Here is a 127,254-nt window from a genome sequence, read left to right as displayed (position 1 = left end):
GATCACAAAACCTGGCTCTGGATTTCCCCGGGCTGCGGGCGCCGCAGTTTGTGAGCAGAAGGCCTGCCGGAGCCTAGCTTTGAATCAACACCTGCGGCTCCCTTGGGTGCAGCTGCTGGGGCCCGCGGACAGGCCTGGCGGAGCAAGGTTGGAGAAACGGAAACTCTCTTAGCCTGTCCCGCCTCTCCTACTCGCGCCATTGCCTCCAATCCCGAGACAGCATTGTTTTCAATGTCAAATCCAGGCATACCCGACGAACCTTCGGAATGGAAGAACCAGGGGCCCAGTGAGCCCCGAGTTCGTGGGGACCCGCCTCCTTATCCCTTGTTCGAAATGGCATCGCCGCCACGCTCGCAGCGAAAGCCTCGGTCCTCCCAGCGCGCAGCCACAGCCTCCTTCCCCTCCTCCACTCCCGCAGCCCTGGCCCCTGCAGCGACTTGGCTCTGGCTGTGCCTCCCTGCGCCTGCCAACTGTCACACACTCCTCCGTGGCTGTCAAAAGCAGGACGTCGGGTGCAAACAAGCCGCCGACGAGCGCAAACAGCCTGGGCAAACAGGGACGCCTGGGGTGCCGTTTAACCCGCACGGAATTAGAAATTAGGTTTTAGAGAAGTGAAATATATGTGCAATATTGTATTTTTGAATGTCAGTTGTACTAAATCACCCACTTTCCACTGACGCTTTAAAACCTCCAATGGATACAATAAAAGTGAAACTCCTGGTCTAACTCTGGAACTTCATCTACACTTGCTAACGATGTTTTGGCCACAGAGGCCTTCTTTCAGCCCCTGGAAGTCCCCAAATTCTACCCGGTAGTTAGCTATTCCTCTTGCATGTTCCTTGCGCAAGAAGGATCCCTTCTGCCTGGTACTTCGCCTGCTGGTATCTTCTTGTCATTTAGGTCTCAGCTCAAATGTCACCTCTGCAGAGAGCTTTTACCTGACCACAGTGGAAAATAGCCACATAGTGTCTTCTCTAAAGACTGGGCCCTCTTCTCTTTTCTTCACAGCACTCATCACTCTCTGAAACAATGTTTCTGTTTGTTGTTTCATTATTCTCAGACTCCCTCTCAAGAATGTAAGCTCCATGACTGCAGGGTCATTACCTTTTAAGGGCTGTATCCTACCGAAGATAAGTATGCCATAAATAATTTATGAATGAATTTGTGAACAGATGCGATGGTAGTTAGAGTTCTAGTTCACTTGGAATGTTGAAAACTCTGCCAGAGAACATCTCTGTATTGAGTGCTGTCTTTGTGATCAGTCCAGAGAAGATGTCAATCTTAGGATACCTCAAAGCTGCTCTCTCCCTACTATGTTAAAGATAATCAGAGGCCTTAGGCTGCCTCCTCCCCCAGGCACTTCAGAAGCCCAAACAGGAAGCGAACCACATGATTGGTGCCATCTGTGCTCAGATATTATATAGTATTCGCAGTGCTCAGATATTATATAGTATACGCAGGGCCGGATTTTGTTAAAAGAACTCTGCATCTTATATTGCTCAGAAAAATAGACTCATCCTTATACTTTAGGTCATGGCATGTTCTTTTGGAGTTATTTTTGCAGTCAAAGCACTTAATATCAGAGATATTTAAAACTCCCCAGAGTGTCAAATCACCTCATCTCACCTTACCTGTAAGCTAGAGTCTATCATGCTTTTAAGTGTGAAACACGTTATCTTGTGTTTTGTCTTAAATACTTTAATTCTGCAGAGACTTGTGGTAAAAATGCTTCACCACTGCGTAGCAAATATAGGTGGGTCATGTCTACCTGAGATTTCTTTGAAATAGAGATAAATAATTTCTTTGTCCTCTTTGCTAACCTCTTGCCTCCCATCCCTCCCATTCCTACACACACACACACACACACACACACACACACACTCATACACACAGACATTAAGGACATTTAAAACTTGTGGCTTTGTAATGGAGGTAAAAGAAGTGAACAACTAAAATATTTCAGAATCCTGCCTACCCTCAAAAGAATAATAATAAATTTTGTTTTGCTGTATTCTGGGATTTCTTTGTGGGTATTTTTGTTTATTTGGATACCATTTTACATTTGACTTCATAAAGACTTTTTGAGGGAACACAGTTTGACAAATTTGCTATTGATTATGTGTCAGTCTTTAACTTCCTCTTCTCCTCCTACCCAGAGTTGCTTCTTTAAGGATATAATACTTTAAATTATAATGAAGTTATTATTCATTATCAGAGGAGATAGTGTGACATTATCTTTTATACCCATTTACTATTTTCAAAATTCTTGCTGCCTACCATTTAATATTTGAAAACCAAAAATTTGGAGGACTAAACATAATATATAATAAATAACATGAAAGGAAAAAATATAAGCTCCCTGAGTAACAAATAGCATGTATTTATAAAAAGGCAGCAAATTTGCTAATCAATGGATATAGAAACATTTTTTTTAATCAAAATAAAGAATTTGGTCTGCCATGGATCAACTAATCCAAGTCTCAATTTAATGGATAAGATGAATTCTGGAGAGGCTGGAGGATTTATTCACAGTCCCATAGCAGACAGAGACTAGAAGTCAGGTGATCTGTGTTTTAAACCAATGCTCGGGAGTTTGTGGTTGCTTTCCAATTCTCACAGGAAACTTAGGGTCATTGGCAATAATACACAAAAGGGATATGTAGTCAACAGAAATATAGCTAGCTTCATCCTACTAGAATACAGTTCCATTAATTATTTAATTGATATTCCTATTTAATTTGCTAATATTCCATGTGACGGTTATGTTTAGCATTATTAAATATCTTTTCTAATTACTCTGAAGTAAGCTAAACACTACCTTAATTTGGTGCAAAAATCTGAAAATGATATTTATTCAGCACTCTTTTTTTTAATTTTTGTTAATGTTTATTTATTTTTGACAGAGAGAGAGAGAGAGAGAGAGACAGAGCATGAGCAGGGGAGGGGCAGAGGGAGAGGGAGACACAGAATCTGAGGCAGGCTCCAGGCTCTGAGCTGTCAGCACAGAGGCTGACGCAGGGCTCAAACTCAGGGCTCAAACTCACAGACGGTGTGATCGTGACCTGAGCTGAAGTCAGACACTCAACAGAGTGAGCCACCGAGGCGCCCCCATTCAGCACTCTTGAATACACAGAGTATGATGCTTGTTTCCAGGACAAAGGTGACCACCATGGGGTTTCCAGTGACTCCAGACTCTACCCAGTCAACTTAAGGACCAGAGGAATCAGTGTCTCATTACATCCGTAGCCTATTTGCAACACACATGCTCTGCATCATTTAGTGATGTTTGAAGCTATAACAAGTTAAGAAATGTTTAGAGCACTAAGGAAAGCAGAATAATTATGCAACAGAGTTCTTGTAGAGCTTAAACATTAGCAAAAAGATTCAGTTAAATAAACTAGAAGGTTATTAGAAAGGAACAGTTATATAGTAAGTCAGATGCTTTGAACTACAAGAATCAATATGCTGAATCAAACTAGCACGGACATCAAGGAAATTTTTCATCTCATGTTAAGTGCAGAGATAGAATAGTGTCTGGTCACAGCTCCCAACCTCACCGAGAACCCAGCTTCTCATTCTGTCTACTCTGTGAACAATTTTCCGAAAGACTGAGTGTCATGTGGACAAAAAGGGGGTTGCATCAGAGAAGGCAGAAGGAATATTTTCTTTGGTGTGTCTTCCTCAAGAGCAAGGAAACTTTTCTCAAAAATCCCCCATTAAGATTCTCCCTAGGTTTCAATTGCCAAAATTGCATTTTGTACATTTCTAAACCAATCACTAGAAATAAAAACAGGGTTACTATGAATGGTTCCTTACACAAAGTAGAGTTTAGGAATGCTGAGTTAGGATTACTTCCCTATTTCATATGGGAGAGTTGGGGGGACTTGGGCAAAATCATTTTTATTATTCAGAAGGGTGAAGGGAGGGTTAAGCAACCAAAATATCAAGCAGGCAGTCTAAATGTCAACTGAAGGTTATGAACACTGATATATTTTAATAATATTTTGATAATTTCTTTAAACCCTAAGACATTTGTCACAGGAAAAGTAAACACGGAGCCCAATTCAATGTAATTTTGCATATAATTTATCAATGTAATCAGGATTCCAAACCAAGAAATGGTATATTATTAAACTTCAAATTATGATCTGGAAGTAACTACTAAAATAGAAAAATAAATTGGACATTTATATTTGTTTGTGAAGGCTGTTGTAAAAGTTATCACAATCTAGGTAGCTTAAGCAACAGAAATGTATTGTCTCATAGTTCTGGAGGTTAGAAACCTAAGATCAAGGAGTCAGCAGGGCCATGTTCTCTCTGAAGGCACCAGGGAAAGATACGTTCCAGGACTCTATCCTAGCTTCCTTGGCTGGTGGCAGTGTAACTTCAGTCTTCAGGTGGCATTCTCCCTGTGTGCACACCTGAGTCCATATTTTCCCTTTTAATAAGGGAAACTAGTCATACTGGATCAGGCGCCCACCCTTCAACAGTATGACCTCATCTTAACTAATTAAATCTACAAAGATCTTATTTCCAAGTAAAGTCACATTCTGAGGTAATGAGGGCTATGACTTCAACATGTGAATTTGGGAGGAGGGGGAGGTGCACAATTCAACTCATTATAGCAGTATCTTTCTAACAAAGTTGAAGATAAGTATCAAGAAAGATTTGACTTCAAAGAATATCATCAGGAAGTAAAAAGACAACACACAAAATGGGAGAAAATATTTGCAAATCATATACCTCACAAGAGACTTGTATCAAGAATATATAAAGAACTCTTGCAACTCAAGAATAAAAGACAAGTCAATTAAAAATGAGCAGAAGATCTGAATACACATTTCTCCAGTGAAGACATACACATGACCAATAAACACATGAAAGGAGGGTCAATATCATTAGCCATTAAGCAAATGCAAATCAAAACCCCAATGAGATGCCACTTCACATTATGGCTAGGCACAGGCATAGGATGGCTAGAATCAAAAAGGCAGACACAATAAATGTCGGCCAAGATGTAGAGAAATTAGAACCTTTACGCGCTGCTGGTGGGAATATAAAATGGTACAGCTGTGTTGGAAAATAGTCTGGCTGTTCTTCCAAAAGCTAAACATAGAGTTAACAAATGACCCAACAATTCCACTGCAGGTATAAAGCCAAAATAATTGAAAATGTGTATCTATACAAACACTTGTACATTAACGTTCATAGTGGCATTGTTCATAATAGCCAAAAAGTATAAACGACATAAATGTTCATCAAAGAAGTCAGTTACAGAAGACCATATATTACATTATTCCATCTATATGAAAAGTTCACAGTAGGCAAACGGGTAGAGAAAGTAGGTTGGTGGTTGCCTAAGACTGTAGGGAGGAAGGAATGGGAAGTGAGTGTTCATAAATATAGGGCATGTTATTGGGTGAAAGAAATGTTCTAGAATTGACCATGTTGATATGCACTCTGAGAATGTCCTAAAAACCATTGTCCCTGTGACTGTAGCAAGTTGCCTAACCCCCTGGGCTTTATTTTCTCCTTTGTAAACTGAGGAGACAGCTACCACCGTCTTAGGGTTACTGTGAGAAAAAGATGAGTCAATACACCAAACGTGCGTTGGACAGAAACCGGTACAAAAAAGCACTAAGGATGTATTTGCTATTACTATTAGATGTGAATTGTGAAACTTTAATACCACGTGTATTGCATGCAAAAAAAAGTTTAGACCTGCAAAGTGTAATGCAAAAGCAAAAAATGTGTACAATGCTGATATATTCCAATCTGATAATTAAAAATAATGATGTCCTGAGTTTTTGATATTGGTATCTAAGTCCTGCATCAGCTGGGGCGTAGCCAGGTTAGGAAGTGTCAGAGATGGTGGGCCCTGCTCCAGGCTATGAAAACCAATCATAGATCCTCTTCTATAAAAGTCAGAAGATACAAAAGGTATTTTTAGAAATTATCTCTAGCTGGAATTTTTGACTGACCTCTTTCTAGGGAGATGTCTACACTCCTGAAGATTCTGTTTCAGTTTTCCTTCTCCTTTCTTTATTTCTAACAGCTATGCTAAAACAGAGCCTGTCTAAGGTTCATTCCCATTAAATGTGTCCTTCAGGTTTTTGTTTGTTTTTGAACATGAGAAGGTACTGTAATATTTATGCAGAAAATTACACTTTACTGTGATTCTTGGCTGACTCTGGGATGACTCAGATGCTTATTTCCTCCCTCTGGCTGAGAGCTGCCAGCACAGGCTGTCAGTTAGCAACATTTGTGGAGTGCCCATGGTGCACAGAACACCAAAGAGAACTAAAAACAGAGCAGGAGCTACAGTTTCGCTTTTAAGGTGCTTACAATACATTGAGCCAGTCAGGACAAGCACACAGAATATATACATAATGCATAACAAATGACACAGAAGTATACATATGTACTAGCAGGCCCAGTCTGGGGCAAAATTGATGAGTAGGTGTCTCTGAGTTCTACCAGGTTCTATTTTCTATTTTCCTTCAGCACTTCTAGGTGCTGCTTCACACAGTCAACAAATATTTATCAAATGCTATCTGTATACCACACCCTTGAGTAAGTGACAGATACTGCCTTCCAGAGCTTCCTACCAAACCAGTATTTTCTGGAGTATTGCCCTTATTCCCGAACCCACCCACGCCAATCTCTCCCAGGTTCAGGTTTCTCTCTCTCTCTCTCCTTAGAGCTCTTTTCTCAGCTAGCTATAAAGAACTAAGTATTAATTTAAAAAAAATTAAAAAGTCACACTAAAGCATGACTAATGAGTTACAATGTAATACTTTAACTTTCATTAGCCCAAAGGAATGGATCTGTAATGGTGAAATTACAGAAGAAAAGGCAACTGGGTAAGAGAAGATGTATTTTGAAAAAAAAAAGTCTAAGAGGTTTCCTTTTTTAGACAGCATTTTTTAGATTTGGATTTGCAAGGCCAACACTGCAGGTGTTATTTCTACCTAGGTCCTCAGTGAGATGGAGGAGACAATAGTATATTCCCCATGGCCTTAATATCCAAACAGCTAGGCTACCCAGAGAAATAGTTATCTGAAACTAGAAGAATAATACGCTTTTCCTACCAGGTGGTGGTTTTCCTGGACTATAGAACATTATTTTTAAAACAATGCTTTGAAAAAGAAAAAAATAAAATAAAACAGTGCTTTTAATTAGTAGTGTCATAACAGTTGCCTATAGATAAGGAACAAGTTAGAATAAGAATAAAAAAAAATACAAACCTTTAAATGCTATCCAGCCTCTCTCTCAACCAACAACTTTTTCATTGTTGTTTAAATAACCCTAATTTAGTCCCTGAGTGTAAGTTGAATTAATTTGCGCAGGACATAGGGTCTGACTCCTGTGGGCTCTGTCTGGTTCACATGAATTGTGCATAGTTGTTTCAGACCAGACCCTTCCTTTGATCTTTATCAGCTTGAATATCTGTACCTGTTTACCCCTTGCCAGCTTAAAAAGCTTTGTTTGTCCTTCTAAAATTCCTACCTAAGTCTTCAGGCCTACATCTGGAGCATGAATAGACAGGAAATAAAAGCATATGCTAATAGCCTTGTGCCATGAAGAGAGTGTTTCTCTTTTAGAAAAAGTTCCCCAAACTTCATTCCTGCCTCTTTCCATGTTTGAGGGTTACAGTGTTCTACCTGGAGCCTGCTTCAGATTTGTGTCTCCCTCTCTCTCTGCCCCTCCCCTGCGTGTGCCCTGTCTCTGTCTCTGTCTCTGTCTCTCTCTTTCTCAAAAATAAACAAACAACAAAAGAATTTCTAAGCTCAGTTTGCTAGAAAACGGTTTTTAATGAGAAATACGGTTTTAAAACCAAGAAATAATATTCTTTGTATCCCTTAAGTCTTTTCATAGACAATTCACTCTGCCTACCTTAAAACGGGGTTTGGGGGCACCTGGGTGGCTTAGTCGGTTGGGCAGCTGACTTCAACTCAGGTCATTATCTCATGGTTCATGAGTTTGAACCCGGTCAGGCTCTGTTGGGACAGTTCGGAGCCTGGAGCCTGCTTTGGATTCTGTGTCTCTCTCTCTGCCCTTCCCCCGTCGTTCTGTCTCTGTCTCTGTTAAAAATAAATAAACATTAAAAAAATGTTTTTAATAAAATAAACTGGGGTTTGTAGGGGTGCCTGTGTGGCTCAGTAGGTTAAGCATTTGACTCTTGGTTTCAGCTCAGGTCATGATCTCACTGTTCATGAGTTGGAGCCCCATGTCAGGCTCAGCACTGCGGGTGCAGAGCCTGCTTGGTATTCTTTCTCTCTCCCTCTCCCTCTGCCCCTCCCCTGCTCTCTCTCTCTAAATAAATAAATAAACTTTGAAAAAAAATAAAATGGGGTTTGTATTGTAACTGAGGTATTGTTTGGATGACTACAGGGACATGTCAGGTGGTATTAGCATGGGAATCTCCTACACTGAAGCATGAACCTGAAATGAGGTATTGAAAGAAAGAAATATGGTATCATTCTACAGAGGGAGGCATGAACTTTCAAGTGTGGGAAATCATATGTGTAAATACCTAAAAGTTCGAGATTAATCATGTGCCAAGAGTAGAGAACTGGCTTCCTGACTTTACCTGGGAACATGGTAGAAGATGAAAACTTTTGGATAAAGAGAAAAAAGTAGCAAAAGATTTTGGAGTTATGGATGCAGAGTAAAGTTTGCATAAGTGATTGAAACATAGACACTTTTTTTTTTTTACCTTGCTAGTTAAGTTTACATTTCTCAGAATTTCCAGCCATTTCTCCCTATGAATATTGGAAGATTTTCCTGATTTAAATCCTGAACAAAGTAGTTTATACTACTACCTTCCTGATACAATGTTAGGCATCCCACAATTTTATTTATGAGAAATCAATACTATGAAGTCAATATTGCAAACCAATTTCCATCCTAAGGAGCCTCTTATGTAAAAGTGTTAGGCATTTGCACATTGGAAAATAAATTATTATAGCTTCTGGGAATATGCTAGACCAGGTACCTTGACTGACCTTCTTACTAAGAATAATTAAAAATGTAGACTAAAATGTATTTTTTAATTGTTTGAATGTATGGATGACTTGGAAAGCCAGTGAGAAATAGTCATGGATCAAAAACTAATTGAAGGCAGGAACCCTGAGGGGTAAGCAGAAGGCTGAAGTCAGTATTCACCTCGAGGGCATCTGAAGCTTCAGTTTTTATGCCTTTGAGAGTGGAAAGGACAGATGGGAAAGCCTGAGCTTGCCCAAGATGGGAAACATAATAGGAAACAAAATTCAAGTATAGCATGTTTACAAAAGACCCATCTGAAATTAAATATAGAAAAATTCAAGGTAACAGGATACAGAAAGATGTATCAAGCAAGTAACAATCAAAGGAGACTAGTGGCATAGTTATGTAAATATCTGGGGAAGCTGTACTTTACTGGGAAAGTGTTACTAGATATAAAAGATTAACACTTGGTACTGACAAGCACAGGATACAGGGGTAAAAAGAAAGTGAATTAACATCCCCTTTCAGGAAGATAATCTGGCACTATCAAAGTATTAGATTACATAAAACAGACATGTGCTTCAACCCAGCTAACCTACTTCTTTCATAATATTTTTCACCATTTCTTCCTTATGATTTGGAAACATGACTTTGATGAGACCAAGATTTCAGGAAGCAGACAATATAACAGATAAATGATTTAAAGCCTGTAAATACAAAAGCTGTAAACCATTACACGCCGAAATAAAAGACAGTGGCACATGGTTAAACGAAAGAAAGAAGGCCAGTAATGAATTAAGTAAAGGATGTTGCGAAGTAAAAATGTGGCCATTTTAAATGACCTTGTGTTTGGTAGACACAATGCTCAACTGGAAAACTAGCTTCTGTGTCTCTTTGGAGATCCTTCTTGTAGTTAGGATGGAATGAACTCCGTCCCCACTCAAAACAAAACAAAACAAAACAAAACAAAAACCTAGGAACTTCCTTCAGATAATCAGATCTCTTGCTTCTCTGGAACCTCAATTATCTTGCTTCTCTGGAACCTCAAATATACCCAATGACACAGCAAGGAATGAATTGCAGAACTATATACATGAGGTAGCACAAGAAATTCCTATCATGGTGGCAAGCTGGACTCTTGCGGGCTGAAGTCCCTCCTACACAAAGCCTAAAAGGAAGCAAGACATTGGTTCTGGGCGCCTATGATCTGGGAGATTTCTCATTCTGAGTGGGGTTCAGACACCACAAAATTCTCCCAAGGCTCTGCTGGCATTCAGCGAGGTATGGAGTTGTATATGCTCTCTCCATCATCTATTCATGATCTTGTCTATAGTTTTTTTTTGCAACTTGTTTGTTCATTTGGGGTGAAAGGAAGTAAAACTAACTTTAGCCAAGTCTTAGTTTGTGTTGGGGGTTTGTCATCTACCATAAAGGTTTTGAAATACCACACTAAGTACAATATACTTCTTTAAAAAAAAAAAAAAAACAACTCCTTATTTGTTAAAACATTATTGGCACAGTGATTCTCATGTTCATTCTCAACAAATAATAAAACTGGTACTTCTATTGCTACACCTACTTCTGTACTCAATTGTTAAGGACCTGAGAAGTTACACATGCATATAAATAAGGAACTACAAGGAAGAGAATAAACACTTGGAAACCTATGGTAGATAACTTACTATACAAAGGAAAGGACTTTACTTTTATGGAAATAAATACGACAGCACAAATCTACCAAAACTCATACACACTTGCTGCTTAATTTACATATTATTGGGGAGGGGAAAATAATATTCTTTACTTTTAAGTTTCTTTATTTAAAAGTACACATAATTCTAGAGTGACATCACATGTTATACACATGGTAGGACCATGACTGAGTCAAATCTAGAGTCAAAGATGCTTCAAAGATTCCAAGAAATGATTTGAAAACAAACTTAACAAAATGTATATTGGGTCATGCCCATGGACCATCCCAACTGTATCCTGTCTCTGCCTGTGGAACCAGAGAAAGATCTTAAAGCTTCAAGCTACCACTCCAAAATGGATAACACCCTCCCCACACAAGCCCAGCCTCAATAGTCCAGCTTCCCTTAATTGACCAAATTAGTCAATCATCTGTATACTGATTCAAATCTTTTCAGAATGTGTTTATATCTTCATATTGATTCATACGTGGGAACATGAATTTATTAAATGTATTACCTGTATTTAGAGTGTTATTTCTTTTTTCATTCCAAATACCTTATTAACACAATTAAAAGAAGGATCCAGAAAAGCACTTCAGAGATCAAGAGTTTCTCTTAAAATATGAAGAAACACTAAAACCGGGTTATACAATATGATGATTCATCGAAATATTTACATTAAACCATGAGTTAACCAGAAATATACACAGTACAGTCTAATTTTGCAATTTTCCAAAGATGTATTAACAATACGTTAGTGTATGGGTTAAAGCAGTGAGGCATCATTTTTCTCTCCTGCACCTTTGTGACTGCAGATTTTATTGCCCATGGAGATGACCTCAAAAGGCTGTCTCTGAGGTTCTTTAGGAGTGTGAGGCTCAAGTCAAGCAGCCCTCCCAGCTTCACTGATAAACGCTGACATCTAGTTTCTAATAATCTGAGATCTGATGACAAATTCTCTGTGTTCCTGATCCTTAAACTTCATAATTTGATTCTGATTTTCCATGAATAGTAAAAATCAAATGAACTATTCAGTCTGAGATGAAGGAAGAAGAAGGCAACGAGATGAAGAGATGCAAATGAAAAATTTTAAAAAAAGAATTGACTATGTTTCCTTGAAGATAAAACTGAGCAAACTCCAGTTTGCATAACAAGATTAGAAAAAGCATCCAAGAAGCAATGAATGTCATGATTTAAGGCAATGTAGGTAGTCTGTGGTGCAGCTAATCTATTACAGCTATGTCTATACATCTATAACTCCATCTCCACATATCTCCATTATTCAGGAAGTTTACATTTAAATAGCCTACTGAACTGGCCTTCCCCTACCTCAACATCATACATCTGTCAGCTAGAAACAACAGCTGAGAGCAGGCATCTGTGCTGGTTGATTTGTTGAGGCTTCTTACTGTTTTAGACAAAATATCCAGGACTTTGACCTGAGCTTTGCTGACTTCATGCCCACATCTGATGTGCTCTTCCTACTGACCATTTAAATACTAACCAGTAGCCAAGTCCTCAGAGTGGGAAGATTCTTCTTCAGCCACTTGATAGTTTTGGATATGGCTTCCAGAATAATTTGCAAAGTACCTAGATATGGTCCTTGGGCCTTAAGAGATTCAAAGAACAGTTTCACCTGAAAAATAAGCAAGAAAAAAATTACTGGCATAGTTCATTAAAACTTGCTCTTGCAAAGGGGTTTGAAACAGCTTGCAAATTATACAAACACTGGAATGATTTCTCTGCCAACCTCTAAATGGTTGTTTTATTCCTCTCTTTTTGTGTATAATTATTATTTCACTTTACCTTTAAATAGATAATGTAAGACAGGAATGATAAATCCTCATCTTACAAGTGAGCACACTGGATAAAAACTTTAAGTGATCAAACCAAGTCATAGAGTAAGTCATGAGCCAGGATTTAAATTCTGTAATTCTTAGTTTCTTTAAAGAATAAACAATTCAATATTTATTTTGGAAATATGTAAAACATTAGAATGCTTTTAAAAAGAAGTGGAATTGCCACCAACAGTAGTTTTGTTACAATACCTTTAAGAATTCTTCCAAACTTCAACATAGTCCCTTCAGTGATGTTGTAATATGCAAGAAATAATATGAAAGGACTCATGTCTCATGGGTAATTTTTATTTTGAATGCTATAAACACCTGTATTTTAAGAAGTTCTAGACCTGTCCCCTCTAATTACTTGCTACATGACATTGGACAAACTACTTATTTTCTTTTAATAAAATGAGACTTTAAACCAAATTATATCTAAGTTTGTACTCAGTTTTATAACTTGTATATTTATTTATTTATTTATTTATTTATTTATTTATTCATTTATTTATTTATTTTCAGAGAGAAAAAGAGCATGCATGCAAGTTGTGGAAGGGGAGAGAGAAAAGAAGAGAGAGAACCCCAAGCAAACTCTGTCAGCACAGAGCCCAATGTGGGGCTTGAACCCACAAACCAAGTCCACAAACTATATCCACAAACTGTGAGACGTGACCTGAGCCGAAATCAAGAGTCCAACACTTATCTGACTGAGCCGCCCAGGAGCCCCTGAACACTTATTTTTAAATTGTTAGCAATAGGGAATCACAAACCTCTTATAACTCCTTGGAAGAGGAGTGAAATGTTGTTCCAGAGATGATCACTCTCATGGCAAATGAGCCTACTCAAATTTGAAGACAAAAAGGAAACCCACAAATTTAATACAAATACCAGCCTTATGTTTATTATGTCATTAGTTTTTAAAATATGTAGCATTCATGGGGCACCTGGGTGACTCAGTCTGTTGGGCGTCCAACTTCAGCTCAGGTCATGGTCCCACAGTTTGTGAGTTTGAGCCCCATGTCAGGTTCTGCACTGACAGCACAGAGCCTGGAGTCTGCTACAGATCCTGTGTCTCCCTCTCTCTGCCTCTCCCCTGCTCGTGCTCTGTCTCTCTCTCTCAAGAATGAATAAACATTAAAAAATTTTTTTAAACAGATATGTGGCACTGTATGATGTTTGTACATTATCATATACACTATTAATTATTATAAGAATAACCTATTTATCCAGTAAAATCCCAAAGTTATGAAATGTAACAAATTTGACCGTAAGATAAAAATGTAGATAAAGCCTTTTTTAGGAACTGTGACTATCTTTGTCAGCAATGTTTATGTTTAAATTGATGTTTATGCTGAAAGCAGCATTGTCTATATTTTTTTATTATGTACTCCATTGGTAAAGAATTTTTTCTAATAACTTCCCAATATATATATTTTTATTTATCAATTAGGTTGTAGGTTAAAAAGAAAATTTAATAGTGTTAGAACTAGTATATACAGTAATACGTTCTTCTTGCACTCTAATGTACTACTTATTGTCTTACACACTTCCCCATCCCATTTTGGAAATCCACTGCATTTATACACTGTGTTTTGGGGGGCAATGTTATTTTGTAGAACTGTCATTTGCAGCCACAGACTCTATCCTTCACCCTGGTGTCTTATATAGAGAATTTGTACCATACGTCAAAGGGATTCATGCTGAAAAGCAGAGCACAGATACATCCCAGAAATGAGTCCAAGTCTAGGCTGTGCACATGGTCAGGCAGGAGGATCATTTCTAGTGACAAAGGAAATCTATGGCATTGCAGAAAAAGTCTGATCATTTCAAGAGGGAACTGACAGTCATACAAACACCCCAACCAATGATTCCTGCAGAGTTTTTAAGGACACACACACATTTTTTATTATATATATAAATTATATATATGGAGTTTCTCTTTGGTCCCATGTGAATGTCAATCCCTTAAAGGCCTGGGAGAGGGGAGAAAATGCTCTTTTTGCTTACACAAAGCTTTATGGAGGACTCTGAATCCTTCATGGCTAACAAATGGGAGGGAAGAGGAACTGGGGAGGACTAGAATCAAAGACACAAACTGACATTAAGATGAACAGAGCAAACTGCACAGCTCTTGGATTGAGGGTATTTTCCATATAGTTTGTAAGAGACATTTTGTATTTGGATGAGGAATGGCTGAGTGCCTCAGCAGGGGTTTTTGTGAGAGGAAGCAAAGCCATCCTGTACCTTCCAATGAAACTGAATCATTATTGGTTCATTCTGGGGGATATTTTAGGCCTAGGCGCATGCTGGAGTGAGCTCTGATTCTCTGAAAAGTTGAAACTCCAGAAAAGACTCAGAGCCAATGGAGTTTTGAAGGGGGGATCCCCAAACACTTCCAGTCAGCACCTCTAAGTTCTCCACTGTACCACTTCCCCAGGGGAACTGAGAGAGGGGATTAGCTCTCACCAAAATTCCTGAAATTTAGGGGCACCTGGGTGGCTCAGTTGATTGAACGTCCAACTTCAGCTCAGGTCATGATCTCTCAGTTTGTGAGTTCAAGCCCCGCGTCAGGCTCTGTGCTGACATCTCGGAGCCTGGAGCCTTCTTCAAGTTCTGTGTCTCCCTCTCTCTCTGCCCCTCCCCCACTTGTGCTCTGTCTCTCTCTGTCTATCAAAAATAAATAAAATATAAGGCTGATGCCAATTTAAAAAAAATTCCTGAAATTTCCCCCTAGAACAAACTATATTAACAAACCAAGTCAAACGTGTTTAATGCACTATATATGGCTTCACTTCACTATATATGAGTTCTTCTGAGCTGGTGAGGAAGCTAGGAGGAGTGTGATACAGGGGCTGATGACTGGACTTAATTTAGCTCACATTTGCTCCCAGCTGAGTGCAAGAAATCTATTTCCCATTCATTTCTCATTCCTCTCCCTCACACCTCGACAGAATAATTTGGACTATAAAGTTTTCAAACTGTAACAGAGTTCATCAAACTATTTGGGAAGAAATAGGATCATTCACATTCATATGCACATCATTATACTTGGTTTCAGGTGACCGAAATATGTGGTTTCAGGCACATCTAGGTGGAAGAACACACATTGGATATAAATGAATACCAACTTTTCAAGGAGATGGGCCCAATTTTCTCTTAAAAATTTCCAGGCTAATTGCTGTCCCTTTGGATTTCTGGAGATTGCATGAGGAAGAGGCACCAACTCCTGTGTCTTGATGACCTTTCCATCCATTCTTAGTTCAATTAATCTGAAGAAATAAAGAGCATTTGACTTCTCATAGTATGTGTTATGTAATAGAGGCTAACTCGGGCTACCAATATCTTAAGAGAATAGAAGAAAGAAATGCATGATAAAATTATAATTTACCATAAACAGTAGTAAATTCTTTACTGGCTAACATTTTTAATGTTCCAGTTGAACTTTTAATTTTTTTTTCCTGGCAGTAATTTTATTTACCTATTATTTCAAATAACTTTAAATTAAAAAATATTTTTAATGTTTATTTTTGAGAAAGAGAGAGAGACAGAGCATGAGTGGGCAAGGAGAACAAAGAGAGGAAGACACAGAATCCAAAGCAGGCTCTAGGCTCTGAGGCTCTGAGCTGAGAGCACAGACCCGGACCCTGGGCTCAACTCATGAACCATGAGATCATGACCTGAGCTGAAGTCAGACGCTTAACTCACTGAGCCACCCAGGCACCCCTCAAAGAACTTTGATTAGCATCTTGTACAACATCTTATATACAAGAATGTAATTTTGTGGTAATTTTTCTCCAAGGTTTTAAAAGTAAAACATGGGCATTTGTCTAGTATCAGTCACTTGATTAATAACTAGGGAATATCTGTTTTCACTATTTGCATTTTGTCAGTATATATTTTGGGGAGGTAAAGTCAAACCAAATCAAATCCTGATTCAATTGTTTTATGCCTTTGGAATTAGTGGCCAATATTTTAGTGACTTCATTGAATTTATATCAGTTTATTTTTAACAATTTAAATTAGTGCACTTATTTCATTAACTTTTCCTGATGTTTGCTGGTTGACAATGCACACAGAATTTTGTTTTTTTCAGCACCTGAAAGTGACAATCCATATTTTGCTCTAAAAGGTAATTCCATCCTACTGCCGTGTGAGCACCCACGGAATATATGATCTTTAAAACATCTGTTAGAATGCTGTAATAAGAAGAACAGAAGTGGAAAAAAAGTCCTATGAAACAAAAAACTCTTGTTTTCTTATTATAATTTTAAATTGCTATAACAGAATCACCCATGAGTTATTTTCAGTACCTAATGTGTTAAACCTTTTTTTCTGTCAGACTTTTATAAAATTATTTTATGTAACTTTACTTTCCAAATTATTTGTGTTTTTTTCTTCTGATGATAAAATATTAGCAAGGAGAATAATCATAAAATTTTAACTTGCTCAGAGATGAAAATAGAAACTTTATGGAATCCATATATACAAGAGATGATTTCTGACATATAAAAGCAGTGGTTTATACAGAATTCTAGAATTGAGTAATCTGTATTAGTGTTATGTGATCTTTTTTAAAAAAACATGATTACTTGTCACTTTAATTCCCACATTAAGACTATTTTCTAACAAGACTATCTGAAAGTCATCTGATTCTCTAGGTCTAGAAAATTGTAATTTAGCAAAATTGATTAGGTTCAGTCATTTTATAATTTGTAAAACTAATAAGATATAATAATTTTTTTCTGTCCACATAAAGAAGAAACCACAATTTTGAGGTTTTATTGCCCTATAGAATATTAAAGTAGTTTTGATCCTAATTTTGTTTATGGTTTTTAATTCCAAATATCATTAGATAAATAACAACTGATACTCATTTTGATAGCTCAAAAAAACACAACAGAGAAGTAGGGATGGGGCAGGAAATTTGCATTTATCATACAGTGACCATATGGTAGAGATTGTACTAGTCTCTGTACATCATATTTAACTGTCAAAGCTACCTAGTGAGATTGTTATTATCCTGATTTTTAAAAAGTGGAAATAAAGCTTGGAAAGGTTAAGCAACTGGTGCAAGCAACTAGCCATTTTGAAGATGAGATTTAAACCCATGATCCTGATCTTGTGTTGTTTCCACTATATATGCTTAAATATCTCAAGTACCAGTTGAATCACAAAACAAAGATTAGGCAATTAAATTATAATCTACATTGTTTTGATTTTGGTATATTTACTGTACAAATGGATGAAAATTGATAACAAATACATTGTAAGTTCCTTGAAGGTAGGACACGTCATTGTTTTGTTTACTACTTTATCCTTGGTACCTACAAGCACTGCGGGTTCACAGGCAACATGCAAAGAATTTTTCTTTTTTTTTTTCTTTTTTTTTTTAACGTTTATTTATTTTTGAGACAGAGAGAGACAAAGCATGAACGGGGAGGGTCAGGGAGAGGGAGACACAGAATCTGAAACAGGCTCCAGGCTCTGAGCTGTCAGCACAGAGCCTGACGCGGGGCTCGAACTCACGGACCGCAAGATCATGACCTGAGCCGAAGTCGGCCGCTTAACCGACTGAGCCACCCAGGCGCCCCACAAAGAATTTTTCAATACATGAATGAAGTATTTTTCAATACATGAATGAAGTAATTAATCTATATAAGAAAATTCTTCATTATGGCTGAATACTAGCAGTCTTGATGTTTAGGAAAACAAAACCTATAATATTTAATTATGTATTATTGATTACAAGCATAAATAAGGTTTACCCACAATATTTTCCTAAGTATTGCATCGGAGTAAAGATGTTGAGCTACCATATCTAACCCATAGGTGGGTTGCTGCAGGTAAGATCATCCCTCTTCTAACAAGTATAGAGATGGAATAATACCTCTTTATGTTATAGGACAGCAGGATGTTTACATTTTAGCCTCACTCATACAACCCATTCAAACATTAACAAAAAGAAGAGAAAACTAGAGCTAAAAGATCCTTTTTCCTTAAACTGATTTTTGAGTTTAATGACAATGACCGGAAAAGTACTAAAAGAAGACTGGAATTAATGTTTTCAAAAAGAAGAATTCAAGATAGGATTTCAAAAAGCTCACTGAGATTTAGTTATATGGAAAGAAATTATGATAGCCTACCACCAATGTGGCACAGGAAAAATGGACACCATCACATTACACTCTGCTAAAATAATGAAATTTTTCTTCAGTTTCAAGGAATGAATGTTCCTTAATTCACATACAAATTTGATTTCTCAAAACATCCAACTCTAGAGTGAGAGTTTTAACAATAACTATATAAAATCTTGTATTGAAAAGAAATCAAAGCTTACATTGAAAAGATTGTGGCATCTGTTAGTATCTGTGGGTTGCAAACTGCTAAACTGAATGGCAACATAATCCATATGATCACTGAGCACCTTTCTGATTATAATAACCACCGCAATCCATTTTGCCATTGTATACATACACACTTTTGATGGCCCAAATCATCAGTTTCCCATCAAAGATGAGATCTGAGGTCAAAATTCGGTCTGTGGTATTGATTAATGAAGAAGTAAATATGTATTTTTTAAAAGGTATCCTCCCTTTTTTTAAAAAAAAAGTTTTAACAAATGATCACTGGTGTTTTGACTGCATGTACATTTCACATTGCTTTTTATCTTTAAAAGACATTACTTTTGAAGCTTGGGCACCCCCCTGCTTCTACCCTCTGGCTATCTTTCGGTTACTATGCCACTGCATTTTAGCTCTCCCTCTCAAAGGACCTAAACCTCACTTCTCACAAAATCTATTGAGCACTTACTATATGGGAGCAGGAGACACAGATATGTAATTCCCAGCATGGCTTTCTCCCTCTTGTCCTCACTGAAAGGTTTTAGATCTAATGTCTTGCTTGATCAAAGACTTTTACATCAAAGTGAAAGGAACAAAGAACAGGACAGATGTCTAGATTTACTTTAATTTTCCACTGAATTCCATCCACTGAGAGAAGAGTTCAGTTGCCTTCTGGATGCAGGGAGCATGGTTCAGGTAAGAGGCCAGTTTTAAGATGGTCAAGGCAAGCAACCTGTCCCAGACTGAGCCCTCCTTGCTCCAGCTTTGCATGTCAATCACCGGCTTAAAATATCAAAGAAGGTAATGCTGCAGAAAGCACAGGATGATTTACAGAGAGGCTAAATTTAGTAATCACACAGCTCCTACCCACCAAACGGGGTCAACTCTAAACTGTCTGCATGAATCTTCCCCAGACACAGAACTATTTATCTTTGTACTTTCCTTCTCTCTTTCTGGGCCCCACCTACCATATTTAAACAGGTTTCTCCTTTAAAAATATGATTTAATGGGCACCTGGGTGGCTCAGTCGGTTGAGCGGCTGACTTCGCTCAGGTCATGATCTCGCGGTCCGTGAGTTCGAGCTCCGCGTCGGGCTCTGTGCTGACAGCTCAGAGCCTGGAGCCTGTTTCAGATTCTGTGTCTCCTTCTCTCTGATCCTCCCCCATTCATGCTCTGTCTCTCTCTGTCTCAAAAATAAATAAAGGTTAAAAAAAATTTAAAAAAAAATATGATTTAATTTCCCATCTGAGGAGGGAATATCAATCGAAAAAAGATAAAATCACATTTAAGAGGAATATTTTGCTCACAATCCTGATAGGATCCTCTTGGGATGGTGATGACAAGGAACAAGGGATTTCCAGCCAGTTCTATGCCTTCTCTGCATTTTCCTTTAATGAGAAGAACAAACAACAAAACTGCTATTGTGAATATCAAAACATTAGGGTCTCTGCCATAGAGGAAATAAACCAACATATCATCATTTTTGCAAAGTGATTCTCGCATGTGTTTCTGAGAGGATTGTGTCTGCACATGGTCTGTAAACTATTCGTGTCAGCATCAGACTCCCAGATTAAGCATAATAGCTTGATATGGAAACAGATTCCAGAACGAAGAATGTCTCTGTTGAATTTTTCATTAACATAATGCCTTACCTCTTTGGGGTTTTTAATTTTTTTAATTCTTATCTAAAAAGAGGGAATTGAAACTAGAAAGAAGGGAAATGAAAAAGAACCAACTTTTGTTGTGACTTGACTCTTCTTAATCTCAATGATTTCCTGCTTTAAAACAGACTTATGGAAAAATTTCCAAAATTTTTGTCCGAAGACAGAGGGCTGGACCATATGAACTATGATCCTATGGTTTGCTATATTTTTAAAAACACACATCTACCAAATGTCACTATTTCTTCCTACGTGTGTAATATCATAATGTATGGTGCAGCTGATACCTTAGAGGATCAGCGACAGGGAAACTAGGTCTAATATTCCAGGGTCACAATTTAATAAAGAATACTGAACACAAAAATTACTTCATATTAATCCTGTTGTTCCTGTTTGGTACAGTGTAATTTGTTTCTTACTAAAACAAACACCATTATTTACTTTTATACATACCTACTTCTTAAAAAATTAACCTTAATATTCATTAAGAGGGCTTCTTTTCTTCTTATATAATTATTGTTTAATAAAAATCCAGCTCCTCACCACCAATCATTGCACAAAATGTTATCTGAATGTTCATCTTAAAAACTAAACACACATATAAGTGTATACTTTAACCCAACAGGAGAAATCTATATTTTGTTAGTATACAGTTATATACTTATTAATATACAGTTTTAGTTAAGTGGTACATTTGTGAAATAAAACCAAATTCCCAAGGAAACAATTTGGGTCTTCTTTTTATCGTGTGGGACTAAAAGAAAAAAATAGTTTTTCGGTAAGGAAATTAAAGTTGTCATTTTAATCCCAGTCAACTCAGATGAGATCCAAGTGTTAAATTATATTTAGTAAGTGTAAAAAAACAATTAAAACAAATATCCATTCTTTGGTCAAATTCTGTCTTCAAACTAAATATGATCATTGATTACTTCTTTTAACTCTTAAACAGGTATTTGATAAAGCAGACAAGAACAAGATAAATATTACTGAGGGAAGGCAGTAAGTAAAAATATTTTTGAAAGTAAAAATATTATGAGAGTTTTAAATTGCTTCCGTATTGAATTAATTTTATTATAAAATTAATATAAGAAAATTATGAGACAGTTGTAAGTTAGAGAGGAGAGGAAAAAGACTCATAGTTTCATGACCCTACACATTCACTAATAGCACTTTGGAATATTTCCTTCCCCTCCCCCCCACTTTTTAGCTACTACTTTTTCTATGTAGTTGCAAACATAATAATACATAAATTTACATTCTGCTGTTTTCCACCTTTGCATTATTTGCAATGCATTTCTGTGTTCTCAGTTCTTCTTATTCAACAAATCATTTTTGAAACAATTTACATTTGATAATACTAATATTGCTAACATTAACAGTTACTCAGCAGGTACTGTGTTTTGTGCCTTATTGGCGTTATTTTATGCAATCCTTAAAACAACACTTTCTATTAGATATTATTACTTAAAATTGGAATTTTAAATACTAGAGAAGTTTTAAAAACTAAAAAACGTAGTCTTAAAAAGTTTAGATAATTTGCCTAAGGTCAAACAATAATTAAAGAGGTAGTACTTGAACCCATCCATTTTAACCCAAAATTTGTACTCTTAATTAGCTCCATTAATCTGTCACCCAAATCTTATTATTGTTTTTCCACTGACGCATTAATAACTGTAGGGTTCCTTCTGCTAAATTTAGACAACGCATACATGTATAGGCTAGAAACAGCAAAGAAGACTTGGCAATTTCTTGAAAAATTGGCTTTCCTTGACTAAACTATCGATATTCTTCTGTCTTCCTATTCTTAAATTTTTAATCTACTCTGCCATCTAGTCAGAGTTTCTCCTTTGAGCAGACAAACCTCCTTCAGTGAATCATAGCCTACTTCTCATCTAGTCTACCCTGTATCTGCTTAGATGTGGAATGGTGTTTTTCTCAATCCTGGCCTCCAATGTGCCCTGCTACCACTATGTTCCTAAAACCTGTAGGACTGAGGATTAAGCTCTCAATCTCTCTGTTTCTCCTAACTAGAAATTCTGTTGTATGGAGAAGCTTCTCCTGAGAGGTATCCTGCTGGTTACTCTCACTCACTTTGACCTAAATAAACATCTGAAAGGAAATAATATGTCACACTGAATAAACTGAGTATAGTAATTCTCAGAACAGGAAAAGCTTACAATGCACAATACTCCAAATTTTTTCCCCATTGGTGGTTTTATGACCTGGTTTATTCTATGTATTATTCTGCTGATGATAAATGGGAAAAGAAAGAAAATACTTTGTCTTTCCAGGAAAGTCTGAAGAGGAATAAACACAAGTAGCCAATTCCTCCTTCACTTCCCTTTCAATTTCATATTGATTTCTTCAATGTGCGAAGTGATGAATGGATTTGTACTAGATTTAACTTTTAAAATCATAAAAGTAAAACTATATTATACTTTTTGTTCAACAGATTACATAGGTATTTTGCGAAACAGCAAGCTACTCACATAAACAAATTTTAAATCTAGAGTCAAAAGCTTAAATGCTTAGAGGGTCCACCCTAAGTGAGTGAAGCAGGCCACTTGTGTACAGTTTGGGACCTTGGTGCATGGGACAGTGAAGGCCTGGCTTCAGGAAGGATGTATCCACTGCACCTTCCTCTTTGTAGGAATGAAGGTCCACAGTTACCAAATCTTTTCACTTATAAAAGAGACTTCAGAAGTCAGGATTTGTATGTAAATTTCCCTACATTTTAAAATGTTGGATTAGGGGCATCTGGGTGGGTCAGTTGGTTAAGCGTCAGATTTTAGCTCAGGTTATGATCTCACAGCTCATGAGTTCAAGCCCTGCATCGGGCTCTGTGCTGACAGCTCAGAGCCTGGAGCCCACTTCAGATTCTGTGTCTCTGTCTCTCTCTGCCCCTCTCTCTGTCTCTCTCAAAAACAAACATTAAAAAAATTTAAAAATAAATAAATCAATAAATAAATAAATAAAATGTTGTGTTATATTTTTAAACACTGTATGGGTCAAAACACCTTATCAGTAGGTAGGCTTCGGCCAAGTATTTGACCTTCAGATCTATCTCATATGAATGACCAACACTGAATATTTGATTTTGAAATCTAGCATATTTGATTATGAATCAGTTACTTGCTATGAAATCATATGAAATTTTGCTGAAATTTACCAGCTGAAATGCATCATGAATCAGACCTACTCTGTCCTTAGGTTTGCGAAGCGTGTGGTTCTGATGCAGGTTAGAGTTGGTCCCATGAGTTGGTCCCATCCATGCCCCTCATAGTGAACAATGTAGTAGCCATTTGAGTCCACACTGAATTTCACCTAACTGGTAGTTTCAGATAAATCCAGAGGAGGAAATTGGCATTAGCCATTTTATTATCAACATACATACCAGGAACATCTCCAAAATTGTTACTTCTCATGCTATTACTAATTAATCAGTGGGAAGACAAAGTTTTGGAAAAGTCATGGTGATGTTCATTTTCATAGTCTACTGGATGGTTTTGTGTGTGTGTAATTATAGTCTTATCAAATTAATAAATAAGTTCATTCATAGGAAAAGGACTGCTAAATTTGTTCTCAAAAGCAGTCTATGCAGGTCTAAGAGGCCCAGTTAACTATATGATAAAAGTGATTGGAATTTGACTTGATTTATTTGTGGCCTTGTCTCAGGGTTTAGTCATCGGTCATTGAAATATGTACATGTAAATAGGTGATCCATTTGTCCAGTCTTTATTTTGGGTGAAATAAGGATTCCAGGTTGAACATGACATAATGATGGAAACCCTCTCACATTTCAGTAAGGTGTTCAAAAGAGAAATTATAATTATGTTATGAGGCACCTGCATGGCCCAGTTAGTTGAGCACCTAACTCTTGATTTCAGCTCAGGTCACAATTTTGTGGTTAGTGGGTTCAAGCCCCACATCAGGGTCTGTGTTGACAGTGCAGAGCCTGCTTGGGATTCTTTCTCACTCTCTCTGTCCTCCCCAACTTGCGTGAGCATGTACACTCTCTCTTTCTCAAAATAAATAAACTTAAAAATTTTTTATTATGTATTTTTAATATGACAGACATTATACTACATGGTGAAATAACATTATCATATTCTCTCAATAGTTTTGTGGGACCTGGTCCTCGTTCAAAATAAGATGAGAAAATTGAAGCTCAGAACGAGTAAAGAAATTTTTTGAAGGTCACACATCTAATAAGTGACAGAGTGAGGATTTGAATCCAGGGCCAATTTGTTCTAAAGTACATGCTTTGTTTTCATACATATTTTTGTGTTGTGGCATAAGAGCTTAATTAGTAGCTACTAAGAGATATAAGATAGAAAGCCATTATTTCTTGCTATAAATACAAACTTATCTCTAAATGCTAAAAGTATAAGAAGAATTCCCACTGAATAGAAAATTCAAACTTTCTAGCTGAAGAGTTCTTTTAGCAACTTATACGTATAAATGAAAATTTCTCCAAACATATATCTTTTATTATTAGATTTACTTACAGTATCTTTCCTCCAAATAGCTGAGAACATGTTTAATTTCAGAACGGAAACACCTATTTGGCTAATTAGTTCATTACCTGTCCTTGATTTTAGAATGTGTCCATGAATCGCATTAGAGGAATTGTGGAGTAGGTCAATGGAATATGCCAAAGATACCTAGAAAATAAAGACTGTTACAGACTAAACGAATGGCCATTTTAATTTTCACATTGTCAGACTCAGATTGGCTGTAAAAGTCACCTAATGGCCCATCTTTCACACTATCAGTGGCCTTATAAATTTTATAGGCTAAGACTTGTGGATCCTTGGGTATGTAAAAATTCTTCCATATGATTATAAAGGTGCAGCAATATACACCTAGTTGAGCTCTGTCACATTTACTTGTGCTATTTGCTATCCAAATCTCATATCATAAGTTCTGTTGACTGCTTACTACTAAGGAAGAGAAAAAAAAATCCAATCTTCCTTCACATTTCCAAAAACTCTGACAGCCTGTTATTAATTCAAATAACTGAAGAAAAGCTTCAGGAAAAGCCTAAGAGATAAAGATCTGACTTTGTATGATTCCCATATCCTTTTGTTCAACAGAGCTACCCACACCCAACTCCTCCACTGCCAAGTGACTGTTCGTGGTCAGCAATGCCACAATCTAGGATCTGCTGATTAGCCAGGTCCGAAGGACAGAAAAACAGAATGGATTAGAAGAAAAAGCCTCAGTTACTTTAAATGGTCCTGCTATGGCAAATAACAGAAATCAGCTATTTTTTTCTGGCTTTCTAGCAAGTTTTAAATTTCATTTCCTCTATCACATCAGGCCATATTAGTTAGCTATAGTATTCTTGCACATGTAAAATCTTGTGCTTGGAAATATTGGCAGGTATAAAACAAGAAGAATAATTGAAGACGTGCCTATTAATCTTCAGAAAAATATAAAACAATGAAACAAATGACATACACAGACTTTATCTAGCAAAGGATCAGAAGGGATAATCTACCTGCTAACCCACAAAGTACCAATAATTAACAAAGCAATAAAAAAATTTACACAAAAAAGTAAAAGTAGACACACAGATATTGCCAAGCCTTAATAGAATGATCTGGATTGATCTTGGCTCCAGAAGGAAAGGGAGTTTTTTCAGATAAAACTATCTGGGAGTTAAAAAGAGGAGAGTAGCATTTCATGAGTTTGGATAGGCATGAATTGGAGGGTAATAATTTTATAAGAGTAATCTGAATACTGCCTCAAATGGAGGAAAAATACAGATCATTATTGTAGATATTTGTTATTCTGGGCCATCCGCATTATTGAAGTCTCTCGTGACATTTTGATAAGTTACAGGAGTGTGAATCCTGCCTTCCCAATAATGAATCAAACATTAAATTTCGCAGGCTATGTTGTCAAGCTATAAATTGTTCAAGCTCTCTGAGGTTCAGACTTCAGAAGGACATATAGAAAAATGAAATGATGTATACATAGAGAAGTGACATAAAAGTTGCTGTTGTATTGGAAACAGGCAACAGACAAAACAAAAGGAAAAACATTATATTCTATGTGTTAAACATCTTGAATTTGCTTCTGATTCTGAGAAAAATTCTAGAATTGTTATTAGACAAATACATCCTTAGAAAGAAGAACAATCATAAGAGCCAGTACAGAGCCACTTATATTATTTCATTTAAAATTAACCTCATTCATCTTAAGGATAGAACTAATAGATCAGAGAAATGTGGCCAGTGTTGTATTTCTTGATTCTAGTAAAGCCTTTACCAAGGTTTCTCAAGATTGGCTGGTGAGCAAGATGATAGTATGGTTAATTGAATTTACTTTCATTATTACCGAGAACATCATGTTTTAAGACATCCTGTTTATAGTCAATTACCAAAAAACAAAAGGCCACAGGAGGTTTAATTCACAAGATTCACAGGAATCTAATTCATTGCATAGGGAACATATTTCCTCTTCTGAGGAGATGTATAGCTGTCCTCACACTTCCTAGGTTTGGGCTAGTCACCAAATGATCAGGCCCCAGAAATCTAGTACTGAAAGAGTAAGACATATAACAAATATAACTGACCACCCTCTGCATCAGAACTGAGTGGCTGCTGCAGAATTACTAGGAACACAGCTGCACAACAACACAGACTGGGTCACACCCCAAGCTCTTTAAATCTGTTATCAAGGTTAGTCCAGGCCTCTGAGTCTGGGGTAGAAATAGCATCCACAAAGTTGCCACAGAAACTGAAAGAAAGCTAATGAAACAAGGAGCAAACTGAGAGGAGGTGAACTAGACCACTAGAAGAAAAGCAGACACCTTTCCTGTAGGGCCCTCCATTCTGGGTCATCTTTGAAAACCCTGCTCAGAAAACCTATCTATTGGAGCCTGAGTGAACGTCCTTTTTGTCCAATCACAATGAGGGGAATTCCTCTCTGCAGAGTCCACGTAGTCATCATCTCCTTGACCTCCACATCTTCCCCCAGAAAGGCAAGCTGAAATGACAAGTGACTTTGGTAATGGAGGAGAGAAACCAAAGAGATCAGAAATGCAGATCTCCTTGGCTACCAGAAACAAGGCTTATGGAGGAGGAGGGGAGACCTCAGGCTGCAGTCTCACGGCGGGAACTGGATCAGGGCTGCCTACCCCAGGCCTGCTCTCTGCAAGTGAACTGAAGGAGATAGATATGTGGGAGAAGGTTGACATCTGGTAGCAAAGTCCCACAGGAACTTGAGACTGGAGCCTCTCTCCTGCTCCATTTCAACCCCCCACCCCGAAAAAAAAAAACAATAACAGAAAAAAAACCCCACCTCTCCATTTTAATAACGGTACAATGGGGATGTTTAGGAAAGAAATGTCTATCTTTAGGGGAGCTTTAAATATTCCAAAAGAACAATACTACAAAAATAGATATCTATTGAATGGAGAACAAAACCTCCAGTTTCCTAGCTTCTCATAAGGATTTCTGATCCCTGGATTATGCTGAATCCTCCTTTAAAAACTAAAATTTATGGGATTACCATGACTCATTTAAAAAAGAGTTCTCCTTTTTTTTTCATGGTTACTTTTCTTTCTGCTCTACTACAGTGTTCCAATAACTTCCCAGAAGTAAACAAAAAGAGCCTCAAGAAAACCGCTGACTATATTTCCAAACCTAACATATTTGGTTTGGCATTTTTCTGAGCCTAGAGGATGCCAATGTGGCACTAACCACGCAGAGGAATTCTGAGCTGAGATATTTTTAGCTAGCAGTGGGGTTGTGGGAAAGCTGAATTATAACAACAAAAATAGAGTAGTAATAGCATCATCCCCCTAAATGGCCTGAACATTATTTTTTCAGTCAGCTTTGTTTCAAGGAAAATTGTGGAGTCTCTCTTCCTTTCCAGTTATTTAAAGGGACAGGTGGGCTACTCCACACACTCACTTCGGGTCATGTGATGCAGGTCTCTTCTACTCTGTAAGCTTCCATATACTTACTGTGCAGCTTGTCATCTTGGAACCAGAATAATAAAATCCACCAGATGTAAAATTACCTAAACAACTCTATAAAACAAGAATGAAAGAGCATGGTCATGTGGGTACTGATAGTCCCAAGTAACAAAAGTTACTTACATACATAAAACAAAAAGAGTAATTTTTGCAGATTTCCTATGGTCACTGTGAAAATGCATTTTTTAAAAATTTTCATGAATTGCTATATTCCTTACCATGTCTATCTAGGCCAATGAAATATATATAAAACTTTATGTTTATGTATACATAAAGTTATATGTAAACTTTATGTTTATGTATACATACACATAAGCTTTAAATATACATATGTATTTTAAGTTTTCTAAAGAAGTACAATGTAGGGGTGCCTGGGAGGCTCAGTCAGTTGAGCATCCGACTTCAGCTCAGGTCATGATCTCACAGTCGGTGAGTTTGGGCCCCCCATCGGGCTCCGTGCTGACAGCTTGGAGCCTGGAGCCTGCTTCAGATTCGGTGTCTCTCTTTCTCTCTCTGCCCCTCCTCTGTCCACTCTCTGTCTCTCTCTCTCTCTCAAAAGTAAATAAATACTAAAACAAAAATTTTAACTAAAAAAAGGAGTACAATGTAATAGAATAACTTTTAGGAAGGAATCAGTTTGTTGAATTTTTCTTTCATTTCTTCTTTTCCCCCTGGGGAGGTCCTACTTAATTCTTTTATTGTGCATGCTACTCATGCCCCTATTTAGCCTTTTGGCAACTGAGTCTAGTATTAACCTTCTCCTATAATATCACAAATTCCTTGACTGAGGAGGGGGAATGCCTTTGCTTACCTGAGCATACCCAATGACTACCACAGTAGCATATAGAGAATGCGTAATAAATTTTGAATTCCGAATTAAAATGAGACCCAAGGAAATCAACAACTTGTCAATCAACCTTTAAATAACCAGGAGTTAGTGCTTAAAAGGAACTATAAATGGAAAAATCACACACACACACACACACACACACACACACTGTGAGGCTATCAAATGCCATTAAACAATTTTATGAAAAATAACAACAAAGGATGCCTCTAACTCCCCAGTTGCTATGACATGTTTTAGAATTGATGTTATGTGACACAAAGCTACGTAAGATATTTTCAGGAATTTTTCGGTTTCATACCACAGTTTCATTTGGCATGAGAAAGTGGTCAACTAGAACTGAGGACATTTAGGGGAAGGTTAACAGCGAGACGTTCCTGATAACTGGGAAGAAGCTGTGTTGTAATTGAGAGGATGAATACTGGACTTAGAGTGGGAAGACAGATGTTACGTACTGACTCCATCATTGCTTGGTGTATATGTGACCTGGCACCAATTTCTCCCTTAGTATTACTTTTCCAACCTGTAAAAATGGGATAAGAATGCCTACCTTACCTTCCTGAGATGGCTGATAAGCATGATATGACAAAAATTAACATAGAAATATTCACAGTTGGCGTAAAAGAATCTTGAAATTGTTGGCCAAATTTCTCCTTTAATCTCCCCCCTACCCTCCTACACCCTTATGCACACCAAAAAGAGATTGTTTGTTGTTGAAAAAAGACAAGGTTTATGTCTACACACACACACACACACACACACACACACACACTGCAAAGGAAAGGAAGGAGGAAAAAGATGGGAGAGAAAAGCAATGTGTGGCTGGTTGAGAAGTTTAGGAGGAACTGTGGAGAGAGCATCTAGATCATCAGCAGGAGGTAGTGCAAATGGATAAAGAGCATTGTTACAGGTACTAGTAAGGACTGTGTATTTTGGTCCCTTTTATAATTTTCAAGAAATGTGAGTAAAAGCTTTGAGCTACTTTGAAAAAATGTTTAATGACTTGACTTTGTTCCTTTGACCACACACATAAATTACTGGACCATGAGGGTCCAGACTTTATAAGGGCATAAAAAATATTAAGTGAGATTATGTATTTGAAATATCTCTTTAAACTGTTAAGTGCTATACAAATACTTAACAGTATTATTACTGTCCCTAGGACATAAATGTTTATAAGGAAGAGAGGACCTCTTCTGTCTACAATGGCTTAGGGTTTTTCGACCTGTATCCATGAGCTCTGCCAGTACAATACTTCTATTAAAGATTATTTTACTTACAGTTGAACATTTAAGAATACTTTAATAATTATTAGAATCATCTGAGTTGACTGCATGTTTTATTTTTTGTCTTGCCTATTATACTACATGAATCTCAATGACAGACACCAAGATTTCTTGAATCAATGATCAACTTTTTATTAATCACTAGTGCATGGCATTAAAAAATAGATACAATTCTTGCTCTTAAGCAATTATTATTATTATTATCACTGTTATGTTTAAGCCATTATAAACTAATAAAAGAGAATGTCACTTTACGGAACAGATTCATAAATGTATTTCTAGGTATTTAGGAGAAAGGCAAAGCAATGAGGGCTGGAGTAGTCTATAAGGAGGAGGTAAAATCTCAGCTAGAACTCAAAAGATGGATGGTATTTGAATTCTTGGAAAGAAGAAAGTGCAGTTCAGGTAGCAAGGGCACTAGAAACAAAGACATGATAACGTAGGGATTAAGCAGGATTTCTTCTTATGAGGGAGAAAATGTGTCTCGCTCAATGGAGAATGCAGGCTGGACAATAAAGTTGAGCAAGCAGAGTTCAACCTTAAAACTTGGGCAGAGAAGATTAGGTATTTATGGTAGGAATTAAAAAGTCAGAGGTGCCTGGGTGACTCAGTTGAGCATTCAACTCTTAGCTTCGGCTCAGGTCATGATCTCACAGTTGTGAGATCAATCCCTGAATCAGGATCTGCACTGACAGCGCGGATTCTCTCTCTCCCTTTCTCTCTGCCCCTCCCTGACTCATTCTCTCTCTCTCTCTCTCTCAAAATAAATAATAAAAAATGGAATTACAAAGTCATTAAAGAATTTTCATTGAAGGGAACCACAGAGAAGGAGGCCAAATATCGAATACTGTGACTAACCCAGTGTGATACCCTAGTTTAGTGTGGTGCCAGAGGAACAAGGAAGGGGCTGCTTTTTATTGACCTAGACAATGTGGAAAGTGGAATAAATATTGGTTGACTGACAATGTAACTATTTATAAACGTTCATAATTAGCCTGTTACATTTTAGGCTTAACAACAGTCTGCTGTTACTCAGTTTATGACTTACATTTGACAAACTGCTCCACAAATCATCATTTTTGGCATTTCCATAACTGAACTTCTTTAAGTAGTGAATAATTCCTTCCTGGAATTTCTCCTTACTCAGAAGATCCTTGAGAATATTTGAAATACAAGCTCCCTGAAAGAAAGAAAGAAAGAAAGAAAGAAAGAAAGAAAGAAAGAAAAGAAAGAAAGGAAAGGAAGGAAAGGAGGAAGGAAAGAAGGGAGGGAGGGAGGGAGGAAGGAAGGGAGGAAAACAAAACAAGAAGATAAAGAAAAAAAGTAGTATGATGTATTTTTAAAGAAAGCTTAAATTTTATGGAACATGTGTAATGTCTGAAAAATGAACATCAAATAAAAAAGTATAACTAGTGGCAGTAACCTGGAAGCAGTAACTTCAACTGCTGGTTTCATGACTCTCATTATATTTCTCCTAAAAGCAGAGCTTCCACTTGCCCACAGCAATTACTACCTTCTCATAGGAAACTGCATTAAACATTTCCTGTATTTAAATAGGAGTTTCTGCCTGATTGGAGATAGGAAAGGATGAATTTCATGAATCTTGTCCAATCACTCCAAAACAAACAGCCAAAAAAGCATCATCCTAAATAGGGAAGAAAATTTTGTCACTTTCAATTTGAAACTTTCAAAGCAACAGAAAACACAATAGGCTCAGTACGATATTCTTAGAAGTATTCAATCAATATTCCTTGCAATTGATTTTAAGTTTCTTTCCCCTTACATATTCCCCTTTTATCAGTTCTCTACTTCATAAAAGTGTAAATATAACACTCCTTCAGACATTATTTGAACGTTTACCATGTACCAAACCCTTGGATAAAAAAATAAAATGGTTCCTATTTAGTGAAACACTTGCTATATATCAGGACCTTACATTCATCATTTTTGATCCTTTCAACACCCTGCAAAGTAGATGCATTACGTGTGTTTTACAAGTGAGAATATATGAATATTTGGGATTTCACCAAGGATTCAAAACATAGCAGATAAGAAGATACTCTGAATCCATATTTGTCTATACTATACTGGGCCAAATGCCTATCCCAAAGAGCTAATTAACCATCACAAACCAACTTGTTATGTAGTGTTTAGACTTCTTATGCCTAAGGAAAAAGACATGTTTGAAAACAATCTTTTCATAAATTTTGGGGAAGTGAATAGGCCTTTTGAAAATTCTGGAGGAGTGTGCCCAAATTATGCTTAATTTTCAAGTTATATGCCAAGAACTCGGCACAGGCTCTGTAGCCATGGGCACTCTCTTGTCCTATATCATATGACATTCTTTCCTCTTACCCCACATACTCAGCTGTATATTTGTGCTATTTCAGTTTTCTGTCCATAGATTTTTGGGTGAGGGATTTATGTTATGGGCTGAACTGTATGTAAGGTATGACATACAAAATTGTAAACTTACAAATTATAGCTTTGGATATGTAGCATTAAGTGGGATGAGTTCCATGTATGTTGCAAAACCTTCATTGAACCAAATATCATTCCATCATTTCATTGTAACCAGGTTGCCAAACCACTAGGAGGCAAAGACTCAATGTTATTAGAAATTAAACAAATATGAATATTACTAACTGTAGCAAAAAATGCAATGGGTGGTAACTTACTTCTTTCAGTAGTTAAGACCTTTCCTCTCTGTTACTCTTTTCACTCTGTACAGCTTCCTTGTACTGATTTCTGTGCCTTCTCTTCTCACCACCACATTTTTGCTTCTTGCTTCACTTTTCTTTCTTTTGTGTCCTTATTGCCCCCAACTCTCCAGCTTCCATTTTATCCTCCCAACATTTCCTGGCTATTAGATTTAATATTAAGGAAGAAAATAAAACATTTTGTGGGGTAGTTTTTATTTCTTACACACTTATTACAATCTCACGTCATCCTTGATTTATGGGCTTTGGGGAAATATAAGCCAAAATATCTTTGGCAAAGTCACCTCATTACATTAAGTAGCAGGTACTTAAAAGAATCATAAGATTTTGTTTAGGACTCTCAGATTGTTACACAGTATTACTGATGAGGACATTTAGTTGTTAACTTTTGCTCTGACTTCCCTCCAGGGATTAACTTGGACACTCAAGTGAATAAAGTTCTGAGATTTTAAATATATATAAATAAAATTAAAAGGATGCCATAAAGAAATCTAAATAGAAATTTACCCTTGACCTATATTTGATCTGTAACACCAGTTTTAAGTGTTACTACTTTTTCATGTACTTTTATATTGTATTTAGCCTATATGCACAATACTGTCCATCTAGTTTATCTGTTTTAGAATTGCAATCTCCAGAAGGATAGGAAATTAAACAAAAGGATTCCAAGATTCAGAAGAGCCTTCTTAAAATTATAGAACAGAATGTAGCTTCTAGAAACTGTTTAAGTTCTATTTCTTTTCTGATAACCCTCAGATCATTTTACAAGTGGGCACTGATCTTCCTGAAGTCATCTGTGAGAAGGGATGGGAGGTGTTTTCTTAATTTGAGAATTGATGAGTAAGAGAAATACAAGTTGAGCTGATTATGGTAACTTTACCAGTTAATAAGAGTGGTGTATTCATTCACTCATTCAATAAATATCTTTAGAGAACCTACTACATTATTTGGCAACATGCCATATGTTAGAAATATAAAGATGTATATAATATATCTTCTGCCTCAATACAAATGATGGAGGTCAATGGTTAGACAGATAAATGCAATCAAGCATTATGGCGCTATGATCAGTGTCTGTACAAGGGATAGAGAAGATTCCAGGAGTTAAAAATCAGTTCTGCTGGGAGAGTGTGTAAGTTAGTTAGGAAATGACTCATTTCCTGAGTCTTGCAAGGGGTCTTCAGGTATGTTGCAAGTAACGTGTACTCTAGGCAGATCAAGCAGCAGAAGAAAAAGCATAAAGGATCAACACAACCTAGCATGTTTAGGAAATGGCAGGTGGTCTGGGATGGCTAACACTTAGGGTATTGACAAGAGATGAGGCTGGAAAGGTGGAGAAGGGCTTCATCTTGGGGGCTTTATATGCCATGCTATGGACCCCTGACTCACTCAGTTGACATTGGGAGTCTTTGTCAGAGTAAATGATCATATGGAGATCAACTGGGATACAAAATAGTCAAGACAAAAATTCCAATGCTGTCTGCTGCTTCAGCCCTAGACTCTGTGTCTCCATGAAACAGAAGTTATTAAAGGAAGGCCTAGGGGAGCCTCAGAGATAGAGTTCTCCAACCACTCCTCTATGAACATTCGGTAGAAAAATTAGAAATCCCCAGATTCAGTCAAGTGCTTTAGAGCTACCAGTGATTACTGATCAAAACCCCTAAGATGGGCCAGTGGGGAAATTCTAAACCAGAATAAGCCACGCATATGTTCTTAAAGTACAATGCTGAGCACGGCTCCTATGTAATTGGATTTTTAGTTTGCTGTTTAAATAAAATCCAACTTATCATTATAATAATGATAAAGGATAAAGTTAAAAATTAATAAGATATTACTAGCTTCTATAATAAAATGATATTTGTCTACTTGGTGAGAGAGAATTTGGGGGCCCTTAATAATTCACTGTGCTACTAGGGACTTTCAGAAATGAATAGAGTGGAAATAGTCTCTGATATCTATATATCTAGTTTTATAGTTTCATATTTGTATCTAATACAGTGTTGATAGATGGGCCTTGGAAAGCTTAGCCTGCAAGAAATTGTAGCAGTAGCAGAGATCACTGTTGTCATCATTAATAACTAACACTGACTGATGGTCTGCTATATGGCAGGTACAGACACTTACCTGTAATTCTTAACAACAGTTCCAAGAAGCAGGAACTACTATTAATTTAATTTTATAGATGAAGACACTGAAATTTAGAGAGTTAAGTAATGTCTAGGGTAGTGTCTAGGGTCAGCACCCTATGAGTACTTGGATGTGAAGTACTTCTTTGTGGCCATACAATGACATGTTCAAACTGAGGGGGTTTGATTTTGCCCTAGATTGGAATGCCATGGTACTAAGGAGAAATATTTTTAATAGAAATTTCTATTTGTAGAGTTTCTAATTCTGTGCCCCATATATCGGCTTAGTCCCTACCTTCTTTAGTAAAAGATATTTGAAGGCTTTGTCATGAAAAGTTTTAGAGGACACAGTGGCCACTTCTCTTGTGACAACACTCCTTTGTGAGTCTCATAGTCTAGAGATTGAGAACTCTGCTATTTGACATATATGTTTGGTTTGAGAGTCTTCAAAGTCCCCTCTAAAGGTAAAATGATATAATTTTATGTTGTTTCAGGAAGACAGCTGGTGTCTGAAACAATGCTTTTTTTGGCCTGATAGCAAAAGAATGTCATGAGTGTTAGGTACCTGGTGTGCTAGTTCATGGACTATGACTTTGGTGACCCACAGTCTATCAGAAACAGAAGAGGTCTTGGGATCAAAGAGCAGTGATGTTTTTTGATATGTGATGAGGCCCCAATTTTCCATGGCTCCAGATTCAAAGTCAGGAATGGCAACTAGATCTAAGAAATAAGAACAACCATATTTGATCATTATGGCTTCTGCACCAGAAATGGAATTTGCTTCCTCCTCAAATACATTGTGATCCTTTAATGTATAAGGAGACTTTCTGAAAACTTTAAGACCATCGTAACATTGACATGGTATCTTGTAGTTGCACTGAAAATAATCAGTACCCATTATTAAGCAGCATTAATTCTATCAATATGGTTTTGGTTGTAGCTGAAGTAACCTATTGACATGTGCTAAATTCTGAAAATACCTTGGGTGCATTACTGCTAAGAAAATGATTTATTTAAAAACACTCGTATTTTATATTAAGACCAGTTAAAAACTTTGAAAGGTATCAAATAATTTCCAATATGTTTGAGATTCATCAAGACATATAATGAACTCATTTCTATTAAAGAGACATAGGATTGTAATTTCAGGAAAATGTGTTTTAAAAGCAATCTCTATGGTCAGTATTTTAATTGGTATTTCAAGAACATATAGCCTCTATTAAGAGCAAATGTCCTTCCAAGGCAGTAGAGGAAGAAAGCTGTGGTTATCAATTATTTCTGACCTCAATTTCCTTTTCAACACTGATATTTCCTCTACTTTTTTTTTAAGTTTATTTTTTATTTATTTTAAGAGAGAGAGAGCACGTGTGCCAGCGGGGAAGGGGCAGAGAGCGAGGGAGAGACAGAAGTGTAGAGCTTGAACTAACGAATTGTGAGATCATGATCTGAGCCAAAATCAAGAGTTGAACACTTAACCAACTGAGCCACCCAGGTACCCTGATGTTTCCTGTACTTCTTAACGAAGTCTTGAGGAAATAAAGTCAAATTTAATCATCTTTAAGCAACTCAGGTATAATATATATTAATTTATATTGTATCTGTGTATGTGTACATGTATATCATTTGGCATCAATTTCATGTAGGTCAGAAAAAGTACTGTTTGATTAAAAAGAAAGGTATTTTTTTTAAAGTTTGAAATAAACCAAGTCACTTGGCTTGTAATTATATTGTCTGGAATTAATACAGGTTAATACTAGTGGATGGAAACAAATATTTCTAAGACAATCAAAAACAAATCAGCACCAGTAAATATTAGTATTCATTAGCACTTCAAATGTGGAATAATTCCTTTTGTAAATTGCACTGATGATTTTATATTGGATCACTTCCCATAGTCATTAGAGATACTTATATCTAGTTTGATTTTTCCTAAACTACATGCTTCTTTTCAGTTATTTTTTAAATGCATTTCATATAATTTTCAAGGCTACATTTTTCAAGAACAATGTAAGATTGTTGATGGTTGTTATCAGATCTTTCCTTGACTTTTGATATAAGGACAGTAATAGATTACAGGTAAATTTAGTATATCTGTATATAGCACCTGCACTGTAATAATGCAGTGAGCCTCAGGAACTAGAGGAATAAACTCTTGGAGGTGGCTTTTTATGGTCCCTTTTACCTCCTCTAAGAAAAAACTGCACAGGGGCGCCTGGGTGGCTCAGTCAATTAAGCATCTGACTTCGGCTCAGGTCATGATCTCACAGTTCTTGAGTTCAAGCCCTGCATCAGGATCTGTGCTGACAACTCAGAGCCTGGAGCCTGCTTTGGATTCTGTGTCTCCCTCTCTCTCTCTGCCCCTCCCCCACTCATGCTGTATCTGTCTTCCTCTCTCTCAAAAATAAATAAACTTTAAAAAAAAAAAGAAAAAAACTGCACAGAGTTTGGAGTAAAAGGGAGCAAAGACATGGTAAGGAGTATGCTTTAACGTCCCCAAGGGAAAAAGAAAAAGTTTTGTCACTGTCAGAAATTCTAAAAACTGATCTACATATGTTATAAAACTTAAGTCATGGTTTGATATGTTCTGCAACATTATTAAAATCATAACTTCTATTTTTTTAAGATAGAAAATTAATCCAAGATAGACTATGTGTATCTTCCTATATAAAGATCTACTACTAGCACATTCAAATTATCTATTTCCTCCAAGTGTTTTTTTTTTTAACCTGTGCCACATTCTTATCTTCCAAATGCAAATGCACTATAAACAGCTGGAGAGACAATTTTCAGCAGTTTACATAAATCTTTGGCAACTCTGAAGAAGGTTACTGGTGGGGACGCCTGAGTGACTCAGTCGGTTGAGCATCCGACTTCGGCTCAGGTCACGATCTCATACTCATGAGTTCAAGCTCCGCGTCGGGCTCTGTGCTGGCAGCTCAGAGTCTGGAGCCTGCTTTGGATTCTGTCTCTCTTTCTCTCTGCCCCTCTCCCACTTGTGCTCTCTCTCTCTCTCTCAAAATAAATAAACATAATAAAAAATGTTTAAAAAGGTTACTGGTGTTATACAAATATGGTACAGAAAAAAGTTGTGTGCTCTGAAAAATTCATCCAGTTATTATTTTTTATGTTTATTTATTTGTTTGTTTGTTTACTTATTCATTTATTTATGTATGTATTTTTGAGAAAGAGAGAGAGTAAGCTGGGAGGGGCAGTGAGAGAGGGAGAGAGAAATCCCAAGCAGGCACCGTGCTGTCAGCATAGTGCCTGTCATGGGGCTCCATCTCACCAATGAACCATGAGATCGTGACCTGAGACAAAACCAAGGTAGTCTGCTTAACCAGCTGAGCCACCTAGGTGCCCCTGGAAAATTCATCCAGTTAAATCTAATATACAATGCAGCTATTTTAATTTTTTTTTAATGTTTATTTATTTTTGAGAGAGAGCACAAGCGGGAGAGGGCCAGAGAGACAGGGAGACACAGAATCCAAAGCAGTCTCCAGGCTCTGAGCTGTCACCACAGAGCCTGATGTGGGGCTCAAACTATGAACAGTGAGATCATGACTTGAGCCTAAGTTGGATGCCTAACCGAGTGAGCCCCTCAGATACCCCCAATGCAGCTATTTTAACAGGAACCTGATAAAAGAATAAAAAATGATTCACACTAGTTGAACTTCTCATAAATACTTTATTTTCTACAGTCAAGAACCGTCTTTGAGGTACAAATTATGGTTTCCTGGGCTAACCGAACCCCTTCAGTAACTCATTTAAATCATATATACAGAAAGAAATCAAAGCAAGGTCTATAAGCAAAAGTAAAGACAATGACATGGAATTTGAACCTACCCAGTTTGGGGAGTGGATAGTTGATACCAAAGTAATGTTCATAAAAATCAAGGAGCTTTAATGATGCTTCCAAGGCATAATGTTTTTTACTCCATTTGCCTGCAGATGTGTAGACAGACACCTGGAAATGTTGATCAGAAGTAGTTTTTGAATGTCACAAATCCTTAGCACGATTCCATTCCTAACAGCCCTCACTCAAAGAAAGGTTGGCTGCATTTTTTGTTTGTTTTTATTATTCCAGTGCCTGAATATTTTTTTTCTTTTTCTTTTTCTTTATTTAATTTATTTTTTAAATTTACATCCAAGTTAGTTAGCATATAGTGCAACAATGATTTCAGGAGTAGATTCCTTAATGCCCCTTACCCATTTAGTCCATCCTTCTTCCCTCAACCCCTCCAGCAACCCTCTGTTTGTTCTCCATATTTAAGAGTCTCTTATGTTTTGTCCCCCTCCCTGTTTTTATATTATTTTTGTTTCCCTTCCCTTATGTTCATCTGTTTTGTATCTTAAAGTCCTCATATGAGTGAAGTCATATATTTGTCTTTCTCTGACTGACTTACCGTCTAGTTCCAAACACATAGTTGCAAATGGCAAGATTTCATTCTTTTTGGTTGCCGAGTAATACTCCATTGTATATATATACCACATCTTCTTTATTCATTCATCCATTGATTGACATTTGGGCTCTTTCCACTCTTAGGCTATTGTGGATAACGCTACTATAAACATTGGGGTGCATGTGCCCCTTCGAAACAGCGTGTGTATCCCTTGGATAAATACCTAGGAGAGCAATTGCTGGGTCATAGGGTAGTTCTATTTTTAATTTTTTGAGGAACCTCCATACTGTCTTCCAGAGTGGCTGCACCAGTTTGCATTCCCACCAACAATGCAAAAGAAATCCTCTTTCTCCACATCCTCGCCAACACCTATTGTTGCCTGAGTTGTTAATGTTAGCCATTCTGACAGGTGTGAGGTGGTATTTCATGGTGGTTTTGATTTGTATTCCCCTAATGATGAGTGACATTGAGCATTTTTTCGTGTGTCGGTTGGCCATCTGGATGGTAGACTGCATTTTAAAGAAATTATTGTGATATAATTAAGCATGCTATTAATAGGCGATAAGATGTTCCAAAAAGTGTTACAGCAAAAGTCGGTCTTAAAAATAATAAAAAAAACCTTGTGTCTCCTGTTATAATCCATTCCCTAGGTACTTATCTTTAAATTTCAAGCTTTATTAACAAATCATATCATGAGATCCCACTTTAGCTCATCACTATCACGCATTCTAGTACTTCAGTGCTAGCCTTCCAGAGTTATGACTACCAGCACAAGTCAAATAAAATATAGGTCTATAAGGTGGAAAGCCTTCAAGAAGTTACTGGATCCACCTCCCCATCTAGTTTACTTTAAACTCAAAAATGCCCAAATATGTTCATTGACTCCCCCAAAGTAAATAGTTATTAAGTGGAAAAATTAAAATTATATTCCACTTTTATTGGGTTTCAAGTATGGCGCCACTTTCATTTCATGATCTGCTTTCACGCTCTGAATTACCTAAAGTCCCTTGGAACTTTTATAGGAAGGATGTATTTATAGTTACCATTTTTTGGTGCCTTATCAGACACAGTGCTAAATGTGTACATGTGAAATCTAATTTAATCCTCTCAGCAACCTTATGAAAAGATGGAAACACATGGAAATTAAGTAACTTGCTCCAAGTTACCCATGTAGAAAATTGTAGAGCTGGGATGTGAAACCTAGGAAGCTGAATGGAACTTGCCCTCTTGAAGTAAACTGCCATCTGAACTCTCATATATCTATATCTATGCACACCTGTATCTGTGTGCAGAGACGCTGTGTTATGTATGGAGATGCATCGCTCATAATATACATCTACACATCTGTAGTTATAATATGTGTATAAATTGAAATAGCCATTTTATAGATGTTTTTCATAGGCATATTTCATGGTTCTTTGAATGTTTTTATGTCTACATTTGGTGCCTCAGGGTAAGGAGATGATGATGATGATGATGGCAATGATGATGATGATGGTGATCATGATGGCTCTACCGATATTTGCAAAACTCTTTAAGATAATCGTTGGATATTATAAATTTGTGAAAATAATGAAGACTGTAAAAAGTATGAATTCTTCCTCTCATTAAGGAAAAAAGTTATAGAAAACGATTTAAAACAATGTGAATGTCTTAAAATAAGATGCTGATTAAAATTTTTTTGGTACTTCCACGCAGTATAATACTAAGTAATTATTAATGTAGTCTTATAGAAAAATATTTAATAGCTTTCAATTGTTATGGCATACTAAGGTGAAAATGGAGTTAAATAATCTTAAACATTATTCTGTAAATCATAGGTATATTCAACTACTGTATACACTCTTGTATACTGACATACATACAGAAAATATTGGGAAGGCTTACACTAATATTAACAGTAATTATATCTTGATCATGGGATTATGAGTAACTTATTTATTTTTTTCCTATCTCTATTTTGTGAAACAAGCATAATATTTTGATAATAAGGGAGAAAGCTTAAGAAAGTAAAGAAAAACTCATTGCTGTCAGGACAGTGTATAAAATTAGAACTCAGTCTTACCTTGACCCCTGACGAGGTTGTGCCACTCACAGAGTTGAAATCACAAACTATGTAGGCTGTAAGATATGTCCTCATTTTTACCGTAGTTTCAAAATGATCTTCTAAGAGGCCTCCTTTAGTTCAATCATCTTAACTTACATGAAGGGGGAAAAAATAGTATTTGTAAACCAGAGTATTTTACAATGTCTATGACTTAAGCCAGGTAACTTAGAGGAAGGTCCTGATGCTTTGAAGGATACTTGATGCCATTATAGGAGATCAATGGGCCATCATACTATTCTCTGACCACTCTTCCCTTTATTTCTTTTATCATTGGACTTCCTTGAAGACACAAGGTACTACTTTTGGGATCCGAAAATAATGCCAAATCTTACTTTGTTGCTTGAAAAAAATAAAAACATTTTTGATGTTTCTACTTCCTTGAAAGGCAGTAATCTCCAACACCAGCATAAATTCAAGTTCTGCACTGCTAAGCAAAAATATCAAAGAATGTCTCCTTGCCCTTTGTTTGTTGTATGATAAATAAATCACTGTTGCAGAAGGAAATGGGAAACAAAGCTGAGTGACATACTTTTCATTATCTTTTAATCCTCTTATTATTTATGTGTGAGGTAGGTGTTATTTCACAGGTGAGGAAACAGAGTCTCCAAAATGTTAACCGAATTGCCCAAGGTCACAACAACTAGTTCCACAGCAAGACCAAGATGTGGATGTGACCGTGTGACTCCGAAGACATTGCTCATTCTTTCACTCGCTGTGTGACAGCTTGAGTCATAGTCTTATTTTATCTTTGCTTCATTGATTCAGCAATGAAAGCAGGCAGGCCAAGGAGGTCATTAGTAATTTAAGCTTCTGCCTATCTACAGAGGAAGTAAGAAGTTTTAAGCCTACAGACTGGTCAGCCACATCTATCAAATTCACTGAGTAATTACCAAATTCTATCTTTATTTTCTCCGGATGGCTTGTCCCAGAGATGGTCTCCACCGTGGTACAATGACCCAAAATATGGAATGGATACAGGTCCAGTAATCTGAAAATTCTACTTTCTTTAAATTGGTAACAACTCTTAGACCAGCTTTCCCCTCCTAACACCCCTTTCAAGGCATCTGGCTTTTGACAGCACTAACCAGGGCTTGTTAAGCATGTTTTATCTGTTTGGATAAGATTGCAGTTTGCTTTGGTGAGACAAAATAGCTTGAAGTATTACCAGAAACTGCCTAGCCTACTTAAAAGAAAAATGTTTGTGCTATTTAATTCTACAGAATTCTATTTTAAAAAATGAGTCCTTCAGTTTTAATAAAGCATATGACATTGGCCAAGCACTCTAAAGAAGGTAGCAGTATATACAGGACTGTAATTTTTGCTTCTACCCTACAAGTTAATTTTGCAGAACAACAATCTCTTTTTTAAGGAGTCTGATTCAACCAGAATTCTATGAGCACATACTTCTAACAGAGGTTAGGATCATGGTAGGGGCTGGGGAGAGGGCATTATGACTGTAGTCTTATGACCAAACTCAGTAAAAAAATCATTCAGTGAAGTGTGCTAGAGCCAGGAGAGGAGAGGGAGGCAAGGCTATAGGACTATGAGGGAGTGAAAGTCTGTGACACTAGACACTGGTGGTGCAAATGGCTAAGAGACAGATGGGCATTCCCTCTGATTTCTCCCCCCAGATGAAAATGTGGCCCATGAAGGCTGTTTTGTTCACAATCCTGGAAGAACCCATGTAGATTAACATTGCCTTAAATGGAAGTGTATGGGGTATGAGTGTAAGTTCTTCCAGGACTGGTGATGTAAGTTCCAAGTACAGAACACTTGTTGCTAGACAAGAATTTAGCTGCTTTCTCAATTTTGGCAGAACTTTTCCTGCATAGCAAGTGTCACCAGCAAGTGTGTGTTCCTTTAAGGAATGAAGGGGACAAAGAAATGCCCAAAAGATATGCTGCCTCTACTAGTGCTTGGCCAGCTACGTCATTTCCCTTGAATCTTGTATTCTTAACTAAACAGATTGAGAATTTAGCATGTATTGCTTCTTCCTAGAACCCACTTAATTGCTGCAGTTATTATGCAGATAGTAAGATTGTAGCATTAATTCGGTTGTCCTTTTTTGGTCAACCATTAAAGTCTGGGTTGGACATGTAAGAGAGAAGCCGAAAGTTAAGCCAGTATTTTCTGGGAAAGTCATGATCCAGACAACTGCACAAGTCACTTGAGGCAATGCAGATATTCAAGGATTGCATAAAATATTTTCGAAACATTGACTTATGTGTCTTAAAAATGAGAAGTTGGTGGAGGTTTCTAAGGATAAAAAAATTAATTCTAATAGAATGAAATGGCAATTATACTTGCATCGCATGTTAATTAAAAGGCTTTAATAACTATATTTTTACTTTACCCTCCATGATTATTCATATGAAAAATGACCTTAATCAAAAAGCTGCCAGGAAAGAGACTGACCTGGCCTTAAATGAACATTCAGTTAGAAAACACACTTGAAGTTCAAGCAGAGGATCATTTTTAAGTGGAAATGAGTAGGCTAATTAAATTGCTGTCTGTGTGATCAGGGAAAAACTAGGATATGTGTCACGCGGAGTGTAGTCACTTGTCCCCCTCGATCTGCTCTGCCAGTATTTCAAAGCAAATACTTTTACCAGCATTAAGCAGAAATCTAGGGAATTTCAGTGTCTAGTGTTACGGAACCATTTCTCCTCTTCAGCCATGGAGGCCGGTCACTGTGGAGGACAGAGAGAAAAACAGAGTAGGGTTCCTTGCTGGCCTATGATGGCCTGGCTCCTTCTGGGCTGCTCATTTTGCTGAGCTGCTTTAGGTGATTCTGAATGTCATCATTGGCCAAGTAACACAGATTTAAAAAGAATGCTGTTTTCATATGAATACAAACAAAATATAAATCACTTTGTTTTTTTTTTTTGTTTGTTTTTCTTTTTTTAAAAAAGCTTCTGGTATAACAACATCCTAAAGAGAATGATGTTAAATTCTAGACGGATTGGGGTTATTATATAATATGTCAACGGATAAAACAAATTGATGGCTTACATCTTGAAACAAGAAATATTAAAAAAAAAAAAAAAGGCAACAAAGACCAAGGTTCAGTTTAAGAATGATTCTCCCAAAGTTTCCGAAAGTGGCAATACCTTTGGCATATGTGTCCTCTTTCTCTTCTTATCGTGATTGAAAAGTTGGCTTTTTTTTAAATTTAATTTTTAAATGTAATTTATTGTCAAGTTGGCTAACATACAGTATATACAGTGTGCTGTTAGTTTTGGGGGTAGATTCCCATGACTTATCACTTACATACAACACCTAGTGCTAATCCCAACATGTACCCTCCTCAGTGTCTGTCACCCATTTCCCCCTCTTCCCGCCCCTCCACTAAGAACCCTCAGTTTGTTCTCCGTATTTAGGAGTCTGTTACGGTTTGCCTCCCATCTTCTCTGTTACTATTTTTTCCCCTTCCCTTCCCCCATGGTCTTCCGTTAAATGTCTCAAGTTCCACATATGAGTGAAAACACATGATATCTGTCTTTCCCTGAACTGACTTATTTCACTTAGCTTAATACCCTCCAGTTCCATCCATGTTCCTGCAAATGGCATGGTTTCATTCTTTCTCATTGCCAAGTAGTATTCAATTGTATGTATAAACCTTATCTTTTTTACCCATTCATCACTTGATGTACACTTAGGCTCTTTCCATAGTTTGGCTATTGTTGAAAGCGCTGCTATAAACATTGGGGTACAAGTGCCCCTATGCATCAGCCCTGTATCTTTTGGATAAATTCCTAACAGTGCTATTGCTGGGTCGTAGGGTAGTTCTATTTTTAATTTTTTGAGGAACCTCCACTCTATTTTCCAGAATGGCTGCCCCAGTTTGCATTCCCACCAACAGTGCAAGAGGCTTCCCATTTCTCCACATACTCACCAGCATCTGTTGTTTTCGGAGTTGTTAATTTTAGCTGACTGGTGTGAGGTGGTATCTCAGTGTGGTTTTGATTTGTATTTCCCTGATGAGGAGTGATGTTGAGCATCTTTACATGTATCTGTTGGCCATCTGGATGTCTTCTTTGGAAAAGTATCTATTCATGTCTTCTGCCCATTTCTTCACTGGACTATTTGAGAAAAGTTGGCTTTAAACAGTGGTTCATCCACATAGACCAATGGAATACAATAGAGACTACAGAATTGGACTCACAAAAGTATGGCCAACTAATCTTTGACAAAGCAGGAAAGAATATCCAATGGAAAAAAGACAGTCTCTTTAACAAATGGTGCTGGGGGAACTGGACAGCAACATGTAGAAGAATTAAACTAGACCACTTTCTTACACCATTCACAAAAATAAACTCAAAATAGATGAAGAACCTGAATGTGAGACAGGAAACCATCAAAACCCTAGAGGAGAAAGCAGGGAAAAACCTCTCTGACTCAGCCGCAGCAATTTCTTACTTGACACATCTCCAAAGACAAGGGAATTAAAAGCAAAAATGAACTGTTGGGACCTCATCAAGATAAAAAGCTTCTGCACTGCAAAGAGATAGTCAACAAAACTGAAAGGCAACAGAGAGACTAGGAAAAGATATTTGCAAATTACATATCGGATAAAAGGCTAGTATCCAAAATCTATAAAGAACTCACCAAACTCCACACCCAAAAAACAAATTATCCAGTGAAGAAATGAAGAAGGGAAGAGTACATGAATAGACACTTTTCTAAAGAAGATATCCAGATGGCCAACAAGCACATGAAAAGATGCTCAATGTCACTCCTCATGAGGGAAATACAAATCAAAACCACACTGAGATACCACCTCATGCCAGTCAGAGTGGCTAAAATGAACAAATCAGGAGACTATAGATGCCGGAGATGTGGAGAAATGGGAACCCTCTTGCACTGTTAGTGGGAATGCAAACTGGTGCAGCCGCTCTGGAAAACAGAGTGGAGGTTCCTCAAAAAATTAAATATAGATCTACCCAATGACCCAGCAATAGCACTGCTAGGAATTTACCCAAGGGATACAGGAGTGCTGATGCATAGGGGCACTTGTACCCTAATGTTTATAGCAGCACTCTCAACAATAGCCAAATTATGGAAGGAGCCTAAATGTCCATCAACTGACAAATGGATAAAGACGATGTGGTTTATATATACAATGGAATACTACTTGGCAATGAGAAATATTGAAATCTGGCCATTTGTAGCAATGTGGATGGAACTGGAGAGTATTATGCTAAGTGAAATAAGTCAGGCAGAGAAAAGACAGATACCATATGTTTTCACTCCTATGTGGCTCCTGAGAAACTTAACGGAAGACCAGCGGGGGAGGGAAGGAGGAAAAAAGAGTTACAGAGAGGGAAGGAGGCACACCATAAGAGACTCTTAAATACTGAGAACAAACTGAGGGTTGACGGGCAGTGGGGGACAGGGGAAAGTGGGTGATGAGCATTGAGGAGGGCACCTGTTGGGGTGAGCACTGGGTGTTGTATGGAAGCCAATTTGACAATAAATTATATATATATATAATAATGGGTTGGCTCAAAATCCATTACTGCAATTATTCTGTGAAATGAAGAAGCCACCAGCCAGATTATACAAGTGAAACCAAGAAAATAATGAACTATACCTTCAGAACACAGCTTATCAAACCTGGAGGTGATATATTTGACTTCTAAAACTTCCCAAACTATAATCTTAGTGAATCTAGGCTGTCTTTTTAAATAAAACAGGGGTAAAATTTTGTTTAGTAGCTGCCAATCATGAATAATGAACAGTTCTGGGCATTCTACTTACATGGTCTCCTTCATACTCATAGTAGACAAGGATATTGAGGCTCAGAGAATTTGAATGACCCTACCAGGATCCTTAGTCACTAAACAACTGACATGGGCATGCCCAATCAATTTGACACCGAAACTAAGATATTAGTAGTTCAGCACTGTCTTTAAACCTAAGGGGCCCTTAATCAGAGATTTGAATACTTGTGAATATGAGTGATGTCTTAGGTTGTGTTCTCAGAAAGCAGACCCTGATTTATTAAAAACATGCTTCCAGAAAACCAGTAAGGAGTGAAGGAAGCAGGACAGGGTAGGGGAAAAAGCCAGGTTGGGTCCAGCTTCAGCCTGATCTCTGGAGAAGCTCTGGAATGGAAACTATACCTTTTAAGTTTTCCCCTACTGAAGGCAAGGAGCTGAGTTTTCATACTTTGTACCATTTGTACCCCATGGGGGACCTAACTCCCAGAAATGTCTAGCTCTCTCTGCTTGCCGGCAAAGTAGTTCCAGTTCTCAGACTATAATAGGTACATAGATATTCTGACAAATCTCTATACCTCATCACCTTGATAATACTTGAAATTGAATTATAGATTTATTCTTTGAACTTTAAACTTCCATTAAGAAACAAACTGGCAGAGCAGATTTTTATTGGAGAAGGAGGGAAGAATTAAAAAATCTCTAGGGTTAGATAAAGAGTAAGAAGGACTCGGAGGGAAAAAAAGAGGGGCTGTCAGGATAATTGTGAGTCAATTTATTTTGTATCTACAATACAGATTGGAAAGATGAGGCTGGCGATCTAAACGATTTGCTTGGAACTTGGGGCCTTATTTGGATTTGGTAGCAGCTACCATGTGTAAAGGAATTCCACACGCCTAGAATAATTTTCACTATTGTGAAATTTTGTTTATAGTAAGCCTACATGGGGAAAGCAAAAAATCTAATATTTTTTCTGCTATTTGCACCATTAGTTTTAGCTCTGCATATGAAGTAGTGATTTATTGCTTCTCAAAGAATGATTGTTGACTAGATTATTTTTATATTTTAGGTTAAGTTGTACTTGTGTGTGTGAGACAGACAGTGAGAGAGAGAGGGAGAAAGGTATCCATAAGAGTCTGTTGACATTGTCCTGCAAAATCATCCTACATGTTAGACCTACTAGGGGACTGAGTATGAAGAGAACCAATTAATCATAAGAAGAGTCAGAAATAGCCTAAAGTTAGTTATGTGAGACATGTTGAAAAGTCCTCCACCTTTACTCAAAAAAATCTCCCCTCCAGTTTCCCACATCTCCCAAAATGATATTCTTAAAAACTATTTCCTTTGGGTGGACTCTTTGTCACTTGAAAAAATGAAAAAAAAAAACAAAAAAAACAAACAAACAAAAAAAAACATTACTGGTCACATGTTACCTCAGGGAGAAGAAATTGATGATAAAGTTCCTACCCAATACTATGTTGGCCTGAGAACAGACCCATGAGAGTTGAGGCTGCAATGAAGAATCCCCAGGGGGAGGGGCAAAGACCTGGGCCTGGGGGAGGACTGTCCGAAGTGTACTGCGGGCGGGTTTGAAGTGGGGTGGGGGGGGAGGGTGGTCACAGGAGTCCTCAGAGGGTAGTGAGCACCTAAGGTGGGAAAGAAGTGATATGTAGCAGACATTGCTAAAGTCACCTACTCACTTTCCTTTTTCACTTCCAATGGAATTCTGATTTTACTCAGGAAGATAGTGAGTCCAGATAAAAGAACCACCTCTTCACATCCCTTGCAGCTTGGTGGGGCAGTATGACTCATTCTGGCTTGGTCAGTATTTGGGTGAGAAAACTTTATAAAAGGAATTACACTCAGTTGGAATGTTTCTTTTTGCCCTTTTCTCCCCCTTTCTTTCCCCCTTCTTCCCACCTACAATGTGGACTTGATGCCTAGAGGTGCAGAAATAATTCTGTATTAGGAGGAAGGCCACGTGCCAAGGGTGCTGAGCAGAGAGGTAGAAGAAGCTTGGGTCCTGGACAACACTGAAGACTGCTGTAACATACCTGAGCTGTCCTGTTTCTGGACTTCTTGTTGCAAGAGGAAAATGATCCTCTGTGTGGTTAAGCCATTGTATTTAGGTTTTTCTAACTGGCAATTGGATGTCCCTGATAAAAGGTGGGAAAGCACTGAAACTAGACTCCTCTTCCCTCCCAGATGGACCCTGGCCCTGGACAACCAAATCATCCATTATGAAGCACCACTGATTCCTCTTTTTTTCTAATCTCACATAACTAATATATCACCAAATTCTGTCTGTTTCACCCTCTAAAACAAATGCCAAGTTCCATCACTTCACTCCAGAAGCATGGTCACTAGCCTGGCTTAAGCTACCCGTATTTCTTGGTTCTACCACTGCAATGACCTCCTAAATGATTATTGTCCTCTACGTCCCCCTCTCTATAATGTATTCTTAACATATACTTGAGCTTTATGGAGCATACATCGGATCAGAACCTCCTGATGAATCCCCATGGCACTGGAGTAAAAGTTTAAACTCCTTGCAAGAGGCTCAAAGTCTTTTATGATCTGACCCCTCTCTACTCTACTTCTATCCATTGTCACTGTCCTCAAGCCATGCTGGTCAATCAGTCAAACCTCAGACCCTTTGTACTTCTTGCTCCCTTTTCTGGGAATACTCTACCCAAAGATGTCCTCATGATTTTTTCCTTTTTTAAAAAAACACTATTCTCCGTTTAAATGCAACTCTTTGGCAGGGACTTTCCTGACCACTTAGATAAATTAGTTCCAATCCCCAGCTACCCTTTCTTTCTATTTTAGCACCTTATTTTATTTCCTTCATAGCATTTATCATTTACCTTGTCCGTTTAATTTATTTTCTTGTCCTGGTTGTCCCTTCCCACATATCTCACCACTACACATTCCATGCCTAGAACAGTGCCTGGCATATAGCATGTAGTGTTCAATAACCATGAACTGATCAAATTGACTATATTTGTCAATTCTCCAGACTTGTTCCTGCCTCCTGGATTTGAGTCATGCCATTTCTTGCGCAATGTACACACACTCTCCTTCTTCTCTCTCAAGCTAAATCTCATTTGCATTTCTGTCTAGTCCCATATCAAGACTCACCTCCTTTGAGAAGCCTGCCCTATTTCACCTTTCTGTGCCATCCATCACCATCCTCCCCCCAGCACATAAACATGTTTACCTTATTACAGTCACATACTGGTGTGTCCTTCTAGTGATTCTCCCTCTAGCTGTTTATGCTTCTGCACTCTGTGTTCCCATCTTTACCGAGATTTCCTTAAGAAGTGATGGAGCTGCTTCTTCTTCCAAGTTTTTCACAGTTTACTGAGCTTTCCATAAATGACTGCTGAAATGTATTTCTGGCAAAAAGATGTAACCCATTAGGAAAGTAATCACAAGAGACTAAACAGCTAGAGCAATGTCCTACCTTGTTTTACCACCACAAGATCTGTATGTGCTTTTATAAAAGCCTTCAAAACCACCGGCTGACTTGGCCTAGAGGTCAATGGCCACAGGTTAACTCAAATCAGCCATGAGTTTCTCTAGAGCCAGAAGTGCAATTTGTTGATGAGCAGCAAAACTCAAAACATTCAGCTTTTTTCCTGGTTTCCTGTATCTCAAATCTTCCTCTGATCGAAGGATGATATTCATGATTTCAAGATCTTTGCTGTGCAAGATGATATATAGTGCGGCATCTCTGACCAATCTTCTCAGATGTGATAAAGCCCAGGGAGGTAAGATTTGGATGGACCAATCATAGTGAAGGGTAATGACCATGCTGGGGAACCTTAGCTCATTCCAAAGAAATGGTTCCCCGTTGGTGGATACTAAACCCCAGGGCCCTTATTGAACTGATCAATAGATGGCATTGAAAATTGAGAACAAATGCATATTTTGGGTATGATGGTTGGACAGTAAAATCCCATATAAATATTAAATATTAGTTTTCTGCATGATTTGGCCGTTTCAGAAATCTATTTTCCAGAAGACAGATTAATATCCAGGCTAAATCTCACAATATTCTCCAGCACTGCACTAGCTCTAGTTACGTCACACTGATCAATGTGTGGATTTGATCTAGAAGGAAAAAAACAAAAAACAAAAACATTTATAGCATGTAAAAAGAGAATCAATTAATAAACAAAACTTAAAAAAAATAAAAGTGGATATGTGAATGGAGAAAACCTGCACTCTGTCAGAATCAAGCCAATAACTACACAATAAAGTAGAAATTGAGCTATCATTTGGTTATTACAAATAAAAATCATTTAGAGTTCATATGAAGGGACTCTGCCTCAAAATTGCATGTATAGAATTCCCTCTATATTCCTATGCAAAGAGCATAAGGCAGGTATGCAAATTCATTGCATGTTAAATGCTTTTAACATTTGTCTACATCATTCTAAGAGTATTCTGGACACCTGAGAATAAGCTGCACAGTTGGTCTCTATTTTGTCTTAATGAGTCACAAAGAAACTCTATATTTTTTGGATGCCAGATATTATTATTAATAGCATTGAACTTTATCTCTTTCAATAAATAACATCTTCTGAATGGCCTTATTCTACAGCCATGGGTGGAAAAGTTGCTGGTCAAGTTAGGTTTTTAACTTTGGCATAATTCCAATATATCAAAAACTATAGAATAAAATTTTGAGTTCATAATATTCTTAGTGAAAATATTTAAAAAGTTGTTTTGGTGCTTGTCATCTTAGGCTACCTTTGAAAATGAAATTATATCAAACTGAATTCACTGCCTCTAAATAGAATTAAGATTATTTCTTCTTATCCAAAGGGTAAAAATATAAAATATAAAATTAGGACAAACAATACGGTTAGTTTACATGATTCAGCTCTGACTCCCATCCTGCCAGCTGCCTCTACTTACTTCCAACTCCAACTCAATCCATGAATGGTTTCCTTTCCTTTTCTTTTTTATCATTAACAAGTTCTTTAGAATTAATTATCCAGTTATTTTAATTTTCTAATTTGTAATATTAATGTAGACAAACAGATATTGTTAAAGGAACCAGAACAACAAAAACAAAAAGAAGAATAGACTAATGGTCAAATGATGACACTTATTCACTAAAGCCAAGATATGGAAGCAACCTAGTGTCCATCAATGGATCAACAAGTAAAGGTGATGTGGTATGTATTTCTGCAATGGGATGTTATTCAGCCATGAGAAAGAAGGAAATACTGCCATCTGCAATAAAATGGATGGAACTTGAGGACATTGTGCTAAGTGAAATAAATCAAACAGAGAAAGGCAAATAAGTACTATACACCAAGTATGTTTGGAATCTTAAAAAGCTGAACTCAGAGAAATAGAGAGTAGCATGGTGGTTACCAGGAATGGGTACAAACTTATAGTTAAAAGATTTAACAACTTCTAGGGATCTATTGTACAGCATGATGATTATAGGTAATAATACTGTATCTTATACTTGAAAGTTGAATAGATTCTCAATGTACCTTCAAAACAGTAGATCCGTAATGTTCTCACCACAAAAAAGAAATGGTAATTATGTAATGGGATGGAGGTGCTAGCTAATGCTATGGTGGTAATCATTTTGCAATACATTATTGTATCAAATCAACACTCTGTACACTTTAAACTTACATAATGTTATATGTTCATTATGTCTCAATAAAGCTGGGGAATTTTTTTTATTAAAAAAAAGACACTTTTCTCTTTTTTAGATAAGCATTGAATCATGGCTACCAAACATCAGTGTTCCAAGAACCTCTGATACACAAAACCATCATTGGTTTATTAACTTAAATTTATGATTGCTTAAAAAATGAAACTGCTTATTTGATAGGTCATGAGCTTGGGAATCAGAGTGTTTAGATTCCAATACTAGTTCCAGCACACTTACCTGTATGATTTTTGGGCAAATTTTCTTATTTTTTTGAGCGTGAGTTTCCTCACCTTAAAAAAACAGTGTAATAATCATACCATCCTTACTTTAGGAGAATTAAATGAAATAATTCATGTGAAGAATTTGGCATAGCACTGAAATTAGCATATACAAAGCACATAATGAAGGTAAAATATTAAATTATTATAACTTGGAATCTCTGGCCTAAATTTAAGATTAGTTTTTTCCCCTACTTGTAATGGACATACTCCTGGAAAGCTGTATTTTATTGGTGAGACTGAAGAGAAAGGCATTTCTATTTATTCATATGGCCTTTAATGTTATATCTGATAGGGACTTAGGCCAGCGAGTGTAAGTCTTTGGCATCCAGATAAAGAAGCTGAGAAGTGACTTTCCCAAAATCACATGGGGAATTTGAAGCAAAATTAGGACTAAAATACAGTCCTTTGATCTTTAGTCTAGGGAACTTTCCTTTGTATTATTGACCACCTTCAGTAGCATTGCAGTGAACAAAACATCGAAGACAGAGGAATTGCAGCCAGTGTTTGGGAAAGGCTAAATTTAGATCTCGAAAAAAGAGTTGAGTCGTTACAACAGAAGGATTCTTGAATCAATTCCCAACCTTAAGTTCACATATTTTTCAAGGCAGTAATGCCAGATTCATCCCCTTTCTCCAGAGCCTCAGATTAGATTACAAGATCTCAATACAGCAGTTTTACACCCTAAGTTCAGGTCATTATCGTCACTGAAAAATTCTGAGTTTTAAGAAAAATTAGAGAAATGTTGATGTGTTACCTTAATCCACACTGTTGGAGATTTGAATGAAGCAGAATTTACTTTTAATTTCACTTTCTGTTTAGACTCAGAACTTGGCGTACTTCCTAGGGCGCCTAGGTGGCTCAGTTGGCTCAGGTCACGATCTTTCAATTCGTGGGTTTGACTCCACATGGACTCTGGCTGACAGCTCAAAGCCTGGAGCTGTTTCAGATTCTTTGTCTCCCTTTCTCTCTGCCTCTTTCTCTCTCTCCCTCTCAAAAATAAGTAAACGTTACAAAAAATTAAAAAAAAAAAAAAGAACTTTGCATACTTCCTGATTACAGCACCGGCTGGTTCATTTTTGTATATTCAAATGGGGCTTAGGACAAGAACTTTAGTTCAGAAAGCACCAGATTTCCTCCTTGCTTCAAACCCTCCTCCATTATCAGTGATTAGACCATATAATTATTTTGATTCTGCCCCTCTCCACTATGTTACCAAGTCATTTTGATTCCTCATTTTCAATCTCTTTTTAGTCAACTTTTAAAATATTCCCACAGTCATTAAAGCAATCTAGGTCCTCAATACTCCTGACAAACAGGTCTCCCTAGTTCCTTAAGCCCTGGTCCAGAAGTTTACTAGTATGATGCCAGCTAGCAGATTCATCCTGTACACTATTGCTTGATCATGCCACCCCTGCTTAAAACCTTTCCATGGTTTCCTCCCGTTTACACACAGATGCAGCTCTCCATATTGAGACCATGGGGGGCCAACTGACAGCCTATGTGCCACATGGATTCTTTCATGTTCTGCCTGGTTGTTTTGTTTAGATCCTAGGGCATTGAAGGGTGATAGAGCCATACAAGTGTTATTTTCAAGTGAAATATAACAAACTTGGCTCTCATTGTCTCACAGACCTTCTACATATACTGGTATTCATGCCTTGTCCTGGTGTGCATTTGAGTTTGCAGCCTGTGCTTTGGCTCAACATTCAACCACTGCTATGAGTAGATCCTAGTTAACTCTCAAGTCTTATTTCTTTTTCTCCTACTATATTTTATCATTTCATTCTGGATAAACAATTTGATAAAGCAGAATAAGCAAAAGTCAAGGAGGTGGCCTATACCTAGGGTTGAATGGGGTCTTTCAGAGTGTCATTTAGTGTAGTTCGGGGGGCACCATGGGGAGGCGAGGTTGGCTGGAAACAGGTGAGTGGGGGAAAGGGCGCATAGAACAAGAGGCACCACGGTCATCTCTTGGATACCTATTTCTACAGCAGGGAGGGAAGGGTTGAAGGATATATGGGAAGCTGAGGGTAATTTGATGACACTCCTTGCCACAGGGTTGAGCTCAGTTGTGTGTGTTTTCTCAGAACTCTGCCCTGCCCATGAGAACAGAAGTGATGAGGGAGAATGAGGAAACAAGGTTCTGGGATTAATCTGCAAAATCTTGTAAGACAAAGTTCATTAAGGTCCAGGTGACCTCAGAGCTAATTACTTAGAACTATTTCTCACCAAAAAGGGTTTCTAATTTTTTTTTTTTCTGGTAAGAGAATAAGCTTGGGGATGTTTGTGACCTAGGGAATTTACATATCTCACTCTTTCACTTTGTTCTGGTCTCCTGAACTCTCTGTCACTTAGTGGCTCTCTCTAAAACAGGACTCCTACTTGAATGCACCCCTGTTTGCTACCACCCAGGGTCTATCACCTCAGCCTGCTTTATTTTTTCTTTCTTACCATTTATCAATTCCTGATACTTCATGATGTATTGATCTGTTTGTTTTATCTACCTCTCTGCTAGAACATAAGCTTCTTGAAGGCGGGAAGTTCGTCTACTTTGCTCACTGATGAATGCCCAGAGCGTAGAGCAGAGCCTGGCTTCTCAGTTCATATCTGCTGAATGAGTGAATGCGTTTTCAATATTTTTAGTTTTTTTCCCCTTTTTTCTTTTCAGATTGCCCTGTATTCACTCCATGCTTCAGGCAGGCAAGGGAACTTTGCATTTCTGGATGTGCCCAGCATTTCCTCCTCTTATTAAAGATGCACTCTAGGGGCGCCTGGGTGGCGCAGTCGGTTAAGCGTCCGACTTCAGCCAGGTCACGATCTCGCGGTCCGTGAGTTCGAGCCCCGCGTCGGGCTCCGGGCTGATGGCTCGGAGCCTGGAGCCTGTTTCCGATTCTGTGTCTCCCTCTCTCTCTGCCCCTCCCCCGTTCATGCTCTGTCTCTCTCTGTCCCAAAAATAAATAAACATTGGAAAAAAAAATTAAAAAAAAAAAGATGCACTCTATGTGCAATACATCTCTCTCAGTATCTTCTGTGTAAACCTACTTATCACAAGGCAAATGCCACCTTGGAAGTGACACATGCTCCCTTCCAGTCCCTAACTAACTATAAGGACTTGTTTAGTTAGTGCTAGTCCACCTTACCTTCTGCTAACAGGTTTGTGCTTCATATTATTCCTTAAATGATCATTTCCTGAATGGTAGGGACCAAACACCACACCTCTACCTTTTTTCTGGCACAGGGTGTTATTACCTCATAGGCCCTCACCAAAGTGAGAATGAATGAGTTAAAAGTAACTTTCCCAAGAGTTGAAGCATACATGTCAAAATGTTCAAAGATTTTTGCTAATTTTTAATGGAAAATTTATCAAGCATATTATCGATGTTTCCATCCCCTTCAAGTGTTCTCGACAGATTTAAACTTTAATGACTCAAGTTTTTTTACTATAAACTAGACCTAGAATCAAGAGAATTGAACATGTCACCTTCTTAAACAAAGTCACTTCCTTATTTCCAAGTTAGAGACAATAATGCTTTCCATGATTGTTACAGAGGATTATTGTCATTGTCAGCATCAGTTTGAGATAACATGTGAAAAAGCTTCTAAATGTTTTATAAACTTTAAAATTGTTTACCTGCATGTCATGTTTAAAGTAATAATCAGTGATTATGCTGTGTTGTGATAAAATGCTGTCCTCAAGGGGCGCCTGGGTGGTTCAGTCGGTTAAACATCCTAATTTGGCTCAGTCATGATCTCACGGTTTGTGAGTTTGAGCCCTGCTCCAGGTTCTCTGCTGTCAGCACAGAATCTGCTTCAGATTCTCTGTCTCCCTCTAGCTCTCTGCCTCTCCCCTACCCCCTGTCCGAGCATTTTCTCTCTAAAAAATAAATAAATATTAAAAAAATGCTGCCCTCAAGGCAAAAGAGATGTAATAAATAACCCCGTGTTGCCATATCTTTTTCAATTCCTGTGAATACTCTACGAAGTTTATTTCAGTTCCTCCATTATTATCAAATTTGTATTTACTTCCTATGGCTACCTTCAGCTATCCCCAACCTCCACCACCCTAGACCTGTGTTAAGGTTGTTCTTTGTAACATGCTGCAAGCTGAAAAATGAACAAATAAAGCCAGTTGGACATTCTTTCAGGCATTCAGATGCCTTAAAAATTATTTCCAAATGCTGCCTGTGTTGCAGGTGGTGAGATTTCAGGATAAACAGACTGACATATAGCCTCCTGACAGAGGACATGTTACTGAAACTCCTTCTCCCATTTGGCTAGTGTGGCTGTTGAATCTCCTCCCCTTGACATAGATAGGTACCTTTGTCTCTGCTTGATGCTGTCACTCTGAACACCCAGCCAACTTACAGTTTTGAAAACTACTTCCTCTTTTCGGCCTTGCATCTCTTTTCCAAAGGATCTCTAAAAACCCGCTGAAAGCTCTTCACAGAATTATTGTTATGTCCCTGTTTATTTTCTAATAAAGAAAAGAGTCTGTAATATGCTTTTGACAGTTTTAATTAAAAAAAAAAAAAAGAAAGTTTCTGATACTACAGAGACCCAGGGCCTATGCACAATATGGAAAGGGTGGGGAGAGGTGAGGGTGGGGAGATGATGTTCAGCCAGTAAACACATTCTGTGGCTTCTTTAAGCTCATTCAGTTTCAGCAGAGAAGGAGAACAGCTAATGTCATAATTTTGAATCCATAACTGACAGCAATGGTATCTTTACTATGCCTTCCACAACATTTATTAAAAACAAAAACAGAAGAATGCAACACTAAAAATCTTACATTGTTAAAGCAGAACAGAATATGAAGCAAAGCTGGCAGACAACTGAAATTGTACCACATTAAACATTTTTTATTTAATTGCCAAATGAAGAATGGTGGTGTTTCTGTTGTTTTCTAAATAAATATTGTCTAAAACACTGATGACACATTTTCAAACAGGAAAATGATTGCAAATAACCAGAGTGGTTCTGATATTCTTAAATACTTTATTTTAAAGGAAATTTTAATGCTTCCAAATGATAAAACCAACTGATTGAAACAAAACATATCTCTTGGCTTCCTATTATTTAAAGATTTAGCTTAAATGTCTACAAGAACTTCCACTCTGGCCAAGATAGAGTAAGGACTGGGATTTATCCTCTCACTTAAACACAGTTTACAAGGCAAAGAGTATCCGGTAACTGGAGGCAGTGGTCAATCCCAGAAGAGAAGGAAACAAATGAGGTCAGCCCTGCGATTGTCCCAGTTTACTGCCCTGTGGGATTCCACACAGCTGTGCATGGAGGGAGAAACACCCCCCCGCCCCAGGGCAAAGCCCAGCCAATGTTTTATCTTGAGGATATGCAGCTGAGAATATGGGAAAGCAAGGAAACTCCAGTTCATAGGAAAAATACTGAGAGGACAGAGCTACACACACATGCGAAGAGAGAGAGAGAGAGAAGGTGCTTCAGAGATCTGCTGAAGGTTCTCCTTGAATATTCAGCTGATCACCAATCAGCACATGCGCATGCAGAAAATACATAAGTCAGAGATGGAACCACTGGAAAGGATTAGAGGTAATGGTACCCGACTCCCACACAAAGGCAGAAAACAGTGCCTGCATCCATCAGTCTGATTGGAAAACCTCAAGATCAGCAAGCCAACAAATAGAACACCCAGAGGGGCCTTGCCTCAGTAGGAAGGAGCAATAAGCCGTACATAAAGCATGGCTTCAGGCCTGTCTCACGAATCTTCAAAGATCCAAAAGGATCAAATTGTTTTCAAGTAAGTTAACTGGGTCCTAGCATAAAGCTCAAGAATATTACAGTGATAAAAATAGCCATTGCACAACTAGGTAAAAAGGTGAGTAGTGATTTTTTAAATAAGCTGAGTTTTTACTCATTGCAGCAAGGGGGAACACCCACCATGGAGAAACATGGGCGTCTCAGAAGGAAAATGTTGGAAAGGACCTATTAAAGGATGTATCAGGTGATTGAGGAAGGCTTAATGAAGCCGGGCTCTGTTTGGTTTAGATGATCTCAAGGGTGGTGGTAATTCTGTAACTGGGTATCTTAACAAGGAGGGGAGATTAGATCAAGGCTAAGGCTGTAATTTGTAAAGAAACAGCAGTCACTCCTATTGGTCAGGGTATGGAGGTGTTTGGTAATTTTTGTGGTGGCAATGTTTATGTTTTGCCTGTGTTCAAACGTGATTATGAAGTTAGCCTTTTTTGGTCTTCAACCATCATAGCCATGCAGTGGGTATGTCTGATGATGGTCTGTGAAATTGTTTGTGTTTAACAGGTCAACACCCAGTCCTGGCTTTGAGTACCAGGATAGCAGGGACTGCTTTTCTCTTTCTCATTATGCTCAGCAGATCTTGGACTCAGATTTTGCCTCCCTTGGTCCTGTGAGGCTGTCAAAATCTTAGCTCAGCCTCTCAGTTTCTTTTTTTCCAAACCTGTAAATGCCTCTGGTGAAAAAGAATCCTTAAATGCCTCTTGGATTTCCATCCCCTCTAGAATCTTGGTTCGGTAACTCTTAGTCTTTGAGGCATTAAAGAGGATGTTTTTGTATGTTGTCAGTGTTTACAGTTGTCTTCACTGTGAGCACTGGTCCAGTTACATTGTGTACCATTATTGCAATTAGAGGACCCTCTCATCTACCCTAGTTTCCCCCCCACCCCCTCCCCCATTGACTTCCTTAAGCTTCAGAAAGGGTCTTACTAGAGCTTTTACCTGGACACCTTCCTCATTTACCAGAACTGTTTCAATCCAGCTAAGATATCTGATCCCCTTACAGTAGCTGCACAAATTTGATGGTCAGAAGACTGAGTAGTTATAACTCTGCTCATGGTTAGTCTTCTCTAACCCAACACTCACCACCCCCTTCTCCTTGAACAATCCAAAGAATCACCTGGTCATGTTCTTTATATAAAAATGTAGCTACTAACAAGCCCCACCTCCACCTCCTTCCTCCTGCTAGATTGTTGTTCCTGTGACTCTCATCTGTGGAAATCCTGGATGTACCTGTTACCCACTAATAAATCTATAAACTATGTAAAAATGGGAGGGCTCATGGTTATACTTGTAAAAATGTGTTTAGTAAGCTACTTCCCAATTTTTATCTTAGAAGAAATAGAGGCTTTTCTTTCCATGGATGTCCTATGTTTGTACCTCCCTCAAGCCAACAATTGGCACAAAAGTCAGTGCGCAGCAAGCGATGATAGGTATGTTTTAAAAATAAGCAGTTACCAACTAAAGAAGTCATGGATTATAGTTTTAAGGGCATTTATGAGTACTTTAACACTTAGCTCTCTGAATTTTATTGAAATTATCAAAATAGATGGGTCACCTTTTCCTCAAAGCAAGGAAACTTAGAGTAACCCTAGGATTTAAAATTCCACCTCATTGTCATCTAGTAGCCAATGATTTCTCTCGAAACAAGAGAGCAAAAGCAGTGGTAGCCTCATCTAGTGGTGACACATGTAACTGCAGAAAATCATTTGTCCTAGCACTGACCCTTTATGCAGACATACTTCTTGTGGTAAATTAACACAAGCCAAAAAGCAATTAGACTATTGCACTAACCAGACTTAAGATAATCAGATGTATATATATATTTGGATTTCTGATATGTTAAGTTGAGGACTAGGGGTCAAAACTCATACGATTCCAATAAATCAAATTTGGATACTTGGATAACTATGCTTTGGAGGTATTTAGCCTTCATTGTATCAGTGGGAATATTAGAAATTGACTAGTTAGACTCCCGTCTAAACCCTTACTGGTTGGTGCTTTAAAGTTAATCACATTTTTATTTTTTTTATTTTATTTTTTACTTTTTTTAACATTTATTCATTTTTTAAGAGACAGAGTGTCAGTGGGGGAAGGGCAGAGAGAGAGGGAGACACGGCATCTAAAGCAGGCTCCAGGCGCTGAGCTGTCAGCACAGAGCCCCATGCGGAGCTCGAACCCAGGGACCCCGAGATCATGACCTGAGCCAAAGTCGGATGCTTAACTCACTGAGCCACCCAGGCGTCCCTAATCACATTTTTTAAATAGAAAATTTTCAACGAGATGCAGACCTTGAGTGCTTTTTCTCTGTTTATAAGAATATTCAGAGGGGCACCTGGGTGGCTCAGTCAGTTAAATGTCCGACTTTGGCTCAGGACATGATCTCTCAGTTCTTGAGTTCGAGCCCCGCATCGTGCTCCGTGCTGACAGTTTGGAGCCTGCTTCAGATTCTGTGTCTGTCTTTCTCTCTCTCTCTCTCTCAAAAATAAATAAACATTGAAAGAAATTTTTTTAAATATTCAGAAGCCTTTCCCATTATTTGGATAAGCATTCCACTCATATAGAAGATACAAGGAGGATCAAAGAGGTCACATATCAATTGAAGGGGAAAGAAGTCAGTGTCCTGTCAGGGACCAGATCCTCATAGAACCGGTAGTATTATTCACACCAGTTAATTATTGACTAAAAAACCTTAGAAATGTCTAGAAAGAGAGCACAGAAGGTAAACTAAAATAAAATACTAGCTTTAATCCAGGATTTGTTCTTTTTCTTCCCCAGAGGGATATTTTTTATTTTTAGCCCCAAAGTATTTTTTTGTCATTAAAAAAATTAGCCAAAGAAAAGATATTTCAGTTTTCTCCCCTCTTTCCTCCTTTTTTTCTTTATTGTGCAACCAGGTTTATCAAATGGACACTAGTCAATGAGGGTTGAGATACGGAACAGCTCCGTGCACCTCCCCCTCCCCCCTTCATTTTCAACCTCCTTTATTTTTTCTGGATCTTTTCTAGGATCAGTGCCGGAGGTAGGCATCTGGGAGGAATGGGGCAAAATCCTTTTGGTTCTCTGATACTGCCTATCTACCTCTGTCTTGGTCCTTGGCACTGTGTGACATGCTTATATGTTTGTCTCTTGCACATTTGTTCTTAATGTTTTTAGCTCTCTACTCAATTCCCAAGTGTCTTTCAGATTACAAGCTTAGATTTGCATATATCTATCAAGAAGTTTCCTACTGAATACATGCAATTCTACAAATTTCTAAGAAGATAATTTTATAGTTTTAACTTATATATAATATATATAATATATATATAATATATATAATATAATATATCTAAGTCACTTAAAAAAACCTCATATTGTTCCCTTGTTCAACCTATCAAATCTTTCCAATATTCTAAGGGAATTATGTTTGAATTTGCATCTTCAAGAAATCCAAATCCAAACTATTGGGCATAGTAGAGTTGACTGAGAGGGAGAATTCCTTTTCAAAGCATTGTATGCCTCCAAGGGTTTACACAAGTCTCATTTACAATTGATTTATCTCTAAAATTTGGTTTAAAATTTTATTTTGTGAAAAGTATTTTATGTTGTGAAAAATAACCTTAGACTCTTCTACCACAGCTGAAATATGATTTCTGTTTATTATGTGATAGAATATTTCTGTGTAATTTATACCAACCTGGTGGATACAAAGAGAAGGAAAGTAAATATGAGCCTTTCCCACTATCGTTTCTTCTGTACTGAGAAAAACATCATTTTCAATGGACATTCACTTCCCTTGAAGTGGTTCATTGGAGTGGTTTTCTTGAGTGTTACATTTAGTGAAGAAGGAAGCACCTGTTTCCTAATCTAAAGGAAAATTAGAAATAAAGACACATGGGTTTGATATATTTAGCATAAGTTCAATAACTTTCAGCTCAGCTACTCTGCTAACAGTAAGGCAGTCTTATTGTTTTGGAAGGTAGCAGTGAGTGAGGCAGCATTGTTTGTTTAACAGATGTTTATCATGTATACATTTTGGCAAAGTGCCATGTTAGATGCTACCAGGGAGTGAAACAACTCTTGCCCTTGTTTAAAGCATCTTGTGTCCATGTAAATGCAAATACACATATGGGTATGCATGTTTATGTCTTATAAAAATCACAATAATATATGGCCAGTAAAGAATCAAATACTAGAAAAATTACAGTGAAAAGAAACAGAACCTCTTTCTACTCCTTCCTACTTCCAGTCACACTTCCCAGAAGCAATCATTTGTAAGCTTTTCTCTTTTAATTACTGATGGTTATTTCCCTAATTCCAAATAATATTTGGGGCCACTATATCTTAAAATAAGGTCTTTTGACTCCCTGGTTTGAAATTTGAAGATTTGGTTCATTTCTACTTTCCCCATTTTCCCCTCCTCCTCCAAGTTTTATTATTTTTAGTTCCTCTGTTATCTTTATATTTTTATGCAATACACATAAACCTTGGTTTCTGATTCTATCAACTTCAGACATTGTCTCTTTATGTTCAAATTTGTAAGAGAGCAATGACCAAAATCTACTGGATATTTACTCTGTGCCAGACACTGTTCTAAGTCTATCGCATGAATTATCTTATTTAATCCTTATAGCAGCCCTATGAGGTATCGTTACTAATTTACAAATAAGAAAAGTAAAACAGAGGGGGTAGGGGATGCCTTGCTTAAGGTCACAAGGCCAGTAAGGTAGCAGAGGGACTAGGCAGTCTGAATCCAAACCCATGAAGACCCATTGCCTTCCACATGAGAGTATTGCATCCCAAGCATCCCCCCTTCTCTGCTCCCTACTTCCACTGTTTATCAACTAGATCTTCACTTTTACAGCATTAAGACGTATAACATTGACAGTTTATCATATACTTATATTTAAATCTTCTGCTTTTTCCTTATAGGTCAGTTCCAAAGGGTTGAAAATCAATCAGTACACTTACATATTGTGACTCTGCAAATATTTTCAGCAGAAGTAAGAAGTATGCCAAGATTACACTTTCTTCTCTATCTGTGCAAATATTTGAAGTCCTTCCTTCCTTCATTTCAAAAAACATTATTGAAAGTTTAGTAAGCGTTGGAATTTGGGGAGAGGAGGTGGAGATGAATACAATGAGAAATGCTGTGTTATCGAAACAATGGCCTCTGCCCTTAGGGATTTATAGTATAGAATTTACAGTATACCTGTGGTCAAGGCAGTCTTTAGGAGGAGATAGAATATAAACTGGGTCTTAAAGAATTATGAAAATTTGGAAAGGAGGTAGAGGGTACATGAAGAAGTGATATTAAATGTGCAAAGTGATGAGAGGATTTTTTTTTAAGAGGTGAGATTTCTAAGTTGCCTGCTTAGAATCAGGGGTTTGCACTAGAGAGGCATGGCAGATGTGATGGAAGCTTAGTTATATGTGGCTTTAAGACTGGTAAGGATTTCCACATAGAAATCAGTGGGTGTTAGAAGTGTGAACAAGAATACATGAAAAATTCAGAGTTGGAAGTCATAAAAAGTGACGAAGTCAGGGCTCCTGGGCGGCTCAGTGGGTTAAGCGTCTGATTCTGATTTCAGCTCAGGTCTTGATCTCAAGGTCGTGAATTCAAGTTCTATACTGGGCTCTGAGCTGGGTGTGGAAGCTACTTAAAAAAAATGTTAAAGTCATTACAGTGGATGTGTCTGCTAAGAGAAAAATACAGATCAGGAAGAGGAAGGGACATTTGGAGGACAAGGAAAGTAAAAGAGAACTGGAGAGGTCAGGGACAAAGGAAGATCCCAAGAACATGACACAGAAGTCAAAAAAGGAGAGACACATTGGATTGCTTAGGTGACTTAGATTACACTGTTAAGAGATGGCTTAGCTTCAGGAGAAGGTAAAGGCTGAAACTGTGCTACAAAGAGCAAAGAGAGTATCTATGTGGTTAATGGGGGGAAAACAGCTACTGGAGTATGTAAACCGTCCTTTAAGAGGAAAAAGAGAGGGAGGGGAAAGAAGTTAAAGAAGAGCTTTTGTTATAGTAGAAGACACTTGAAATGCTGTTGAACAAGGGAAAAATGAGGAAATGACAGAGGAGTGAGATGCTGAAGGAGGCACAAGGAACCTGTGGAAGTTTGGCTTTGGGAAGAAGTCCACAAAATATTCCTTGTAGGGTTTTTTCTTAAGTACATTGGAAAACCACTGGAGGGAGGGTATTGAGCAAGGACATGATATCATCCAATTCACAGTTTGAGAATATGATTCTGACTGCCATGTGGATGGATTGGAGCAGGACAAGATTTGATGCTTATCTTTAATATACACAGACAACACTGGTGTTGGAAATGTAGTCAATGAACTTTTCAGTGCATTCCACATTGGTGAGCAGGTTGGGAGAATCATAATTTGAATCCTGAAGTTCAAGAATTCTATTCCACATTTCCTAAATTCTACAGTACTGTATGGAATTGGCTTATATAGGTGCTAAGGTAGGGTGGCACCTAATAGAGTGAACTTTGGCATCAAACAGCTTTAGATACAAATTTTAGTGCTACCATTTACGATCTATGTGATGTGAATTACCTCTCTTGGCCTCAAATTCCTTCTCTGGAAACTGTAGATAACAACTGTCCGTGCTTTAAAAACAAAAAACAAACAAACAAGCAAACAAACAAAAAAAACACACCAAATAACCCTGTCCACCTTATTATATTTTTATGAGCACTAATGAAATAGGCTTAGTATCTCAACAATAATCATGCAAGGACCCTCTTTATTGTTTTTCCACATTCTTTGACTGACTGAACTATTATTTACTTAATATTTTTTTCATCATGCCTCACTTTTTAAAACTGAAATAGATGCATTTAAGAAAGAGACAAATTAAAAAAAAAAAGATAAATGCAAAAAGTAGAGAATTCCATGACTCCAAAGAGAAAGACTCACAGAAAAAAAAAAGACCTTAGAAATGCAAGATCAAGACAGAGATAAGGATGTGGGGCTGGTGGGCAGGTCCCAGGAAGATGAGGACAACAGCAGAAGGACAGCACCAGAGGTGAGGCCAGAGGGGCCCTGGGTATCTGGTGGCACAGGGCAATGAACTGTGAAGAGGCTGGTAGTGGTTGAAGGGAAAAGAGCGCGTCCTTTGAATGGGCAGTGGCTGTAGTATAGAGGATCTGGGGCTGACAAAGCATGACTGGGTGAGGATGTGTGGAGGGTGAGATCTGCCTGGGGAAACCCTGGCGACTCAGGAGAGGAGCCTGAGGAAGGCATGTAGTGAATAAGAAGGTAGAAGCAAAATTAAGACAAAACGGTGTACTTAGAGAACAGAGACTTGTGGTCATAGTGCAGGTGGGTCTTGAAAAAAGAAATATTTATGTAAAAAAATTAAGTGAATCCCAAGGTTGCAAGGAGTGTGAGTTAATGTGGCATTTGTGCTTGACCGGATACAGGGGAGGGTAAGAGAGGCAGCTCTGAAATGTCCAAGGCAGTTTGGGACAGGAGGCAGGGAGATAGGAAGGGTCAAAATGAAACTCTTTCTTGCGCATGGGCCTAGAGAGTCGCTCAGGGACAGTCTCGTGAGGAGAATTCTTACTTAATATCTCGTTTGCTTCAGGTCCTTCTTAGAATGAGGTTGGACATGAAGTTAATATGTGGTGGCTTCAGAGAAGGTGGCCCTGTTGCCATCAGGAAAAGACTAGCTTAAAATGAAACAAAAGAATTCCTTAGAATTCATTAGCTACTAAAAAGTCAACCATTCACCAGATTATGATGGAGTCTTTTGATGTCCCTTGTTCATATCAAGTTAAATTTCAGGGGATTTCTGTTAACAGTTCCAAATCCTATGGTTGCATGTCATACACTAAGATACTTGCTAATAGCTGCCTTTTGATTGTCTGTGTGCTTGGTTTAGCCTGATTCCCAGGGCACCTTGACTCTGACCAGCAGCCTCAATTACCTTAATTAGAAGGCAAGTTTATTTGTTTACTTATTTTAAGTGTTTACTTTTTATTGAGACACAGCATTTGTATGACAATGTCTTGTTAACTATAGAACTTCATAGTACTGAGTACCTTTTATAAAGATTGATATAGTTCCATATTTATGGGAATAATTTTTTTGTTCAAGCCAAGAATTACACTGTATGTAAGTCCACAGATCATACAAGTTATTTTAGAACAAAAAAGATATTGGGAGGCTTTAAACTGCAAGTGTATCTTGATCACAGGAAGTACTGAGCAAAATGACTGCTGGGTACATGTGAAAGAATTTTCAAAAGGACATTTCCTCCCCACTACTATCTTAGTAGAGTGCTGAGCACATGGGCTTTGGAGTCATACAGCCTGCGTTCATATGCTGGGTCATGCACTTACTTCAGCCCATTGCTCAGTTTCTGTTGCCTCAGTTTGTAAGATGGGGATAATTAAAGTACCTCCCCTGAAGGGTTGTAGCTAGGATCAAGTGTGATGGGGCCTAGCATATAATAAGTGTTCAACATGTATGAGTCATTTCTATTAATGATAGTGACCATGTTAGTAGCAGGGTAAGAGAGAACATTGCCAAACCTGATTAAGGCTTTTGGAAACATTTTCCAGTATCTTTGGAGCTGCTTATGGACTTTAAGGATATCACCATGAATTTTTTAAATGAGAATCAGCAAGCATTAGTCAAAAGCCACTTAGATTTTTGCCTAATGTGCATTCAGATCCATTGGGGATACTACTCTCCAGAAATTCTTCCTATGAGAGTTCTTTGTTTTGCCTGAGTGTTAGTTGCAGATTGCCTTGCTGAAGTGTTCATGTGTTTGTTATCTTGTGACATCAAGATGTCAGCAAAGAAAACTCACACTGATGCCACCCACTTTTGGATGCTGCAGGAGATAATTAAGACTGGTAGGTCTCATGGTCCTGGGCCCTTTCTCATACCTGTTTTGCTGTGAAATGATTAGATGCATTATTTATAGAATTTGTTAAAGGATTTTTGACAGTTCAAATAATTTTTAGGAGAGCTGTAGAAATAGATTTATAAACTTTGGGGAGGACAACACCTACAATTTAACCACAGTATCACATCAGCTTCATGACCTTACAATGATTGCTCTGTTCCATAAATAGGCAGCTATCTCTGTCTACACTATTAAAAAAAAAAAAGTCTACATGAAGTCTGGTTACCTGTCCTGCTCACTTCTGAATCCAAGTCCTATATTAGTGCATTACATTAGCACAGCAACCTAGCTGTAAGGGAGGCTGGGAATTTGAGTCTGTCTTCTTTGGGGCAGTGAGGCTGAAAATGTGAGATAATTATTACAAAGACAATAAATAGCCACCAAATGACACAGGTCCCATAGACTCTTCCACCTGCCCCTATTATTCCACCTCTCCCCTTTAGTCTACCTCTCTGGATTCCATACATGGAAGCCTTCCATGAACTGACTTTTACTGGAGGAATCTCCCTTGATGCCCTAGACTAGAGTGGCTTGCCATATAGTAATGTCATCAGGGTGGGGACTGTGTCTGTTTTGCTCAGTGCTGTAGTCTCAGTATCTGACGTAATGTGCGTGGTACTCAGTAGTTACTCAATAAGTTGGTTGAGTGACTATATATCTGTTTCTTCTCTTCTGTAGATCCACCCTAATACCACTGCAACTACCAATTCAGTGTTACATTATAATTAGGACATATGAAATGTTGTCATATTTATAGATAATATATATTTTGGAGCTGTTATATATCTCAATATGATGGTAAATCACACACATGGAATGCCATTCTTTGTCAAGGTACTGAACTGCTCAGGGCAGGAAATATGTTGGTCACACTTTTATACCATTTGGACTGTATTTCAAAGTTCATGTGTGAAAACCCTCTCAAACAATAACACAGCCCTCTTAACCTCACTGACTTTATGAGGCTGAGATCATTAGGTCAGAGTCAAAGAAACCAGCAAAAAAAAATTGAAAATATCAAAAATACCACCAATAATACCACTTATATTTATTAGGTTTGCTTTATAGTTGAGAAATCACTTTTATATATATTATGCCATTGATCCTCAGAACAATTCCGTGCATAAATCAGGGCATGTGTTATTTCATTTTGCAGACGGGAAGATTAAAGCTCAATGAGGTTAAGTGACTTAATGGTGACTACTGGAAAGATCATGGTGGGGATCTAGCCTTCCAGCTCTGTGTAGGGCATTTGCCATGTTGCCATGCAGCCAGAGTGACATTGAGATATAGGATGTGTCCATTCTCAAAAGATATGAGTAGGGAACACTGTACCCACAGAGGAGAAGATCCATTTTGATTCAGCCAATTTAGTATCCCAGAACAAGCAGTATGGAAGCTTGAGGCAGCAGTCTATCCAACTGAACTGCTCCCTGGACTCAACATGCACTTGCAGAAGAGCATCTTGTTGGAATGTGAAGCTGGAGCATGGCCCACTTGTGTGCTCATGCTCTCTGTCTCTGAGGAGCTTTTAGCCCATGTGGAACAGAGTCTGAGTACAGCCTACAAGGGACAGGAAGAATGCTCCTGTGTGGCCCACAGATCCGATTCAGCAAACATCTGATGTCTAATAAGCCAGGTCCTGTGTTAATCACTGCAGGGGAAAGAGATGACTAAAACATGTCTGCTGCCCATGGTGCACGTTTGTGTAGATGAGGGCAGCAGGTATGGCACTGGTCTAACATGGGTTTCACCTTTATCAATGGTTTTATTTTTTAACGTTTATGTATTTATTTTGAGAGAGAGAGTGAGCAGGGGAGGGGCAGAGAAAGAGGGAGAGAGAGACTATCCAAGCAGGCTCCATACTCCAGCCTGGCTGGAACCACGAGATCATGACCTGAGCCGAAATCAAGAGTTGGACGCTTAATGGAATGAGTCACCTAGGTGCCCTCACCTTTTTCATTTGTAAGTGTAGCAGCTAGTAATGTATTTTGAAGGAGCAACCTTCAGAGAGGCTTCTTAGAATTCTTTTATGATGGATTCTGTTTGATTTCTGTGTGCCTATGAACCAAGGACAAAGGGAAGTTTTAAGATGATGAGAGTATCGCTTCTCAGCCTTTTGGCTAAGATCAAGTGTAAGATGATGTGGGCATATTGCTGGCATTCCAAGTTGGCGTTCTTTGTTTTCTCACTTTGATTTCCTTGCTTATCTTCTTTCTGTTCTGGGCATGAAATATTAGCTATATCAAACATTACTTATATACCATGATTAAATTAGGAGATTCTCCAGGCTTTTTTAAGGCAGCACATCTAATAGGTAAAATGCTGGCATGGGGGAAAATTTTCATGCAGTATAAACCTAGTTAACTCTGTCACTGAAGGCAAATACTGTCACCCAAATTTAAGCTTCAGAGATATCTGAGAAACACTCAATATTCTTTGGCATAAATCTACAAGTCAAATGACTGTCACTGATCATCAAGTTATTAGTTCAAGTTTATTAGGTGCAATTAAGCAAAGAAAAGATTTACAATTCCACAAGTGGCTCAATGTTTGTTGTAAAAAAATGATTAGATACCACTTATCTCCCAATGTGGCATAACAGCAAAAACGTGTTAGTAGAATCTAGACTTCAGTCTCTTTTCCCTTCCAACCTGCTGTTCCTTGCTCTTGCTCTCTCAGATTCCTACCCCCATCCTTGCCATCAGACCCATATTTAATACATTGTGAGTACCTAATCTTGACTCAATGCTTTGGACATGAATTTTGTTTTTTCCCTCTGGCCCCACTTATTTTCTTTCATCCTCCCTATTCTGCTCCCTAGGGACCGGCCATCTAGGCCGGGACATGAATTACGTGTATTCAGTCAGCATTAAAATAAAGTGAGTATAAAACATATTTTCTCAATCATATGTGACTTTTAAATTTACGGTTATTTTGTAATGATGGCAAATGATACTGTATTATTGCTGTGATTCTACCTCTCATTCAAAAGCAAGGGCATAGAGTATGCAGTCGCAATTATATAATCCCTAGAGCCAGCCTACCTGGATTTGCAAATCACATCTAATTCCTTGACTATGTAACTTTGGGAAAGTCACTTAATTTCTCTGTGCTGTTTTCTCATCTGTAAAATAGGAATGATGGGGATAAAACTGCTTTTCAGGGTTGCATTAGAAGTATTTCCCATTGGGGCACCTGGGTGGCTGAGTCAATTGAGTGTCTGACTTCAGCTCAGGTCATGATCTCATGGCTCATGGGTTCAAGCCCCACATCAGGCTCCACGCTGGCAATGTGGAGGCTGCTTGGGATTCTCTTTCTCTCTCCCTCTCTCTCTCAAAAATAAATTAATTAATTAAGTAAATAAATACAATAATAAAAAATAAACATTTTAAATCAGTATTACCTATTTTTTATTGACACATAATTAACACTCAATGTTACATTAGTTTCAGGTGTACCGCACGGTGATTCCACACGTCTGTATATTATGCCGTGCTCACCACAAGTGTAGCTAGCATCAATCACCATATGACATTATTACAGGAAGTATTACCTATTTTTATTACGCTTGTTGTTGCAACTCATTACACTAAAATTTACTGAGAGTTTTTTATGTGCCAGGCACTGTGCTAGATGTCGAGGATAAAATGATCACAACATGCAGTTTCTTCTCTCAAAGTACTCACTTCCAGCCAGGGAAACGGTCAAACAAAACGATGACAATACACAAAGTGATAAATTTACCAGGAGTAAGACAGGATGCTTTGAGACCACATGGGAGGCTAACCTCCTGGAATTTGCATGGGAGAAACTCGGGAGACCAGGATGGTGGTCTAGAGACTTGTGGACCCAGGGAGATTATATGGAAGTATTTCAACATTTTAATGACTGGAACAACTATAATGTGTATACCTGTTAACTATCAGGCCTATGACCTAGAAAACTACTGAGTTCTCCCATTCTTGAACCCAGCTCTGCACTTCGTGGTGGTAACATGTGCAGGGACAGAAAGGCAGATAGATAGTCCACATGTGATATGTTGGGTTTATACTTGAGAAGGAAAACACATATCCATCAACACACGTGTGCACATATGTGCATAGGTGTGTTTGCACTAATTATCAGAGAACTGAAAATTACCTTCTTCTGCATCTTTTTATTCCTTTCTATTCCTATAAGGACAAGAAGGGAATGTCTTGGGCCTCAAATTCACTGGACTGTAAAAACAGATCTAAGTGTGGCTCAAGCAGTTGAGTAAGTGATAGAGAGGTAGAAATGATCCAAGGGCAGCCAAAGTTTGGCTGCAATATTCTTAGACTGGAGGTGAACCAAGGTTTAAAAAATGTCATCATACCTTTTTTTTTTTTTTTTAAACAGAGTGTGTGGTTGCTGTGAGTTATGTCCTTACTCTGAAATCAGAAGTTACTGTGCAATTCACTAGGGAAGCCCCACCAGGGGCATTGATCTGGTCATACCCATTTGGGTTGACTTTTCCTCCAAAGCCTTCTTGATACACTATTGTTTCAAGAGTGAGAGATGCAAGGTATGCTGTGAAAGTATTTTGACATAATTACTGTTTATATTCTTGCAGTTCCACTTCATTGGATATTTATTCAACTTCCCTCATCATTGACTGAAAGTATTTTTCTACAGGCAAGAAGGAATAATGGTGAGTACCATCATTATTACATTTGTTATCATAATCATGATGATGCAAACATATAGTCTCTTCTCCTCCAGTGTGTTTTTCTTTAATACTAATTTACACGTATGTGTTAAAAGATAAACCAAGGCATATTAAACATTTTAAACATTTATTTGAGCAACACTCAATCTGAATCAGGCAGCATCAAACTGCAAGTAGTCAGGAATGTTCCATTGACAGAATCTAAGGGAAACACTTTTAGAGAGAAGAGGTGGAAGCAAAGCAAGAAAATTATTTGGCTATATAGCTTATGCAGTTACATTATTTGGGAAAGTGTAATTGGCTTGTGATTGGCTTGTGATTGATTTGTCCTTACGTTTGTGATCGGCTTGTCATTGGTCATTAGGATTGTCCTTAGGTTTCCATTTCTTAACCTTGAGGCATTTACAGGTTTAGGTTTGGGATTGCCTACATAGGCTGCTAAGATATTAGAATCACCTGAGTCTAATGGCCTCCTGGTTTAATTAATTTCACATACATGATATACGAATTGGAGAATGAGGTCAGTGTATTGGGGAAGTTGTGTGTAAGTTGTGTGAAGTCTACTCTTGGATTGTATTTTAAATTTTGGTCAAACAGATTTCTGTGGAAGTGCCTGTCTTCAGGGACATGTATTTCAAAAGAGGAAGTAAGCATGACTCCAGGGTAAAAGGTCACAAAGGTTGGAACGACTGAGATTCTTTGGCAAATGCCCATGGAAATTTACCCATTCTAGTATAACTTCTTATTAGGATTTTAATTAGTTCTGTTTAGGGCATTGGTTTCAAACTTTCATTGATTTTGAGTATTCTGCTGTTAATGCTATTTTTCCCTACAGACCCTATTATTTTTAGTGTACAATTTTTGCAAAATGCAAAGTTGTTCAGGAACACATAATGGTGTTATTGTAAATGCCTCTATTTGTCACTTGAACATAAAAGATGAAAATAAAAACCAAGAGTTCACAGTTTTGGTTTGTTTTACAACATTGGTCATTGATTTGAGTGCATAAATCTGCTTAATCCAATTTGTTTATAGATCCAAGTAAAATTATGGGCCATAGACCACTTTATCAACATCTATTTACATCTTTCAGTATCAATTGAATTAAAAACATAGTACTAATTTGTGTCAATGACTACAATCTTTTATTGATATTTGCTACCTTCTAGATGGTCACTATGCTAAGTGTGTTGCATGATCATCTCATTTGTTCTCACAACAGATTTAGGAGGTTGATATTATTACTTCCATTTTATAGATGAGAAAAGAAACTTTTAAGAAAATTAAGTAAGTAGGGGCGCCTGGGTGGCTCAGTTGGTTAAGTGTCCCACTTCTGCTCAGGTCATGATCTCATGGTTTGTGAGTTTGAGCCCTGCACCAGGCTCTGTGCTGACAGCTCAGAGCCTGGAACCTGCTTTGGATTTCGTGTCTCCCTCTCTCTCTGCCCCTCCCCTGCTCATGCTTTGTCTCTCTCTGTCTCTCGATAATAAATAAATGTTAATTTTTTTTTAAAGAAAAGTAAGTAGCTCAGGTAACACAGCTGTATGTGTGTGTATTCAAGACTGCTCAGGAACAAGAGAGCAGGATTATTGAACTCAAGATAGGGTAAAAATGGCAGTGACTACAGATTTTCTCCAATGAGGTAATGTCCTTCAAAAACCCATCCTTTACTGTTCTGTTTGTTTGTTTTTTGTTTTGTTTTCTGACAGAGTGTGCAAGTGAGAAGAGGGGCACAGGAAAAGAGACTCTGAACCCCATCGGGAGGTGTGGGGCTCAATCCCACGACTCTGGTATCATGACCTGAACTGAAATCAAGAGTCAGACACTCAATTCCTCAACCAACTGAGCCACCCAGTTGCCCCTATTGTTCTTTTTTAAGTGAATACTTCCTCTCTTTGGGCACAAATGCAATTCCTACCACTATTAAGAGTCTGCACCACTTTGCTTACCTTTCTAAGGTACAGGAAAATTATCTTTTCTTAGTCCTTTTAAGTACCTTGAGGTTGATTGGACTACAAATTTGAAACACTATTTCCTGTAACCTTAGGCACTCTGCTCACAAAACAAATGTTGAAACCCTGCATGGGGAAAACAATCTTCCCAAAGCCACATTTCACTGTGAGTTCCAAATTTACATCTGTCACTGGCCTGTGTGGGAAAGGAAATTTGCCTTAACAGGTTTGTTCCCTAGTTTACAGTGTGAATGAATACAATTCAGATTATCCAATCCCTTGATGGAAGAAAATGGGTCCACTGGGCTAAACTGAGTTGATAACAGTTGCCCTTCTTACCTAACGGGTGCCTTTATATCTTCCAGTTCTTGACATTTGCCTATCTGTACACACTTCTAACTAGAGATAAGAATACAAAGCATTGGCACTGACTTTTGGAATAATTTTTCTGAACTTAATAGTGTACATATTCTCAATATGTGTGAGGCTAAAGCAATTGTAGCCTTTCTGTGTTAGAGTACATCGTCAGATTTACCTGCAGCCTTCCAATCTATTTCTGCTACAATCTAGATTCTGTTCTCCCCTACCTTCTGTCCACAGGTTGTTTCAAACCAGAGAGAGAGAGCAAACAATATCTCCCCTGGAATCATTGGCACCAGTCCTGTCTTTAGAGAATACAGCTTGGCCCTTCCTTCCTCAGTATCTTCTAGACTTGAAGACTGATTTGCTCTTCTTTGTTTTAGCAGCTTTCTGGCCTCAATCCTTTATCTGCTTAACTCTGTATTTGTTGAATGAGTGAACAAGTGCACATACTACCAGCTCAGTCCAGTCTCCCAACTCTGCCCATAAAGTGAATCAAGGGGCATTATTTTTAGCCACGTAAGAGAAATGTTTTAATAAAATATTTCTAGACAATCAAATTTAAAGTAATCTAACATCTACTACATATTATTCTGTCTTATTGTGAGTACAGTGCATTCATATTTCAAGGTAGATGAATCATAAGATAATTTAAAGCAGTTTAGCCATGAAAATCCCTGCAGCATGTGAAGAACTAAGATTAAATTTAAGGCAATAATAATTCCTTGTCAGAAGAAAATGAATATATTCATCAAGGTACTTATTTGAAAAGTAATTGAGTTACCGTTTCTATTCACATTACCATCTGAACATTGTAAAACTAGATTTAAAACTATGGGATTGTAATATGGTTTTTTGAAAAATCTATTTTAATTGTCAGGCTTGAATATGAGACTCTGCATCTAAAATAAGTTATTTTTTCAAAAGTAGGAGAGCACTAAATTATATTTATGGGAACATAATATCATTTTTTGGTTGTTAAATAGAGTTCCTATAACTTGTCATAAAATTTTAACTAGAAAATTCTAAGAATGAGGTTTTTTTCAATATTTACTTCAAAACAAATTTGAAAACATAAGTTTCTTGAGCCACAAATCTAGATATGCAAAAATTGTATTTTTTGTCTATATGTGATTTGAACTGACTGAACTATCTTGAGACCCAAATCCACCCAATTTAGAAATTCAGGAGTCAAATCATGGTTTTCTTAGTGAATTCTGGGATTGTGTCTTTCTCGTTCAGGGTTTTTATTTTCTACTTGGAGGTCAGGGATGGGCCTTATGGTACACACAGACTGGGGAGGTTAGAGATAGCAATCTTGTCTTCAGTCAGGATTCATCCTTACTGTCACTCCCTTTTCATAAAAATAATGTTGTTCATCTACATTATCTGTGTCAGACATGATGCTCCTGAGTATATAAGGCCAGAAAAATGTACTGACGCTCTCTTTGTTGTAGTAAATCAGGGAATCTAAGAGCCTTGATCCATGGTAATAGAAGTGGGAATCTGGAAAAAAGTCAAGTGAAGGATTCCCACAGAGAGAACTCACTGTTGGATGCATGAAATGAAAAAATGAATGAATAATGAATGAACAAATAAATGCGTAAATAAGTGAATATTTTCATTGAGGCCTAGGAAGCTGTTTGCTCCTCTTTTCACATGATACAACCACTCTAAGTTGATTGCTTTTTCTCTTCTCTGCTGTCAGAGGACTTGCTGCTTGCCTTCTGTACCACAATTATTATCTGTGCTGTCCTTGCGATTGATCTCCTTTACACTTCCTGTTTTTTTCTTCTTTGGTATTTCCTCTGGCTCTTGTCCTCTTTCCTGTGTCTCAGCTTTCCTGAGAAAAGGTTAATGCTTCATTGCCATTTTCAGTGAGAGCAATCAGGCACTGCTGGCCCCAGCATACGGTGCACTGTTGTGTTCTTTGGCTCCTCTGCTGCTTCCGTGCTAGAAAGGCCCGTCATTGTAACTGCTCCCATTCCAGGGCTCGAGAAGAGGCTTGCCAGAAAACAGATATTGTACTTATTGTCCTAGATTGAAAACATAAAGTGAAATCAGAATCTGGGTGTAGGTCTGCTTCATCATGCCTGTAGATTGCATGGACAAAAACCCACAGGGCCTAGGCTGAAAAAAGAAAGAAACCAAAGAAAAGCAGCATCAAAAAAATGTTTGACATTATCGATCAATCAAGCAGTCTAGTTTAACTGTGGTGGTAGCCCATGCCAACACTGCTCTGTGTCCCGAGTATACAGAGGGCTCTAGACTTTTGTTTTTCCTTGGTGTTTTGTTTATAATCTAATTCACTTGTAGATTCTGGTATCCCTGCTCATTCTTTATCAGTAAAAGGAGACATACCAGGTAAGTCACCATGCAGTCTGATGAAGTTCACCCACTTCTCAAATTCATGCTTCAACAGAGACAGAATTATTGCTTAGAAAATTACTTTCAGATAATCAAATCTCAAAGTCATGCCTTCAGTTAGAGAAAAGTTTAATTACTATAAAGCGTTAATTAAATATAGACCATAACTTAATTATCACAGGCTTTTAATTACCTGAAAGCCTTTCTTATCAGAAATAATTTTCATGGATGCTGTTTATATATTAAAATAGATATTTTTGAGGGAGTAGAAAGCGAAAGAAACTGAACATGCCAAAATGTTTTCTGACACCCTCAGCTGTATTATCAGGTCTGTGATTCTAAAGCAGCGTTCTACAAAGTGGGCACCATAGGATACTAATGTGTGGTGCTGGGGTGGAGGTAGGTGGACCATGGGGAGGTTTCTATGGACTAATAGGTTAGGAAAGCAGTGGGAGAGTTGAGGAGTTTAATTTGTTATTTTTATTTCGTACAACAAGCTTTAGTAACAGACCCTTTAGTAGCATGCCAATAATGCAGTATAAATCTCCAAGAGAAAGAAATACATGCAGCATTTCCTGGTTTTATTTCAATAGAATGGTAGAAGATCTATGTCCTGGTGTTCTATGGAGCACGTTTTGGTATATCTACACTATAAATTAATAAAAGTAATTACCAGGATACATATAAATATGGTGTTTACATATAAAGGACATATCAAAGTTAAAAATTGATAACAGAAGCATGGCATAAAGAGCTATGACTGGAGCAAGTGTGCTTGGTACAATTTCACAGAATTCATTTGTACATGTATCAGTCTTGCCAGTGTTAGTAGGTTGCTAAATAAATACATGACATTGAAGTATACATTCCGCAGAATATCAGATGAGTTATTTTGAAAATCAGCAAGACTTAATGGAAATCAATCTTATTTAGTTGCTTATTATTGTTCAATCAAGTGAAGGTTTATTTCAATAGATTGAGGGAACTTCTATTTCAGTGTTACAATATATAGTAATCACAAAATTAAGCTTAAAGCATTCATAGAAGCCTTTGCTCCAAATTCAAGTTCTTTATTACAATACGAAGGTATCATCAGGAAAAGTTTTTCATAACCAATATTTTAGCATCCATTTATTTCTCTCAACTCTTGTTACTTACGATATTACTTACTTAATATTGGCTTTCAGATTATCTTTGTCTAGCACATTTTAAAAAAGATTTATTTCATGTCGACTTAACTTTTTTTAAAAAAAATTTAATGTTTTTATTTATTTTTGAGAGACAGAGACAGAGCATGAGTGGGGAGGGGCAGAGAGAGAGGGAGACACAGAATCCGAAGGAGGCTCCAGGCTCTGAGCTGTCAGCACAGAGCCTAATGCAAGACTAGAACTCATGAACCACAAGATCATGACCTGAGCTGAAGTCAGACGCTTAACCAACTGAGTCACCCAGGCACCCCTTGACTTAACTTTTACATGGCATTTTCCTGGACAGTCACCATGCCATTTCAATGACCATCTGATTATGGCATGCAAATAGGACCTTAAATTCATCATTTGTTCCATTTTTAAACTTATTTACATCAGCAGAAGCAGTCTCCAAGTCAACTAATTCTTTTACCATTGCTTCTCTATTTCTGAATTCTGAATTTTGATTCATTTTCTGATTGTCTGGATAGGGGAGAAGATGCAGGGGGTTGGGAAAGATAACAAAATATAAAACTGTCATCCATGACTTTACTACTCACTGTGTGATCCCGGACTAACAGCAGCAGCAACAGCATCTCTTGGGAGTTTGTTAGAAATGAAGAAATTCATGCCCATCCCAGACCTACTGAATCAGAATCTGCATTTTAACAAGATGCCTAGGAAATTCATATGCATATTAAAGTTTAAGAACTGGTAGAGGACATCAGTTCTCAAACTGGGCAGTATATTGCAATCACCTTGGGAGTTTAAAAAGGTACTGATGTCTAGCTTCCTGTGGAAATTCTGATTCAGTTGGTATAGAGTCTGGCCTCAGTATCAATTTTTTTTTTAATTTTAATTCCAGTATAATTAACACATAGTGTTTTGTTGGTTTCGGGTGTACAATATAGTGATTCAACAATTCTATACATTACTTAGTGCTCATCAAGATAAGTGTACTCTTAATTCCCTTCATCTGTTTCACCTTGCCCATCTCCCCTCTGGCAACCATCAGTTCATTCTCTATAATTAAAAGTCTGTTTTTTGGTTTGTCTCTTTTTTCCTTGGTCCTTTGTTTTTTAAACTCCACATATGAGTGAAATCACATTTGGCTTTTCCTGACTGGCTTATTGCTCTTAGCATTATACCCTCTAGTTGTTACAAATGGCAAGATTTTATTCTTTTTTATGATTAATAGTCGTGTGTGTGTGTGTGTGTGTGTGTGCGTGTGTGTGTGTGTGTGTTTACCACATCTTTACCATTTTTCTGTTGATGGACCTTGGGTTGCTTCCACAATTTGGCAATTGTAAATAATGCTGCCACAAACACAGGGGTGAATACATCTGTTCAAATTAGTGTTTTTGTATTCTTGGGTAAATACCCAATAGTGGGATTAACGGATCATATGGTAATTCCATTTCTAATTTTTTGAGAAATTTCTGGACTCGTTTCCAAGGTGGCTACACCAGTTTGCATTCCTACCAACAGTGCAAGAGGGTTCCTTTTTCTCCATATCCTTGCCAACACTTGTTGTTTCTTGTGTTTTTTATTTTAGCCATTCTGTCAGGTGTGAGGTGATCTCTTATTGTAGTTTTTGTTTGTGTTTCCCTAATAATGAGTGATCTTGAGCACCTTTTCATATGTCTCTTGACCATCTGGATGTCTTCAGAGAAATGTCTGCTAATGTCTTCTATTTTTTTTAGTTTATTTATTTATTTTGAGAGAGACAGAGACTGTGCAAGTGGGGAGGGGCAGTGTGTGTGTGTGTGTGTGTGTGTGTGTGTGTGTGTGTGTGAGAGAGAGAGAGAGAGAGAGAGAGAGAATCCCAAGCAGGTTCCGTGCTGCCAGCACAGAGCCCCATGCAGTGCTCAAACCCATGAAACCATGAGAGCATGACCTGAGCCAAAACTAAGAGTCAGATGCTCAACTGACTGAGGTACCCAGGCGTCCATGTCTTCTGTCCATTTTTAATTTGGATCATTTGTTTTTGGGGGTGGAGTTGTATAAGTTCTTTATATATTTTAGAAACTAACCCTTTATCAGATACGTCATTTGCAAATATCTACTCCCATTTCGTAGGTTGCCTTTTAGTTTTCTTAAGTGTTTCCTTCCCTGTGCAGAAGTTTTTTATTTTGATGAAGTCCCAAAGTTTATTTTTGCTTTTGTTTCCCTTGCCTTAGATGACGTATCTAGTATCTAGTAAGAAGTTGCTGCAGCCAATGTCAAAGAGGTTACTGTCTGTTTTCTGCTTTAGGATTTTAATGGTTCCAGGTCTCACAATTAGGGTCTTATTCCATTTTGAGTTTATTTCTGTGTATGGTGTAACAAAGTGGTCCAGTTTCATTCTTTTGTATGTAGCTGTCTGGTTTTCCCAAAACCATTTGCTGAAGAGACTATCTTTTCCCCATTGCATATTTTTTTCCTCCTTTGTCAAAGATTAATTGACCATATAATCATGGGTTTATTTTGGGGCTTTCTATTCTTTTCTAAAGATCTATATGTCTATTTTTGTACCGTTACCATATTATTTTGATTACTATAGAGTTGTAGTATATCTTGTAATCTGGGATTGTAAGACCATCAGTTTTTATCTTTTCAAGATTTCTTTGGCTATTCAGAGTCTTTTGTGTTTCCATACAAATTTTAGAAATATTTGGTCTAGTTCTGTGAAAAAAATGTTGTTGGCATTTTGATAGGGATTGCGTTCAATTTGTAGAGTACTTGGGAGTAGTATGGACATTTTAACAATATTTGTTCCTCTAATCCATGAGCGTGGAATTTCTTTCCATTTGTTTGTGTCATCTTCAATTTCTTTCACCAGTGTTTTATAATTTTCAGAGTACAGGTCTTTCACCTCCTTGGTTAAATTTATTCCTGGGTATTTTATTATTTTTGGTGCAATTGTAAATGGGACTGTTTTCTTAATTTCTCTTTTTCCTACTTCATTCTTAGTGTATAGGAATGCAATGATTTCTGCACATTGATTTTGTATCCTACAACCTTCCTAAATTCATTTATCAGTTATAGTAATTTTTGGTAGAGTTTTTGGGTTTTATATATGTAGTATTATGTCATCTGCAAATAGTGAAAATTTTACTTCTTCCTCACTAATTTGGATGCCTTTATTTTTGTGTGCGTGTTGTCTATTGTTGTGGCTAGGACTTCTAGTACTCTGTTGAATAAAACTGATGAGTGTGAATCTTTGTCTTTTTCCTGATCCTAGAGGGAAAGCTTTCAGTTTTTCACCATTGAGTATGTTGAGTATGTTGAGTATTATGTTAACTGTGGGTTTTTCATATCTGATTTTTTTTAAGTAGGCTTCATACCCAGTATGGAGCCCAATGTGGGGCCCAAACTCACAACCCTGAGACTAAAACCCAAGCCAAGATCAAGAGTTGGATACTCAAATGACTGAGCTACCCATGTACCCCCATATATGACCTTTGTTGAAGTATGTTCCCTCTAAACCTACTTTGTTGAGCATTTTTATCATAAATAGTTATTGTACTTTGTCAAATTATTTTTCTGCATCTATTGATACGACCATACTGTTTTTATCCTTTCTTTTGTTGATGTGATGTATCACATTGATTGATTTGCAAACAGTCAATTTTGCATGCAAGCAATAAACCCCACTTGTTTGTAGTGAATCATTTTTTTAATGTATTGTTATATTCAGTTGGCTAATATTTTGTTGAAGATTTTTACACCTATGTTCATCTAAGATATTGGCCTGTAGTTCTCTTTTTTGGTAGTGTCTTTATCTGGTTTTGCTTTGGGGTAATGTTGGCCTCATAGAATAAATTTGGAAGCTTTCCTTCCTCTTCTATTTTTTGGAACAGTTTGAGAAGAATAGGCATGACCTCTTCCTTAAATTTTTTTAATGTTTATTTATTTTTTGAGAGAGAGACAGACAGACAGACTGTGAGCAGGGAAGGGACAGAGAGAGAGGGAGACACAGAATCCGAAGCAAACTCCAGGATCTGAGCTGTCAGCATGAGAGTGATGTGGGGCTTGACCTCACGTACTATGAGATCATGACCTGAGCTGAAATTGGAAGCTTAACTGACTGAACCACCCAGGCACCCCTGAACTCTTCTTTAAATGTTTGGTCGAATTCACCTGTGAAGCCATCTGGTTCTGGACTTTTGTGTGTTGGGAGATTTTTGATTACTGATTTAATTTTGTTAGGGGTAATCAGTCTGTTAAAATTTTCTATTTCTTCCTGATTCAGTTTTGGTAGGTTATATGTTTCTAGGAATTTATCTATTCTAGGTTGTCCAATTTATTGGCATATATTTTTCATAATATTCTCTTATAATTGTTTGTTTTTCTGTGGTGTTTGTTGTTATTTCTCCTCTTTCAATTTGTGATTTTGTTTGAATCCTCTTTTTTTTTTTTTTTTTTTTTTAATGAATGTGGCTAAAGGTTTATCAGTTTTGTTGATCTTTTCAAAGAACTAGCTCCTGGCTTCATTGATCTGTTCTGCTGTTTTGTTTGTTTGTTGGGTCGGTTGGTTTTGTTTTTAGTTTCTATATCATTTATTTCTGTTCTAACCTTAATTATATCCTTGTTTTTGCTGTTATGGGTTTTGTTTGTTCTTTTTCTAGCTTTTAGGTGTAAGGTTAGGTTGGTTTATTTGAGATTTTTCTTGCTTCTTGAAGTAGGCCTGTGCCATAAACTCCCTCTTAGATTAGCTTTTGCTGCATCCCAAAAATTTAAAAAAAAAATTAATGTTTATTTATTTTTGAGAGAGAGAGAGAGAGAGAGAGAGAGAGAGACAGAGCGTGAGTGGGGGAGGGGCAGACACACACACACACACACACACACACACACACACACACAGAATCTGAATCAGGCTCCAGGCTCTGAGCTGTCAGCACAGAGCCCGATGCAAGGCTCACATGAGGTATGAGATCATGTCCTGAGCCGAAGTCAGATGCTTAGCTGACTGAGCCACCCAGGTGCCCCTACATCCCCCAAATTTTAAACCATTGTATTTTCATTTGTCTCCATGGAGTTTTTTATTTCTTTTTTATTTCTTTATTGATCATTCATTTTTTTAGTAGCATGTTATTTAACTTCTATATATTTGTGTTCTTTCCAAATTTTTTCTTGTGGTTGATTTCTAGTTCCATGGCATTATGGTCAGAAAACAGGCATGGTATTACTTCTATCTTTCTGAATTTGTTGAGACTTATTTTGTGGTCTAATATGTGATCTACTCTGGAGAATGTTCCATGTGCTCCTGAAAATAATGTGTATTTCATTGTTTTAGGATGGAATATTCTGAATACATCTGTTATATCTATCTGGTCCAATATGTCATTCAAAGCCTCTGTTTTCTTGTTGAATTTCTGTTTGGATTATCTATCCATTGATTTAAGTGAGGTGTTAAAGTCCTCTACAATTATTTATTACTATCTGTTACTTCCTTTATGTTTGTTATTAGCTGCTTTATGTATTTGGTTTCTCTCATGTTGAGTGCATAAATATTTATAATTGTTATATCTTCTTGTCGGATTATTCCCTTTATGATTATTATATAGTGTCCTTCTTTGGCTCCTGTTACAGTATGTTTTAAAGTCTATTTTATCCAATATAAGTATTGCTACCTCAGCTTTCATTTCACTTCCATTGGCATGAAAATGCTTTTCCATCCCCTCACTTCCATCTGTGTGTGTCTTTAGGTCTAAAATGTGTCTTTTGTAGAGAGCATACAGATGAGTCTTCCTTTTTTTTCATTCTGTCGCCCTATGTCTTTGATTAGAACATTTAGTCTATTTATGTTCAAAGTAATTTTTGATAGTTATGTATTTATTGCCATTTTGTTACTTGTTTTATGGTTGTTTTTGTAGTTCCTCTCTGTTACTTTCTTCTCTTGCTCTCTTCTCTCACAGTTTGCTGGTTTTCTTTAGTGATTATTTGGATTCTTTCTCTTGATTTTTTGCCTATCTATTACTGGTTTTGATTTTCAGTTATTATCAGGTTTATATATATCATCTTATTCATATAGCAGTCTATGTTAAGTTAATGATCACTTAAGTTTGAACCCCTTCTAAAAGCACTAAATTTTTATCTCTCTCCCCTCCAAGTTTTAGGTATATGCTGTCACATTTTACATTTTTTTATTCAGTGAGTACTTTAACTGATTTCTTTAGGATACACTTAATTTTATTGCTTTTGTGCGTCCTACTTTTCTTACTCCTGCATATGGTCTTTCTTTTCTACTCAAGGAGTCCCCTTTAACATTTCTTTCCTTATTATTTTTTAATTTTTTCAATGTTTGTTTATTATTGAGAGGAGAGACAGCACGAGTGGGGGAGGGGCAGAAAGAGAAGGAGACACAGAATCTGAAGCAGGCTGCAGGCTTTAAGCTGTCAGCACAGAGCCTGTTCCAGGACTTGAACCCACAAACTATGAGATCATGACCTGAGCCAAAGTCGGAGGCTTAACTGACTGAGCCACCCAGGGGCCCCTCTTTTATTATTATTTTTTTAACATTTCTTATAAGGCTGGTTTAGTGGTGATGAATTCCTTTAACTTTTGTTTGGGAAACTTTTTATCTCTCCTTTTCTGAATGCTAGTCTTACTGGATAGAGTACTCTTGGTTGCAGGTTTTTCCTCTTTCCGCACTTTGAATATATCATGCCACTCTCTTCTGGCCTGCAAAGTTTCTGCTGTGAAATTAGCTAGTAGCCTTATGGGGTTTCCCTTTTATGTAACTGTCTTCTTTTCTCTTGCTGCTTTTAATATTCTCTCTTTATCACTAGTTTTTGTCAGTTTAATTATTACGTGTCTTGGTATGGACCTCCTTGGGTTGATTTTGTTGGAGGCTCTCTATGTCTTCTGGATCTGGATTTCTATTTCTTTCTCCTGATTTGGATAGTTTTCAGCTATTATTTCTTCAAATAATTTTTTGCCTTTTCTCCCCTCCTTCTGGCATTCCTATAATGTGACTGTTATTACAGTTTGTATTGTCACTTAGTTTCCTTAATCTATTTTCATTTTTTATTTTTCTTTTCTCGCTCTCCTATTCAGCTCAATTGCTTTCCATTACTTTGTCCTCCAGGTTGCTAATTCATTCTTCTGTTTCCTCTAGTCTACTATTTATTCACTGTAATGGGTTTTTAATTTCAGTTATTGAGTTCTTCATCCTTGATTGGTTGTTTTTATGTTTTCTAACTCTTTGTTAAGAGTTTCACTGAGGTCCACCACTCCTCTCAAGTCCAGTGAGTGTCTTTATGGTCATTATTTAATTTATTTTTTTTAATTTTTAAACGTTTATTTATTTTTGAGAAAAAGAGAGAGAGAGAGAGAGAGAGAGAGAGAGTGAGAGAGAGAGAAAATGAGCAGGGAAGGGGCAGAGAGAAAGGGAGACACAGAATCCAAAGCAGGCTCCAGGCTCTGTGCTGTCACACAGAACCTAATGTGGGGCTTGAACCTATGAACCATGAGATCATGACCTGAGCTGAAGTTGGATGCTCAACCTACTGAGTCTCCCAGGTGCGCCCCTATAGTCATTACTTTAAATTCTCTATCAAACATATTACTTATCTCTCTTTAATTTAGCTCTATTGCTGTAATTTTGTCCTGTTATTTCATTTGGGATATATTCCTCTGTATTCTCATTTTGTCTAAGTCTCTGTGTCTGTTTCTATGTGTTAAGAAAGTCAGCTATGTTTCCTGGTCTTAAAAGTAATGGTCTTGTGAAGAAGAGGTCTTATAGTGCCCTACAGTGCAATATCCACTGTTTATCAGAAACTGATGTCTCCATTGTGTATTGTGTGTGCTCTACTGTTGTGACTGAAGTGTATTTACCTTTAGTCCAGTCATCTTCAATGGCTCTCTTTGCCTGTTGTGAGCAGTGTTTGGTCCCTGTGTTGTTGTTAGATGGCCAGTTTGGGGCTGCCTGAGGCTGCCTAGGACTTGAGTTTAGTCAAAACTTGAGTTTTAATGCCAAAACTGTAGTAGAACCAAACAGAACACTATTTCTATGTTGTCCCCTGAGAAGCTTTGTTGTTGGGTGGGTCCTGTAGTCAGACCAGATGTCAGCCCCCAGCCCACTGCTGGTGCCACTGTCTGACTGGTGTGTGTGGTTATCTTCACTTTATGGTAGTGCTGGCCCTTGTTGGGGCTGCTTGCACACTGCTAGGCTTATGGTACTCCTTTCTATGCATTCCTGCCACAGGCTTGTTAGAGGGGGTGGGTCCATAGGAGAACGTGGTGGCAGGCTGGGTACCTGATGCATCAAGGTCTGCACAGGTTCTCTGTGGGAGGGGACTTACAGCTACACAGGAGAACATCTGCTGAAATTAGGATGGAGAGGGCATTTCCACAGGAGAATTCAGGGGAAGGACATTGCTGTTAGCAGGGGAGGTAGAGAGTGTTCAGCCGCACTCATTTTTGTTTATGTAGTCTGGGGGTGGGGGGACAGATGAGAAAAATGGCACCTGCAGCTCTTTTGTTTTTGGAGAAGTATCTCAAAGATCCATGCCTCTGCAGCATACACTCTGAGATTAGTAAATAAATCTTCCCCAGATGTTTTCCAAACTGTTGCTTCTATGCTATATCTCAGCAGGGATGTTTGTTACGCTATCTCTTTAAGGACAGTTTCCTATTGCCCCTCTAGCTCTCCTGGAGTTGAGCCTACTGGCTTTCAAAGTTGCATGTATTAAGCTCACTGATTGTAAGAACTCGCAAAGTTAGGCCCCTCTGTTTTACAAAGCCACATGTTATGGAGATTGGTCTCCCTAGTGGGGCTCCTCTGTGCCTTGGGCACCTCTCCCTTCTTTAAGCCTGTGGTGTCTCTCACTCCTGTGGACAGTCCCGTGGGTCACGTTGACTCCTGACTGTGTCTCTGCCCTTCCTACCCTCTTTGATATGGCCTCTTCTCTACAGTTAGCTTTGAAGAGCCTTTTCTGCCAGTTTTTGGGTCATTTTCTGGGTTGTGTACACTGATGTGAGTGTTATCTAGGTGTAGCTGTGTGATGAGGTGAGGCTAGGATCCTCCTACTTCACCACCTTCCCCAGAAGTCTAGGTGTCAGGATATTTAAAAGTGGCCCAGGTCATTTCAATGTGCAGGAAACTTTAAGAACCACTAGTTAAGGACAGTGGAAGGCCAAATAGGTCAGAGCAGTGGATCTCAACCTTTGGTGTATATCACTACCAAATCAAGTAATACAAAGGGTCAGGCTGCTAACGTAGGACAGATCCTGAGCCTTTGTATATGCCTCTTTTCCCAGTTAACAAACACCAATATCTAAGAACCACTGCACCAGGAAAGTATAATGTAATTACAGGGCAGCTTTAAGGACCTCTTTGAAGTTCCTGGAGATCTTCCTTTGGTTCTGTTTTTTATGACCAAATTAGAACATTGATAAAAGCTTCTCTGTAAGCATCTCTGTGACCATTCTACTACCTTTTTGTTTTACATTCTAATATGTATCAAGAATGGATTCTTCCAGGGGTTAATTTATACCCTGATTGTTTGTGAGACTATTATTACCAAGAGCATTTTAAAATATGAGAACTTCAAGGAAAAAAATCAGAAGGTTTTCTTTTTCTTTTTCTTTTCTTTTTCTTTTCTTTTCTTTTCTTTTCTTTTCTTTTCTTTTCTTTTCTTTTCTGGTAGAATATCTCCATTGGGAGACTCCTCTCATTTCATTCTAAATATTCAGAAAATTAGAATCATTGTCTTCCCTCCTGAATGAGAAAATCAGAAGATTTTAAACGATGTAGTAACATAATTTCTTTCTCTCTGAACAATATATGAAAATTTTCATGTCCAAATATATTTAGATTCATGGACTCTTACAGCTACAGTGGGTCTTAGGCATGATCTAATGTAATTGTTATTTTCAGTTGAGGAAAAGGAAGACTGGAAGGAGTCAGTGAATACCCAAGGTCACACAGAGAATGTCAGAATATGAGCAACAGTTCTGATCATTTTTATTCTTTTATTTTTTTTGTTTTATTTTGTATTTGAGAGATACAGAGAGAGAGACAGAGACAGAGAGCAAGCAGGGGAGGGGCAGAGAGATGGAGACAGAATCTGAAGCAGGCTCCAGGCTCTGAACTGTTAGCTCAGAGCCCAACGCGGGGCTAGAACTCATGAGCAGTGAGATCATGACCTGAGCCAAAGTTGGATGCTCAACTAACTGAACCACCCAGGTGCCCCAGTTCTGATATTTTTTTTTAAAGTTTGAGTACACAAAACTGCCACATCAGCCTGAAGTATGTGGGCTAAGTATTATAAGGATAAATTAGTCAAATAAAAGAACCAAGTTTATAGGTAATATACTTACTGATGTGCATATAATTAATGCTTTGCAATATAATGAAGCCTGAATGGTAAGGAGTTTGAATAAATGACTATACTTAGTGTTACTTCACACTGACATCCTTATTTTTCTATTCCCAGTTTAATTCTCTATTCTACATTAGCAGCATTAGAGCTTCATTTTCTCCCTACTAACATGGATTGTCATAGTCAATATATATGCCATTCTGTAGACAAGTTTATAAACTTTGAGGAATAGAATGCCTTAACACCCCAGCGTATTTGGGAAGAGATTCAGACATAATTGTCTTTACCCTATTTGTTATTTCTGATTCCCCTGCCTCTCTTCCCTACTCCTCAAAGCTATAGTCTCTCAGCTTCTTTCGTGAGACTGAAGGTGAATACTTGTAAATAAACAACCCTAGCTTCCATAGTGCTTGAGTCAATAGCCCTTTTAAAATGTTTGATAAATTCTCTCTAAAGGAGGTAGAGAGTGCCAGAAGCCATGCTGGGCAGAATTCTGAAAATAAGCTCTGTTTTTAGCACTCTCCCGTCTTCCACTCCACCTGTGACTCTCTCTTTTAAAAAAAAAAAAAAATTTTAATGTTTATTAATTTTTGAGAGAGAGAGACAGAGACAGAGTGTGAGCTGGGGAGGGTGACCCTCTTAGTGTCTCCCAACAAGCACACAGATTCTGCCTGCTACCAGCTGCTTGCTCAGCCTTCCTTCCCTGGAATCCTTCTACCATGCCTGGCCTGTTTCCTACTTCTCTCAGGAACCAGGGCATCTGATAAACCTACTCAAACTAAAGTGTTAATATCCTAAAGAGTGACCCTCATTATTTTAGGGTCTTTTTACTGCATGTAGGAAAGGCTGGTTGTAAATAGCTTAAGCCAAAAAAAAAAAAAGTGTTTACTGGAAGGAAGATGAATGAGAGGAATGTCTCCGAGAATTTCAGAGTTGCATCACTTATCTCTGGAAAATTCAGGGAACAGGGTAGGAAGTATATTTGAATCTTATATGAGGGGCAGACATTAAAATGACAGCTCCATCGATGTGTTGGGGCTGGCTCATCACAACTGGGGAGAACCACTTGTTATATTTTCAGAAGTTTTGCAAACCAAATAGTATTACATTAATAGCTTGAAATTGACCACGATGTTTTAACACCAAGGAAATCATCAAAAGCTGCAAAAAGCATTTCTAGCATATTGTTATTCGGCTCTAACTTTGTTCCAAGATTCAAATTTGAAAGAGAGATTGTTGGAATAACACGGTTGAAGTGTCCATTTCTCACGTATGGCCAGGAATACAGGGTTATAATATACAAACATAGCAAACATGGTGTATCAATGGTGTCCTCAGAGAAGGGAATTTTTATGAATTGGGCACTCACCCAAGACCTTTCTGCACAGTTACTATCTCTTTCTCAGATAATATATTTGCATCCCAACCAGGGTTAAGCAATCAGGAAATTAGGAAATGTGACATGGGTTCTTGATGGGAGCAAATTTATGTACCTACCCATGACCATGATGAACACTGTAGCTACTCCTGTGGGTCACAACTGACTGCACATTACAATAACCTGGGACTTTAAAAATAGACCCACGCCTGGGCTGCATCAGAGATTCTGCTTTAACTGAGTATCAGTTGGTTTAAAAGCACCCCAACGAGGTGAGTAGTTAACAATACTGTTTTTGTATGTTTGAAAGTGGCTAAGAGAGTAGATCTTAAAAATTGCTCATCACAAGAAAAAAATTGTAATTATATGTGGTGATGGAGGTTAACTAATCTTATGGTGGTAATCATTTTACAATATGTACATGTATCAAATCATTATGTTATATAACTAATCTAATCCAATGTTATAGGTCAATTATATCTCAACTTTTAAAAAGGCACCCTATATAATTCCAGTATGCAACCAGGATTGAGAAAAACTAAGATTATGGGTTAACATCATGAAGGGTCTTACATGAATTCTTAAGTGAAATCTTTACATATTTGTCCCTTGTTGCTATGTCACAACTATTATCTATAGACTTTTACACTATAATATATGACAGACTTAAAATTTATATTATGTTACAGACTGTAAAGTGGACTCTGATTCATCATGGAAAAGGAAGAAAGAGTGGTAATAAAGCAGTTTATGTGTCCAGGGTCAGGGACAGCCTTGCTCTCTGGAGAATGAGAATGTAATTTGGGGCTGATAACTGAACCGAGATGGCTCCAATAACTTGGCAGTGATGTGTCAGGCACCCTGTTGGGGTTAATAAGTCAAAGTGAAAAGTTTTGAGACAGATGGTGCAGATTAGGGGGTTTTCATTACTGGAAAGAGAGGAGTTCTTAAGAATGCTTACAAGCAGCATTTACTCATTTATTGATTCCATTCTTTCTTTCGGGTAGCAATTATCTATTGAGCAAGTATTATATGTAAGGTACTGTGCTAAGTCCTGGCAACATAGTACACGGTCTTATTGAATTTCCATTTTAGCAGAGGAGACAAGAAATAAACAAATCATTACAGATTTAAGCATTTACAAGATTTAAGATTTATAAATGTAAATAGTGCTATGAAAGAGAGGCTCAGAGTTTCTGAAGCCAAACAATAGGAAGACTTGAGACCTATTCTGGGAAGTCAGGTGAGGTCGGGGGAGACTTCTGGAAGTATATTAGAATATTTGTGGGACTTATTAAAGAACGTTGAAGATAGAGATTGTTTCAGGAAGCTGAAATATCATGTGGCAAGCGCTGTTTTGCTGGAAGGTGGCAAATGTATTTGAGAAACTGAAAGAAACCCAGGGTATCTGTTGGGCAGGGAATGATGGAGAATACAAGACTGATAAAGAAGGCTGAAAAATGACCATGCAGGGCCCTCTAGACTATTGTGACATATATCCTAAAGGTAATGAAAACAATGAAAGCATTTTAAGAATAATATTGTATAATAAAGAATTTGGCCAGTCTTTGTCCCTGGTTCCTGAGAGATAACCTCTAAATCCTTGGAATTTCTTGGGGCGCCTGGGTGGCTCAGTCAGTTAAGCGTCCAACTCTAAGTTTCAGCTCAGGTCATGATCTCACGGTTTTGTGAGTTCAAGCCCCACATTGGGCTCTGTGCTGACAGTGCAGAGCCTGCTTGGGATTCTCTCTCTCTCCCTCTCTCTCTCCTTCTCCCCCAGTCACTCTGTTTCTCTCAAAATAAATAAATAAACTTTGAAAAAAAAACAACAAAAAAAGAAAATCCTCTAAATTCTTGGAATCTCTTGAGCAATAGAACTGTTTGCTTTTCATAGTGACCCCCTTGACCACACCTGAGTTAAGGCTGATGATATGACTCAGGATAGGGGCTGCTTGCAACAGAAAAAACAACCATGTCCTTAGAGACTTGGGGTGTAAAGCCATGTGGTATCAGCCTGACCTCTGAGGAGGAGTGAGCCTGGAGATTGACTTCTGTCACTTAGCCGGTGATTTCCTGATGCCTCAGTAATAAAACTCCAGTAAAAACTCTAGATGTAGAGGAGATGGTGAACTTTCTGGTCAATGATACACATCCATGTGCCATGATAGTGAAATGTCCTGAGGACACAGATGTTTCATGTTGGGACCCTCTCAAACCTCGTCCATATGTTTCTTCATTTTGGTTGCTCCTGATTTTCATCCTTTATAGTAAAGCTATAATTTTAAGTATAAGATATGCCTGAGTTCCATGAGTTATTTTTAGCAAATTATCAAACTTAAGAATGGTGTGGGAACCCCTGAATGTATAGCCAATTGGTTAGAAGTGTGGGTGATGGGGAATCCCCAAACTTGCGACTGATGTGTAAAGTGAGGGCAGTTCTGTGGGAAGCTATGCCCTTAACCTGTGAATTCTGTACAAATTCCAGATAGTTGATGTAAGAATTGCAATGCAAATAGGTGTGTGTGTGCATACATGCATGTGCATGTATGTGCCTGCACATGTGCATGCATGTGCATGAGTGTGTGTGCATGTGTGTGTGTGTTATAGCAAGTGATTTGCTCTCATGTTACAGTTTTAGGCTCAAACTTAGATCTCTCACTTCCTCTTAGAAACCTTTCCAACTCTTCAAGGCAGAGTTTGTAGCTTATTACTTGGGTTCCCAAAGGCTTTCATTCTTTTCTCTGTTCTGATGTCTACCCAATGTATTAAAATTATTTGTTCACGTGGCTGAATCACTCACTTGGCTGATCACTCCTTGAGGACAAAGAGCTTGTCTGATTCTTCTTCAGATCCTCAGGCCCCACCCTAGGCCCTGAAAGAATGAATGAATGTTCAGGTGGAGGGCAAGAGAAGTGAAGCCCTGCTCACTGAACCTCAGCGGTTTTTATGGCTTCTTACATAGCTTCAAGTTGTTGTCATGGATGGCCTTTGGGAGGAAATAAATGGACAGCAGTAAGAAAGTAATACAGTAGGGCAAATCTGTCCCACAAATTCAAGAATTCAAATAGCAAGGTAGTAACTATTATATGCAAATAGATAAATCTATGTATCTAAGTCACCATGTTTCTCAAAACTGGGAAGATGGGGCGCCTGGGTGGCGCAGTCGGTTAAGCGTCCGACTTCAGCCAGGTCATGATCTCGCGGTCCGTGAGTTTGAGCCCCGCGTCAGGCTCTGCGCTGATGGCTTGGAGCCTGGAGCCTGTTTCCGATTCTGTGTCTCCCTCTCTCTCTGCCCCTCCCCCGTTCATGCTCTGTCTCTCTCTGTCCCAAAAATAAATAAACGTTGAAAAAAAAATTAAAAAAAAAAAAAACTGGGAAGAAAGGAAGCCTAGATCAAAGTGTGTCTCTTCAATGGTAATCTTTGGACTACTGGTATGAGAATATTCCCAAGGGCTCCCTAATCCATGTCAGGAATTGATCCACCTCAGACCTCCCAGCCTAAGCCTATGGCTGGGCTGGGACCTAACTTCTGCAGTTGTGGCAACCCATTTAACAATCTAGACATTTGCAGATTTGCAGATCCAAATACCTGCAGATATCTGCAGACTACTACTGGCCTACCAGTGGTCTCTGTTTTGCTGCCATGTCCTAAAAAATAATTTTTAAACACTATATATCTTCCTAACATTTAAAACATTTAAATCTAGGGGTGCCTGGGTGGTTCAGTCGGTTAAATATCTGACTCCGGCTCAGGTCATGATCTCATGGTTTGAGTTTGAGCCTGGCAGCGGGCTCTTTGCTGTCTGGGAAAAGCCTGCTTCAGATCCTCTGTTCCCCCATCTCACTCTCCCCTACTCATGCTCTTTCTCTCAAAAATAAACATTAAAAAATGTTTAACAAACATAATTCTTCGAAAAGAATTTTAATTAAAAAATAAAAAAATTTATATCTACGTCTAAATTTTAAACATCTAAAACACTTGGATACTATTAATAGTTATAAATGATGTAAATTTTGGCATGTTGTAAGTATTGACATTTAAAACTCTTCCATTACATTTTAAAATATGTTCAGTGGAGGGGCGCCTGGGTGGCGCAGTCGGTTAAGCGTCCGACTTCAGCCAGGTCACGATCTCGCGGTCCGTGAGTTCGAGCCCCGCGTCAGGCTCTGGGCTGATGGCTCGGAGCCTGGAGCCTGTTTCCGATTCTGTGTCTCCCTCTCTCTCTGCCCCTCCCCTGTTCATGCTCTGTCTCTCTCTGTCCCAAAAATAAATAAAAATGTTGAAAAAAAAATTAAAAAAAAAAAAAGTTGTTAAAATATGTTCAGTGGAGTATGAATGCCATAAAAATTTGATATCTATCATATTTATACTAAAAAGATAAACATGTTATTTTCAAACAGTTGTAAATTTCTCCTTCCTCAACACTTCACTTCCTCCCCAGAATTTTAACCTAATATAATATATTTTGTGATTGAAAGTCTTTATCCGATTGTGATTTCCTGAAACAAAAATATGCATATAAATGGAAATATAAATGAAAATTTAATTTCCAGTGACCATACGGCTTAAGTATTTTAAGCATCTTCTGGTTTGCACTATCATTATAATCATAATCAGTACACCATTGATCAAAACAATGTAAATATATTACAAATTCTGATGATTAAATTATTTAACATCATACATCTATTAAGGAAATGAATGAGTCTTATTTTTCAGTCAATGCATTAGTGCACACCTATTGCTAGAATGAGTCAGGATTCGGCATCAATTTTATTCCTATTTTGAATTATTTTTTATGTAAGTGCTGAGGAACTTGGTTCACATAAGTAATATTAGTGAGAATGTAATGAGCTTTGTTCTGGTAATGTCACACAATTCTTTGAGCTCCTTGCCATTTAGATTCCAAAAAAATCACACAGCAATGTATCATTAAGAAATCTTTTTAGGGGCACCTGGGTGGCTCAGTAGGTTGAGCGTCCGACTTTGGCTCAGGTCATGATCCCACAGCTCGTGAGTTTGAGCCCCGCGTTGGGCTCTGTGCTGACAGCTCAGAGCCTGGAGCCTGCTTCGGATTCTGTGTCACCCTCTCACTCTGCCCCTAACCCACTCACACTCTATCTCTGTCTCTCTAGAAAATAAATAAACATTTAAAAAAATTTTATTTTAAAAAAGAAGTATTTTTAATTATCTATCAATGAAATTTTGCTTTAATTTTATTGAGAGGAAGGATTTGAAATCATTTTGAATAAAAAAGGATTTATTGCCCAATCATTAGAGGCATTCACTTTCTCAATATCAACAAAATATTTCACCTTTCTCTTTATTTGCATCATGGAGGTTTTTCAATCTTCAGGAATTGATTTATAGTAAGATTAGCCATGGAGAAGTTGTTGGCCTTTTTTTTTTTTTTTTTTTTTTTTTTTTTTGTAAAGTGAAAGCAAAGGTGGAAAGGAGATCCTGTATCCCCTCTAACCCACATGAGTGTTTTCAGACCATGTTTAGATAGGGTGCATACGTAGCTGAAGCTCTGGAAACTGATCATCTGGGAGCCACCTGTTTTTCTGGGTGTCCATTACGTAGTCCTTGTCTGTTCCCAGAGGCCTGATTACTCCTTTTGGAGACCCTGACCTACCTAATGATGTTTGTGGTAACTAACAATTAGGATGGGCCTTCCTTACTTGTAAGCCTTGCTACTGCTGGCTTTTGAAGGGTTTGTTCATGTTACTACAACTGAATTTAACTCTCAGTGCAATTTAAAACATGGTTATATGGAAAAAACACTTTAAAATCTTAAACTTAGACTTTAAAATCATGCATAGAGACACCAAATAACAAAATAACCACTAATCTTTAAAACATCATGGGGCGCCTGGATGGCGCAGTCGGTTAAGCGTCCGACTTCAGCCAGGTCACGATCTCGCGGTCCGTGAGTTCAAGCCCCGCGTCAGGCTCCGGGCTGATGGCTCAGAGCCTGGAGCCTGTTTCCGATTCTGTGTCTCCCTCTCTCTCTGCCCCTCCCCCGTTCATGCTCTGTCTCTCTCTGTCCCAAAAATAAATAAACGTTGAAAAAAAAAATTAAAAAAAAAAACAAAAAAAAAAAAACAAAAACATCTTGTATTCCTTTACATGATTTCATACAAATAGATTTTCTATTTCTACTAGGGATATTCTATTTTATTGTTATTGTTAAATGATAAATGATGAGAAATCCAGACCACAGGACTGGTATTTGAGACCGCCATTTGAGCTTCTATCTGGCTTTCATTTATGTTTTTCAAGATCATGATTCATGCACTTAATAGGACAGTGTCCTGTCCTCCATGTCCTCAGGGCACTTGACAGGTCCCTGAGGACTCCATCATGTGATAAGAATCACTCAGTAAGTCTCAAAGCACCTCCAAATTGGCTTTTGTTATAAGCTACTTGGCAGCTCTAATTATCCTTGAACCTTCTGGGTCAGTCAACAGAAGGGTTTTGCTTTTCTCAAGAGGCAATGTCTTAATTTTACTTCAAGCCACAGACAATGTCATAGTGATATCTTTTCCACTGACACCAAAACAAACTTCTCAACCACCATTATATTCCTAGAAGCTCTGTAGTACTCCTTATGATCTGAAAGGGTTCAACATATAGTAATTACTAAAATAAAAAGCCCTAGGGGCGTCTTGGTGACTTGGTCAGTTAAGCATCTGACTCTTGGTTTGGACTCAGTTGTTTATCTCATAGTTTGTGAGTTCAAGCCCCACATTGGACTCTGCATTAACAACGAGGAATCTGCTTGGAATTCTCCCTCTCTCTCTCTCTCTGCCCCTTCCCTGCTCATACACACACAGGCAGACACACACACACACACACACACACACACACACACACACACACACACTGTCTCTCTCTCTCTCTCTCTCTATCTCAAAATGAATAAATAAACTAAAAATAATAACAAAATAATAAACAGCCCTATTTCTGGTGGTTCTAAACTGGTTTTGTGCATAAGAATTATATGGGGTGCTTCTTTAAAATGTACATTTGGGGGCGCCTAGGTGGCTCAGTCGGTTGAGCGTCAGACTTCGGCTTATGTCACGAACTCACGGTTTGTGGGTTTGAGCCCCAAGTCGGGCTCTGTGCTGGCAGCTCAGAGCCTGGAGCCTGCTTTGGATTCTGTGTCTCCCTCTCTGTCTGCCCCTCCCCTGCTCACTCTCTATCTCTGTCTCTCAAAAATAAATAAAAATGTTTAAAAAAATTTTTAAATGTACATTTGTAGCCCCTGAATCAGATCTTGATTTAGTAGGTCTGAAATACTACCTAGTACTAAGTAATTATTATCTTATATTTCTTGGGGTTGTCAACATTTGTATCTCATAGCAAAAATTCAGATAGAAATGAATTTTCATAAGATGTTGTATACAGTATGGGTTAAGCACAACGTAGCAATGTGTTAGTAATAAGAGTGAAATGAAAAAACTACTCCTTCACAACATTGAACACTTCCAGCGATCACTTCCCCAGGTCTGTTTCTATGTTCTTCATTAAAGAGTGTCAGCAAATTGTAGCTACCACTGATGTGGATTAATTTTATTTTGATTATGTTCCCAAATCTTTCTTTATTCTTCTTCTTCAGGTAATTCCTTTTACTGTTAACCAGGACAAATGTGAAAGTTCTGGCTCAGTGGAAATGTCTGTTCATCAAACTCAGGACCCCATTTACCATGCCACAATTTAGCAACTAATCGAAAGTCCCTCATATTGGATATGGTCTGATAGCCGTGTTGAAATGAAATAAGGAATCAACATTAGTGACACCTTCACTATGCACAGCACTCTTTTTGGTTGGCATGATTATTTCCATTTCACAGATTAGAAAATCCAAGCTAGAAAGCTGAATGAATTCTTAAGGATACAAAATGACAGAGCTGGAATAAGAACCCAGCCTGTTAACTGCAAATCCATGCATTAAACATGTTGACAAACTACACATATATTCTAGCAAAAAGAAAATTAACTTACTAATATGTTTCTTGTGACAGTGAGGTTACTAAAAACAATTTTCTTTAATCAAATCTCACTTTAATTGTAGATGTAGTTGAATTACTGAGGAGCCCAAACTCCACTGATACTAACAATTTAGCACAACTCTTTATTCATTCTGTGAAGCTATATCTAAGATTTCAAGTTTTAGTTTTTCATATATAATTTTTACTTGGGGCTGTCTCGTTAATAACTTTACTCCAAATGACATGCCTTTTTGCTACAATCAGCAAAGAATTATTATTACTACATTAATGTTGGGAGTGTCCTACTATATTTACAAATACAGAGACAAAGATGTATGGATAGGAAACACAGAAGACACATAAAAGGTTGAAAGTGGAAAAAATAAAATCCTGTAAATGAAGTTGTATGATGTTTTCTTTTTTTTTTTTCACTTTTTTTTTTCAATATATGAAATTTATTGTCAAATTGGTTTCCATACAACACCCAGTGCTCATCCCAAAAGGTGCCCTCCTCAATACCCATCACCCACCCTCCCCTCCCTCCCACCCCCATCAACCCTCAGTTTGTTCTCAGTTTTTAAGAGTCTCTTATGCTTTGGCTGTCTCCCACTCTAACCTCTTTTTTTTTTTTTTTCCTTCCCCTCCTCCATGGGTTTCTGTTAAGCTTCTCAGGATCCACATAAGAGTGAAAACATATGGTATCTTTCTCTGTATGGCTTATTTCACTTAGCATCACACTCTCCAGTTCCATCCACGTTGCTACAAAGGGCTATATTTCGTTCTTTCTCATTGCCATGTAGTACTCCATTGTGTATATAAACCACAATTTCTTTATCCATTCATGTATGATGTTTTCTTATGCAAAGTGAGGTCGGGAGCCATATGACTAAATTCTTTTTATTTTGATGTCTTCTCAGTCCCTGAAGTAGTGATATATGAATAATAGTACATCAGTGAACCAACATTTTGAATTGACTTTATAATGGAGAACACATTTTTAAAAATATTTATGTATTTTACAAAATGGATGGTTTAGGGAAAGGAAAGCTCACAGTCCTTGAGAGAAAATGAGAGAATTGTAGAAGGTTAGAAATGGAAGGGCCTTAGGTATTATCTAGAAGAGTAGTTTCATGCTTTTTTTTTTTTTTTTTTTTTTAATCTGGGAAACTCCCTTTCCAAAATCCACCATTTTGATCTCAGTAAACAAATCTACACTTCCAAAAAAAAACTTATTAAGGAATACTTATGTGATCAAAACACACAGGAATGAAAACATTGTACTTTTGAAGCTTAGAGCCCCATTTTTTGGAGACGTATCATGGATCATAAAGAGATAATCAATAGGACAAAAGCAATCATAAAAATGTCATCATTCACAGATTGAATAATGCAATCAATACTTTTAGCTTCTGTCAAAATATTTACTGATCCAGAAGCTTATTAGCCTAAAGGGATCATGAATTCAATTCAAGCAGTATTTCAAGAGCATTTATATGGAGAAACCAAAAACCTAAGATATTTGTAGCAACATTCTTCACTTGTATGTAGAAAGTTATGTGTTACATAGAGCACATTTTTGGAGACTAAATGTATGTTATAAATCTTGTTTATTTTTGTAAAGATGACATAAATATTTTCATGTGTAAAAATCATAAAATGACACAGCTGGAAAGGACCTGGAAATAATTTCCTCAGATTCTTTGATTTTTATACATTGCTCAGTTAAGAGGAAGACTGAAGAGATATTTGTGAAACAATCTAAACACAGCACCCCTGTATATTTTTACATTTCTCGCAGTCTTTTGCAGTTGTTGTATGCACACCCAATTCCATTCAACTTTATCAAGACTTTCCAAAATAATCAGCATGGACTTCATAGATGCAACAACAACTGCTTTTTACCACCCATTTGTTCCATAACATTTCATTAACCTAAGTAACTATATTGACACAATTGGTGTCAACAGGTTGGGGACAAATACAAGTGACTCCTGGCCAGCATTTTCCTCAGGTGAGGGGACACAGTTCTCTGGCACACCAGGAGCTAAGTGTGCTGTGCTATCTATCAGTCAGCATGTTTTCCAGGGGGAATAGAGAGCTTGGGTTAATCTACTGGATCAGTTTGTGTACCCAATTACTGTGAAATTGTTATGTTAGGTTGGACTCTTGTTTAAGCAAATTTACTCTTCATCCCCTTCCCCCCATATCTGAATGCTTGGACTCTGTAGAGCTAGCTCTTCCCCATCTCTTGGATAAAATCACAGACAGTCTCCATAGTTTCCTCTGGTTATTCACAGACAAGAAAAAGTTCTAATTCCATCTCAAAATATTCTCATTGCAGTCATCATACAGGAAAGTTTACTGTAATAATAATTTAAAAAAACCTCAAACCTCATTTGAAGTGACAGCTCTCCTCAACCTCAGCTTGATCCCACTCTAGAAGACAAATCTGCAGTGGGAACAGAGGTGGGTATAGGCTAGCTTCTTCTCTTCCTCCTCTAGTCCAATTTGCCTATTCTTTCATTAACAGAAGTAGAAATTCCACACTTTCAACTGTACCAGCTAATGCCAATCCAATTTGCTGTTCAAAATGGTTTACATACTCACTAACAGGGAATAGCATTTCCACTGATGAGGGATATTGACTTTTCCCTGCATACCATTTTGTACTCTTGGCCTTTTGTGCTCTGAGTATATATTACTTATTCAAAAAATACATATAAAATTATTAAAAATAATAATAATGAATCATCATTAATTTGGAAGGCAGATGCCCTCAAGGAAACTAAGCCACATGTTGTAATTTCTTAACCCTACTTCCTAGTGTTTTCTTTAATTCAATAATGAGCTGATTATTATGTCAGCCAGAAAATTTTCTTATAGATGACTATGTCTATATTCACAGAATCTAAAATGATTAGTGTCACTGGATTAGAATGGATCAAAAGATCACAGTGATGAGACGAATTCAATCAGGAAGTCTTAATGTATATCAGAGAAATGACTAGTTCATTTGTTGCTATGGGGAAAGTGATGTTTTCAATTCCTTTCCCATTAAGGGCATTGTTGGGTTTAGTAAAATCCAAAACAGGCCAGCATTCCAGGAGTACTACTAGCGCTGTAGCATGCAATGTTGTAAATAAACTCAGGTGAATTTTGGAAATCCACTGTATTTTATTTAGTGTATGAAAAAAAAAGAATCGTTTATTAGGGTAATAATAATAAGTTATTTGGGATTGGACCCAAGGGGACTTCAGAGTTTGTTTAAATTCATGGATGTGCAAAATTACAATATCATGAAGAAGAAACTGTTAATTGTGATTGCCAGTGACTGAATGATTTCTTAAGATCTAGATTATTTTGAAATGTATTGGCCTTCTCTCCCTCCCCAAGTGTCTAGAATTGCTGAACTCTAAAATATTAAAAACTAGGACAGATTCCCACTCATCTAGGATGATGTCAGGATGAGCTCTCTTCTCACACAGAAGGGTGGTTCTGAAAGTCTCTCACTCTCTCTTTACCCTGAGGATTCTGTAATTATCCAAATGCCTCCCCCAAAATGATAGGTGCATCACTATGTGGGTTGAAAGACAAAATTGCTCAATTAGAGGATCTGTCTGTAATAAACTTAAAAAAAAAAAGCTACTAATGTCATCAATTCTCATTTATTTAATTTTTTTCTCTTAATACATATTTACCTAAGTAATATTTATAATTGAGAATTTAATATTAGAAGACTGACCTAACAAGTGCTCAATATGTGTTTGCATTATTATTATTATTACTAACATATGTTTATAATCAATCTACAGCCTTTTATATTCTTAGTAATATATTTACATTCAATAATTGGATTTTTAAAATGTATTAATCTTTACTTTGTGGTCGTAATTTACATGTAATGATCTTTAAAAGATTTGTAAATCAGGTAATCTAAGTAGATGCAGAGAAAGCATTTGACAAAATACCACATCCTTTCTTTTTTTTTAATATGAAATTTATTGTCAAATTGGTTTCCATAACAACACCTAGTGCTCATCCCAACAGGTGCCTTCCTCAATGCCCATCACCCACTTTCCCCTCCCTCTCACCCCCCATCAAACCTCAGTTTATTCTCAGTTTTTAAGAGTCTCTAATGGTTTGCCTCCTTCCCTGTCTATAACTTTTTTTTCCCCTTCCCCTCCCCCATGGTCTTCTGTTAAGTTTCTCAGGATCCACATAAGAGTGAAAACATATGGTATCTGTCTTTCTCTGTATGACTTATTTCACTTAGCATAACATTCTCCAGTGCCATCCGCGTTGCTACAAAGGGCCATATTTCATTCTTTCTCATTGCCAAGTAGTATTCCATTGTATATATAAACCACAACTTCTTTATCATTCATCAGTTGATGGACATTTAGGCTCTTTCCATAATTTGGCTATTGTTGACAGTGCTGCTATAAACATTGGGATACATGTGCCCCTATGCATTAGCACTCTGTATCTCTTGGGTAAATTCCTAGCAGTGCTATTGCTGGGTCATTGGGTAGATCTATTTTTAATTTTTTGAGGAATCTCCACACTGTTTTCCAGAGTGGCTACAACAATTTGCATTCCCACAAACAGTGCAAGAGGGTTCCCGTTTCTCCACATCCTCTCCAGCATCTATAGTCTCCTGATTTGTTCATTTTGGCCACTCTGACTGGCATGAGGTGATATCTCAGTGTGGTTTTGATTTGTATTTCCCTGATGAGGCGTGACGTTGAGCATCTTTTCATGTGCCTATTGGCCATCTGGATGTCTTTTTTAGAGAAGTGCCTATTCATGCTTCTGCCCATTTCTTCACTGGATTATTTGCTTTTCAGGTGTGGAGTTTGGTGAGTCCTTTATAGATTTTGGATACTAGCCCTTTGTCCGATATGTCGTTTGGAAATATCTTTTCCCATTCTGTCTGTTGCCTTGTAGTTTTGTTGATTGTTTTCTTTGCAGTGCAGAAGCTTTTTATCTTGATGAGGTCCCAATAGTTCATTTTTCCTTTTAATTCCCTTTGGAGATGTGTCAAGTAAGAAATTGCTGCGGCTGAGGTCAAAGAGATTTTTCCCGGCTTTCTCCTCTAGGGTTTTGATGGTTTCCTGTCTCACATTCAGGTTCTTCATCCATTTTGAGTTTATTTTTGTGAATGGTGTAAGAAAGTGGTTTAGTTTCATTCTTCTGCATGTTGCTGTCCAGTTCTCCCAGCACCATTTTTTAAAGAGACTGTCTTTTTCCATTGGATATTCTTTCCTGCTTTGTCAAAGATTAGTTGGCCATACTTTTGAGGTTCCAATTCTGGAGTGTTTATTCTATTCCATTGGTCTCTGTGTCTGTTTTTGTGCCAATACCATGCCGTCTTGATGATTACAGCTTTGTAGTAGAGGCTGAAGTCTGGGATTGTGATGCCTGCTGCTTTGGTCTTCTTCAATCTTACTTTGACTATTCAGGGTCTTTTGTGGTTCCATACAGATTTTAGGATTGCTTGTTCTAGCTTCGAGAAGAATGCTGGCACAATTTTGATTGGGATTGCATTGAATGTGTAGATAGCTTTGGGTAGTATTGAAATTTTAACAACATTTATTCTTCCAATCCATGAGCATGGAATGTTTTTCCATTTCTTTGTATCTTCTTCAATTTCCTTCATAAGCTTTCTATAGTTTTCAGCATACAGATCTTTTACATCTTTGGTTAGGTTTATTCCTAGGTATTTTATGCTTCTTGGTACAGTTGTGAATGGGATCAGTTTCTTTATTTATCTTTCTGTTGCTTCATTATTAGTGTAGAAGAATGCAACTCACTTCTGCACATTAATTTTGTATCCTGTGACTTTGCTGAATTCATGTATCAGTTGTAGCAGACTTTTGGTGGAGTCTATCAAGTATTCCATGTATAATATCATGTCATCTGCAAAAAGTGAAAGCTTAACTTCATCTTTGCCAATTTTGGTGCCTTTGATTTCCTTTTGTTGTCTGATTGCTGATGCTAGAACTTCCAACTCTATGTTAAACAACAGCGGTGAGAGTGGGCATCCCTGTCATGTTCCTGATCTCAGGGGGAAAGCTCTCAGTTTTTCCCCATTGAGGATGATATTAGCTGTGGGCTTTTCATAAATGGCTTTTATGATGTTTAGGTATGTTGCTTCTACCCTGACTTTCTTGAGGGTTTTTATTAATAGAGGATGCTGAATTTTGTCAAATGCTTTTTCTGCATCGATTGACCGGATCATATGGTTCTTATCTTTTCTTTTGTTAATGTGATGTATCACATTGATTGATTTGTGAATATTGAACCAGCCCTGCAGCCCAGGAATGAATCCCACTTGATCATGGTGAACAATTCTTTTTATATGCTGTTGAATTCGATTTGCTAGTATCTTGTTGAGAATTTTTGCATCCCTATTCATCAGGGATATTGGCCTGTAGTTCTCTTTTTTTGCTGGATCTCTGTCTGGTTTTGAAATCAAAGTAATACTGGCTTCATAGAATGAGTCTGGAAGTTTTCCTTCCCTTTCTATTTTTTGGAATAGCTTGAGAAGGATAGGTATTATCTCTGCTTTAAATGTCTGGTAGAATTCCCCAGGGAAGCCATCTGGTCCTGGACTCTTATTTGTTGGGAGATTTTCTATTTCTTCCTGTTTGAGTTTTGGAAGTGTGTGGGTGCTTAGGAATTTGCCCATTTCTTCCAGGTTGTCCAGTTTGTTGGCATATAATTTTTCATAGTGTTCCCTGATAATTGCTTGTATTTCTGAGGGATTGGTTGTAATAATTCCATGTTCATTCATGATTTTATCTATTTGGGTCCTCCCCCATTTCTTTTTGAAAAGCCTGGATAGAGGTTTATCAATTTTGTTTATTTTTTCAAAAAAACAACTCTTGGTTTCATTCATCTGCTCTACTGTGTTTTTTATATTCTATATTGTTTATTCTGCTCTGATCTTTATTATTTCTCTTCTTCTGCTGGGTTTGGGGTGTCTTGGCTGTTTTGCTTCTATTCCCTTTAGGTGTGTTGTTAGACTTCATATTTGGGATTTTTCATGTTTCTTGAGATAGGCCTGGATTGCAATGTATTTTCCTCTCAGGACTGCCTTTGCTGCATCCCAAAGTTTTTGGATTGTTGTGTTTTCATTTTCATTTGTTTCCATATATTTTTTAATTTCTTCTCTAATTGCCTGGTTGACCCATTCACTCCTTAGTAGGGTGTTCTTTAACCTCCATGCTTTTGGAGGTTTTCCAGACTTTTTCCTGTGGTTGATTTCAAGTTTTATAGCATTGTAGTCTGAAAGTGTGCATAGTATGATCTCAATTCTTTTATACTTATGAAGGGTTGTTTTGTGACTCCGTATGTGATCTATCTTGGAAAATGTTCCATGTGCACTAGAGAAGAGAGTATATTCTGTTGCTTTGGGATGCAGAGTACTAAATATGTCTGTCAAGTCCATCTGATACAATGTATCACTCAGGGCCCTTGTCTTTATTGATTCTGTGTCTAGATGATCTATCCATTTTTGTAAGTGGAGTATTAAAGTCCCTTGCAATTACCACATTCTTATCAATAAGGTTACTTACTTTTGTGATTAATTGCTTTATATATTTGGGGGCTCTGGTATTCGGCACATAGACATTTATAACTTTTAGCTCTTCCTGATGGATAGATCCTGTAATTATTACATAATGCCCTTCTTCATCTCTTGTTACAGCCTTCAATTTAAAGTCTAGTTTGTCTGATATAAGTATGCCTACTCCAGCTTTCTTTTGACTTCCAGTAGCATGATAGATAGTTCTCCATCCCCTCACTTTCAATCTGAAGGTGTCCTTAGGCCTAAAATGAGTCTTTTGTAGACAGAAAATAGATGGGTCTTGTTTTTTTATCCATTCTGATACCCTATGTCTTTTGGTTGGAACATTTGGTCCATTTACATTCAGTGTTATTATTGAAAGATACAGGTTTAGAGTCATTGTGATGTCTGTAGGTTTCGTGCTTGTAGTGATGTCTCTGGTACTTTGTGGTCCTTGCAACATTTCACTCACAGAGTTCCCCTTAGGATCTCTTGTAAGGCTGGTTTAGTGGTGATGAATTCCTTCAGTTTTTGTTTGTTTGGGAAAAACTTTATCTCTCCTTCTATTCTGAATGACAGACTTGCTGGATAAAAGATTCTTGGCTACATATTTTTTCTGTTCATCACATTCAAGATTTCCTGCCACTCCTTTCTAGCCTGCCAAGTTTCAGTAGATAGGTCTGTCACTAGTCTTATTGGTCTCCCTTTATATGTTAGAGCGTGTTTATCCCTAGCTGCTTTCTGAATTCTCTCTTTATCCTTGTGTTTTGCCAGTTTCACTATGATATGTCGTGCAGAAGATCAATTCAAGTTACACCTGAAGGAAGTTCTCTGTGCCTCCTGGATTTCAATGCCTGTTTCCTTCCCCAGATCAGGGAAGTTCTCAGCTATGATTTGTTCAAGTACACCTTCAGCTGCTTTCTCTCTCTCTTCTTCTGGAATTCCTATGATATGGATATTGTTCCGTTTGATTGCATCACGTAGTTCTATTAATTCTCCCCTCATACGCCTGGCTTTTTTTATCTTTTCCTCAGCTTCCTCTTTTTCCATAATTTTATCTTCTAATTCACCTATTCTCTCCTCTGCCTCTTCAATCCATGCTATGGCTGCCTCCATTTTATTTTACACCTCATTTATAGCATTTTTTAGTGCCTCATGACTATTTTTAGTCTCTAGGTCTCTGTAGCAATAGATTCTCTGCTGTCCTCTATGCTTTTTTCAAGCCCAGAAATTAATTTTATAACTATTATTCTAAATTCTTGTTCAGTTATATTGCTTAAATTGTTTTTGATCATTAGCTGTCACTACTTCCTGGAGTTTCTTTTTTTTTTTTTTTTTTTTTTTTTATTTATTTTTTTTTTTTTTATCTGAAGTTTATTGACAAATTGGTTTCCATACAACACCCAGTGCTCATCCCAAAAGGTGCCCTCCTCAATACCCATCACCCACCCGCCCCTCCCTCCCACCCCCCATCAACCCTCAGTTTGTTCTCAGTTTTTAACAGTCTCTTATGCTTTGGCTCTCTCCCACTCTAACGTCCTTTTTTTTTTTTTTTTTCCTTCCCCTCCCCCATGGGTTCCTGTTAAGTTTCTCAGGATCCACATAAGAGTGAAACCATATGGTATCTGTCTTTCTCTGTATGGCTTATTTCACTTAGCATCACACTCTCCAGTTCCATCCACGTTGCTACAAAAGGCCATATTTCATTTTTTCTCATTGCCACGTAGTATTCCATTGTGTATATAAACCACAATTTCTTTATCCATTCATCAGTTGATGGACATTTAGGCTCTTTCCATAATTTGGCTATTGTTGAGAGTGCTGCTATGAACATTGGGGTACAAGTGCCCCTATGCATCAGTACTCCTGTATCCCTTGGGTAGATTCCTAGCAGTGCTATTGCTGGGTCATAGGGTAGGTCTATTTTTAATTTTCTGAGGAACCTCCACACTGCTTTCCAGAGCGGCTGCACCAATTTGCATTCCCACCAACAGTGCAAGAGGGTTCCCGTTTCTCCACATCCTCTCCAGCATCTATAGTCTCCTGATTTGTTCATTTTGGCCACTCTGACTGGCGTGAGGTGATACCTGAGTGTGGTTTTGATTTGTATTTCCCTGATAAGGAGCGACGCTGAACATCTTTTCATGTGCCTGTTGGCCATCTGGATGTCTTCTTTAGAGAAGTGTCTATTCATGTTTTCTGCCCATTTCTTCACTGGGTTATTTGTTTTTCGGGTGTGGAGTTTGGTGAGCTCTTTATAGATTTTAGATACTAGCCCTTTGTCCGATATGTCATTTGCAAATATCTTTTCCCATTCCGTTGGTTGCCTTTTAGTTTTGTTGGTTGTTTCCTTTGCTGTGCAGAAGCTTTTTATCTTCATAAGGTCCCAGTAATTCACTTTTGCTTTTAATTCCCTTGCCTTTGGGGATGTGTCGAGTAAGAGATTGCTACGGCTGAGGTCAGAGAGGTCTTTTCCTGCTTTCTCCTCTAAGGTTCTGATGGTTTCCTGTCTCACATTTAGGTCCTTTATCCATTTTGAGTTTATTTTTGTAAATGGTGTGAGAAAGTGGTCTAGTTTCAACCTTCTGCATGTTGCTGTCCAGTTCTCCCAGCACCATTTGTTAAAGAGGCTGTCTTTTTTCCATTGGATGTTCTTTCCTGCTTTGTCAAAGATGAGTTGGCCATATGTTTGTGGGTCTAGTTCTGGGGTTTCTATTCTATTCCATTGGTCTGTGTGTCTGTTTTTGTGCCAATACCATGCTGTCTTGATGATGACAGCTTTGTAGTAGAGGCTAAAGTCTGGGATTGTGATGCCTCCTGCTTTGGTCTTCTTCTTCAAAATTCCTTTGGCTATTCGGGGCCTTTTGTGGTTCCATATGAATTTTAGGATTGCTTGTTCTAGTTTCGAGAAGAATGCTGGTGCAATTTTGATTGGGATTGCATTGAATGTGTAGATAGCTTTGGGTAGTATTGACATTTTGACAATATTTATTTTTCCAATCCATGAGCAGGGAATGTCTTTCCATTTCTTTAAATCTTCTTCAATTGCCTTCATAAGCTTTCTATAGTTTTCAGCATACAGATCCTTTACATCTTTGGTTAGATTTATTCCTAGGTATTTTATGCTTCTTGGTGCAATTGTAAATGGGATCAGTTTCTTTATTTGTCTTTCTGTGGCTTCATTGTTAGTGTATAAGAATGCAACTGATTTCTGGACATTGATTTTGTATCCTGCAACTTTGCTGAATTCATGTATCAGTTCTAGCAGACTTTTGGTGGAGTCTATCGGATTTTCCATGTATAATATCATGTCATCTGCAAAAAGCGAAAGCTTGACTTCATCTTTGCCAATTTTGATGCCTTTGATTTCCTTTTGTTGTCTGATTGCTGATGCTAGAACTTCCAGCACTATGTTAAACAACAACGGTGAGAGTGGGCATCCCTGTCGTGTTCCTGATCTCAGGGAAAAAGCTCTCAGTTTTTCCCCGTTGAGGATGATGTTAGCTGTGGGCTTTTCATAAATGGCTTTTATGATCTTTAAGTATGTTCCTTCTATCCCGACTTTCTCAAGGGTTTTTATTAAGAAAGGGTGCTGGATTTTGTCAAAGGCCTTTTCTGCATCGATTGACAGGATCATATGGTTCTTCTCTTTTTTTTTGTTAATGTGATGTATCACGTTGATTGATTTGCGAATGTTGAACCAGCCCTGCATCCCAGGAATGAATCCCACTTGATCATGGTGAATAATTCTTTTTATATGCTGTTGAATTCGATTTGCTAGTATCTTATTGAGAATTTTTGCATCCATATTCATCAGGGATATTGGCCTGTAGTTCTCTTTTTTTACTGGGTCTCTGTCTGGTTTAGGAATCAAAGTAATACTGGCTTCATAGAATGAGTCTGGAAGTTTTCCTTCCCTTTCTATTTCTTGGAATAGCTTGAGAAGGATAGGTATTATCTCTGCTTTAAACGTCTGGTAGAACTCCCCTGGGAAGCCATCTGGTCCTGGACTCTTATTTGTTGGGAGATTTTTGATAACCGATTCAATTTCTTCGCTGGTTATGGGTCTGTTCAAGCTTTCTCTTTCCTCCTGATTGAGTTTTGGAAGAGTGTGGGTGTTTAGGAATTTGTCCATTTCTTCCAGGTTGTCCAATTTGTTGGCATATAATTTTTCATAGTATTCCCTGATAATTGTTTGTATCTCTGAGGGATTGGTTGTCATAATTCCATTTTCATTCATGATTTTATCTATTTGGGTCATCTCCCTTTTCTTTTTGAGAAGCCTGGCTAGCGGTTTGTCAATTTTGTTTATTTTTTCAAAAAACCAACTCTTGGTTTCGTTGATCTGCTCTACAGTTTTTTTAGATTCTATATTGTTTATTTCTGCTCTGATCTTTATTATTTCTCTTCTTCTGCTGGGTTTAGGCTGCCTTTGCTGTTCTGCTTCTATTTCCTTTAGGTGTGCTGTTAGATTTTGTATTTGGGATTTTTCTTGTTTCTTGAGATAGGCCTGAATTGCAATGTATTTTCCTCTCAGGACTGCCTTCGCTGCGTCCCAAAGCGTTTGGATTGTTGTATTTTCATTTTCGTTTGTTTCCATATATTTTTTGATTTCTTCTCTAATTGCCTGGTTGACCCACTCATTCGTTAGTAGGGTGTTCTTTAACCTCCATGCTTTTGGAGGTTTTCCAGACTTTTTCCTGTGGTTGATTTCAAGCTTCATAGCATTGTGGTCTGAAAGTATGCATGGTATAATTTCAATTCTTGTAAACTTATGAAGGGCTGTTTTGTGACCCAGTATATGATCTATCTTGGAGAATGTTCCATGTGCACTCGAGAAGAAAGTATATTCTGTTGCTTTGGGATGCAGAGTTCTAAATATATCTGTCAAGTCCATCTGATCCAGTGTCTCATTCAGGGCCCTTGTTTCTTTATTGACTGTGTGTCTAGATGATCTATCCATTTCTGTAAGTGGGGTGTTAAAGTCCCCTGCAATTACCACATTCTTATCAATAAGGTTGCTTCTGTTTATGAGTAATTGTTTTATATATTTGGGGGCTCCGGAATTCGGCGCATAGACATTTATAATTGTTAGCTCTTCCTGATGGATAGACCCTGTAACTATTATATAATGTCCTTCTTCATCTCTTGTTACAGCCTTTAATTTAAAGTCTAGTTTGTCTGATATAAGTATGGCTACTCCAGCTTTCTTCTGGCTTCCAGTAGCATGATAAATAGTTCTCCATCCCCTCACTCTGAATCTAAAGGTGTCCTCAGGTCTAAAATGAGTCTCTTGTAGACAGCAAATAGATGGGTCTTGTTTTTTTATCCATTCTGATACCCTATGTCTTTTGGTTGGCGCATTTAATCCGTTTACATTCAGTGTTATTATAGAAAGATACGGGTTTAGAGTCATTGTGATGTCTGTATGTTTTATGCTTGTAGTGATGTCTCTGGTACTTTGTCTCACAGGGTCCCCCTTAGGATCTCTTGTAGGGCTGGTTTAGTGGTGACAAATTCCTTCAGTTTTTGTTTGTTTGGGAAGACCTTTATCTCTCCTTCTATTCTAAATGACAGACTTGCTGGATAAAGGATTCTCGGCTGCATATTTTTGCTATCTAGCACCCTGAAAATCTCGTGCCAATTCTTTCTGGCCTGCCAAGTTTCAAAAGAGAGATCAGTCACGAGTCTTATAGGTCTCCCTTTATATGTGAGGGCACGTTTACCCCTTGCTGCTTTCAGAATTTTCTCTTTATCCTTGTATTTTGCCAGTTTCACTATGATATGTCGTGCAGAAGATCGATTCAAGTTACGTCTGAAGGGAGTTCTCTGTGCCTCTTGGATTTCAATGCCTTTTTCCTTCCCCAGTTCAGGGAAGTTCTCAGCTATAATTTCTTCAAGTACCCCTTCAGCACCTTTCCCTCTCTCTTCCTCCTCTGGGATACCAATTATGCGTATATTATTTCTTTTTAGTGTATCACTTAGTTCTCTAATTTTCCCCTCATACTCCTGGATTTTTTTATCTCTCTTTTTCTCAGCTTCCTCTTTTTCCATAACTTTATCTTCTAGTTCACCTATTCTCTCCTCTGCCTCTTCCATCCGAGCCGTGGTGGTTTGCATTTTGTTTTCCATTTCCTTTAAAGCGTTTTTCAGCTCCTCGTGACTGTTCCTTAGTCCCCTGATGTCTGTAGCAAGAGATTCTCTGCTGTCCTGTATGCTGTTTTCCAGCCCAGCGATTAATTTTATGACTATTATTCTAAATTCACTTTCTGTTATATTATTTAAATCCTTTTTGATCAGCTCATTAGCTGTTGTTATTTCCTGGAGATTCTTCTGAGGGGAATTCTTCCGCTTGGTCATTTTGGATAGTCCCTGGTGTGGTGAGGGCCTGCAGGGCACTTCCCCTGTGCTGTGGTGTATAACTGGAGTTGGTGGGCGGGGCCGCAGTCCGACCTGATGTCTGCCCCCAGCCCACCGCTGGGGCCACAGTCAGACTGGTGTGTGCCTTCTCTTCCCCTCTCCTAGGGGCGGGATTCACTGTGGGGTGGCGTGGCCCGTCTGGGCTACTTGCACACTGCCAGGCTTGTGATGCTGGGGATCTGGCGTATTAGCTGGGGTGGGAAGGCAAGGTGCACGGCGGGAGGGGGGGCAGGCTTAGCTCGCTTCTCCTTAGGTGATCCACTTCAGGAGGGGCCCTGTGGCAGCCGGAGGGAGTCAAATCGCTGCCGGAGGTTTGGCTCCGCAGAAGCACAGAGTTGGGTGTTCGCGCGGAGCGAGCAATTTCCCTGGCCGGAGCCGGTTCCCTTTGGGATTTTGGCTGGGGGATGGGCGGGGGAGATGGCGCTGGCTAGCGCCTTTGTTCCCCGCCAAACTGAGCTCTGTCGTCCGGGGGCTCCGCAGCTCACCCTCCCTTTGTCCTCCAGCCTTCCCGCTTTCCGAGCAGAGCTGTTAACTTATGACCTCCCAGACGCTAAGTCGCGCTTGCTAAGTCGCGCTTGCTGTCTGAACACAGTCCGTCAGGCCCCTCCGCTTTTGCAAGCCGGACTCGGGGGCTCTGCTTGGCCGGCGAGCCGCCCCTCCGCCCCGGCTCCCTCCCGCCAGTCCGTGGAGCGCGCACCGCCTCGCCGCCCTTCCTACCCTCTTCCGTGGGCCTCTCGTCTGCACTTGGGTCCGGTGACTCTGTTCTGCTAATCCTCTGGCGGTTTTCTGGGTTATTTAGGCAGGTGTAGGTGGAATCTAAGTGATCAGCAGGACGCGCGGTGAGCCCAGCGTCCTCCTACGCCGCCATCTTCCCAGAATCCTCCTGGAGTTTCTTTTGAGGAGAATTCTTCCATTTCATCATTTTGGCTAGTTTTCTGTCCCTTATGTGTTTTAAAAGCTTGTGTGCTCTGCACCTGCAAACACTGTCATATTAAAGGAGGGTCATACACTTTCCAGGGCCTGGCCCTTCAGGAGCTCTTTTTCGGGGATTGTTACTTGCTCTCTGTTGTTGTGACTTTGGGTAATAAAATAACCCTACTCGTAGTAATATTTTGTACCCTCCACCAGGTGTGCTTTGATTTGTTCCTTGGAGTAGCCCACAGGGGCTCAGTCACAGGACTGAGCTTGTACAACAAGTTGCAAACCTCAGGACAGATCAACACACATCATGTTAGCAAACAGCGAGAAGTTGGTGGACTTGTCAGGTTGTCCCGCCAGCTCCAAGTGGTCCTGACACCTCCCATCTCCTTTCATTATGAAAAACCCTCAACAAACTGGATATATAAGGACAAACTTCAACATAATAAAGGGCACATATAACACACTCACATTATACTCAACAATGAAAGGTTAAAAGCTTTTCCTTTAAGATCAGAAACAATACAAAGGTGTCCTCTCTCAGCACTCTTATTCAATACAGTACTGCATGTCCTAGCTAGAGCAATCAGGCAAGCTAAATATCTGAAAAAGAAATTTTTAAAAAATTCCATTTGTAATAGTATCAAAAGAAATAAAATGCTTAGGAGAAAATTTAACCAAAGTGAAAGATTTGTAAACTGAAAACTATAAAATTGTGATGAAAGTACAAACAAACTGAAGCAGACACAAACAAATGGAAAGATACCCATTATCTTAATATTATTAGAATGTCCATACCATGCAAAACCATCTATAGTTTCAACACAATCCTTACCAAAATTTTGATATCATTTTCCCAGAAATAGAAAAAAATTTCCTAAAATTTGTATGGAACCACAAAAGATCCCAAGTAGCCGAAGCAATCCTAAAAAAGGAGAACAAAAAGAGAGCAAAAAAGGAGAATTACACTTCCTGATTTCAAACTATATTATAAAGCTATAGTAATTCAAACAGTATAGTGCTGGCACAAAAATAGACACATCAATGAAACAGAATCAAGAGCCGAGAAATAAACCCCTGCATAATCAGTCAGCTAATAATTGACAAGGAAGCCAAGAATGCTCAATGGGGAAAGGATAGTCTCTTTAATAAATCATGCTGGGAAAACTGGATGATCACATGCAGAAAAATGAATTTGGGCCCCCATCTTACACCACTCACAAAAATTAAATTAAAGAAATAGATTAAATAGATTAAAGACTTAAGCATAAGCATAAGACTGGAAACCATAAAACCCCCAGAAGAAAACATAGGGAAAAAGCTCATTGATTGGGTCTTGTCAATGATTTTTTGCATATGACACCAAAAGCACAACAACAAAAGCAAAAATCGATAAGCAGGGCTACATCAAAATAAAAAGCTCCTGCAGAACAAAAGATATTACTAAAATGAAAAGGCAAGGTACAGAATGGAGAAAATATTTGCAATACATGTATATGATAAGTGGTTAATATCCAAAATATATAAAGAACTCATTCAACTCAACAACAAAAACAGCAACAACAAAACTTGATTCAAAAATGAGCAGAGGGACTGAAAGAAGGCATACAGATGGCCAACAGGTACATGAAAAGATGCTCACATCACTAATCATCAAGGAAGTGCAGATCAAAATCACGAGATATCACCTCATAGATGTTAGAATGGCTGATATCTTAAAGCCAAGTGTTGATGAGGATATGAAAAAAAAGGGAACCCTTGTGCACTGTTGGTGGGAATATAAATTAGTACAGCCACTAGAGAAAACAGTATAAAATTTCCTTAAAATATTAAATATAGAACTACTATACAATCCAGCATTCCCACCTCTGGGTATATATCCAAAGAAAATGAAAACAGGATATTGGAAAGATATCTGCACTCTATGTGTATTTCAGCATTATTAACAATAGCCAAGATATGGAAACAATCTAAGTATCTGTCAATGGATGAATGGCTAAAAAAGTTGTGGCATATACACATAATGGAATATTCAGCCATGAGGAAGAAGGAAAGGCCATTTGTGATCATATGGATGGACTTCAAGGGCAGTATGTTAAATGAGATAAGTCAGAGAGAAAGACAAATACTGTATGATATCACTTATATGTGGAATCTAAAAAAAAACCAAAAAAGAACCTGTAGATACAGAGGGTAGAATGGCGGTTACCAGGGGCTGGGGATGTAGAAACTGGGTACATGCTGGCCAACATACACAAATTTGTAGCTCCAAGATGAATAAGTTCTAGGGATCTAGTACACAGCATAATGATTATAGTTGGCATTACCATATTAGATACTTGAAAGTTGCTAAGAGACTACTAATCTTAAATGTTCTTACCACAAAAATAAAAGAAATGATAATTACATGACATGATGGAGGTGTTAGCTAGTGGTACCATGGCAATATGCAATCTGTAAGTGTATCAAATCATCATGTTGTACATCTTAAACCTACACAAATTTATATGTTAATTATATCTCCACAGTGAAGAAGACCTATCAATTAAAGGCTTGACTCTGTAATAGAAAATAGGAAGTAATTGGGGTTAGATACTACAAAACACAGCAGAGATGGTGTCTACATTTTCAGTGGTTCTGTTCTTTTTGTGCTTAGTAGAAACTGTTTACTTTTTTTTTTAAATGTTTACTTTTGTACAAATGCCAGGAGAATAGCAGGTTTAAAATTTTAAATAATTTATAAGATGAGTGTGGTTCATTTCTATAGGCCTAACCTATCACTCTAGCTTTTTTTTTTAATTTTTGAAAAATGTTTATTTAGTTTTGAGAGAGAGAGAGAGAGAGAGAGAGAGAGATCACAAGTGGGGAGAAGGACAGAGTAAAAGGAGAGAGAGCTTCCCAAGCACATTCCATGCTGTCAGCTCAGAGCCCTCTGCAGGGCTAGAACTCATGAACCACGAGGTTATGACCTGAGCTGAAATCAAGAGGCTTAACTGAGTGAGTCATTCAGGTGCCCCTAATAGCTTTAAATAGGTTAGTCTGTGAATTAAAAAGTCTTACTTGGAAAATGATTATGAAACCTAATAAATTTGACTTTAAATTGGCCCAGTAGGAAAAATAATGGTCACTGTCTCAGGACTCACTACTCTTCTATTATACTCATGGGGTTTCAGCCCATACATGGGTCTCTGTGTTCTTCAAATCAGCATTTGGGAACTTTTTTTTTTTTCAGGGAGGTGAGTGGCATGCCATGGGTAGAAGTCAGGGGAAAGGTGAAGTGGAGGGGAAAAGTAAAATGGGAACTACTATTACTACTTTAAGATTAAAAGCACCCAATTCCAGAAAACGTTTTTGTATTTTTACTTCATAAACAGAGGGAAATATTTCAGTGTTATTTTTAACTTCTTACTCAAGTGTCTTCCACCTCCAACTGACTTAAAAAGGGAGATATAAGGGAGATAAAAGACCATGTGTCCCTTGTGGTCATGAATTAAAGGGCTCGCTAGAACTTCTCCAAGGGTCTGCACTTTTATCCACCTCTACCCTCCTCTGCCTGTGCTGGACTAAACCCACGCCAGAACACAGGGAATATGTGTTTGGAAAGATGTGAACTGGAGCTGGCGTTACAAGGTGGGTCTCAGATCCCAGAATTGTTAATATAATACTAAATGTTAACGTTGTAGCACTATTTGTTAATTCCATCCATCCCCTCCCTTCTCAATACTGCCTCATAAATACCATGGGTATTTGAGTGTGGTAAAAAAAAAAAAAAAAAAAAAAAGCAGGGATTATTTTTATAGCTACACTCTGCACCAATAAATATATCTAATAAACATTTCTATAACCAGTTTCTTTCATCGTCAGGGAATAGTTTTCCTTACAGTTAGAGAATCTGACCCATCTCTAATGTCCAATTAATCTTAAAATGAGGGTAAAAAATGAAGGGGACATGGTGAGGTGGGAGGTCCTTCTGGAGAAGAAAAACCCCACCTTCAAGGCAGGGGTCAAAAATTCAGATACTTTGAAGGGTCCAGTGGGTAATAGGAATACAGTATATGAATGTACCGCAGTAAAATGGTTAGGAAATGATGTGCTGGCCAACTAGAGAATGCATAGCCAATTCACACATGTTTAAAACAAACAAACAAACAAACAAACAAACAAACAAAACAAAACACCAGTGTGGCTGAACCAAGAGGCTACTTTCATGCCACCAATATACCCATTGGGGATCATTCTTTTTAAAAAGTTTTAGGGGCACCTGGGTGGCTCAGTCGATTAAGTATCCTACTCTTGATTTTGGCTCAGGTCATGATGTCATAGTTTGTGAGTTCAAGCCCTGTGTCAGGCCCTGCATGGACGGTGCAGGAGCCTGCTTGGGATTCTCTCTCCCTCTCTCTCTGTTTCCCCTTGGCTTGTCCCCTTTCTCTCAAAATAAATAAATAAGCTTAAAAAAAAAAAAGTCCTATGTAAAAGGGATTTAAAAAATAGGGTTTATTTGACTAGGTTGAAGATCCCTGAGTTTCACTTATTTCTTTTTGTTTTTCCTAACTAGATATTAAAAATAGATAAAGCTGGGGCGCCTGGGTGGCTTGGTTGGTTAAGCGTCCGACTTCGGCTCAGGTCATGATCTCACGGTCCGTGAGTTCGAGCCCTGCGTGGGACTCTGTGCTGACAGCTCAGAGCCTGGAGCCTGTTTCAGATTCTGTGTCTCCCTCTCTCTCTGCCCCTCCCCTGTTCATGCTCTGTCTCTCTCTGTCTCAAAAATAAAACGTTAAAAAAAAAAATTAAAAAAAAAAAAGGAAAAAATAGATAAAGCTGAGAGAAAGGCCATCCCTGTGAATAAACAGGAATAATTAACAACTTATCTGAAGCTTCCCAAAGTTCTCCCCGCCCAAATTTTCTTTCCCACTGGTTTGCCACAGAGCCTACAACTGCACTGGCAACTGTCATCAGGCTGGAAGCAAAGGCCTGGAGGGAGTGGGCAGAGCAGGGGAGGAGGTCACTTTCCCACAGTAGCTTCCAGAAGACACCTGTGAGTTCCGTAGATACTTAGCTGTCATGTAGCCAACAGCCTCCAGCAAAGTCATGAGAAAAGTGAAAAAGTGTCAGGTTTTTATGTAGACAATGCATTTCAAAAGAAATTAAAATCTCTGGTCAGCCAGGAACACTGGCAGCTTTGGAGCACAAAAGGTAGGAGGCCAGGGAATGAAGGAGAGCCAGGCACCTGGTGACAGGGAATGAGGGACACATCAAATATCTGAACTAATGTTATTGAGTGTCTATTCGATGCCATTTACTTTGGTGCTGGGGACACAAAGAGAAACAAGCTATGAATCCATCCATCAGGTAGGACAGAAATGTAGCTAGTTACAAGATTTTTATCAACTCCATGACTCAAGTTTTTTCATATTTAAACATCTCCAAAATTAATGGCATCTCACAATTTTTTTGGCAGTAGTTTGTTTTTTGTTTTGTTTTGTTTTGTTTTACCCCTTCTACAGTGGTACTTAAAATAATTGTGTTTGTTACAACAGAAGAAAGAGAGCAAACAGATTAGGACATGTTACTATTGAACGGGAAGAACACTAGAGTTAAAATGTATTGTATAGATTATAGTGAACTGCTGAAAGCTTTGGATCAGGGGAGTAACATGTGAAATCTCTGTATCCATTCTTTCTCTTGCTTGATCCTTCTCCTCTTATTCAATAACCTTTTGGAGCACATTCTATGGGTCATGTTCTCTGTTACATCCCAAGGATTCAATGGTGAAAAAGGGACATAGCCATTAATCAACTGGGTCTAATTGACATTTATAGAATACTTCATCTAATGGTAGCAGGGCACATATTCTCCAGCTCACATGGAACATTTGCCAAGACAGACCACAGTCTGGACCATAAAACATGGTTTACCAAATTTAAAAGAATAAATATCATATAAATATCATATAAAGTATGCTTTCAGACTACAATGGGATTGAACTAAAAGTTGATAATAGAAAGATAGCCAGAAATCCTAAAGTATCTGAAGACCAAATAACACACTTCTAAATAACACATAGGTCAAAGAAGATACCTCAAAAGAAATTAAAATGGAGGGGAGCCTGGGTGGCTCAGTCAGTTAAGCATCTGATTTTGGCTCAGGTCATGATCTCATGGTTTGTGAGTTTGAGCCCTGTGTAGGGCTCTGTGCTGACAGCTCAGAGCCTGGAGCCTGCTTTGGATTCCGTGTCTCTCTCTCACTCTCTGCCCCTTCCCCATTCACACTCTGTCCCTCTTGGTCTCTTAAAAATGAATAAATGTTTAAAAAAAATTTTTTTAAAGAAATTAAGGAGGTGCCTGGGGGGCTCAATTGGGTAAGTGTCCAACTCTTGATTTCTGCTCAAGTCATGACCTCACAGGTCGTAAATTTGAGCCCCACATTGGGCTTCGTGCTGGCAGTGTGGAGCCTGCTTGGGATTCTCTATCTCTCTTTCTCTCTCTGCCCCTCCCCTGCTTGCTCTTGCTCTTTTTCTAAAATAAATAAATCAACTTATTAAAAAAATCTTAAAAATAAAAAAAAAGAAATTAAAAGGTATTTTGAACTGAATGAAAATGAAAATATAACCTATCAAAATTTGTGGGATCCAGTGAAAGCTATGCTTAGGTAAAAAGGAGACAGAGGTTCTGGCCTCATGGAACTTATTAGCTAGCTGAGGAGACTGACCAAAGACCAAGAAAGCAAAAAATTTTTAAAAGGAGTAGAGGCACCTGGGTGGCTCAATTGGTTAAGTGTCCGGCTTCAGCTCAGGTCATGATCTCATGGCTCATGGGTTCAGGTCCAGCGTCAGGCTCTGTGCGGACAGCTTGGAGCCTGGAGCCTGCTTCAGATTCTCTGTTTCCCTCTCATCTGCCCCTCCCCTGCTCATGCTCTATCTCTCTCTCAAAAATAAGTAAATATTAAAAACATTAAAAAGGAGTAAAAAATTGTGATTATAGCTGTGTTAAATAATAAAGGATGTGCGACTACCTTTTGTTAAGGGAGTCAGAAAAGGTAGTGTTTAATTTGAAATCTCATGGTTGCCAGGAGGGAAAAGTTTTCCAGGGTAAGAGAGTAGCATGTGTGAAGCAGAAAACTGCTCAGCATGTTTGTAGAAAGAAGATTAGCATGGTAGAAACCTAGCAAAGAGAAGAGATATAGAAGAAAATAAAAGATATTAGAGAAGAGGTATAATGATTTGGAAAGTTGGGATTTGATCACTGAGACTCTTAGACCTTCGGATGTGTCAAGAGAAGCCATTAAGGTGTTTTAAGCAGGAAATTAGGAATCAATTTACATATGGGGACAAAACTTCTAGGTGAGTAGAAGAGATATTTGGGTCCTGGTTCAGGCCTGACCAAGAACTACAGCAGAGGCAGACACCTGGGCACCAAAACAGCCTGCCATTAGAATGTCTGAGGAATCTAATTTCTGAGGTAATTTGTGTTGTCAAGTGACTTTGACTAAATATTTGAACATCAGGCTTTGGGTATGAATACAGCATATTAATTCTTAAATTCACTCTAGCAGGATGATAAGATTGTATCTGCAATTACATAGCCATGATGGGCAGTAGTACAGAAGATTCTGGCCCATTGATCTTTCCTATTTAGAACTTAAAACAGGTTTGGGCAGGAGAAAAATTTGGTACCACATTCTGCTTTAAGCTCAGCTTGACTGCACTCAACACCCCTCTGAATCTCCACTTCAACTGTTCAGGCAAGGGAAACCAGCCCAGATGTCCATTTTAGTAACTCCAGCCATGGTCCTATTTCTTCAGAAAGAAAGAGACTTAATAGGGGAACACTGATTATTTCTGAGCCAGATTTTGGACTCCAGAATTGGAGAACCCTTCCACAGATTCCCAAAGAGCTGGCTGTGAAGTAAAGAGTTGCTCAGCACCCACCGAATCAGTCTATTAATATACTGTAGGAGCACATGGTAAGAAACTAACTTGGATAGGATACCAAAGCCACAGGAAGACTAGATATGGTACTGCTCAGAGTTAGAAGCAAAACAAATCCAAGACAGCCAGTAACAGAAGTGCTAGGGACTTGTGGGAAAGCCAAGACAGTCAATAATAGAAGTGCCAAAGACTTGTGAGAAAAATGGAAATTTTATTGTAGATGACACTCAGAAAGAACCCTCAGTGATTGAGCTATATTCACAGTGTTTGATTGCTTTAGTTGGGTGCTGGGTCAAAGATGTGTCATATATCTCTTAAATATTTCATAGTATTTTTTTTTCTTTAAAAAGTGGGAACTTACTCCTAGCAATGACAGAGCTAAGTAATTAATTACTTGATAGGGTACAGGGTGATCTTGGGAAATCAGAGACAGACCAGACAGTGGAACTCCTCTGGTTTCTCAAAGGGTTAGATATGGTTGGCACCTATGCCCTCTTGCCCTCTCAGAGAGATAAAGCAGAGACACCTGAGAATTGGATGAATAAGAGTAGGTTAGGAGAAGCAGGGGCTAGGGAGATTCAGGTGGCTAGAATAGCATGTAGTAAGGTCGTGAGGCTGGAAGAACAGTGCACTAGAAAAACTAGAAGGCTAGTGTAGCTGAAGTGCAGAGGGGAAGGTGGGAAATGAGGCTCTTGAGGTATGGGTGGAGGAAAGGACAACAGACTTTAGGGAGTCTCATCTAACAGGCGTAAAAAGAAACAGGGAAAGGCCCTAGCTACTCACAGAGCAGCCATTCTCTGGCTTTCCTCCTTAATGTGGGCTATGTCCTAGTTTGACTGGGTGAGTTAATGTGGGGTGGTTCATGAGAGAAGGGCCCCGAGAATAGGTGACATTACTGGAGATTCAAATTGGAAGGCAGACCCCTCTCTATTTGTAGTCTCACCTGGTGCAGGTAAAGTTCCTCTGAGGCTTACTACCCTCAGACAATAATGGGTCTGGGCCTAATGGCCTACATGAGATGGAGCCAATGCCAAGAAGGACTATTTCCAAGGGAATTGTCTCTAGGAAGTGGGTCTGCTAGAGTGAGAAATTCACCTGTGCCTACATTCACCTGCCTGCCTTGGGAGTTCAGGACTCTTGTCCTCCACAAGCAGGTGTCAATTTTTTAAAAGAGTTCCTGTCCAGGGTAAGATGCTTCAGAATAGAAACTTGAGTTCCATCCTCTTGGAGGAAGTTAGAAGGGGTGGGATTTTTCTCTCTGAATATGCAGATTTACTGATGGAAGATAGTAAAAGAAAAGTAATTAAAGTATTAATTTGTGTGTTTTTCTCCCCATATTGTTTAGTCCTCTATCTCAAGTAGATAACTGAGATAGTTTAATTTCCCTGTTGCAGGGTCATTTGTATACCCTAAGGCAGAACTTGCTTGAAAGCAACATCTAAGTTGATAAAATCTGAACATTTTGGTGAATCAGCTGGGGGCAGAGGAAAGGGAAAATAGCAAGAGAGGTTTTTAAATTCCCAGCCTAGGTTAAGTTGAAGGTATGTACATTCCAAAGATAGAAGGAACACATGTACCACTAGCTGACAGTGTTCCTGCAGAGATCTCAAGATCTCAAGATCTCAGATCCTTTAGGAAGGATAGACCCTAGGGCCGAAGCTCTCTCTGAACTGCCTGGAGGCAGCAGATCCCCTGGACTGGAAGCTGAGGGAGCATCTCCATGATAACCAGTAGGAACCTAAGACTGGGCTGCTTACGACCCTGGGATATTTTGACAGTGCTTAAGACCTTGGGACAATGGTTGTGCTCTGGGGAAGTGTGGAATGAAGGCAGTAATAATTGAGATCAGATATCCCAACAATCTGCTGGGACGGAATCTTAGAATAGAATTTGTTACCTTAAATAAAATTTTAAAATGTGTTGCTTTTTGCACACTTGAGTGAGAGGCTAAGATTCGAATCCATTTTGTCCATTTTGCCTGCTTTGTGGAATGCCTTATAAGGAGGGGAATTTGGAGGCTGTTGTAGTATCTAGGCAAGAAATAGTGTGACCCTGGATTAGGGTAATGGGATTGGACGTTAGGAAAAGTGGAAAGGTAACAAGTGGTGTCAAGCTTTTTTGGTACCCGTGATGGATAGACTCCTAAGGTGGCCCCCAGACCCCTGCCTCCTGGTAGCCATGTCCCTGTGTGACCCCCGACCTGAGAGTATGAGCAAGACCTGCCACTTGCTTCTAACTAAAAGGTGATGGGATGTAAATGGTTATGTGATTGTGTTATTTAAGAGTGTAAAGCTCACTTTGACTCAGTTGCTCCCTCCTTAGCTGGCTTTGAGAAGGCAGACAGCCATGCTGGGGGACCCCACACGGTAAAGAACTGCAGGTAGTCTCTGGGAGATGAGGGCAGACTTCAGTCAACAGCTCCAAGAAACTGATGTGCTCAGTCCTATAAACTAATGGAACTGAATTCTACCAACAATGAAGTGAGCTTGGAAGGGGATCCTTCCTTAGTCAAGCCTTGGATGAGACCACAGTCCTGGATGTCGTCTTAATCGCTGCCTGTGAGACCCCCAGCAAAGGACTCAGATAGGTTGCACCTGTACTCCAGACCCACAGAAACAGGGAGGCAATAAATGTGTGTTGTTTCTGGGGGCTAAAGTTGTTACATAGCATAGTAGAGCAAAATAGCATGTTCTTAAGGGCATCCATCTCTTTCCACTCACAGGCATAATAAAGTCCTATATAAGAAATCATTATGTCTATTGACACACTTTCTCAACTTGTTTTTCTGGCTGAATCTAGTTATAGCCTCTCTGCTTGAGAGCCAGTGTTTGGATTTCTGCTGGTTCTAGTTGAAATGGTACCTTCTCTTCGCTTTATTTAGGATTCTGACCCCAACTTTTCACTGGACAATCTTTCTGATTCTGCTTCCCTCCTCATCCACTCCCTGTACCTGTCCTCCTCTCCTCTCCCCCATCATAGTAGTTGTTCTCGTAATCCCTTTCTTGACAACTCTGGCTTCCTGGTTTAGATTTCTGGGCCCCATGCTTGTCTAGGATAGTGGTTTATACAGATGACAGTATAGGAACCAGATTGAAGAAGAGGAAGTTAGAAGTTAAAGCACTAGTTAACAGGATATTTACAAAAGCACAGGTGAGAGGACTGGAGGCAACAGGAATGAAGAGGAAGAGAAAGATTCAAGACACCTTTTACAAGTAATATTGACAGGCCCTGGTAAGGTTGAGGGGTAAATGGACAAAGGCCCTAGATGCTAATGTATGAATGGCTCATAGGTTGGGTGACTAGACTGAGGGTAAGATCATAACCACACTTGGAAGCATCCACCCCTCACTGATCCCTTTTAAACGAAGATGTTACGTAAGTAACCCTACACTAGGAGAGATTTGAAAAGCACAGAATCTGAAATAGGCTCCCGGCTCTGAGCTGTCAGCACAGAACCCAATGCGGGGCTCGAACCCATGAACCGCGAGATCATGCCCTGAGCCAAAGTCGGACGCTTAACCGACTGAGCCACCCAGGTGCCCCTCACCGATCCCTTTTAAACTAAGATGTTACATAAGTAAACCTACACTAGGAGAGATGTGAAAAGCAGAAGCACGTAATCTCTAGAATTCATCTTGGGTCCACCACTAACCTGGCTCCTCTCACTTCCTAGCCATATATCCCACAAGTTACTTACCTTACAGAGCCTCAGTTTTATTGATGGGAATGAAAATGGAACATACCCTAGAGTGTTGTTGTTAGAATTAAATGACACACTTCATAGTGCTTAACACACAGGAAATGTTCAAAATATGCCAGTTTTTATTACTGAGATGTGCTCCTTTTCAACACTCATGCTTTTACCAGGTTCAGATTTCCTACTACTTTGAGATCTCTTTTCCAAACGATATGTTTCATCTCCTAATTTTCACAGAGCTCCTAGTTTTGACTTTTTCTTGCTTTGACTTTGGTACTCATCTAGGTATAGGACATGACTGCCAGTACCTGGTGACAGATAAGGAACCCCTCTGCCCCTTTCTTCACCTTGTGTTTCAGCTGGGTCCATGGGACTAAAGGGCCAGGCCTGCTTTTCTTCTCGATCTGCCCACAGAGAAGTCTGTACAGGACTCTTGCAAGGCTTTTGCATGACTCCCAATTTTAAATACATTTGAGTATATACTTTCTCCTGGAAAATGGAGTAAAATGAATTTTAAAAATTTGTGACCCCTTCAAGATCCTTAATGAAGTTTTAGAAATGCAACTTATTTTTTTTAATGTTTATTTATTTATTTTGAGAGTAAGAGAGGGGCAGAGAGAGAGAGCGCGAGAGAATCCCAAGCAGGTGCTGCACTGCCAGCACAGAGCCCGACATGGGGCTCGATCCCACGAACTGTAAGATCATGACCTGAGCTGAAATCAAGAGTCAGACACTTAACTAACTGAGTTACCCAGGTGCCCTGTTTGTTGTTTTGAGATTTTTATCACTTCAGAAATTGACTGCACCTGTGATGATGAATGGAGACCAACAGGATTGGATTGGGGTATGGATTCTGCATGGTTGGATAGGTCCATTCAAGGGTCAAGTGGCTCCTTCTCTGGCATTAGTTCATTATAATTCTAATTCACACCTCAGTGAAATTACCAACTATTCAAGTTCTAGACATTCAAGTCACCCCCAAATAGTCAAAACTTTTAATATTAAATCCATAGCTAATGAAAGTCTATATGTTCAGTTTTTTGGTGATGTCATGGAAGGCAACGATATCATCACAAAATATTAGAATATTGTGCTGAATGCACACAGTGTTTATAAAAAGGTGGATGTCAATACTCAGAACTCATCCCTTATTTATTTATAATTTTTTTAAGTTTATTTATTTATTCTTAAGAGACAGAGACAGAGAGAACAAGCAGGGGAGGGGCAGAGAGAGAGGGAGAGAGAGAATCCCAAGCAGGCTCCTCACTGTCAGCACAGAGCCCAATGCTCCGTGAGACAGTGAGATAGTGACCTGAGGTGAAACCAAGAGTTGGACTCTTAACTGACTGAATCACCCAGGTGCCCCCATCCCTAATTGAAACCATTTTTGAGAGTGATTATTTCATATGCTGTATTTCTTTTTTTTATGTTTATTTATTTATTTTTGAGAGAGAGAGAGTACGAGCAGGGGAGGGGCAGAGAGAGAGGGAGACTCAGAATCTGAAGCAGGCTCCATGCTGTCAGCGCAGAGCCTGACATGGGGCTCGAACTCACAAACTGTGAGATCATGACCTGAGCTGAAATCAGATGCTTAACTGATTGAGCCACCCAGGTGCCCCTCATATGCCATATTTCTAAATGCTGATCTGATCTGGTCTTGTAGTATCTGAAAAGAGAGATTCTGGGGCAGGTTTTCAGACATTCAAACTTACAGTATAACCGAGCTTTGAGGAAGCTTAAAGGCAAGTAACACGTGTTATTGGTAGGAAAAGTTTTGATTCCCTTTTTTCCCCTCTCTCTGTCACATATACACACTCCAAAACTTACAAAGCCTGTGTCATGGAGCCATAGGCTCTCCTCCCTTCCTGGGGTCACAGTACTTTTCCTTTGGCTGCTTCCCATTGCCAGGGAAATTTCCGGGGCTCTCCAGAGTACACAGCAAGCAATTGTAAAGACTGGGTGATTGTGCTGTCCCAGCTTTATCAATGAGTCTTTGAAAAAATGGAGTTGTTCTTAGAGGATGCTTATCTGAAATTGAGTGACATTATCAAAATTACTTACATCAAGTTGGTTGATTAGAAATGTAGTTCAGGTTTAG

At 38.2% G+C, this 127,254-nt stretch overlaps 1 pseudogene; it reads right to left on the bottom strand.

Annotated features, from left to right (window-relative positions):
• Window positions 1-12,164: 12,164 nt before the first annotated feature.
• Window positions 12,165-125,606, bottom strand: LOC115519468 (annotated as a pseudogene).
• Between the last annotated feature and the right edge of the window lie 1,648 nt (window positions 125,607-127,254).

Source organism: Lynx canadensis, chromosome A1, assembly GCF_007474595.2.
Source record: "Lynx canadensis isolate LIC74 chromosome A1, mLynCan4.pri.v2, whole genome shotgun sequence".
NCBI lineage: Eukaryota > Metazoa > Chordata > Mammalia > Carnivora > Felidae > Lynx > Lynx canadensis.
The sequence above is the reverse complement of the archived record's forward strand: the minus strand, read 5'-3'. Positions and strand labels throughout refer to the sequence as shown.